Genomic DNA, 144,179 nt, shown 5'->3' with positions numbered 1-144,179 from the left:
AATTGCAGAGAGAGACAGAAAAAAATTCATTCAGAGGAAAATCACCACATTCCTATAAACGGTTAAAGATTTGTTAATTATTTGCAAGTAGCAAGAATAACAGAGTTGGAGAAAGCTCAGCCCAGACCCTTGAGAATAAGTGAGTTTGATGATCAACTTCTGTTATTTAGGTTGGGTCCTCCAAGGAAGCAGGCTAAGGCGCCCCTTTATCAGGATCATAACCTGTAGAAGGGAGTGAATGAAGTAAAATTGGGCACAGGGAGAGATTGAGCTACAATGCATGTCAGAAAGTCTCAATATCCACAGTCCTGGGAATCAGGGCAAGAAATCACAGGGGCCCATTTAGGATTCTGTCTACTACATACGCCATGTGGCATCTGCAACAATACCAAATCTTCATGCTATAGTGTGAAAGCAGCCAGAGAAAAATAATATAAGTGAATGGAAAAGCCCACTTTCCAATAAAACTTTATTTATAAAAGTATATGTGAGTTGAATTTTGTCCCTGGATCATAGTCTGCAGTCTTCAATCTAGCTAAATGGTGAACTCAGAATTGTTAGAAACAGATTCACAATAAATTCATACTACATAGAATTCAGCTGAACAAACCCTAGGCAAGAGCATAAGAGTCACCATATCAGGTATCTATAATATTGAAATGGTTCACTTGAGAGGAAATACTAGAAATGTGACTGACTCTGTAGCCAGCAAGATGCCCTTCAATGCTGAAATGCTGAGCTCTAGAATATGTTTTAGGGCTTCCTGGGTGGCTCAGTTGTAAAAAATCTGTCTTCAGTGCAGGAGACACAGGAGATGTGGGTCCAATCCCTGGGCCAGGATGATCCCCTAGAGGAGGAAATGGTAACCCTCTCCAGTACTCTTGACTGAAAAATCCTATGGACAGAGGAGCCTGGCAGGCTACAGTTCATGGGGTCACAAAGAACTGGACATGACTAAGTACAAGAAGACATTTTAGTTCTTTTCTGTTCTAAGGTAAACCACTTTTACAAAAGGTGATAACCAGAGGACATTTATTTATAAGGATACTCCCTAGGTTCTGGGTGACTAAGGATCAAGAACCTTTGACAATTAAAGCCATTCCATAAAATAAAATGAGAATCTAGATTTTATATAGTTAAGAAATGAAAAAAATATAAAACAATTAATTCATCAAAAATTATTTCTGTATACTTCAGCATCAACTTTTATGAAAATTCTAGTAAACATTAGAGGCATTTAGTTTTCACTATTGTGTTATGTCATATTATATGAGATTCGTATTTCTACTTATGGTTCCTAAGAATCTCTTCAATGATCTAAATTCATGATCATTTCATTTACTTACTAAAATCTAGGTGTTTTCAAAACAAAGTCTGTGCTACTCCTATCACTTTCTTACTACTAGATCACATACACATAAAATAAATGACCAATTAGTTAATTAATTAAATATAAATATAAGATTTTCTGAACTTCTGAGTAAAAACTAAAGAGTTTTAGATTATATTTGCTTAAAATAAAAACCCATGCCTTTTGTTTGTTTTTAATTTTAAATTTATTTTTTAATTGAACAATAATTGTTTTACAGAATTGTGTTGGTTCCTGCCCAACATCAACATGAGTCAGCCATAGGAAAAGCCATGTTTTCAATCTTTATTTTCCCCATGGTACTTAAAATAATACCCAGCCAATGCATTTTTTAATTATTCTATCCTAAGTAGGTACAGGGAGAAGGCAATGGCACCCCACTCCAGTACTCTTGCCTGGAGAATCCCATGGATGGAGGAGCCTGGTAGGCTACAGTCCATGGGGTCACTAAGAGTCGGACACGACTGAGCGACTTCACTTTCACTTTTCATTTTCATGCATTGGAGAAGGAAATGGCAACCCACTCCATTGTTCTTGCCTGGAGAATCCCAGGGACGGGGGAGCCTGGGGGGCTGCTGTCTATGGGGTCACACAGAGTCGGACATGACTGAAGCGACTTAGCAGCAGCAGCAGCAGCAAGTAGGTACAACATCAACAATAACAATAACACAGTCCAGATCACTCTACTTGATATCTGTGTTGATTGTTAGGAATCCCAGGGGTTTCTGGCACATTGGTGGGTATTATATACACAGATCTTCTATGAAAACTATAAAAATATCAAATACATTATATTAAACAGCACATTTCCTAATATAAGGATCACATACTTTAAGAAAAATAAATATTGATATGGTTTTTTACCTCTGTTCCTCATTTGTCCTTCAACAATAGATCTTTCTAGTAAGGAGAAACCAAAAACAAACTATCCTAATTCAGAAGGTTTTCTTTATTATATGCTGTGAATTCTCTCTTGGGACAAACAGGATGACTATCATTGACCTAAATTCTCTTATGAAAAACACACATTGGTTGGTTAGCAAATGATTACCTATAGAAAAATACCATAACTACAATCATATTACAACTACCATATTATATATTAGATCTTTAAACAATGCTGATGCAAAGAATATCAAGGCATTAATGTTATGGAGATTCTGTCTCAGTCTATTGTTTACTCAACACATTTACTCAGTTTTTCAGTGTTAAACTATAATTTTTCCATTTCATTTTACTTCAGGTGAACTGACTATAAAACCAAGTGAATACTTGTTCAAAATGTTCATACTTACATTCTTACAGACATTCAGTACAAAACAAAATTTATTATACAAATTAATTTTCTTCATGCTTGAACTTTAAAGTAGCAATTTTCATATACACATATACAGAATGCAGTTATTTTAACAGCAATCTCTGGTAATTGCACTAGTTTCAATAAATGTTTTTGGCAGTGCATCAGTCAGGGCTCAACCAGAGAAACAAAACAAATAGGATAATATGTAGAGATGTATGTCAAGGAACTGGCTTATGCAACTGTGGGGGAATGGCTGACCAAATACATAGTCTATAGAGCAGGCAGTTAAGAAGCTATAATGATGATTATCAAGGCAAATTGGAAGTGGTCACACAGGAGATGGCAAGAGTAACATCAACATTTTAGGAATCAGTGAACTAAAGTGGACTAGAATGGGTGAATTTAACTCAGATGAGTTTATATCTACTACTGTGGGCAAGAAGTCTATGCCCCAACCAGTAATGATGTAAAGGTGAAGTTGAAAGGTTCTATGAAGACACACAAGACTGTCTAGAACTAACACCCAAAAAAAGATCTTTTTCATTATAGGGGACTTAAATGCAAAAGTGTGAAGTCAAAAAATACCTGAAGCAACAGGCAAATTTGGCCATGAGTATAGAATGAAGCAGGGCAACAGCTAATAGAGTTTTGCCAAGAGAATGGACTGGTCATAGCAAAAACCCTCTTCCAACAATACATGAGAAGACTACACATGGACATCACCAGGTAGTCAATACCAAAATCAGATTGATCATATTCTTTACAGCCAAAGATGGAGAAACTCTATACAGTCAGCAAAAATAAGACCAAGAGCTGACTGTGGTTCAGATCATGAAACTGTTATTGCCAAATACAGACTTAAGTTGAAGAAAGTAGGGAAAACTACTAGAACATTCAGGTATGACCTAAATCAAATCCTTTATGATTGATTATACAGTGGAAGTGAGAAATAGATCCAAGGGATTAGATCTTATAGACAGAGTGCCTGATCAACTATGGACAGAGGTTCATGACATTGTACAGGAGGCAGGGATCAAGAGCATTTCCAAGAAAAAGAAGTGCAAAAAGACAAAATGGTTTTCTGAGAAGGTCTTACAAATAGTTTAGAAAAGCAAACAAACAAACAAAAGAAGCTAAAGGCAAAGGAGAAAAGGAAAGATATACCCATTTGAATGCAGAGTTCCAAAGAATAGCAAGGAGAGATAAGAAAGCCTTCCTCAGTGATCAATGCAAAGAAATAGAGGAAAACAATAGAACAGGAAAGATTAGAGATCTCTTCAAGAAAATTAGAGATACCAAGGGAACATTTCATGAAAAGATGGCAACAATAAAGGACAGATATTGTATGGACCTAACAGAAGCAGAAGATATTAAGAAGACATAACAAGAACACACAGAAGAGCTATACAAAGAAGGTCTTCATGAACAAGATAATCACAAAGGTGTAATCACTCACCTAGAGCCAAACATCTGGAATGCGAAGTCAAGTGGGCCTTAGGAAGGATCACTGCTAGCAAAGCTAATGGAGGTGATAGAACTCCAGTGAGCTCTTTCAGATCCTAAAATATGATGCTGTGAAAGTGCTGCACTCAATATGACAGCAAATTTGGAAAACTCAGTAGTGTCCATAGGACTAGAAAAGGTTAGTTTTCACTCCAATCCCAAAGAAAGGGAATGCCAAAGAATGTTCAAACTATCACACAACTGCACTCACTTCACATGCTAGCAAAGCAGTGCTCAAAATTCTTCAAGCTAGGCTTTAACAGTACCTGAACTGTGAACTTCCAGATGTTCAAGCTATATTTAGAAAAGGCAGAGGAAACAGAAATCAAATTGCCAACATCTGCTAGATCATTGAAAAAGTGAGATTTCCAGAAAAACATCTATTTCTGCTTTAGTGATTATGCCAAAGCCTTTGACTGTGTGGATCACAACTAACTGTGGAAAATTCTGAAAGAGATGGGAATCCAGACCACCTGAACTGCCTCCTGAGAAATCCATATGAAAGCCAAGAAGCAACAATTAGAACTGGACATGGAACAACAGACTGGTTCCAAATAGGGAAAGGAGTATATCAAGGCTATATATCATCACCCTGCTTATTTAACTTATAAGCAGAGTACACCATGAGAAATGCTGCGCTGGATGAAGCACAAGCTGGAATCAAGTCTGGCAAGAGAAATATCAATAACCTCAGATACACAGATGACACTACCCTTATGGCAGAAAGTGAAGAAGAACTAAAGAGCCTCTTGATGAAAGTGAAAGAGGAGAGTCAAAAGGTGGCTTAAAGCTCAACATTCAGAAAACGAAGATCATGGCATCTGGTCCCATCGCTTCATGGCAAATAGATGGGGAAATGATGAAAACAGTGAGAGACTTTGTGTTTTTGGGTTCCAAAATCACTGCAGATGGTGACTGTAGCCATGAAATTAAAGGACATTTCTTAGAAGAAAAGCTATGACCAACCTAGACAGCATATTAAAAAGCAGAGATATTACTTTGCCAACAAGGTCCATCTAGTCAAAGCTATGTTTTTTCCAGTAGCCATGTATGGATGTGAGAGTTCTATAAAGTTTCTATAAAGAAAGCTGAGCACCAAAGAATTGATACTTTTGAATTGTGGTGCTGGAGGAGACTCTAGAGAGTCCACTGGACTGCAAGGAGATCCAACTAGTTCATCCTAAAGGAAATCAGCCCTCAATATTCACTGGAAGGACTCATGCTGAAGCTGAAACTCCAATACTTTGGCCATCTAATGAGAAGAACTGACTCATTGGAAAAGACCCTGATGCTGGGAAAGATTGAAGGTGGTAGGAGAAGGGGACGACAGAGGATGAGAAGGTTAGAATGCATCACTGACTCAATGGACATGAATTTGAGTAAACTCCAGGAGCTGGTGAGGAACAGGGAGGCCTGGCATGCTGCAGTCAATGGGGTCCCAAAGAGTTGGACATGACTGAGTGGCTGTACTGAATTGAACAGTGATGATTAGAGCGCGACCCTGTGGACATGATCTGAACTTTGTTGTCTACAAACTGTCAGGAAGGAAGATCCAGGCAAGATTGGAGTGGGATTGCTGACTCTCTTACTCTTTGGATTCTCTGAGCTTAGGGGAAAATTCAGCTCTCTTTTAAAAGACTTTCCACTGGTTAATCAGATTAACACAGAATAATCTTCCCTTTGATTAATATAAAGTCAAATGATTAGAGACTTTACTTCTGCAAAATCTCTTCACTGGAGCATCTGGATTATTGTTGGATTGACTGTGAGAAGGTATTCAGTTCAGTTCAGCTCAGTCGCTCAGCCGTCAGCTCAGTCGCTTAGCTGTGTCCGACTCTTTGCAACCCCATGACCCACAGCACGCCAGGCCTCCCTGTCCATCACCAACTCCTGGAGTCCACCCAAACCCATGTTCATCGAGTGGGTGATGCCATCCAACCATCTCATCCTCTGTCGTCCCCTTCTCTTCTGCCCTCAATCTTTCCCAGCACCAGGGTCTTTTCAAATGAGTCAGCTCTTCGCATCACATGGCCAAAGTATTGGAGTTTCAGCTTCAACATTAGTCCTTTCAATGAACACCCAGGACTGATTTCCTTTAGGGTGGACTGGTTGGTATATACTTGGTTAAAAATGACTGTAGCCTCTTTTCCTTGCTCCAACTCCCAACAAGAGATTATCTTTTTTAGCACATTTTCACATCCTAGAATCATCCTAGATACATCCTAAAAAGAGGGTTCTGAGGATTATAGTTAAGCTTCACCACATTTACACATCAAAACACCATCACAGAAATTACCTCCTTTGGTGTTTTAAATCTCAGGATATCTAGCATTTGGCCTATGTTCAAATAAAATTTTTTTAAATATGTATTTGGTAGAACCAGAATCATCTTTTAGGCTAATTTCCTCCATTTATTTAAATATTTTAACTTTCTCATTAAAAGACATGAACAAAAGCATCTAAGACATGAAAATAAGAAGCTTAATGAGTACAAGGAATAAAGTATTAACAAAATAGTGTATGTGAACCTTTATACTTTTATGTAAATATATTTTGAAGTTAAGTAGTTTAAATTGTAAAATGTTTAACTATTTGGCTCAATGCTCTGTATTTTTTAAAGGATTTTGAAAGGTAGGGTAAGCGCATTTTCTTAAAATGCCGTCAACTTGGTTTATTTTGTTAGGTCAACTTGAAGGACTGCATCAAGCCATGAAATTAACCAACCTACCTTGGGAAGTCACTCTACATGAAACTTATGGTTTGGCTGAATTTGTAGCAAAGTATTTTTGAGTGACTGTGCTGGCTAGCCAGATCAAAGAAACACTTGTTCCTATCATGACAGACCTATAATCACCCTTTGTTTATATACACAATTATATCAACATTAATTACTGATTCAGTTCTGCACAAAGCCTTATTTCTGGTTAGATAGACAGATATGAAATTGAAAGTATTAGTCACTCAGTCGTGCCTGACTCTTTGCTCCCCCATGGTAGCACACCAGGCTCCTCTGTCCATGGAATTCTCTAGGCAAGAATGCTAGATTGCATAGCCGTTCCTTTCTCCAGGGGATCTTCCTGACCCAGGGATAAACCTGGGTCTCCCACATTGCAAGCAGATTCTTTACTATCTGAGCCACCAGGGAATATATATATATATATATATGAAATACTAGAAAGACAGAAATGATAGAAGACCAGAATGAACAAGGAAGGAGTGCAGAGGGAATGAAGGAAGGAAAAAGAGAAAGAGAAAGAGGGCAGCAGAGGACAGAAAAAGAGAATAGATGGTAGAAGAGAAGAACATTAAAAGCAAGTATTCTTTCTCTCTTAGCTATTGCCCCATTTCTACCATAGATGAGACAGCTTCAAAGATCTGCCTAGAATAAGAAGACTTACAGTGAATTTTATTTTTACTCTGGGTAACACTTTTTTTAGCGAAAGTACCAACCTCTAAGAAAAGGTCAGAGCTTTGGATGTCTCTACAAGAAATTGCCAAGTTGCTCTCAGCATTTAAAGAGACAGTAGAGGATCAATTACCTTTGAGAATATTTTAAGACACAGTTTTGAAGCAGCTATGATGATGTCACAATTTAAAACATATCACTCACAGAAGACAAGGTTTTCCTGACATTATAATATTCTAGTTATACTAGTTATACTAGTAATACCACTTTACCTACTAAAGAGGACATTGCAAAACACCATACTAACTTGAAAAGTCAAGATGCCAAGTCATATTTTTCTGGATCTCACTCTTATTGAGCTATACTGGAAGGCAAAGATGTGAATCAATCAGTGGTGGGCTGGAGACACTTGTACCTGCTACTGAGAGCCAACTGTGCTCCCCTAGTAATTAGTAAAATGGAAAAGTCCCCACCCCCAGTCAAAATTATTATACAAGATTTTCTCCATGTAAGGAATATTCCTGTTAATTTGCTTTTTAGTTCCAATTCCAAAACTAAAGCCCAAAGAAAGACTATAAAAGTTTTTTTTTTTTTTTTCCCCCAAGAATGAAGGATAGAAATAACTGCTCTTATGGAATACCAGGACAAAGAAGACAATATCGGACTGTCTCAAATTTCTTAGAAACTTACAAAGATGAAACTAGAGGAGTTCATCCTCTGGTAACACTCATTCCTTCATTCTCCATACTGATATTCTAAAAGAAGAAAGGCCCTGTAGATGTTAATTTCTTTGTGAGGCATTGATGCCTCTGTGCTTACCTGAATGAATGCACATGTTAGTTCATTATGCATGTGGGCAATCATGAATAAATATATGTGGGGTGATAAATGGTAAGAGACACTATCTAGAAACCCTGAGATAAGATGTTTTATACCTCACACTGGTTAGAATGATCATCATTAAAAAGTCTACAAATAACAAATCCTGGAGAGAGTATGAAGGAAATGGAACCCTCCTACACTGCTGGTGGGAATATAACTTATTTCAGCCTTTGTGGAAAACAGCATGGCAGAAAACTAAAAATAGAATTACCATATAATTTATCATCCCCACTCCTGGGCATATACTTGGAAAAAACTATAATTCAAAAGGATACCTGCTTTGATGCATAAGACGAGGTGCTCAGGGCTGGTGCACTGGAATGACCCTGAGTGATGGGATGGGGAGGGAGGTGGAAGAGGGGTTCAGGATGGGGAACACATGTATACCCCTGGCTGATTCATGTCAATGTATGGCAAAACCCACTACAATATTGTAAAGTAATTAGCATTGAATTAAATTAAATTAATTTTAAAAAGATACCTGCACCCCTATGTTCATAGAAGCACTAATAGAAGCATTATTCACAATAGCCAAAATATGGAAACAAATGTCCATTGACAGATGAATGGATAAAGATGTGGTTCATATAATATATACAATGGAATACTACTCAGCCATAAAAAGGACAAAATAATGCCATTCACAACAGCATAGATATAACTGGAGATTATTATACTAAGTGAAGTAAATCAGAAAGAGAATGATAAATACCATATGATATTACTTACATATGAGATCTAAAATATGGCATAAATGAATCTCTCTACAAAATAGACTCACAGATATGGAGATCAGACATGTGTTTGCCAAGGGGTGAAGAGGACTGGGAATTTGGAGTTTGTGGATGCAAACTATTAAGTTTAGAATGTAAAAACAACAAGGTCCTATTGAATAGCACAGGGGACTATATTCATTCTCCCGAAATATGGAGATATATAGAACATATGAATATATGTAACTGAGTCACTTGGCTATATAGCAGAGATTGGCACAACACTGTAAATCAACTATACTCCAGTTTAAAAAAGTGTGTGTATTTTAGATATAGTCCTTGACTTAAATCCTAACGTCATTTGACTGTTGAGAAATCATACTTGTAACACTAAATTAGAACTCAAATCTATTATTTGAATCAATGGCCATAATGTTTTCCTCAAAGTGACACAGTAGAGTAAGTGTATTCTGTATATGTTCTATATATTAAGTATATCACAAATTCTTATATTATGTAATACAAAGCATGAGATATATGTGAGACTCTCACACTTTTCCATCATAAGTTAAAACCTGGGTCTGAAAGTAAGGAAGGATGTGGGAAAACTGTTCTTTAGCAATGGTTTTCTATTTACGTAAAAATTACCTACAACGTTTATAAAAATGTAGATTACTGAGGCTCAGTTCAAGAGATCTTTCTTTCATAGAATTGAAGACATGGTCAACATATATAAATTAACAAGCAGGTGAAGGTGTCATTCTGACAGAAATAATTCCCATTCATATTTTGAAACATTCTGGTGAGAGATGATTAGTGCTTTCTGGTAGGCAAAATTCTAGCTAACTATTGAGGCAGAGTGTTTCCTCTCCATTCAAAGTCACAATGGTCCTGGGGTCACTTTCCAAGTTTCACAGATGAACATCACTTAGTACTGTTTCTTGCCAAATGGTTACACAATCAGTAAAAAAGTTTCCTTTTCTTCTAGTTCAAGGTGAGAGTGAAGCAGTAAAAATGGGGTAATATTGACTGGGACTGATTTGGTGCCAGACAGGAATCTTGGTATCAGTCCAGTCTAGAAATCTCAGTATACCCAAATCTTCATTTCCCAATCATGTCTCAGGCCCATAGATGCACATTATTTCCTTTTAATATGTCATCCCTTCTTGAAAAATGCTATATTTTGAGAATCCCTTTATGAATAAATACCATGGCCAGAGCTCTAATAAGTTGTAGAAAAGATTTATTCGATCTTATGACAAAAAGCAAGAGGTCAAATACTAACAGATATTTATCTTCTCTAAAATATCCAGTAATAGCCCTTCATTCTCACAAATAACAAACTAACCAATAATCATAACACTTTAAAATGGTAATACAATTACTCCTAGAAACATTTATTTTTAATTTCTTAATTAAAAAGATTTGATAATAGGAAAGAATATATAACTTATAAGTTTACATATCATCATAAGAAGAAATAGGTAAACAAAAAGAGGAAATCTTCCTATCTGATACAGTTTGCCTGAAAAAAATATACTAGTTAGTATTTGTTGCAGAGTGTTTAACATGTACACCATCTTCCTAACAATTTTTTTTAATGAAATAATTAATGTATAATATCTGGGTCATCAAAAAAGCAAAAAAAGTGCCAGAAAAGCATCTATTTCTGCTTTATTGACTATGCCAAAGCCTTTGACTGTGTGAACCACAATAAACTGTGGAAAATTCTGAAAGAGATGGGAATACCAGACCAGCTGAACTGCCTCTTGAGGAAGCTGTATGCAGGTCAGAAAGCAACGGTTAGAACTGGACATGGGACAACAGACTGGTTCCAAATAGGAAAAGGAGTACGTCAAGGCTGTATATTGTCACCCTGCTTATTAAACTTATATGCAGAGTACATCATGAGAAACACTGGGCTGGATGAAGCACAAGCTGGAATCAAGATTGCCGGGAGAAATATCATTAACCTCAGATCAGGCCACCTGATGCAAAGAGCTGACTCATTTGAAAAGACTCTGATGTTGGGAAAGATTGAAGGCAGGAGGAAAAGGAGACGACATAGGATAAGACGGTTAGATGGCATCACCAACTTAATGGACGTGAGTTTGGGTAAACTCTGGGTGTTGGTGATGGACAGGGAGGCCTGGCATGCTGCAGTTCATGGGGTCACAAAGAGTCAGACATGACTGAGAACTTAACTGAACTGGATAGTTATTATGGGAATTGTAAGAAAAATGTAGGTTCCCATTTTTGGCTTTTACATTCCCCATTAAATAAAGTTGTCCTATGTGTAATTATATATTCATAAACCTTAGTGGTATAGCATTTGATAATCTAAATATAGAAAAAATCATAGGTATCTCTTTTCTATAGAAAATGAGATACACATTATTGGAAAGAACACACAAGCCTAGAATTTTTGTTCTGATGATTTAGTGTGACAAAACTAATGATGAAGGGTGAAGATCTTGGAGGCAGGAGAGAAACTTTTATGTATTTACTGATATACCAGGGGATCTTCATGTGCACACACAGTAGAAGGGTGATACTCAGACAGCTTCACTTTTCTCAAGCATCACTTTACATTACATGTATTTCCTGGGCACAGCCAGGGAACACACACCTGTAGAGCGTCAAAAGCAAGATGATATTGAGATTTGAAAACTATGATATGAAAATCAAAATAACTCTTATAGAAAGCAAAAGTTATTTTTAACATGAATAAATTATCATTTTTTAAAAAAAATTCACTAGGGGGGAGATTGAACTGCTGTATAAGATTCAAGGTGAAATATTTAATCTTGATAAATGTGGTTTGAGGTGGGTACTTATACAATATTGCAACAAAATTCAGAACTTCAGAAAGAAAGTTTATAATGCCTTAAATATTATGAAATTATGCATATAACTAGATCAAGAAAATTTATGTGTAAGATTTAACCTAAGATAGAAGTCAGCAATCTTTTTCCATAAAAGTTTAGGCTTTTGGAGTCATATGGTCTCTGGGGCAACTTTTCAACTCTGCTGTTGTAGCATGCAAGTCACAGTACCAAACATAAACAATTGAGTGTGCTGGGTTCACTGATCAAATGTTGTTTACAAACACAGGGAGCAAGCCATAGTTGCCCAAACTCTGCCCTAAGGAATTAAGTAGAATTAGCAGGATTTATCATAGAGATGGCCACTCCATTTCTTCTAACGGATTCCTGGCTGCAGTAGTAGACATAATGGTCATCTGAGTTAAATTCACCCATTCCAGTCCATTTTAGTTCGCTGATTCCTAGAATGTTGACGTTCACTCTTGCCATCTCCTGTTTGACCACTTCCAATTTGCCTTGATTCATGGACCTGACATTCCAGATTCCTACGTAATATTGCTCTTTACAGCATCGGGCCTTGCTTCTATCACCAGTCACATCCACAGCTGGGTATTGTTTTTGCTTTGGCTCCATCCCTTCATTCTTTCTGGAGTTATTTCTCCACTGGTCTCCAGTAGTATATTGGGCACCTACTGACCTGGGGAGTTCCTCTTTCAGTATCTTATCATTTTGCCTTTTCATACTGTTCATGGAGTTCTCAAGGTAAGAATACTGAAGTGGTTTGCCATTCCCTTCTCCAGTGGACCACATTCTTTCAGACCTCTCCACCGTGACCCACCCATCTTGGGTGGCCCCACAGGTATTTGTTGGTTTCATTGACTTAGACAAGGCTGTGGTCCTAGTGTGATTAGATTGACTAGTTTTCTGTGATTATGGTTTCAGTGTGTCTGCCCTCTGATGAATACCAGACCACCTGACCTGCCTCTTGAGAACTTATATGCAGGTCAGGAAGCAACAGTTAGAACTGGACATGGAACAACAGACTGGTTCCAAATAGGAAAAGGAGTACATCAAGGCTGTAGATTGTCACCCTGCTTATTTAACTTCTATGCAGAGTACATCATGAGAAACCCTGGGCTGGAAGAAGCACAAACTGGAATCAAGATTGCCGGGAGAAATATCAGTAACCTCAGATATGCAGATGACACCACCCTTATGGCAGAAAGTGAAGAGGAACTAAAAAGCCTCTTGATGAAAGTGAAAGAGGAGAGCAAAAAATTTGGCTTAAAGCTCAACATTCAGAAAATGAAGATCATGGCATGTGGTCCCATCACTTCATGGGAAGTAGATGGGGAAACAGTGGAAACAGTGTCAGACTTTATTTTTGGGGGCTCCAGAATCACTGCAGATGGTGACTGCAGCCATGAAATTAAAAGATGGTTACTCCTTGGAAGGAAAGTTATGACCAACCTAGATAGCATATTGAAAAGCAGAGACATTACTTTGCCGACTAAGGCCTGTCTAGTCAAGGCTATGGTTTTTCCTGTGGTCATGTATGGATGTGAGAGTTGGACTGTGAAAAAGGCTGAGTGCTAAAGAATTGACACTTTTGAACTGTGGTGTTGGAGAAGACTCTTGAGAGTCCCTTGGACTGCAAGGAGATCCAACCAGTCCATTCTGAAGGAGATCAGCCCTGGGATTTCTTTGGAAGGAATGATGCTAAAGCTGAAACGCCAGTACTTTGGCCACCTCATGAGAACAGTTGACTCATTGGAAAAGACTCTGATGCTGGGAGGGATTGGGGGCAGGAGGAAAAGGGGATGACAGAGGATGAGATGGCTAGATGGCATCACCGACTCAATGGACGTCAGTCTGAGTGAACTCCAGGAGTTGGTAATGGACAGGGACGACTGGCATGCTGCGATTCTTGGGGTCACAAAGAGTTGGACACGACTGAGTGACTGAACCGAACTGATCATAGAGATATTCTGAAAATGATTATTTATTAAAAAAACAAAAAGAACAAGAAATACACACAACCAAACTACCCAATATAATGGAAATTAATAAAGTAATTATTGCAAATCCACATGATGGCATATGTTTAAACTTTGTAATATTAGATGAATAAAGTAGAATATAAAATTACACAAATAACTATTATTCTAATGTCAATATATATAGAAATATTCAATATGAAACTTTAAAAATACACAAAATATTGATAGTGGATATATTCTTCATCATTTTGGCTTTTATCCAAAATTACTACAATTAGTTAATATGACCTTTGGGCCAGAAATGTATTAGGTGATGCTAGTGATGAAGAATCTACCTGTCAATGCAAGAGGTGCAAGAAACTCAGATTTAATCCATGGATCAGGAAGACTTCCTGGAGTAGGAAATGGCAACCCATGCAAGAATTCTTGCCTGGAAAATTCCAAAGACAGAGGAGCTGGGCAGAGTACAGTCCATGGCGTTTCAAAATATCAGAAGTGATTGAGCGCGCACACACACACATACACACACAAAGATAAATCTACCACAATCCAAATTTTTAAAAAGTAACTAATTAAAATATGTATTTCACTGTTACTGAATTGCATTTAAAATGAGAAAAAAGTTGAAATGCCAACTTAGTTGAATATATGATGTAAAACATGAGTGGATAGGAAAACACATGAATTCAGTTGCTTAGTCGTGTCCAACTGTATGACAAACTGTATGACAACTGTATGACAACTGTATGACAACTGTATGACTGCAGCCAGGCTTCCCTGTCCATCATTAACTCCCAGAGCTTACTCAAACTCATGTCCATTGTGTTGGTGATGCCATCTAACCATCTCATCTCTGTCATCCCCTTCTAATCCTGCCTTCAATTTTCTCAGCATCTGGGTCTTTTCCAGTGATTCAGTTCTTCTCATCAGGTGGCCAAAGTATTGGAGTTTCAGCTTCAGCATCAGTCCTTCCAATAAATATTCAGGACTTATTTCCTTTAGGATGAACTGGTTGGATCTCCTTGCAGCCCAAGGGACTCTCAAGAGTCTTCTCCAGCACCATAGTTCAAAAGTATCTATTCTTCAGTGCTCAGCTTTCTTTATAGACCAGCTGTCACATCCTGGAAAAACCGTAGCTTTGACTAGACAGACCTTTGTTGGCAAAGTAATGTCTCTGTTTTTTAATATGCTGTCTAGGTTGGTCATAGCTTTTCTTCCAAAGTGTCTTTTAATTTCATGGCTGCACTCACCATCGGCAGTGACTTTAGAGCCATGCCAAAAAATAAAGTCTCTCACTGTTTCCATTGTTTCCCCATCTATTTGCCATGAAGTGATGGGACCAGATTCCATGATCTTAGTTTTCTGAATGTTGAGTTTTAAAACAACCTTTGACTTTCCTCTTTCACTTTTGTCAAGCAGCTCTTTAGTTCTTCTTTGCTTTCTGCCATACAGGTAGTGTCATCTGCATATCTGAGATTATTGGTATTTCTCCTGCCAATCTTGATTCCAGCTTGTGCTTCATCCAGCCCAGCATTTCTTATGATGTACCCTGCATATAAGTTAAATAAGCAGGGTGACAATATACAGCCTTTACGTACTCCTTTCCAGAATTGGAACCAGTCTGTTCTTTCATGACCAATTCTAACTGTTGCTTCTTGACCTGCATACAGATATCTCAGGAGGCAGGTCAGGTTGTCTGGTATTCCCACCTCTAAGAATTTTCCACAGCTGGTTGTGATACACACAGTCAAAGGCTTTGGCATAGTCAATAAAGCAGAAATAGTTGTTTTTCTGGAAACCTCTCACTTTGTCAATGATCTAGCAGATGTTGGCAATTTGATCTCTGGATCCTCTGCCTTTTCTAAATCCAGCTTGAACACTGGAAGTCAGTTCATGTACTGCTGAAGCCTGGCTTGGAGAATTTTGAGCATTTCTTTGCTAGTGTGTGAGATGAGTGCAATTGTACAATACTTTGAACATTCTTTGGAATTCCCTTTCTTTGGGATTGGAGTGAAAACTAACATTTCTAGTCCTGTGGCCACTGCTGAGTTTTCCAGATTTGTTGGCATATTGAGTGCAGCATTTTCACAGCATCATCTTTTAGGATCTGAAATAGCTCACTGGCGTTCCATCACCTCCACTAGCTTTACTTGCAGTGACGCTTCCTAAGGCCAAGTTGACTTCACATTCCAGGATGTTTGGCTCTGGGTGAATGATCACACCGTCGTGGTTATCTGGGTCATGGAGGTCTTTTTTGCATAGGGATTCTGTGTATTGTTGCCAATTCTTCTCAATATCTTCTGCTTCTGTTAGGTCCATACATTTTCTGTCCTTTATTGCTGCCGTCTTGGCTGTAATATTCCCTTGGTATCTCCAATTTTCTTGAACAGATTTCTAGTCTTTCCAATCCTATTGTTTTCCTCTTTTTCTTTGCATTGATCCCTAAGGAATGCTTTCTTATCTCTCCTTGCTATTATTTGGAACTCTGAATTCAAATGGGTATAACTTTTCTTTTCTCCTCTGCCTTTAGCTTCTCTTTTTCTCAGCTATTTGTAAGGCCTTCTCAGACCACCATTTTGCCTTTTGCACTTTTTCTTGTGGATGGTCTTGATGCTTGCCTCTTGTACGGTGTCATAAACCTCCATCCATAGTTCTTCAGGCACTCTATCAGATCTAATCCCTTGAATCTATTTCACTTCCAATTAATGTATATAAAACTTTCTTTTGGTAAAGTTCATCATCTTTCCTAAAATTGGTCATTTAATTCAATATCATATCAATAAAACTCATATCTGTTTTGAATCTTAACAAAGAAACAAGAAGAGCTAAAATGAGCTTTTAAAGAGGAAGAACAAAGTCATTACTCTCACCTTATAAAATATTAAAATTATTATAAAGCTATTATCATTTTAACAGGGATGATATTATCACATGGATAGACATTCGATAATGGAGAAACAGACTCTGGCCTACAGAAAAGTTACTATAAGAGGTTTGCTCATAAGTGCCAATGTTGAATTTTATCTGAGCTCTGTGCTACCAGAAAGCAATGGTTAAAACTCCCCCTTCCCACCTCCCAGTCCGTCTACCCGATCATTTTGTTCTCTCAAATCTTCCCCACCACTTTTGTTCTATAGGAAATGGAGAACCTTAAACTATCCTATCCCTACATTAGTCTTTTCTGCATCCTTCTATATGACTTTCTAAGACTCAGAGATCACTCTTATTTACTGACCTCTGTAGATCCTCTGGAGAAGGAGAAGACAACCCTCTTCATTATTAAGAAATCCCATGAACAGAGGAGCCTGGCAGGCTACAGTCCATGGGGTCACAAAAGAGTTGAACAGACATTTCTTTGCGACTAAACTACCGTCACACCATGAAACCCCCAGCCCCACTTCTTTTACTTTGAGATTCTTCTCATTAATTTCTTTCAACTGTTTTAGTTTTCTTAGACAAAGCCATATCCTTTATTTATTTATTTTTTTAGTACATTTGTCTTTCACAATTGTCATTCAATGCAGGGACTTGAAAAATCGGTTACCCCTTGTGGGCTGGAAAAGAGTATCTCTTCATTACAACATAAATACAACTAAATTTCTGTAGGGGTAAAATATGTGATGTAAAAAGCAAACTTTAAATTCTTCGAAAAAAAAAAAAAAGAGAGAGAGAGAGAAGCTCTCTTTGGCTTCAAGGTAGAAAAATGTTTCCTGAAGCAAAACACAAAAATGCACACCAAAAAGAAAAATAGTGACAAAGCTGAGTATATTAAAACTAAAAACATGCACTTCAGGTAAAAATGAAAATCAGTGAATACAATTGAATAAGAAATTCACAATGGAGTCTGTTATATGGTTTTCTATAATTATTTTTATGTCAGAATTATTCAATAATAAAAATTTAAGTTTGAGATTTAATCTTTGGTGTTCTTCAGCTCTGGACTGGAATATGCAAATCACTTAGGACTCTGAGCAACATATCTGTCCAAAATACAATCGTGTGCAGGCTAGAATTATGATCTGTGTGTTTTAGTGACCTAATTTTAAATCTTTTTAAATAATTGAAGAAAGAGGAGGAGACATAGTCTGAACTACCACCTCTTTGCATTGGTTATGGGAGGTATTTTCTCAGCCCAGTCGCACCTCTCAGAGCCCCTTGTATTTTATCTAGGTCCCATCCAATTCCTGTCAATACAGAGCCTGGACAATTACCCTGGTCATCACATTGCCTGGAGAGTCTTAACAGCAGGATTCCTTCCTTCTCAGTGGGAAGCATGGTATTCTCTCAAGAGCACAGCAACAGCTCTGATATCCAGGTTATTTTAAAGTTTGCTCTTAGCGATAATGACATAATATATGTGAAAGGGGTATAAAAAAGATAAGCTCTGCCTTGGGAATGAATGTAGAAAAAAGGGGATGATAGAGAAGGTCTCCCACTGAGAAAATGAATTCAGTGGTGTGGAAAAAAGAATAATAAAACTGCCCTGGATTTGTATATCAATGTTTCTTCTTAAGAACACTGAGGAATTTCTCATTCTATTACCTCATTTTATTCTTGTAAACAGGTGCCCAGTGGAGACTGAAGCTTTAGATTTTTGAAGTTAGAAAACTGCCAAGTGGAAGGTTATAAGCATTTTCTGCCTTATTGGCTGGAAGTTGATATTTGTTTGGGGGCAATCCTTTCTTTATTCTGGAATAGACAACTTGGATGGTTCAGTCTTTAAGTTATACAAATATTATCCATTTAGGTAAATACTTAAATAATTTTTGGAAAAGTCCTGTCTCACAGAAGTAATTCAAGTTAACACTTAGATGGTAAATGTGAGGTGGGCTGTTTAGTAGTGTGTATCTATAAGGCAGCAACACTTTCTGAATACAAATATTGAGTATTGGACTGAATTGTGTCCCCACAAAAGATATGATATGCGATTCCCTGGTGGCTCAGATTGTAAAGAACCTGCCTACATTGCAGGAGATCTGGGTTCTATCCCTGGGTTGCAAGACCTGGGTTCTATCCCTGGAGAATGGAATGGCTACCCAGTCCAGTATTCTTGCCTGGAGAATTCCATGGACAGAGAAGTCTATTGGGCTGCTCTCTGGGAGTCACAAAGAGTCAGACATGATTGAGCAACTAACACTTTCTCTTTTTCAAAACATACAATGAATTTCTAATGCCTGGTACCTCCAAATGTGACCTTATATGAAAATAGAGTGACTGCATTTATACTGAAGTTAAGATGAGGTCATATTGGATTAGGCTGGGCTCTAAACCCCTATATTACTGGCAACTTCACAAGAATAAGGACATTTGCACGTAAAGAAGTACAAGAAAGAACAGCACATATAGTCCACAGGGATCAAAAAGAGTCAGACATGACTGAGTGACTAACACTTTCACTATCAATAAAGGCAAGGCTTCCCAGGATATACTAGTTGTAAAGAACCCACCTGCCAATACAGGAGATGAAAGAGACTCAGTTTCAATCCCTGGATTGGGAAGATCCCCTGGAGTAGGAAATGGCAACACACTCCAGGATTCTTGCCAGGAAAATCCCATGGACAAAGGAGCCAGGTGGGCTACGGTCCATGCGGTCATAAAGAGTCAGACATGACTGAGTGCATCACATCAATCAATGAAGGCAGAGGCTGAAGAGATGAGTCAACAAATCAGGGGAGTCCCTGGGTTACCTGCAACCATAGAGATTGGAGAGAGATGTGGAACAAACTCTCCTTCGGAGCCTCCTGAAGGAATCAATGAAGGTAGACACCTCAGTTTCAGACTTCTAGTCTCCAGAATTTTGAGGGAATAAATTCCTGTTGTTTCAAGCCACCTAGTGTGTAGTACATTTTTATGGCAGACTTAGAAACTAACAAAAGTCAAATTTAGTTTAGCTTAGTTTAGTTTTCCCTGAATCTGGGTTTAGCATATGTTGTGTGTGTGAGAGAGAGAAATGGAGAAGATAAGAGGGAGCAAGTTTTGGTTTAAAGCAATTGTTTTGTTTTCATTTAACAGCTTAGGCCAGGCTTAGCCAGAATAGGTATTCTGATCTGATTTTCTCTTAAAGTCCCACTGGTTGAAAGGAAATCAAAGAAGCTGAAATGAGGTGTCTCACATAAGGTGTTATTTAATACAATATATCTGATTTGGGAAATACACTGCCAGTTATTAAATTCACTGCAAGCTGTTCCTGTGACCGAACTGTTCCAGATTCACAGGAGTGGGCATTCCGCTCTAAAGTAATGGCATTTTTACTGTCAATCATTCTGAAAATAAGTAAAGTGGCAGGAAATTATTTGGAACTTGGATTCTGGGAGGGTCAGAGTTTTAGGAGACATCTTCCTCTTATCTCCTTACTGAGCCTAGCCCTCCAGACATGGAGATATGAGATATGCCAGAATCCAGAATGTATAGTTAGGCAATGGTATGTTTGAGTTTTGTTTTGTGACACTATTAGTAGTAACTTTAAGTTATGTTTATGGTGCCTTTTCATCAACACCAAATCTTCGTTAATTCTTGATAAATGTTACATCTTTGTTTGAGCTGTGCTGTGAAAAACTAGGTGGAAGAGTGGACCAATCAATGGCCGTGGCCAGGAAATGAAGTCACATCCAGCAGGTAACCAGATTTTACATGAAAGAGTTTGATGGCAAAATGAAAAGATAAGAACAAGAGGAGACTTGTTCTGGGGCATCAGTGAAGCTTTTCAGGGAAACTCTCAGAAATGAACAAGGGGGTTTAAGTTCAAAGTTTTGGCATAAAGGACAATCAGGAGCTTAGCCATAATAATTTGCATATTCAAACCATAAAATTCTATGCCAACTTTATCTGATGAAGCTACATTTTCACAACATCCAGTTGTGTATGGCACATGGTGGGTGCTCAACAGATATTTCCCAATTATCTTTTTTCAATATTAAAAGTAGAACAGATGACGAAAAAAGGTGGAAAGGCAGTAAGGTGGTAAGGTGACAGAGTTGGAATGAAAGAGGTTGATGAGTACATGGTGGTTAGTGTCCAAACTAACTAAACCAGTTAGTGTCTGAATCCCTTGCCTCTCTGCACAGAGGCGTCACTACTTAATTCAAGAAATGGAATTATTCTCCCCTCTTTAGGTCTGGACTAGCATAATGGCTGCTTTAATCAATAATGTGGTTAAAATAACATTCTTCAAATTAAGTAACACCAGGTTTTAAAAGGACTGCTAACTTCTACCTCTTTCCTCTTCAGTGACTCAATCTTTGATTGTCCTCTCTTGAGACCCAGACTCTATAGAGTAAGAAGCCTAAGTAAAATACAGAGGCAATGTGAAAGAAAATTGAAGTGTTCTGATCAACAGCTCCAGAAGAGTCAGCAACAACTAATGGCTGAAGCATCTGAGTGAGTTAAATATTGCGGACATTCCATAGCAAGATTCCAGATGACTGCAGCCTCATCAAACATAATATGGAGCAGAATAAGTGTTTATTTGGATTTAGTATACAACAGACTAACAAAAAATCACGAATTATTGTTTTAAACCAGTAAGTTGGGGGAAAGGAATAAAAGTGATTTCTTACACACTAATGGGTTACTCTGTATGCAGGTCAGGAAGCAACAGTTAGAACTGGACATGGAACAACAGACTGGTTCCAAATAGGAAAAGGAGTGTGTCAAGGCTGTATATTGTCACCCTGCTTATTTAACTTCTATGCAGAGTACATCATGAGAAATGCTGGGCTGGATGAAGCATAAACTGGAATCAAGATTGCTGGGAGAAATATCAACAACCTCAGATATGCAGATGACACCACCCTTATGGCAGAAAGTGAAGAGGAACTAAAAAGCCTCTTGATGAAAGTGAAAGAGGAGAGTGAAAAAGTTGGCTTAAAGCTCAATATTCAGAGAACGAAGGTCATGGCATCTGGTCCCATCACTTCATGGGAAGTAGATGGGGAAACAGTGGAAAAAGTTTCAGACTTTATTTTGGGGGGCTCCAAAATCACTGCAGATGGTGAGTGCAGCCATGAAATTAAAAGACACTTACTCCTTGGAAGGAAAGTTATGACCAACCTAGATAGCATATTCAAAAGCAGAGACATTACTTTGCCGACTAAGGTCCGTTTAGTCAAGGCTATGGTTTTTCCATTGGTCATGTATGGATGCGAGAGTTGGACTGTGAAGAAGGCTGAGCACCAAAGAATTGATGCTTTTGAACTGTGGTGTTGGAGAAGACTCTTGAGAGTCCCTTGGACTGCAAGGAGGTCCAACCAATCCATTCTGTAGGAGATCAGCCCGGGGATTTCTTTGGAAGAAATGATGCTGAAGCTGAAACTCCAGTACTTTGGCCACCTCATGCAAAGAGCTGACCCATTGGAAAAGACTCTGATTCTGGGAGGGATTGGGGGCAGGAGGAGAAGGGGATGACAGAGGATGAGATGGCTGGATGGCATCACCGACTCGATGGACGTGAGTCTGAGTGAACTCTGGGAGTTGGTGATGGAGAGGGAGGCCTGGCATGCTGCGATTCATGGGGTCGCAAAGAGTTGGACACGACTGAGCCACTGAACTGAACTGAATGGGTTACTCTTTGAGACTCTGTGGATTGTAGCCTACTAGGCTCCTCCATCCATGGGATTCTCCAGGCAATAGTACTGGAGTGGGTTGCCATTTCCTTCTCCAGGGGATCTTCCCAACCCAGGGATTGAACCTCTGTCTCCAGCATTGCAGACAGAAGCTTTAACCTCTGAGCCACCAGGGAAGCCCCTGGTGAAGGCAATGGCAACCCACTCCAGTACTATTGCCTGGAAAATCCCATGGACAGAGGAGCCTGGTAGCCTGTAGTCCATGAGGTCGCTACGAGTCGGACACGACTGAGTGATTTCAGTTTCACTTTTCACTTTCATGCATTGGTGAAGGAAATGGCAACCCACTCCAATGTTCTTGCCTGGAGAATCCCAGGGACGGTGGAACCTGGTGGGCTGCCGTCTGCGGTGTCGCACAGAGTCGGATACCACCGAAGTGATTTACCAGCAGCAGCAGCAGCAATGGATTACTAAAACAAATCCTAGTCTTGGAATTAAGCTGGAAGGAGATCCAACCAGTCCATTCTGAAGGAGATCAGCCCTGGGATTTCTTTGGAGGGAATGATGCTAAAGCTGAAACTCCAGTACTTTGGCCATCTCATGTGAAGAGTTGACTCATTGGAAAAGACTCTGATGCTGGGAGGGATTGGGGGCAGGAGGAGAAGGGGACGACAGAGGATGAGATGGCTGGATGGCATCGCTGACTCGTTGGACGTGAGTTTGAGTGAACTCCGGGAGATGGTGATGGACAGGGAGGCCTGGAGTGCTGCGATTCATGGAGTTGCAAAGAGTCGGACATGACTGAGCCACTGAACTGAACTGAACTGAAGTCATCCAATGAAGAGAGTCTTATATTCATATTAAATCCAAACTGATGTACTTTTGTCAATTTTTTTTTTACATTTCCATAGAGATGAAGAAAATAGTCAAACAGCCCCAGGTGTTCTTTGGAAGGAATGATGCTAAAGCTGAAATTCCAGTACTTTGGCCACCTCATGTGAAGAGTTGACTCATTGGAAAAGACTCTGATGCTGGGAGGGATTGTGGTCAGGAGAAAAAGGGGACACAGAGGATGAGATGGCTGGATGGCATCACTGACTCGATGGACGTGAGTTTGAGTGAACTCCGGGAGTTGGTGATGGACAGGGAGGTCTGGTGTGCTATGATTCATGGGGTCGCAAAGAGTCGGACACGACTGAGCAACTGAACTGAACTGAACTGACACTTGAGGGAATGCTAATAATCAGCTGATGAGTATCTAAGAAACACTACAATGACACTTCAGACATAAACTCTCTTGCAGACATCTGTCTATTCTCTGTATGTGTATGGGGCCTGAGAGGCATACTGAGGCCAATAAAATTGATTTGAAAATTTCTACTTCCTATATTTTCTAAGATGCCAATTTTTCATTGTTTCAGTTACTAATCACTATTTAAGCTGGATTGATTTTTAAATGTATATAAGCCAACTTAAAGTAGTATTCAGAAAGTGAGAGCTCTGTACTCATTATTCACATGACATTAATCTGAACTCAGGAAAAGTGAACTGGATATAATTTATTACTTTTTATGTCTTCCTGCTTCAGAACTTTGCCCTCTGTCTTTGATTAGGGCTGGGAGTTGTTGAGAACTTGCTGTCCATAAAATGCATGGCAAAACAAAGGTTAGATATGTTATGAGAGGAAAAAAAGCATTATGTGAACATTGTAACTATGTATGCGATCTTGAGTGTCATTCATCATTGTCAAATCATTCACAAAGGAGTAAAGTTTCTTTTTCTTACATAAAATATATAGAGTGGCAATGAGCTTAATTGTAACAACTGGATGATTTTTTCAGAGACTTCATCTATGATTACTTCTCCCTCAAAAATTTACATTGAATGAAAATGACACCATAGTGCCTGAAAGTACAATTAAGTGATAGACTCAAGAAAAATTATGACTCTCTAGAGACTATCTGTTAATGATCTATAAACATTTCTATAGCAAATGAGCCATTTTAAAATCATCTTTTATAAAACATTTTCTTCTTATGATTTAAATTAAACTGCCTTGGTAAAAATCAGGAATTATTACTAACACATTTTTGGGGGTATAATGTAGAAATGAAAGATCCTCTGATATAGTGATGTTAAGTAAAGCAGATTAAAAATCGACTGATAATCCTTGAGTAACACCATTTAACTCTTCTCTCTTTACTGAAGAAGAAAAAGCCAAAATTGTGAAATGAAACATGAAATGATCATGGTCAAATACAATATAGCACAAAACAAATATAATAATAAAATGTCACATTTGATTTTCTTTTTCTCTACTCATCCCGAGCTATTTTTTCTGGAAGTACAGTTTATCTTTCAAACTTCAGAGACTAAAATCTATTATGTAGTCTTTCATGTGACTCAAGAATGGATAAGATATGTCTGAATACTGTCCTTTGCCTTAAGTTAACTATTTTTTTTTCCTGTTTTTTTATACTGATGAGACAAATAGCACTAATGAGCTAAATTAAATTAGCTGGAGTGTTTGTTTTTATAATTAATATAACACTTCCAACTTTTGAACTAGTTTTTGTTTTGATACTAAAAATTTGTGACCTGTCAATGTCATTAATTATGCCACTTTAAACTGGGCAATGTAAAATATATATGCAGCAAAATCTAGCTCTAAACATCAATTATACTCCTTAATATAAATGATTTGGACATGAATGTCCACCTCATGTTTATTTCTTCTAATGCTATTTTTAATTTGATATATTATTAGAATTGACATATTTTCAAAATGTGATTTTACATTTTATTTAAACAAAATTCAATCATTTAGTTCTCTTCTATATATATGATGATTTTGTAAGATTAGATGTATTTTGACTCAGCATTAAGAGATACACTACTTTGTGTGTAAATTATACAAGATAACTGTTTTTATCCCCCCCTCCCAGAAATCATACAATTATTTATATTTTTTTAGACAGAAGTTTCAGAATACTATGGACAACCACTTATAGAAGGTACATGTAGCTGTCATAATCATAGAGGTGCTGTATTTGTTACTTAGAGTTTCATTAGGAAAAAATAAAAAGCAAGTAAAAAGTTAAAATGCCAATTCTTGCTCACAATATTTTGGGTCAGGCAATTAAGGCAAGATTCCTAGGTTTTAGCTCATCTTTGCTCCATGGGTGTATTGCCAGGGCTGACCTTAACTAAGGCTGGACAATTTAAGACAGCTTCACTCATGCGGGCTTCCCTGGTGGGCTCAGAGGGTAAAGCATCTACCTGCAATGTGGGAGACCTGGGTTCGATCCCTGGGTCAGGAAGATCCCCTAGATGGAGAATCCCATGGACAGAGGAGCCTGGTAGGCTACAGTCCACAGGGTTACAAAGAGTCAGACACGACTGAGCGACTTCACTTTCTTTCTTTAGCTCATGTGGAAGATGCTGGTCTGCCATCAATGTTATGTTGGCACAAAATGGATAGAGCTGGCTAGAAGAGCTGGGTTGTTCCGTTTCTTGGTGTTGACTGAGCTTTCTCATATGTCTGGGATTTTGGTTCTTCTCCACAGCTCTCACTCTCCATTTGATTTCTTATCTCCCATAATCTCTCTCTCTCCGTGGCTTTGCTTTACTGAATGGTAAGCTGGAGTTTGTTATGTGACTATGGTGGTTCTATTGAGTAAATGTAGAAGCTAATCTTACATTTCCATCTGAGATATCTGAGAACATAATTCCCTGCATTTGTGTGGGTAAGAAAAAATTACCAGGCCAGCATAAATCAAAAGAATAGGAAAATACACTGCGCCTCTCGATGACAAGAACAACAAAGATATGGCAAAGGGCCATGGTTGCTGTGAGGCACAATTTATTCAGGGATCACTTTGAACAATCAATTTACCTCAGTGGCCCAGAAATTTTCCTCATTTTTGAAATGGGAACAAAATATATTACTCTTTAGGAAAGTGTTGTAAGAATCACTAAATGTTTGATATTTTTGTGTGTTTTTTTTTGACCTGCTTTTAGGCTATGAATTTGGTATAAAGTTTTTTCTTACATTGCTATTTTTAAGCTTCTGCTTAAAGCTTGTAGAGCAAAGCAAATGTTTAATATTTTAAATTAAAATGGGGTATTTGAAATATTAGAATCAAAATTTAAAATATGTATATACAGTTGAATATTCAGAAATATAAAAAAGATTCTGATTTTATTTTTATCTCTTCTGTTGTTACTGAGTAGCATGTATAGATTTAGGGAATTTTTACTGTAAACTACAACTTGATTCTTTCTTAACTTCAATCAAAGCATCTCTCTTCCTAGGCCTCTCCATTTTTACTTTATAATAATTATTCTAAGCTTTTATTAAAACTCAAAGGGCAAAGAAAATACAGTAATTATTTATTTGTTATTTCACTTATTCATTTCATAAAAAATGATTGATCACATGCTGTGCCTCAGATGCTAGAAGTAATTCCATAAGGCACATTTCTTCACCCCAAAGAGCTTCCACTGGGGAAAGCAAACAAGTGAACATTTAATTATGATCTAACATAGTAATCACAACCATTACAGCCAAGATAAGTATATTGAGAAAAAAAACAACAGATGCTGGTGCAAAGGATTTAGGCATCACCAGTGGAGTCACTGTGCAGACTGGAATTCACAGCAGGAGAGTCACCAGATACACCCGTGGATGATCTTCTTGGTAACATGTGAAGAGGTATGTGTAAGCCAAGCACTGGGGAAACACCAGGGACTCTGCTTCCAGCAAGAGATAATGGTGAAGATTTGATTTAGGAGTAAGGTAAGGGATACAAAGGACTTCCCAAGTAGCACTGGTGGTAAACAATCCACCTGCCAATTCAATGCAGTTTACATCTCTGAGTTGAGAAGATCCCCTGGAGTAGGAAATGGCAACTCACTCCAGTATTCTTGCCTGGAGAAGTCCATGGAGAGAGGAGCCTGGCAGAATACAGCATGGGGTCACAAAGAGTCAGACTTGACTGACTGCACACACACACACACACACACACACACACTTAAGAAACATAAAGAAAAATTGGATATGTGGCATATGTTTATAAAACTTATTCATACAATATAAGTTAGAAAACTGGTTTAAAGAATGTATATATATATATATATATAATTTTAAAGTTCTTAAATATAATTTATAATTCAACTATCCCTTTAGGTTAGTAGTATAGACTGGCTCTTCTCTCTTCACCCCAGGTTTGGAATTTTTAACTGTAGTTTGGAGTTGGAGATGGTACTTATGTAAAACTAAGTCATGAAAGGAAAAGGGGTAAAAGGGCCTTATTAGCAAGAAGCATCTTCTTTTTCTATGCCTTTATTTCCTTCCAGGTTCAAGACATTCCCTTCCTTGCCTTTGTTGAGCTTCCAAAGCTACAGGGACATGGGGGGAGTGGAGGGTGAGGGTGACGATGGTTGTGGGGTGTGTGTGTGTAAGTGTGTGTGTATGCATGTGCACACTCAGTCTTATCTCTTTGTGACCCCACTGCACTGTAGCCTGCTAGGTTCCTCTGTCCATGGGATTTTCCAGTCAAGGATATTGGTGGGAGTTGCCATTTCCTACTTCAAGGGATCTTCCAGACTCCGGGATCTAACCTACATCTCTTGTGTCTCCTGCGTTGGCAGGTGGATTCTTTACCACTAGCGCCAGCTGAGAAGCTCAAAGCTACTAGATGGTGGAATCCAGTGGGGTTGAGGGTGGGGGGTGGTGATCTCTAGTGTTCTTGCATTTATATCCACTGGAATTTGTTGATCTATTTCTTTGTTCTGCCATTATCACAATCCAATTAGATAGCAGCGGGATGGAATTTGTGCAACAGAAAGGCCTCTTGGCTGTACTTTTACCTAATTCTATAATGTTCTCAGAAAAGTAGAGGAAATTTTTCATGTTCACCCAAGCCCTTCCTCACAACTTGTCTGTATAGACTTACCATTACTATACCTTCTGTTTTACTATTTGGCCACCAAAATAGTGTGGGGGGAAAATTCAAAGGCTGATTGTACCTTAGAATACAACAAGGGAGGTAATAATACACAAGGTCCTCATGCTCTTAGATCCCCAATCCTCTCCAGAGCTTACAGTACCCCGGGGGGTTGACTCTGGAGGAATACTGAGTGTGTGCTTTCAGAGATAAGACAAATCTAATGTCATTGCTCTTCTCTCTGAACATCCTCCTCTCCTCTTTAGGTTGAATAACCTTTATAGTTTGTAAATAATCATGATTCTTCTGTACCTATTGCTTAGGCCATGACCTGCTAGGTACTTATTGCTCCAGAGAACAAGTGTTTTACATTCAGAGTGCCTTTTCTGGTATTATCACTGCCAACTGTATTTGGAACCTTAAAGTTAAACATTGACCACTTATTTTCTTGAAATTACTGTGGCAATATCCCTACTGTAAGGGTAAGCACCAAATAATTGATGCTTTCAAATTATGGTGCTGGAGAAGACTCTTGAGAGTTCCTTGGACAGCAAGGAGATCAAACCAGTCAATCTTAAAGGAAATCAACCCTGAGTATTCATTGGAAGAACTGATGCTGAAGTGGAAGCTACAATACTTTGGCCACCTGATGGGAAGAGCTGCCTCATTGAGAAAAACACTGATGCTGGGAAAGACTGAAGGCAAAAGGAGAAAGGGAAGACAGAGGATGAGATGGTTAGATAGTATCATCAACTCAATGGGCATGAATTTGAGCAAAATCCAGGAGATATTGAAGGATAGGGGAATCTGGTGTACCACAGTCCATGTGATCACAAAAAAGTCAGACACAACTTAGCGACTAAACAATAACAAGAGTAATAAAGATAGAATTTCTTAGCTTCCTAACAGAAAAAAAAAGAGGGTTTTTGGCAAGATCGAGCAGAACTGAGGTGAGGATGGTGAAAGAATCAGTTGAAGTTATTTGGAAAATTTTTATCATATCAGTCTGAGCCAGATAGAGGCCAGCAAAGGATAAGCCTGGTTAACAGTATTTGACTGCATTGAGTGAAAGAATAAGAAATAAAGCATGATCTAGGGTAGCTGGTTGGTATCATTCATCAAAATGGACAGCAGGAGAGAAAGTGGCTTTGGGGAAAGATGATGATCTAGGTCAGGTCTCAAAGTGCAAGTTTTAAGAATAATAATTCAGTCTGGGCTTGAGATTGTTGTCTTTTAGTATATTACTGAGCCCACAAACAAGCAGTACAAAGGGCATATATGAGAATAAATGTTTGTCAATCCATATTACTTTATGTAACTGATGATAAATGTTATCTGTAATATTTTTTCTTTTTATATTTCTGAGGCAAAATATGCCCATCTGTGCAAAAATCCCCAGGAATGTTAGCCACTATTAGAAACAGTAACAAGTTACTAGTTTCTATGCATGGAAGGTGTTTCTGTAAGAAGGGAGCTTTAAATCAATTCTGAAGAAGTCAAAGTGAGAAAGAAATGATTTTACTTTCTAAATAAATGTGACAGAGGTTACTAGCACTCTTTCAACATCTACTCTGCCCTTCTTCCGTAGTAATGTTTATGACATTTCCTATATTTTATCTAACTTCCCTAAAAACAAGTTCAATTCGAATTGCCCAATATCACAGCCCATGTGATCGAGTTCTTTCCAAAGAGATGTAAAGGAAGATGTTTTGTGTGTCCCTTGCTTGCCTTCCTTAAAATAGAGCTGAAATGTACACTGCATCCCTTCTCCATCATTCCTTCCTCCTTATTGTTTGGAATGTGGGTATGATTGGTAGAAAAGACAGTCCTTTGGAACTAAAACAGACCTTGGGAATGAAGGATGAACATGATAGAATAATGGAGAGGTAGCCTGGCATTCTAAGTACAATGTGAAACAAAGTTGCTGTGTCAGCATTAGCCAGTTTATCCTGGACTTTCACGCGTGGGAGAATTAACATTCTCTGTTGATTAAGCTACTACTTTTGGATCTCTGTTTCACAGACCCGAACTAAGTGTGTGTGTGCACTCAGTCATGTCCAACTCTTTGCAACCCCATGGACTGTAGCCCACCAGGCTACAGGATTTTCCAAACAAGAATACCTGAGTGGGTTGCCATTTCCTACTCCGGGAGATCTTCCCGACTCAGAGACTGAACATGTGTCTCTTATGTCTCCTGCATTGGCAGGTGGATTCTTTACCACTAGCACCACCTGGGAAGCCCATCCTAAGTGATACAGTAATTAACTATTTCTTTCCTTAGGATAAGTTGAACTTCCAGTTGAAAAACTCACCTGAAAAGAATGTATCAATGAGTTAAATGTCATAAAAGATCTGACTACTGGCTCTCTATTCGTCTCTAGAGATAGATTCTTCAGTTTAATTGGCAAATTATCTTTTATTTATCTTTTCTTGATTTTCTTGACGTCATATTGCTAGATCATGATAACTTTCTATTTGTTGCTGATATAAAATAGATTGGAACTTGAATATTCAGACCCTCCTATACTTTAATGCCTTTTCTCACGTCTCAAACCAAATCGTTTGAATCCTGGGTTGGGATGATCCCCTGGAAAAGGAAACAGCAACCCACTCCAGTATTCTTGCCTGGAAAATCCTGTGGATGGAGGAGCCTGGAAGGCTCCATGGGGTCATGAAGAGTCGGACACAACTAAGAGACTTCAATTCAGCTATTGATCAAAGACAAATCATTTACCAACTCTAAATAAATTTAATAAATCAACTCCTTAATTTTTTATTAAATCTAAAATAGAACAGTAATAAAAATTAAATTTAAAAATCCACATATAGCAACTACCTGAGGCCCTGCTAGTGCACTGTAAGTACTAATTGAAAGTAATTAATTTCATTTCTGTTTTGCATTTCTAAAGAAAATTAAAATATTCTATTTTCCTGTTTTAAGATAAAATGGCTTACATTAATTTATTTACTCATCAAATATTTTTGATTTATGTTTCTGACTTAGTTCTGTTTTTATGTTACTGGGTAATGGACAGACCTAGCCCCTATTATCATCTGCCTTCTTATTTGCTTGTTTGTATGTAAAACTCACTAGCCAAATAACTGATTCATCTTACTGGCTTGACAGTCTTTTGGGAGTTTTGTGCTTTTCTTACATATCTTTTTATATTTTTATACTGTCACTTGGCAGGTTTATAGGTGAGTGATACCTTGCTATTGAATTTGTTTTGATTCATTTTTCTAGGTTCATATGTGTAACTACATAGTCTTTCAAAGGTAGTCACTTAATTAAAGACAACTGATTATTTGGATGATAACCATATGTAAAATAGAAGAGAAAGTTAGAATAACAATTTGAAAATAGTAGTTTTTATATTCATTTTCCAAAATATCAGATTTTTGTGAAATCTTAGATTGACTACTTAATCTACTTGTGTTTCTATTTCTCACTGAAAAGAAAAATCAATTTTGAAAGGGTGTTTCCCCCTAGAAACACAGTTCGGGTATTACAGTTGATATGTATTCAGAAATGTTAGCAGTTTCTGTACATGATTCAGCATAAGAAGGGAATACAGACCATCAGATAAAGGGCTCAGTACATGTTCAGTACAGGGCATTCAGATCAGGCCTTTCTGACATGGCAGTGTGTCTGTCTTTCCAGCCACTTTCCTTACACAATTTCTCACCCTTTCATTTACAACCCCAGCCCCATCAAAACATTGCTCATTTCTTATTGTCAAATTATTGCTCCTGATTTAAAGAAATTTTAATTCCAATTGATTAAAAAAATAAAAAAGAAACATTCTTTCTGCTAGAAATTCATTTTCATTATGTAAGTTTGCTGCCTCACTAATGGAAGAATTAAGAGAAATATGAAAACTTTCTATAAGAAACTTGAAAATGGTATTGGTCAAGAACTACTAAAGAATCAAAAAGGACATGCCTAGATTTGCACCCCTAAAATCTTTCCTAGCTGAGTTGATAAAGTAAGCCCATTTATTAAAACTCTGTAGCATATCAGATTATGCAGTATAAATCAACATAATGTGATATGATCTGACATCAAGTTAAGAAAGTGCCTTTTCTGCTTCTGCTCAGACCATATGTTCAAATTATTAAAAATACCCACAAATGCAATTTTTTAAGAAAAAAAGAAATAACAATCTTCTCTCAAATTAACCATCTTGACTTATGTATTGTTTATGCAGAAAACTATTTTCTTCTCTTGGATATTTTATTGTCACTTATTTTACAGATAATGTTTTGCTTTTTTACCATGAGACCTTTAAAAAAAAAAAAACACATACATACATTCACATATACACAATGAGTAAACTACTGTTCAAAAGTAAACTTTCTATAAACTACTATTGTAAAGAGTAAACTACCCTTGTAGTATGAATAAATATAACTTATTTGAGAAATATTAAAATTTTCTTGTTTTATCAGATGCTGCTTATAGTAAAAACTTATTATTATTTTACCTTATTTTGAATTCTTAAAATCCAAATATGAGTCATTGACTCATAAATATGATGGCCTGTTCACTGTCACTAACTTTGACCTGAATTCTGTTTACCAAGCAGTCTCTAAAAACCTGCCTCACCCATGGGTAAATAGAAGCTAAGCTTTTTAAAAAATATATTATTCTATGCAATTATGGGAAAACAGCCAAGTTGGCAAGTTTAAAAAATACACACACACAAACGCTGGAACATCTTGACTGGGTTGATGACAGCGCTGTAGTCTACTACCAGCTGGGAGTTGGCTGGGGTTCAGAAATGGACTCAAGACAGTGGAGCAGAATGCAAGAGGCGGCAGCTCTCCACTGGCGTGACTGCTTTGTCTAAACCAGCAAGAAGACCATTTGCTACACCAGCTTTCTCACACTCTGCCCTTAGCTGATTTCTGTCGGTAACAGAAAAAAATGTGACATAAGGGGATACAATCATGTGTAAAATGATACTGCACAATCTGCTTAAGCTTCCATTGCAGTCTCCAGGCCTGTTTCTCATATTGCTCTGGATCCCCCCTGAGCTGATGCAAGCACAGAGTTCCCATGGACTTCCGGGGGCTCCATGCTTCTAGAAGGAGAAAGAATGGAAAGTCCAAGAGAACAGAGGAGCAGGGCATGTGAGTCACTACAAGTTACTTGGTACATTATCATTCCCTTAAAATAAAGATGAATAAAATGTCAGGTGAAACTCCAAATAGAGCCAAAACAAAACACCTCATTTATAAGGGTTTGGAAAGCTCACATTTGCCTTTTTAATGTTTCTAAATTTCTAGGGTAATATTTTTTTCTCTCTTTTTAAACTAACCCAGAGAATGCTGAAAAAGCAGGAAGCAGCAATGCATATAGTATTTTCAGTTCAACCAGCAACATGATGCTCTCAAAACCTTGCAAGATGGCCCTTTCCCCCCAGACTTGCAGTTCAGTTTTGCAAACACCAGAATATCCATAGTTTTGATCAAGTTCAAGTTAAGCATGCTCCAAACTTCAGTATTTATTTGGACAAGTGTGAATACTGCTTTTCTTTTAATTAACCCAGAACTAATTACCTTAATATTTTGAGATCACAAATACTGATCTGTAATCCTTTCTGGGGGGAAAAATCCAAATTTCCCATAAGAAACAGCTATTTATTAATATCCTTGAGCATCTTGAACTTGGAGTATTGTTATGTCAGCACATCTGTGTATCCTGTTTGGGCAGAGAAATTAACTATATAGCATTACTGATACAGCAGGGGAATTTCTGAAGTCCTTTGATGAGAGAAAAGTATAACTGTAATGAAAATGTAAGGATTTTTCCCCCTTTACCTTTCCTTTTCAATTTATGTTGCAGCTTCGCTGGCCATTAGAGAAGTGGGAGAAAATAGTGTAAATTTCTTAATAGCTAAGTCAGGCCAGAAATAGACCTACAAAGTTAAAAGTGTGTAACTCTATGCATAAAGAGAAATTAACTACCTTCCAGTATTCCTTTAGAAATGACAACTCTTTATCTAAAAATGATAATAAAGATTGGAAACTTTTATGCTTTAATTTAATAGCTAAGCATTTTTTTTTTAATTTACTCTACTAATCCTTCATGCTTGGTCAGCCACGAGCAATAAAATGTTAAAAATCTCACAAGCACTTCTAGGAATTTGTGTTCGGCATACAGAACTCCATTATATTTGTAAAAATGCTAATTAGGACTTATAAATTAAAATATGCAAGTTAAAATAAATTCTAATTGCCTTAGCCATAAAATAAAGGACTGTCCTTTGTTCAAGGGTTGACAAATCCTCAAAAAAGCAGCTCTGGGTATCTGTACATATTATCAGTCAACTTATATAGTTCTCTTCTCACAACCTAGTTCTTTCTTAAAATGATTTTCCTAGTGAAAATTCTATGCCTTAATTGACTTCTTTCCTATACCTTATAAACTTTTTTCTTCTCATTTGTATTCTCTTACATTTCTCCTTAGCTACCTCCACTCTTAGCTAGATTTTACTCATCTGGTTTTAATGTCTTATAATTTCAGGATTTAAAGTAGATATTTAGGATAATAATAAGAGTAGCAAACTATGATATCTATGCATATTGATTACTTATTCTGTGTGGCACTTTGTGCTCAATGTATCACATATGTGATCTCATTGAAGTGTTATAATAATCCCGTAAAGTATAAATTAGTTAACTGAGGCTTTAAGAATTTAAGTAAATTCAGTGACATCACAGGTAAATGAATAATGAAACCTTGGTCTCTCCAATTCTGACACTCATCAATGCCAAGGTATAGTCTCTTTCTTATTCATGGATTTTCATTCCTATTTATGAAATGTTATCATGAAATGTCTGCCCAGATCATAAATACATTGAAAACACATCTTACTTAGCCCAACCATCAAGCACAGTTTTGCAATCAGGTACCAATTGTTTTATTATTTAGCCAGCCCAGAACAGACAGACTTCATGGCTGTATCCTGTGATGCTCCTGCCAAATTTGTGTGAAATGTACAACTGAAACAATAGTCCATAAAGCTCAGATATTTCAAAAATTTTGTTTTCTTTCTTTTTATGTAATTCAACTTAGTTTCTAGCGTGAACTCCTATTACTACATAATAGCAAAACATTTTGATCCACATAAGTCTGACTTCTCATGGCCCAACCCAGTGATTTCTTAATCATAGGCTTACTGTACAGTCCCAGGTCTTCATGCTAAATCACTCCAGTCCAACTTTTTGCAGCTCCATAGCCCACCAGGCTCCTCTGTCCATGGGATTCTCCAGCCAAGAAAGGAGTGGGTTGCCATCCTCGCCTCTAGGAGATCTACCTGACCCAGGGATCAAACCTGTGTCTCTTAAGTCTCCTGCACTGGCAGGCAGATTCTTTACCACTAGCGCCACCTGGGAAGCTCACAATATAGTCCCATTTCATGTTAAAATTCAATATCGAATGTATTTCTTTCTCCCTGAAGAAAGTCTGAGATGATATTATTTCAGAACTTGGATTGAATGTAGAAGTATCATGTGTGTCTTCCTCTGTTTAATTTCTCTTCTGATTTTTTCTTCCATTTTAACATTATCTTATCAAGCTATCTTTTAAATGATGAAATGTTATCCGAGATGTCTGTGGGTCTAATTTTGGCTTTCACTTGGCAAACTCTGTCATAGTCAATACTGGGTTGTGTAGGTTGCTCAGTCATGTCTGACTCTTTGTGCTCCCCATGAACTGTAGTCTTCCAGAATCCTCTGTCCATGGGATTCTCCAGGCAAGAATACTGGGATGGGTTGCCATTTCCTTCTCCAGGGGATCCTTACAACCCAAAGATCGAAACTGGATCTCCCACATTGCAGGCAGTTTTTTTTTTTTTTTTTTTTTTTTACCTTCTGAGCTACCTGGTAAGTCTTTAGTCAATACCATAATATTTTACTGTTTGAGTGAGCTACCTAGTAAGTCAGAGTCAATACCTTGATATTTTTGCCTTGTCTTTAGTCCATCTTCAGGGAGAATGTATAAGGTGTATTCTAGGATACATTCCCTCCTAACTTTTATGACGACTGTGAAGTCCTGCTTGAATGTTTTCTCTACCGAGTGTGAATAGTATTTTCCTTGAAAACCAAAGGAACTTTGGGGTGCTCTCACAAAAACTCAAAATACCACCTTGGGACATCTTGTTTTCAAAATGGAGTACGCTCTTCTCCTTGAGTGTGAACTGACTTTGTGTCTTCCAAAAATAAATAAAGGGAAAAAGTAACTTTATAGTGAAGAAATGTCTCAGGTACCTGTTAACCAAGTGATTGATGGAGGCTGACAACAAGGATAAGTCATGATGATATGCTGAGAAGGGCAATTCGTCTCTGGTATTCTCAAAACCCATGAGAGGCCATCAGACAAATCCAAATCGAGGAACATTCTACAGAAATACCTGGCCATTATTCCCCAAAATTGTCAGGGTCATTTAAAAATTGAGAAACTGTCATAGATCAGAGGAGATGAATGCAACACAACTAAGAGCAATGTGAAATCATGGACCAGACCCTGGGGCAGGATAAGAACATCATTAGTGAGCAAATGTGTGAAACATGCAGCTTCATCAATAGTCTTTGCCAATGTTAATTTCTTAGCTTTGACCAATATACTATGGTTTTGTGAGTTGCTAACATTAGGAGAAACTGGGAAAAGGATATATGGAAGCTCTCTATAATGTCTGTGCAACTTTTCTATAAATCAAAAATAATTACACATATTATAAACCAATAAACCAGTGTTACCTCAATAAAAACTTTATTACAAAACCAAGAAGTTTTTAAAAATGGACTATATGCCTCTGGTACCAGGTGTACCAGATGATTTAAGTTATAGAAAGAAAAATATATATGAGCTGTCCTTAGTCACAACATTGAGATGGGCACCTGCCACACTAAGGAAAGAAGGGGGGTTCTCTGTGGGTGGCAGAGACATCTTCACTCTTTTATTATATATCAGTATATTATGAGGTATTGAGGTTTTGAATATGAGAGAAACTTTATTACTCAAATAGAAATCTCCAAATATTTTGAAAACAGTAGATATTTTGAAGGAAGATCTTGCATGTCACACAGAAGTATTTCACATACCATACAGAAGCACTTCATAAATCTTATGACTTGTCAAAGTGAAACATAAGCTACATATTTTTTCTTTATAAAAATAAATATTCCAATATTGCCATATTTAAAAATAAGGTAGTTGCTTGTGAAAGAAATGTCTTTTATGGAAAGAATATTTTTAAAAAAACAATTTTGACTTCTTATTTTTAGTTAATTAATTTGGCAGCATTGTGTGTTCGTTGAAGCTTGTAAGATCTTCATTGCATCGTATAGTATATGATGTTGCAGTATGAGGACCCTAGTTGTTACACGGGCTTCAGGATGCACAGGCTCAGTCTTTGTGTTTCCTGGGCTTGGTTCTCAATGGCATACGGAATCTTAGTTCCCAGACCAGAGATCAAACCCATGTCTCTTGCATTGCAGGGTAGATTCTTAGCCATAGGACCACCAGGGAATTCCCAGAGAGAACATTCTGAAAACGTGATGCTTGGTAAGTATGTTCATATTTAGATAAATTTGTTTATGAAAATAAACAGCATCACCTATAAAAATTCTATCAGCAAGCCTTAAGAAAAACTTAGAATTCTAATTCTCTAATTACAAACCTGAATAAATTTCTGTGATTAGCTTTGTTACAAACTTCTAACTTCCGACACTGTGCGTCCATTCTCCTCAATTCTTCGGTCACCCTTATGATCATTGTTCTGATTTCCTTTTTGGAGAGATTATCTATTTCCACTTCATTTAGTTTTTCTTCTGGGGTTTTAGCTTGCTCTTTTTGTCTGGAACATTTTCCTCTGTTGTCTTATTTTACCTAAGTTGCTGTTTTTATGTATCTGGCAGGTTGGTTACATAGCCTGAGTTTAGAGAAGTGGCCTTTTGTAGGAGACATTCTATGCATTCCAGCAGTGCAGGGCCCTCCGTCACTTGATAAGCTATACACTCAAGGGGTTTCTCCTATGAGGGCTGCATGTGTCCTTCTCTTGTAGAGGGCTGACTATATGGGCCATCTGGTAGAATTGTTTGGCTCCCTCTCCAGTTGCTTGCCCGGCCCTGCCTTGTGCAGCCGCTCTGTTGGCAGAACCAGGTCACCAAGTGACAAAACCATGGAATCCCAGGGGCCCTGGGGTTATACTTCCTTACTGATGGGTACAGTCAGGGTGCAGAAGACTCCGTGGTAGTTGCACATTCACTGCTGAGTGAAGCTAAGTCCTGGAATTATTGCCAGCCTCCTGGCAGGCAGAGCTGGATCCTGGAGTCTGGTTGCTTGACCCAGGGGGTCCTAGAGCCACTATCAGATAGTTGGAACTGGGGCCATAAGGGTTGGTTTCTGACGCAGTTGGGTATGGGGCCTAGGGTGTCCCGAAGCTTCTGTCGGTCTGCTAATGGACAGGGTCAGGCCAAGCTGGTCCCAGGGCTAGGTCTGGCCTGCTAACAAGCAGGATACAAATTGTGGTTCTCTTGAGTCTGGTGTCTGACCCCTGGTGGGTGAGGCTGGCCCAGAAGCTTGAGCAGACTCCCTGAGGCCAGGGCAGACCGGAGGGCATTCTGGGGTGGGTGCCTGCCCACTAGTGGGTGGAGAAGCGTCTTGGCCCACCTGTGGGACACACCTGGGTCCAGAAGTGACTGTGGACTCAGGGAGTCTGGTCTTAGGCAGCTTAACTGCTGACCTGTGGTGCTGTGTCCGTTTCAATTAGTTGCCTGGCCTAAGCCTGCCCAGCATTGGTGCCTATGGGCTGTTGGGTAAGGTGGGTCTTGGTGCTAATGATCAAGAGCGAGGATTCCACAATAGTGTCCGCCAGCAGAGAAGCAGCCACATGCATCTGTGCCTCTGAGCTCCAGTTGTATCCTGCCTTTCTGGGAAATTCTCCAAGATCAGTAGGTAGGTCTGACCTAGGTTCCTCTCAAATTACTGCTTTTGTCCTGGTTTGTGAAGCATGTGAGCTTTTCTGTGCAACCTTTAAGAGTGAGATCTCTAGTTCCCTCAGCCCTCTGAGTTTCCAGAAATTACTGCTTTTTCTCTGGGTCCCAAAGTGTGTGAGACTTTGTGCATCATTTAAGAGTGAAATCTCTACTTCCCTCCGTCCTCTGGGTCCCGAGAAAGCAAGCCCTTCTGGCCTTCAAAGCCAAGTGCTCTGAGGGTTCATTTTCCTGGTGCATGATTCCTGGGCTGGGGAGCCTGATGTGGGGTTCAGACTTTTCACTTCTTTTAAAGCCTCTGGAATGTAATTTTTTGGGGGTTTCCCACCCTGGGTTATGGGACTTGATTATATAGATCCTCCTAACTACCTTGAGTGGTTCCTTGTTCGTGTCTTTGGTTATAGAAGATGTTTTTTGGTAGGTTGTAGTCTTTTTCATCAATGGCTATTTGGATAATTGTGATTGTGGTGTGCCCATAAGAAGAGGTGAGCGCAGAAGATTGAAAGCTCATGTGCTTTCAATCAGCCCCCTTAGCTGATCTCATGGAAGGCAGTTTTCTTACTAATTAATCGTCCTGATCTGGTAGGGCTGACAGCTGCTGGGGAGATCACTGATCCCAGCTGAAGGGTAACAGCAAGGCCTCAGAGGTACAGGCAATGAGAAGCTGCTTCCAAGGCTGGTGCTTAGTGCCAGGTGCTTTGGGGATGGTGCATTTGTGATTATCTTTGATATATTTTGTAAAAATATGAAATAGAGCACTTTCTAAATCAAAAGAACAAATGATGAACATCATGGAAACTCAAAACATACTGGCTGCTTTCAAGAAAATGCTAACATTATTACTAGATGAGACTGAAACATGAATTTCAAGATTTAGTAAATGTAGACAGCTTCATTTCTTCTATTTGGACCTATGAATTTTTACCACTTGATTTTCTCATTAATGCAGTCATTGAACCAATGAAGTGTCTCAATAAAGGTAACTTAGAACCAGACCTGGAAATCATTTTCTAGCACATACTTTTAAATCAAGATGTTAATGATGATAAAGCATAGTCACATTGAATACACCAAGTAATTTCAATATCCTAAACAAATTTTAGTACACTATTAAATATACCATTTTCTAAGCATATTTTTATCTCATCTTTTATCTCATCCATTTTAATTTAATGTTTTTGTGTTTATTATATAATAGAAAAATGTTACTATAGCAATATATTTGTTCCTTGGAATCTGTTGGGGATAGGTTATAGGATCTGTCATGGATACCAAAATCTATGGAGGCTCAAGACTCATAACCCTTATTCCATATCCTCACTTTGAAATATTCTGATTTAACCAGTTATAGGGTTGCCTAGCATGCTTCAATTCATGGGGTCACAAAGAGTCAGACACGACTGAGTGACTGAAATGAATTGAACTGAACTGATGGGCTGTTAGTACCGTATGTATATATTGAAAATTATTTCTCAAAAATTTTGATAACAACAGCCTCTTATAAGTCTTTGTTTTCTACTCTGAGTTATGGTCAGATCTCTCTGCTCTGCTTCCTAAACTTAAGGAGAATTTCAGTGTGGAATGGAACATCGATAGTGACGAATGTTCCTTAGCAGGCTTCTAACTCTTCTCTTTGTCTCTAACCCTTCATCTCATTTCTTGATTAAGAATGGGGAAAAAAGACTGCTTTTAGCCAGGCTATTTATATTGTGGTTGTGGTGTGGCTATAAGAGGAGGTGAGCTCAGGGGCTTATCAGTCATGGTTGATCTCATGAGAGCCAGTGTCCATATCAAACTTTCAAACTTGTCTGTCTTACAACAATTTTTGAATTTATGGGTAAAAATTACAGATTATCATATACTGTCTTTATGCCTTTTTTTCTGGGGGAAAAGAGCAGCTATATTTTAAATGGAGTAGTCATTGGAAATAATGGAATTTAACAATTAATGTAAATGTTATTTCAGCTCATTTGTACACAGTTCAAATCAGAAATAACTACTCAAAGATTATTTAATGAGTAAAATCTTTCTTGAGGCAGGTGCATCTTGAATGATTCACAGAGAAATGTGTTCCTGAATTTACAAAGCAGCCTCTGCTGAGCCCAGGACATGGAGCCAAAGGGCAGCCAGGCATCAATACAATCCAGGTTTTGTAATCTGGATGGATGTGCTTTGATACAAAAGAAAATCACCATGCAAACTGCACATGCCAATGTGGCACAGATTTTAAAGAATGAACCCTCAGGCCCTGAAAAAAAATGAATGAGATCTGCCTCTCCTTTCTATGACCTTTTCCTTAGGTTTTCATGGGAATCTGTTTTCTTTGTTTTAGTCTGAGCTATTCTGGGAGGAGTTACAGTGGGACAGTGAATCTGCATAAGTGGTCTCCTGACACAGAGTTTTCAGTCTACCACTCAGTTGCTGGCTCTTGGGTGCTTGAAGGCCCTGAACTAGGCAAATTTGTGTAGAAGGCAAACATTGTCTTACAAAATCCAACCCAGGGTTCCTCTTTCTAGACATTTTTCTCTTTGAAAATCTTTTTTTTTTTTCCTTGCAAAGAGCCTATTTATCTTTATGTCTCTCCTTTTTCTATCTTTCAAACCCTGTTTTCATTAACAGATCAGATTAATTCACTCAACATGTCACAGAAACCTAGAAATTAGGGATAAGAACAACGGACCTGAGATCAGAAAACCTGGTCTAATAATCTAACATTGCCGCTTACTCTGAGAAAGAAATTGAAGTCGCTCAGTCGTGTCTGACTCTTTGTAACCCCATGGACTGTAGCCTACCACACTCCTCTGTCCATGGGATTTTCCAGGCAAGAATTCTAGAGTGGATTGCCATTTCCTTCTCCATACTATGATACCAAGGCCAATTTAATAGCATTTTTGTCTTTAGTTTCTTATTTGGTAATGCAGAGCTAATAAGCTGTGTCTTGATGCAAGTCAACACATAGATTGTATTCCAGCATCCCTTCCACTTTTCCCTTTCATCAGCTAGTGAGCTATGAGTAGGACTGACCCCCTCCCCAAATCCATAGTGGGTCCACGATTATTCTAAGATTATACATTTATTTCATCCAATTTACCAACTAGACTGGCTACTGGAATATATTAATAATAGTTTAGGAATATATGAATAGGCCTGATTTTCCTCTTAGCAGTTTTTCCAGAGATAGGCTTGAAAATACAGTTTGTTCAATTAGCATATAAAGAGTATTTCTGTTCTTCAGGTTATATGTTGTGTGGATATGAACCTTGGTCAGATCTAAAAATTATTCAGAGATTTGAAATTACCCATAGCAATATTAAAAATATCTAATATTCTCTAAGTGATTTTCCTTTATAGTACTCTATACCCTGTAATGAAACCCCTAAAGCTATAGGAATGTCTATTAATCCAATCTAATGAATCCAGCCCCATAGTGAATACAGGTCTTTGGTATATAGGGTGATGAGAAAGCTACAAAAATATTTTTTTTTCTGTTTTTCTATTTCTTATCAAGATATTATGTTTTAGCAGATTTTTCTTAAACACAATTCTTCTAATTTTTAAATATTCAGAAAATATAAGTGAAAGTGAAGTCGTGTCTGACTCTTTGCGACCCCATGGACTGTAGCCTACCAGGCTCTTCTGTCCATGGGATTTTCCAGGCAAGAGAGTACTGGAGTGGATTGCCATTTCCTTCTCCAGAGGATCTTCCAGACCCAGGGATTGAACCTGGGTCTCCTGCCTTGAAGGCAGATGCTTTACCATCTGAGCCACCAGGGAAGATATAAAACCATATGCAAATTAGAAATAGTAATGGAAAATAGAAAAGCAAAGATAAGAATTACAAACTCTAGAGAAGAGTAAGGCTAATTTTAAAAAGTACTATACATTTACACATATATGCGAAGGGCAGGTGATATATTTTGTTTTAAGCTAGACTGGTAAATTTGTTTTTTATATAAAATTCAAAATCTTATAATTTGAAGATGTCCTACTGTATTACCATATTGACAGCATTCCTCACTGCATCTTAATTCTTCAAGAATGTATGTTTTATTATTAATGGTAACTGCCTCCTGCCAAGAAGGAAAGTGTAGATGCAAGATAGACAATATTTGTTTTTCTGCTCATCACTGACAGCCTTTGTATGGAAAGAGACCTTAGAAGATACAATGCCTCTCTCAGGAGCAGAAGGCATGTTTATATACTATCCAGTTTAATAAAAATAATGTCTCACTCTGGGTGAAGGTCAAGCAGACTTACAGCCAATTACAGAAGATTTTTGTTCCCTGTGCTAGGGGTTCCTCTCCTGTAACAGAAACCAAAGTAAGTGCAGAGAGGCCCAGTCACCTGGCCCTGTGCACTGTCCTGTGGGAACTGGGGTTTAGGCAACCAGTGCAAATCCTGATACTCTAGCATCTGCTATTGAATTGTAAGTACAAAGGCCATTTGTGGGTGGTTCAGGAGTCTCATTTCCCCAGATCACATGCATGAAATTATGGCAGCTTAAATTTTAGGTTGCAGTGAGAGTGAAGTTTCAGACCTTTTACAGTTCTAGACATAGTCTGTATTTGTATCTATTGCTGTGTAACAAATTATTACAAGCTTAGAGACTTCTAACAACATCTATTTATTAGTTCACAGATCTACGCATCAGAAGTCCAGACAAATTATGCTAGGTTTTTGCTTAGGTCTTAACAAGGCAAAACTAAATCATTGACTAGGATTTGTTCATTCCTGAAATCTCCAGGGGAAGAATGCTCTTTAAAATTCATTTTTTCATTGAATAAATTTTGTTCCTTGCAGGTATAGAACTAAGATCTTCATTTTCTTTCTAGGGGGCTGCTTTCAGTCCTAGAATCTACTCATATTCCTTGTCACGTGGTTCTATCTATCTACAAACCCAGAAGAGAGAATGTACCTTAAGACAAGACAAGTCCTTTTCACCCTTTGAGTATTTCACTTCCTCTGCATCTGACCCTGAGATCCATATTTAAAAGATCTACTGACTTGGGACCTTAATTACATGTGCAAAATTTCATTTCTGTAGGCTCCACCCTCATTCAAGGGGAAAGTATACAAGGGTGAAGGTCAACAGGGGTGTGGGGAGTCATGGAATTCTGCCTGCAGAGTACCAATACTTATCATCCCTAACTGTTCTGGAAGAACTCTCTTGTACATCTGATATACTCTTGCACTACTACCACACTATTTCAATTCTGACACAGAATTTGTGGGTGTCTACAATTCAGTTGAACTCTGATATCACCTGGAGTTAGCACACACCCCACAGGTTAAGGGCTCACTCCCACAAAACGCCACCCAACCCTACCCCACCCCCAGACATAAAAACAAGTCCAAGATTGTTGCCTGGACTTCTGACAGACCAGTTATAGATCACAGGTTTCCAAGCACCCCTCGGGTTCAATTATTTGCTTGAAGCACTCACAGAATGCAAGGAATGATTATTTACATTTACTGATTTATTATATAATAAAGGATATGATGAAGAATATACACGAACAGCCAGATGCAGAGATACACAGGGTAAGGTCTGCAAGGGACCCAAGAATAAGAGCTTCTGTCTCTGTGGATCCTCCTGGTCCATACCATTTCTGTCTTTTATTGAGCCTATCTTTGCATGAAATGTTCCCTTGGTATCTCTCATTTTCTTGAAGAGATCTCTAGTCTTTCCCATTCTATTGTTTTCCTCTATTTCTTTGCACTGAATACTGAGGAAGGCTTTCTTATCTCTCCTTGGTATTCTTTGGAACTCTCCATTCAAATGGGTCTATCTTTCCATTTCTCCTTTGCTTTTTGCTTCTCTTCTTTTCACAGCTATTTGTAAGGCCTCCTCAGACAGCCATTTTGCTTTTTTTTTCATTTCTTTTTCTTAGGAATACCAAGGGTACGTTTCATGCAAAAGTGGGCTCAATAAAAGATAGAAATTATATAGACCTAACAGAAACAGAAGATATTAAGAAGAGGTGGCAAGAATACACAGAAGAAGTGCACAAAAAAGATCTTCATGACCCAGATAATCACGATGGTGTGATCACTCACCTAGAGCCAGACATCCTGGAATGTGAAGTCAAGTGGGCCTTAGGAAGCATCATTACAAACAAACCTAGTGGAGGTAATGGAATTCTAATTGAGCTCTTTCAAATCCTGAAAGATGATGCTGTGAAAGTGCTGCACTCAATATGCCAGCAAATTTGGAAAACTCAGCAGTGCCCACAGGACTAGAAAAGGTCAGTTTTCATTCCAACCCCAAAGAAAGAAAATGCCAAAGAATGCTTAAACTACTGCACGATTGCACTCATCTCACACGCTAGTAAAGTAATGCTTGAAATTCAAGCCACGCTTCAGAAATGTTAACTGTGAACTTCCAGATGTTCAAGTTGCTTTTAGAAAAGGCATAGGAACCAGAGATCAGATTGCCAAAATCTACTGGATCATCAAAAAAGCAAGAGAGTTCCAGAAAAGCATCTATTTATTCTTTATTGACTATGCCAAAGCCTTTGACTGTGTAGATCACAATAACTGTGGAAAATTCTGAAAGAGATGGGAATGTCAGACTACCTGACCTACCTCTTGAGAAATCTGTATGCAGGTCAGGAAGCAACAGTTAGGACTGGACATGGAACAACAGACTGGTTCCAAATAGGAAAAGGAATGCATCAAAGCTGTATGTTGTCACCCTGCTTATTTAATTTATATGCAGAGTACATCATGACAAATGCTGGGCTGGATGAAGCATAAGCTGGAATCAAGATTGCTGGGACAAATATCAATAACCTCAGATATGCAGATGACACCACCCTTATGGCAGAAAGTGAAACAATCTAAAGAGCCTCTTGATGAAAGTGAAAGAGGAGAGTGAAAAGTTGACTTATTTATTTATTTATTTATTTTACTTTATTTTACTTTACAATACTGTATTGGTTTTGCCATACATTGACATGAATCCACCACGGGTGTATACGAGCTCCCAATCCTGAATCCCCCTCCCACCTCCCACCCCATATCATCTCTCTGGATCATCCCTGTGCACCAGCCCCAAGCATCCTGTATCTTGTATCGAACATAGACTGGTGCTTCGTTTCTTACATGATAGTATACATGTTTCAATGCCATTCTCCCAAATCATCCCACCCTCTCCCTCTCCCACACAGTCCAAAAGTCCATTCTATACCTCTGTGTCTCTTTTGCTGTCTCGCATACAGGGTCATCATTACCATCTTTCTAAATTCCATATATATGTGTCAGTATACTGTATTGGTGTTTTTCTTTCTGGCTTGCTTCACTCTGTATAATCGGCTCCAGTTTCATCCATCTCATTAGAACTGATTCAAATGTATTCTTTTTAATGGCTGAGTAATACTCCATTGTGTATATGTACCACAGCTTTCTTATCCGTTCATCTGCTGATGGACATCTAGGTTGTTTCCATGTCCTGGCTATTATAAACAGTGTTGCAATGAACATTGGGGTACATGTGTCTCTTTCAATTCTGGTTTCCTCGGTGTAAAGCTCAACATTCAGAAAGCTAGTATCATGGCATCCAGTCCCATCACTTCATGTCAAATAGATGGAGAAACAGTGGACACAGTGGCAGACTAATTTTTGAGCTCTAAAATCACTGCAGATGGTTACTGTAGCCATGAAATTAAAAGACACTTACTCCTTGGAAGAAAAGTTATGACAAACCTAGACATCATATTAAAAAGCAGAGACAATACTTTGCCAACAAAGGTCCATCTAGTCAAAGCTATGGTTTTTCCAGTGGCCATGTATGGATGTGAGAGTTGGACTATAAAGAAAGCTGAGCACCAAAGAATTGATGCTTTTGAACTGTGGTGTTGGAGAAGACTCTTGAGAGTCCCTTAGACTGTAAGGAGATCCAACCAGTCCATCCTAAAGGAAATCAGTCCTGAATGTTCATTGGAAGGAGTGATGTTGAAGCTGAAACTCCAACACTTTGGCCACCTGATGTGAAGAGCTGACTCATTGGAAAAGACTCTGATGCTGGGAAACATTGAAGGGAAGAGGAGAAGGGGACAACAGAGGATGAGATAGTGGGATGGCATCACCGACTCAACGGACATGAGTTTGAGTGAACTCTGGGAGTTGGTGATGGACAAGGAGGCCTGGTGTTCTGCAGTCCATGGGGACACAAAGAGATGGACACGACTGAACGACTGAAGTGAACTGAACTGACCCTCCTGGTACATTAATGTGTTCACCAATATGGAAGCTTTCTGAATCCCATACTTGGTATTTTTATAAAGGCTTTATCATATAGCTATAATGGATTATTAGCTCATTCTCTAGCCTTCCTCCCCTTCCTTCAGGATTGGAGATAGACCTGGAAATCTAGTCAAGTTTTTATTTTTCTGGTGACCAGCCTCCATTCTGAATCTGTCTTGAAGCCTAGCAAGAATCACCTCATCAGAACAAACATATTTATATCATTCAGGAAATTCTAAGGGATTTAGAAGGTATATATCAGCAACTAGGGTCAGCGACTTTATATTAGAACAAAAGACACTTTTAGTATTCATCACTTTGCAAACTAAAAAGGTTTTAGGAGCTATGTGCCAGGACCTGAGGGCAGAAACAAGCAACTTAAGATTGCTTAAGTTTCAAGCAACTAGTGGAAACTGCATAGTGAAGTCGGGTCTTAATATCTTGAGATAAAATAAGCTGATCAGTTAGAGCTAAAACTTAAAAACCTAATTCAATAATAATAATATTAGAAATAATGTTTTTGATTTTTATTTTATAAAAGCTATGCTGTGTGGCATAATGCATAACATTCTTAATAACATTCTTACCATGAATACCTTGATAGGAACCATGGGTATGTTTCTTATAACATCTTTCAGCATAGGCTAATAGGTACACACCAAAGCACAAGCTAGCAGAATACATTTTTAAAGGACTCATTTCAAAGAATCAATATGAACAGTGCTTTGCCAGTTAGTCTTAATATATAAAAATAGACAGACATTGAAAGTGATCTGTGGTAGGTTAGTTAGGAAATCATGTCAAGAACCAGGCAAGAAGCATTAAAATGAAGGTGATAGGGAGTGGCAGCCTCTAAGACTAACTATAAAGAGCTCACCATCCATTGCTGTTGTTGTGCAGTCAATAAGTCATTTCCTACTCTTTGTGACCCCATAGACTGCAGTGTGGCAGGCTCTCCTGTCCTTCACTATCTGCCAGAGCTTCCTCAAATTCACGCTCATGGAAGCAGTGATATTATCTAACCATCTCATCCTCTGCCACCCTCTTCTCCTTATGCCTACAGTCACTCCCATCAACAGTGTCTTTTTCAATGAGTCAGCTTTTTGCATTAGGTGGCCAAAATATTGTAGCTTCAGCATCCATCCTTCCAATGAATATTCAGGGTTTGAGTTTATTTAGGATTGACTGATTTGATCTCCTAGCTGTCCAAGGGACTCTACTCTTCTCCAGCACCACAGTTTGAAAACATTAATTCTTCAGCACTTAGCTTTCTTTATAGTCCAACTTTCATATCCATACTTGACTACTGGAAATGCCATAGCTTTGACCATACTTTGTCAGCAAAGTGATGTCTCTGCTTTTGAATTTGGTATCTAGCTTTGTCACAGCTTTCCTTTCAAGGAGCAAGAGTCTTCTAATTTCATGGCTGCAATCATCATCCACTGTGATTTTGGGGCCTGAGAAAATATAAAATCTGCTTCTATATGTTCCCCTTCTATTTGCTATGAAGTGATGGGACCAGATGCTATGATCTTAGCTTTCTGAATGTTGAGTTTTAAGCCAGTGTTTTCACTCATCCAGTGTTTTCACTCATCAGTGTTTTCACTCATCAAAAGGTTCCATAGTTCCTCTTCATTTTTTGCTTTAGAGTGGTATCATTTGCATATCTGAGGTTGTTGATATTTCTCCCAACAATCTTATTCCATCTTGTGCTTCATCCAGCCCAATATTTCACATGATGTACTCTGCATATAAGTTAAATAAGCAGAGTGACAGTATATAGCCTAGTCATGCTCTTTTCCCAATTTTGAATCATTCAGTTGATCCATGTTCACTTCTAAGTGTTGCTTCTTGACCTACATACGGGTTCCTTGGGAGGCAGGTAAGGTGGTCTAGTATTCACATCTCTAAGAATTTGCTATAGTTTGTCATGATCCACACAGTCAGACTTTAGCATAGTCAATGAAGCAGAATAAGACTTTTTTTTTTTTTCTGGATTTCTCTATAATCCATGCCTAGTGGCATTCAAAGCACAATTTTTAAAACAGAATACCTCTTGACCAAAACATGTCTTCAGATTTCAAAGATGCAGTTCTGAATTGTAGCCTTTAACATATCTTCACGTGAGTCATGGAATCTCCTATAGTCATCTTGCTTGAACTGTTTATTTGTTCATGAGTTCATGGTCATATGCTTTGGAAAACTATAGTAATTAAGAGAAAGCCAGTTAAGACTTAAATAATGTCTTCTTATTAGTTTTTATCTTTTTGGTTGTTTTTTGGGGGTACTTCCTATTCAAATTTAGTTCATGATTATATTGGTATTTAGACTAAAATATTTGTGCTACCCACAAAATTGCCTCTTGTGAATCTATTCAAGACTAGAACCATTTATTTGCTTCTAAGTAAACAAGTTTAACAATCTTAAGAATTTCATATTTAACTTTCATTAAGTTTAACTTGTAAATAGTATCATTTGTCTAAGCTTGTGCTGAGTAGGATTGTTCAGAAATTGACAGCTTATGAATTTAATTAAATATCATTTTGATGATGACAAAACACATTTATATATCATACCCTTCCTAATGGCCTTCTTGAAATTTCCTCTTAGAGCTGTACGGATATCTCACATTTAATAGGGGTAAATAGAACATTTTATTAGTTCTCCAAACTCAGTGGAGTTTATTTACTAATTAAATAAAAGGCAGGCTATCTATCAATGAAAAATTAGTAGTTATTGATGATTTCTCATTTTTTTAAATTTCATTGTAATAAAGTACAACCTGCTGATTCTACCTCCAAAATATACCTCATTACATCATCTCCAGTGCCTTCTTTCTTCAGGTCATAACCATCCCTTACCTTGGCAAAAGCATCTTAATTATTCTCCTGTTTCTTTCTTGAGTTCCCTTTTCTGTTCTGTAAGTGCCATGAAAGGTATTTTTGTAAATACTACAGTTTATTACACACTGCCACAACCTTCCTTTATCACACCTACCTCAGGGCCTTTGTATGTGCCGTCCCCACTACCTGGGATACCTTGGCTTTTTACCTCCCTGCTTTCAGGTCTTATCCAGGTTCCTTCTTGGTGAGACTTTCTGTATCTCATCTAAAATAATTGTTCCCCTTGATCTCCTTACTTCTGGAGTTTCTTAAAAGTTCTAGTTGTTTTCAATTCTCTAAGAGTTTGCCTTAAGCTTATGAAGGGCATAATATATCTTTTATTTATTCACTTTGCTTCTTTGTCTCTTATTCCACAGTATAACTCAATAATGATGAAGATCTTACCTGTGTTTCTCTGTGCTGGAATATGTTCCCCTCACTCTTGATGTGGTAGTTTCATCTCTTTTAACATTCAGTTTAAATAGAATATATCTTGGGAGAATGTTTTTGTCCACTCCATCTAGAGTCAGTTCAATTTAATGTATTATCTCACTTTCTCATTTTTAAAAACTGTAGTAGCACAACCTACAATCATTTTCCTTGGCTTTATGCCTCCAACAGTTGGTACAATATTTGTTCAATGACTAATTAAATGAATGAAAGAATAAAAAGTGTAGAATATAAACCATGACTGAAGATAAGACTAGAGGAAAATTTTACATTAAGAACTTTGGAAAGTATACATTTTCAAATCTATTTATTGATTTGATTTTTTACATTTATATCATTATTTCTTTTAAAAATCAACCTTATGCACAAACATCATGTATTGCAATACTTAGAATAAGTCTCAGAATTAAATTGAAGTTCTAATTCTTATTAGCTATGCAGCCGTGGACAAGACACTGAACATTAATTTCTTTATTAATACAGTAGGGATATTTATACCTTCATTATAAGTTTAAATGTGGTAACATTTATTTGATGGTTTTGTTTCTGCTGTTAATAGTGTAAAAAGAAAGTGCTCACAGAAGTGGGTGAAAGCTCCTTTGAATAAGAAATAAAATACATGTTCACATAGCACTAAGCACCCTGGGGGTAGATAAGTTACAAAGATTAGGGTTTGCATAATTGGTGTAACTCATAGTTTGCATTAACCTTATGAAGGGCAGCCATTTTTCATAGGTGTTGAGAATAATGTTAAAGAATACCAAAACCTAAGCCCTAACAATCATGAAAGTTAGCATGGATTATTAAGCTAATTAAAACACTGGGGCTCTGGAGACATGAATTTTAATACACATTTTGCCACTAACTTATAATGTAACCTTAGGCAAGAGAGCAGGTCTCTTTATTCTTTGCTTTCTTCATCTGTGAAGTGAACACTACCTTCCAGAGGTGGTTGTGCTGCATAGCAATGAACCGAGGTAGAGTATACTGTAAGAATGGTGTCCTTATGGTAACTGTAATGGAGTAAAATAAAAAGGCTATAACATAGCTAAAAGAAACCCACAGACAGACAGGTTACCTCTTATTTTTTCTGCTGGTTTATTATTCACAGAGGGAATGGAATCATTTTGTTGTTTGCTATTTGGTTTACTCCTCCTAGGGGCTTCCCTGGTGGCTGCGGGAAGACCTACGATGCGGGAGACCTGGGTTCGATTCCTGGGTCGGGAAGATCCCCTGGAGAAGGAAATGGCAACCCACTCCAGTACTCTTGCCTGGAGAATCCCACGGACAGAGGAGCCCAGTGGGCTACAGTTCACGGCGTCGCAAAGAGTAGGACACGACTGAGCAATTTCACCTCACTTCACCTCACTTACTCCTCCTAACCCCCTCAACTAGCCTCCAAAAAAAGTAAGGGACAAAACTTTTCAGAAAATTCCAACAACCTAAAGATTAGGATAATTTATGGCCAGCAAATGTTAATTAAGATCATATATTTGTATAATGTACCTTAAAAAGTGAGGTAGACACAGTTACCTCTTCCAGAGTACTTATATCTATTGTTCCTTAATGAAAGCACTGATGTTTATGTTACTCTTTACTGACCCCCCAAGAAGCATAATTGGAAGTAAGATTATCACAGTGGATGATGGATGAGGATAGCACTCCTTGTACTAAGTGCTCTACCAGAATATATAATGGATGGATGTCATCAGTGTATAAAATATGGGCTTCAGTTTAAGATAAATTAGCCTACCTCTAGTACATTGCAATTTTCTATATAAAATTAATGTGTTTTACATCCCAAATTACTATTTATTAATTTGTGTAGGTTACCCATTTTATTAAGAGAGTATTTCTGTGTGGTGTATCTGTAAGGTGACTTTTGAATGCTGTTCTTTATTTCATTAGTAATTTTAATAAATTTTATTCTGAAATCTTGTAGCTTCATTTTCAGCATTAAGAAATAACTCAAATTCAGAAAGTTCTGTTTTATGTATACTATTTCTAGTAGATTAGGGAAAACTTTTTTTTTTTAATTTCAACAATGTTAACAAAAATATATTCTTTACTCTTTAAAGAAGCATCTAAATTAATGCATAGAAAGCCCAAACTATGCCAGAAAATCTAGATTCAATAGTGTTTACTCAAGAGTAACTTGGCTCAGTGCTTCTACTTCAGGGGACCTGGGTTCAATTTCTGATTTGGGAACTATCCTGCAAGCCCTGCAGCCAAAACAGTAAAAAACCACACACTCTCAGGAATTCCTCGGTTGTTCATTGATTAGGACTCTGGTGCTCTCACCCTTTCACCAGCAAGGGCCCAGTTTTGATCCCTGTTCAGGAACAAAGACCCCACAGTCTATACTGCACAGCCAACAAACAACAACAACAACAACAGAATGGCTCATACCTCTCAAGAAAATGAAATTTCCTTTTTCATTTTCTTCACACTTGGATGGTTTGTTGTAATGCAATCATGGGTACTGGTTTGAGCATAGTTTTTTTTTACATAGTATATGGTCTCCTTTTCGAGTCATATGAATAAATAAACTGCAAATAGAGGAAAACAACAACGGAATATTGCATGAGGATATTTGGAAGCCATGAACTATTTGAAATGTCTGCCACACTAAATTGTTGCAAAAAAAATTCAGAAGTATTTTTGCTTCAATCTAAGGGACTTCCCAATATTAATGTGTGTGTGTGTATATATATATATATATATACATATCAGAAAGACGTAGATCAGCTCGTTCTACTGAAACAGTTTGTACTTCTGTGTGTCAACCATGAATATAAATTCAGTAAGTAATAAGTGATCACAGATGAATCTTGTTTATTTTCAAGTAAACTGTGACAGTGTTAACATTACCACATGCTTTCTAAAGTCATAGTATAAACCAACACTGTTGTATTTCCTGTGCTTCATCAGAAAAGACAACCTCAAGTACTTATATATCCCCCAAATATTTGTTTTACAGTTCTATCTCAGCTCTTAAGACTAATAGGAATTCTGGAGTGAAGGATGAATACATTAAACCTCTTATTAAGGTATTCTGAAAATTGTTGGTTTCATTTACTCTTTCAACAAACTAATCCATAAGTTGATGTCGACTTTATTTGACCTTCATGCAAGTGTTGCACTCTGAGGATAGAATGTGAGATGACTGTCTCTGTAAATGTTTTGTTTGAAAATATAGTCCAATAACATTGATTTACAGTGATGTCTAGTCACAAAACCCTTATGAATACAGCATTCAAAATGAATAGGACAGTGACAGTACATCATTCTAGGGAAGGGGAACAGCTCAGCAGTATGAATCATAGACGTACATAACGAGTGTCACTTATAACACATTAATATTAAGGGATGTAGTTTACCTTTTAGAATTACTCAGTATGCAAACACTGCATTTCAACTTTACAGTGCATACTTAGTCAACACAGGGAGCTTTATAGCAAAGATTTTATGCATTACAAAAATAGCCATTGACTTTTAACCCTATATATATATTGGTAGCAATATTCTCTGGACTAATAATAATAATACTTGTAATAACAATAAAAGTATAATTGATTGCCAAGTAATTTCAGAGACCTCATTAGCCTTTGAAGCTAGGGATTTATTATTTTATATGATGGAAAGATTATATTAGCAACATCCAAGATAGATTCTGACTGAGATTTATGATACCTTACATATTTCTCCAAGGAATATGAAATACATGTGTAACTATGTATTTATACTAAAGTAAATAACAGAGATTTTGCTGCTAACATCTTCCAGCTTATTGTCTTTCAGTTCCTCTACAATATGCCCCAAGAGTGGACAGAAAAAAAAAGTTACTGATGTTATACAGACATTAGGAGGCAGTTTAAAGCAGCTTTAGTTGAATTGAGCAATAGGGAAACTTACAGTTTAACAGCTTTGCTAGCAGGTGTTCCTGTTGTAGTGGTAAAATGCTGCATGTTTTACTCAATAATGGTGATAATACCATTGAGGTATCCCAAAACTGTTTGTAAAAACTCAAATAATAAAAGCACATTATGGTTTCTCTATTAGTCCAGTGTTGCTTTAAACCATGTGCCCCCAAATATGTCAGCTTTGAAAATATCTCTTATTTAACAGGGGGAAAAATGAGAACTTTTAAAATGAAATTTGATTTAATCTTTTCTATCACAGCCGCTCTTTGTCAGTATATTTTTCTCGGCTGTTGAACAGGTCATTAACTGTAAAAGACACCGATAAGTATACTGTCATCTACATTTAAGGTAACTAATTATAATAAAAAATACTGCATTTCCCTATCAGGGTTTCAGACAATACAGAATCTCCTCTGGTTAAACCTCAGAACCTTTATAGACTTAAAAGCTTCACCTTAGGGCATGTCAAATCAGCTCACATTTTAAAAATGGCATTAGTTATTTAAGCATGATTATTTTAGTTTGACAATAGAAATTTTTATTTGTTTTGGTTTAGGTTTTATTTTCCATGTAGGAAATATAATAAAAGGAAAAATTATAAATGCAGATATACAGAGAGGAGAATTTAAAATAAGCAAAAAGACTGACACCAATGCCATAATAATGGTAGTTCTCTCACTGAGCTTTTAGAGGGTTTTACTTTAGGTTCAGGCACATGAATAGGTTTTCAACCTAAGCTGTTCTTAATTAGAGAAACTTTTGTATGTCCCATCTCAGTGGTCAGCTGTCCATTCAACATTTATTCATTTTCCAATGAGGCATCATGCCAGGTACTGAGGCTATACAAATGAAGAGATAGGAATTGACCTCCAGGGACTCAGTGTCCAGCGGAAGATACGATCATGAAAGCCAATAAAAAGGAAAAGGAAAAATGCAGACAGTGTTATGAAAGTGCTATGAACAAAGTGATAGAACACAGAGGAGAAAACACAAAACTCACCTAGAGCTTTCAGACAGTGCCTAAGGATTGCACTTGCATAAGATTAGTAATTGGTGATTTCCCTGGGGACTGAGGGCATGCACACCAGAGTTTGAAGGACAGCACTTACTTAAATCATGTTCAGAATTCAATATACATAGTGATGTACATTTTCTACTATAAATGTATAGGTCCAGTTGTATATCTTTTAAATCTCATCTCATGAATGTATCAACTGACTTGAGGTCAAGTTTATGAATACATACATTGACTAATAAAGCATAAACAAAATGAGATTAGTCATAACAGTTTGTTAGAGGAAAATGGCTGAGTCTTCTACAGCTATTTTGATAATCAAAGAATATTTTAACATAGATTGGAAATATATATTAAGATATGAACTTAAAAATAATTCTACTGTAAGTTTAGCCATTATATATTCAAATTTACTGAATTTCTTTTTATTGCCTGATTTGATCTCAAATAAGAATCACTTCTCTCAGCAGCCATAAAAGACTAGAATAAAAATCTGTTTAAATCCTGGTAATATAGTTTGTCCTTTCCTGGTGGCTCAGACAGTAAAGAATCTGCCTACAGTGCAGGAGACCTGGTTTTGATCCCTAGGTTGGGAAGATCCTCTGGAGAAGGAAAGAGCAACCCATTCTAATATTCTTGCCTAGAGAATTCCATGGATCAAGGAGCCTGTGAGCTATAGTCCATGAAGCACGTAATGGCATACATAAAAATAATTAAAATGCAGCCAATTCTCAAAATACAACATAGAATTTTAAAAATTACTTGATGCATTATTGACGAATATAAAAAAATTCTGTATGGAAATACCAATATTTATTGATTTGTACTATTACTACTATAACTAATTTAACTACTGCTTCTCTAGCTTCTCAGATGGAGAAGGAAATGACAACCACTCCAATATTCTTGCCTAGAGAATCCTGTGGACAGAGGAACCTGGTGGGCTGCTGTCCTTAGGGTCGCACAGAGTTGGACACAACTGAAGCCACCTAACAAGCATGCATGCATTGGAGAAGGAAATGGCAACCCCCTCCAGTATTCTTGCCTGGAGAATCCCAGGGAAAGAGGAGCCTGGTGGGCTGTTCCGTCGATGGGGTCGCACAGAGTTGGACATGACTGAAGTGACTTAGTAGCAGCAGCAGCAGTGGCTCAGATGGCAGAGAATCTGCCTGCAATGCAGGAGATCTGGGTCAATCCCTGGATCAGGAAGAACCCCTGGAGAAGAAAAGGGCAATCCATTCCAGTATTCTTGCCTGGAAAACTGCACGGACAGAGGAGCCTGGGGGGCTACAAGAGTCAGACACGACTTAGTTATTAAACCACTATATAACTACTGTTACTAATATAACTACTGCTAAAATCTGTGTTTTTATCATGTGTTAGTCACTCTACTTGCTTTACAGAGATTATATCATTTGACAAATAAAACCCCACTGTATTTATTTTATTTTTCTGATCTAATAGATGAAAAAAATGAGGCTCAGACAGGTGAAATTACTCATTCAATGTAATAAAACTAGTAAGTAGAGCAATCAATATAAAAACCCAATCCAACTCCCTGTGACTCAGAGGTTGCAACTGAAACCTCAATGCCATGATGTGTTAATATGCTAATATTTAATACATATAGGGACAGAATTTTCCAACTTTATGTATTGCAGTACCCACTTACATAGATGCTGGGACCACAGTCATGAAGTTAGCAACAAAGCCCTACATTTTATAATTCTAGAGTCAGATTATTAATCCTTGAACCATGCTACCTTTTAGTGAAAGCCCTACAAAACTTTGTATTGATATTCACTAAACATTCTATACTTAATATATCCCAAGGCCAGATTCTGGTTTGATTAAATGAAATCAAGTATAGTCATGTTGATTTGAGCTAATTATTAATTTAGAAAGTCATTATGTAAATAATTATCATGTTTATTCAGTCATTTAATGGTATGATTTTGAAGGCCAAAAATGCAGCATAGTCAAAGTTAAACTATAATGAAAAGTGAATATAGTAATATGAAAAAATGATATACATTCTGTGATTTATTATATATAAAATAAACATTTAAAGACTATATGGAAAAATTCACCAAATCAGCACAATAATAGTGAAATTATGGGTGATTTATTAAAATATGAATTTTTTGATAAAGTTTTAAAACTTAAAAATGTATGAATAAATATTCAAATAAAAGTCAAGGCATAATAGAAATTTGATTTCAGCTATTAAAACTGATTTTCTCCTGCTGACAGTATATAAAATATTTGTCAAGTTTTTGCAAATATTTTTATAACTTAGACATAAATTTATGTAAAGAGCCCTTAACTCTGTAAGGCCAATTCTTCAGCTTTGGGTTACTAAAATCTTGCATGTTTTATTTTGTATTTTAAAGTAATATTTTTAGAAAGAGTTATTATTCATATTGTTATTCCAAGGTTTCTTTGAACCACTTTAATCTATAAAATGTTGTTTAATCTAAGTTAATATGTATTAATAAATACTCACATATATATGTATACATCTGTATATATGTGTAGGTATATGTGACTCAGGGTATATATGATAATCTTACATATATAAAGGTTGTTGCTAACTTGTGTCCAGCTCTTTGCAACCCCATGGGCTGTAGCCTGCCACACTCCTCTGTCCATTTAATTTCTCAGGCAAGAATATTGGAGTGGGTTGCCATTTGCTTCTACAGGGGATCTTCTTGACCGAGGAATTGAACCCACATCTCCTGCATTGGGAGGCAGATTCTTTACTGCTGAGCCTCCAGCAAACACTTATCTCACTGCATAGATGTTTACAAATGTCTTTCCTTCATGAGATTTGTGTTTCTCAACAGCATGAAACCCAGAGTCTTCTAAATGCATAAAATCTATTAGATGATAAATGTCCAATAAAGGATTCAGGTCAGTCGCTCAGCCATGTCTGACTCTTTCCTACCCAATGGACAGCAGTACAACAGGCCTCCTTGTCCATCAGTAATTCCCAGAGTCTACTCAAACTCAACTCCATTGAGTCGGTGATGCCATCCAATCATCTCATCCTCTGTTGTCCCCTTCTCCTCCCACCTTCAATCTTTCCCAGCATCAGGATCATTTCAACTGAGTCGGCTCTTCGCATCAGGTGGCCAAATTACTGGCGTTTCAGCTTCAACATCAGTCCTTCCAATGACATTCAGTACTGATTTCCTTTAGGATGGACTGGTTGGATCTCCTTGCAGTCCAAGGGACTCTCAAGAGTCTTCTCCAGCACCACAGTTCAAAAGCATCAATTCTTCGGTGCTCAGCTTTCTTTATAGTCCAACTCTCACATCCACACAAAACTACTAGAAAAATCATAGCCTTGACTAGCCAGAACTCTGTTGGCAAAGTAATGTCTCTGCTTTTTAATATGCTGTCTAGGTTGATCATAACTTTCCTTCCAAGGAGTAAGCGTCTTTTAATTTTACGGCTGCAGTCACCATCTGCAGTGATTTTGGAGCCCCCCAAAATAAAGTCTGTCACTGTTTCCACTGTTTCCCCATCTACTTCCCATGAAGTGATGGGACCAGATGTCATGATCTTCGTTTTCTGAATGTTGAACTTTAAGTCAACTTTTTCACTCTTCTCTTTCACTTTCATCAAGAGGCTCTTTAGTTCTTCGCTTTCTGCCATAAGGGTGGTATCATCTGCATATCTGAGGTTATTAATATTTCTCCCGGCAGTCTTGATTCCAGCTTTGCTTCATCCAGCCCAGCACTTCTCATGATGTACTCTGCATATAAGTTAAATGAACAGGGTGACAATATACAAGATGATGTATTCATTTTCCTATTTGGAACCAGTCTGTTGTTCCATGTCCAGTTCTAACTGTTGCTTCCTGACCTACATATAGGTTTCTCAAGAGGCAGGTCAGTTGGCATGGTATTCCTATCTTTTTAAGCATCTTCTACAGTTTATTGTGATCCACACAGTCAAAGGTTTTGGCATAGTCAATAATGCAGAAATAGAAGTTTTTCTAGAATTCTCGCTTTTTCGATGATCCAATGGATGTTGGCAATTTGATCTCTGGTTCCTCTGCCTTTTCTAAAACCAGCTTGAACATCTGGAATTTCATGGTTCTTATACTGTTGAAACCTGGCTTGGAGAATTTTGAGCATTACTTTACTCGCATGTGAGATAAGTACGATTGTCCAGTAGTTTGAGCATTCTTTGGCATTGCCTATCTTAGGGACTGGAATGAAAACTGACCTTCTTGAGGCCTGTGGCCACTGCTGAGTTTTCCAAATTTGCTGGCATATTGAGTGCAGCACTTTCACAGCATCATCTTTTAGGATTTGAAATAGCTCAACTGGAATTCCATCACCTCCATTAGCTTTGTTCGTAGTGATGCTTCCTAAGGCCCACTTGACTTCACATTCCAGGATATTTGGCTCTAGATGAGTGATCACACCATCTTGATTATCTGGGTCATGAAAATCTTTTTTTTTGTACAGTTCTTCTGTGTATTCTGGCCACCTCTTCTTAATATCTTCTGCTTCTGTTAGGTCCATACCATTTCTGTCCTTTATTGAGCCCATCTTTGTGTGAAATGGTCCCTTTTATATCTAATTTTCTTGAAGAAATCTCTAGTCTTCCCATTCTATTTTCCTCTATTTCTTTGTACTGATCCCTGAGGGAGGCTTTCTTATCACTCCTTCCTGTTCTTTGGAACTCTGCATTCAAATGGGTGTATCTTTCCTTTTCTCCTTTGTGTTTTTTTTCTCTTCTTTTCACAGCTATTTATAAGGCCTCCTCAGACAGCCCTTTTGCTTTTTGCATTTCTTTTTCTTGGGGATGGTCTTAATCTCTATCTCCTGTACGATGTCACAAACCTCCATTCATAGTCCATCAGGCACTCTGTCTATCAGATCTCGTCCCTTGAATATTTCTCACTTCCTCTGTATAATAGTATGGGACTTGATTTAGGTCATACTTAAATGTCTCATGGTCTTCCATACTTTCTTCAATTGAAGTCTGAATTTGGCAATAAGGAATTCATGATCTGAACCACAGTCAGCTCCCAGTCTTGTTTTAGCTGAACATAAAGAGCTCCTCCATCTTTGGCTGCAAGGAATATAATTGATCTGATTTTGGTGTTGATCATCTGGTGATGTACATGTGTAGAGTCTTCTCTTGTGTTCTTGGAAGAGGGTGTTTGCTATGATCAGTATGTTATCTTGGCAAAACCCTATTAGTCATTGCCCTGACTCATTCTGTACTCCAACGCAAAATTTGCCTGTTCCAGGTGTTTCTTGACTTCCTACTTTGCATTCCAGTCCCCTAGATTGAAAAGGACATCTTTTTTGGGTGTTAGTTCTAGAAAGTCTTGTAGATCTTCAAAGAAACGTTCAACTTCAGCTTCTTCAGCATTACTGGTTGGGGCATAGATTTGGATTATTGTGATATTGAATGGTTTGCCTTGGTAATGAACAGAGATCATTCTGTTGTTTTTGAGATTGTATCCCAGTACTGCATTTCAGATTCTTTTATTGACTATGATGGCTACTTCATTTCTTCTAAGGATTTCTTGCCCATAGTAGTCGATATAATGATCATCTGAGTTAAATTCTCCCATTCCAGTCCATTTTAGTTCACTGATTCCTCAAATGTCTATGTTTACTCTTGCCATCTCCTGTTTGACCACTTCCAATTTCCCTTGATTCATGAACCTTACATTCAGGTTCCTATGCAGTATTGCTAATTACAGCATCAGACTTTACTTCCATCACCAGTCACATTAAAAACTGGGCTTTTTTTTTTTTTTTTTTGCTTTGCTTTGGTTCTGTCTCTTCATTCTTTCTGGAGTTATTTCTCCACTCTTCTCCAGTAGCATATTGGGCACCTACCAACCTGGAGAGTTCATCTTGCAGTGTCCTATCTTTTTGCCTTTTCATACTGTTCATGGGGTTCTCTAGGCAAGAATACTGAAGTGGTCTGCCATTCTTTTCTCCTGTGGAACACATTTTGTCCAAAATCTTCACCATGACCCATCTGTCTTGGGTGGCCCTACATGGCTTGGCTTATAGTTTCATTGAGCTAGACAAGGCCATGGACCTTGTGATCAGTTTGATTAGCTTTCTGTGATTGTGGTTTTCATTCTGTCTTCCCTCTGAGGGATAAGGGTAAGAGACTCATGAAAGCTTTCTGCTAGGAGAGGCTGACTGTGGGGAAACTGGGTCTTCTTCTGATGGGTGGGGCCATGCTCAGTAAATCTTTAATCCAATTTTCTGTTTTGGGGCAGAGCTTTGTTCTCTCCCTATTGTTTGACCTGAGAACAAACTGTGGTGGAGATAATGAAGAACATGACAACCTACTCCAGCAGGTCCCATGCATGTACTGCCACACTCAGTGTCCCCAGTGCTGCAGCAGGCCTTCACTGACCCAACAGCATCCTCTGCCAGAGACTCCTGGACACTAACAAGCAAGTCTGGGTCAGTCTCTTGTGGGGTCATTGCTCTTTTCTCCTGGGTCCTGGTGCACACAAGGTTTTGTTTGTGCCCTCCAAGAGTCTGTTTCCCCAGTCCTGTGTAAGTTCTGGCAGCTCTATGGTGGGGTTAATTGCGACTTCCTCCAACAGGGCTTATGCCACAGTCAGCTCTGCTTCACTCAGAGCCTCTGCCCCTGTGGCAGGCCATGGCCAACCCACACCTCCACAGGAGACACTGAAACACTCAAAGGCAGGTCTAGCACAGTTTCTGTGGGGTTGCCTGGTGAACACAAGGTTGTTTTTTTTGTTTTTTTTTTTTTTGAGCCCTCCAAGTGTCTCTGGTGGGTATGGGGTTTGATTTTAAGTGCAGTTTTGCTCCTCCTACCATCTTGCTGGGGCTTCTCCTTTGCCCTTGAATGTGGGGTATCTTTTTTTGTTGGGATCCAACATTCTCCTGTGGATGGTTACTCAACAGTGAGTTGTAATTTTGGAGTTCTCACAGGAGAAGATGAGCACACGTCCATCTTCACCTGAACTTCTCCATAGTTCATACCAACTATGAACATCCACAGTTGGTAAATAAGCTTATGAAAGATGTTGAACATCATGTCTTAGGGAAATGAAAATTAAAACAATGAGATAGCACTGAACACCTATTAAAAAGGCCAAAATCAGAACACTTGCAACAAATGCTGACAAGGATGTGGAACAATAGGAAATTTTACTCAATGCTGGTAGGAATGAAAAATGATATTGCCACTTTGAAAAACAATTTGTTAGTTACCTATGAAACTAAACATTCTTATAATAATATTCAGTCATTGCACTTTATTTAGCCAAATTTTTGAAAATAGATGCCCACACAGAAACCTGAGCATGGATATTTATAACAGCTGAATGCCCTTCATCAGGTGAATGGAGAAATAAACTGTGCTACACACAGACTATGGAGTATTATTCAGCACTTAACAGAAATGATCTAACAAACCATGAAAAAGTAAGAGTATATTACTAAGGGAAAGAAGCCAGTCTGAGAAAGTTTTATATTTTATGATTTTATATGACATTCTGAAAAAGGCAAAAACTATATAGTTAAATGAGCAGTACTTGGCATGAATTAAGAGTAAGTAAAGATGAAGAGTCAGAGAATACAGGGTTTTTAGAGCACTGAAACTTTTCTGGATGCTACTGTAATATTGAATACATATTATACATTTGTGAAAGAAGGTATAACACTAAGAATTAACCTTAATGTATATTATGGACTTAGGTGATAATAACATGTCAGCATAGCATCACTGATTTTTATAAATATAATGCTATAGTTTGGTAAGTTGATAGCAGGGGTACCCTGTGGAGAGGGGAAGGAGAAATCAGTGAACTCTGTACTTTCTACTCAATATTGCTTTGAACTAGAATTGTTATAAAAAGTAGTGTCTGTGTAAAAGGGGAGAAAAAGAAAACTTTGCATCAAAGACTACAATAATTGGATACATTTTCAACGTATATGAAATGAAGGAGTTTTATTATCTCAAGTGTATGTCTTCTGCAAATCAATAAGAAAATGAGGAATAATTTTAAAATAGTGTGCAAAAAACAATATGAAGAAAGTCATAGAATATGAAACACAAATGTTGAAAGTCCATTTCATACAATCTCAAAATCACTGATTATCACAAAAATACAAATTTAATCACAATGTGATTTTATTTCTGCAATTTAGATTGTCAAAACTTTAAAAGTCTGAAATTACCAGCCACTAGCAGATATGCCAGCAAATTTGGAAAACTCAGCAGTGGCCACAGGACTGGAAAAGATCAGTTTTCATTCCAATCCCAAAGAAAGGCAATGCCAAAGAATGCTCAAACTACTGTACAATTGCACTCATCTAACAGGCTAGTAAAGTGATGTTTAAAATTCTCCAAGTCAGGCTTCAGCAATATGTGAACTGTGAACTTCCAGATGTTCAAGCTGGTTTTAGAAAAGGCAAAGGAACCAGAGATCAAATTACCAACATCTGCTGGATCATTGAAAAAGCAAGAGAGTTCCAGAAAAACATCTATTTCTGCTTTATTGATTATGCCAATGCGTTTGACTGTGTGGATCACAATAAACTGTGGAAAATTCTTCAAGAGATGGGAATACCAAACCACCTGATCTGCCTCTTGAGAAACCTATATGGAGGTCAGGAAGCAACAGTTAGAACTGGACATGGAACAACAGACTGGTTCCAAATACGAAAAGGAGTCCATCAAGGCTGTAGATTGTCACCCTGCTTATTTAACTTCTATGCAGAGTACATCATGAGAAACACTGGACTGGAAGAAGCACAAGCTGGAATCAAGATCACCGGGAGAAATATCAATAACCTCAGGTATGCAGATGACACCACCCTTGTGGCAGAAAGTGAAGAGGAACTAAAAAGCCTCTTGATGAGAGTAAAGAGGAGAGTGAAAAAGTTGACTTAAAGCTCAACATTAAGAAAACTATGATGATGGCATCTGGTCCCATCACTTCATGGCAAATAGATGGGGAAACAGCAGAAACAGTGGCAGATTTTATTTTTGTGGGCTCCAAAATCACTGCAGATGGTGATTGCAGCCATGAAATTAAAAGATGCTTACTCCTTGGAAGGAAAGTTATAATGAACCTAGATAGCATATTAAAAAGCAGAGACATTATTTTGCCAAAAAAAAAGTGCTTCTAGTCAAGGCTATGGTTTTTCCAGCAGTCTTGTATGGATGTGAGAGTTGGACTCTAAAGAAAGCTGAGCACCAAAGAATTGATGCTTTTGAACTGTGGTGTTGGAGAAGACTGTTGAGAATCTCTTGGACTCTAAGGAGATCCAACTGTCCATCCTAAAGGAGATCAGTCCTGGGTGTTCATTGGAAGGACTGATGCTGAGGCTGAAACTCCAGTACTTTTGACACCTGATGTGAAGAGCTGACTGATAGGAAAAGACCCTGATGCTGGGAAAGATTGAGGGCAGGAAGAGAAGGGGATGACAGAGAATGAGATGGATGGATGACATCATCAGCTCAGTGGACATGGTTTGGGTGGACTCCAGGAGTTGGTGATGGACAAGAAGGCTTGGCATGCTGTGGCTCATGGGGTCGCATAGAGCCAGACACGACTGAGCGACAGAACTGAACTTAACTGAGCAGATATGAAGTACAAGGAGCACTCATCCTTTGCTCTTAGAAGTACAAATTGGACAACTGGTTTGAATAGTAACTTGGTAATATCTATTGCAAGTATAGGGATGCCTACCCAAATGGATGACAATTACTTTTCTGTTAATACAACAAGAGGAAGTATACCCACATTCATACAAAGACATTTGTAAAAGTTATCATAACAGCATGCTGTGTAATGATAAAAAGTGGTATGAAACTGCCTAAATGTGAACAGAAGGAGAATTTAGAGATAAACTCATATATAGGGTAGTGTGTTTATGTTTGTATGTATAAATTCTGTAGATAAAGCATTAAAATATATTAAATAGAACACTTGAACTAATATAGTAGAATCTCACAAACATTTTGAGTGGAAAAGTAAATTACATTAGACAACTGAAAATGAGTTATTTTGGACAGGATATTAATTTTTTTCAATTTAGTATAAAACACATTGTTAATAAATTGGGTACAATTAATAATATTAAATATCAATTGTATATTAGATAATTAAGTGGTATCAGTTCAGTTCAGTCACTCAGTCCTGTCAGACTCTTTGTGACCCCATGAATCGCACCATGCCAGGCCTCCCTGTCCATCACAAACTCCTGGATTTCACTCAAACTCATGTGCATCGAGTCGGTGATGCCATCCAACCATCTCATCCTCTGTCGTCCCCTTCTCCTCCTGCCCCCAATCCCTCCAAGCATCAGGGTCTCTTCCAATGAGTCAGCTCTTCCCATGAGGTAGCCAAAGTATTGCAGTTTCAGCCTCAGCATCAGTCCTTCCAATGAACACCCAGGACTGGTCTCCTTTAGGATGGACTGGTTGGATCTCCTTGCAGTTCAAGGGACTCTCAAGTCTTTTCCAACACCACAGTTCAAAAGCATCAGTTTTTCAGCACTCAGCTTTCTTCACAGTCCACCTCTCACAACCATACATGACCACTGGAAAAACCATAGCCTTGACTAGATGGACCTTTGTTGGCAAAGTAATATCTCTGCTCTTTAATATGCTGTCTAGTTTGGTCATAACTTTCCATTCAAGGCGTAAGTGTCTTTTAATTTCATGGCTGCAATCACCATCTGCAGTGATTTTGGAGCCCCCCAAAATAAAGTCAGCTATTGTTTTCACTGTTTCCACATCTATTTCCCATGAACTGATGGGATAGTTAAACTGTTTTAAAGGAAGAATTCACTTGTTCTTTAGGGATGTAAGTTTTGAAGTATTAAGTTGTCAAGTTCACATTGCCCAAGCTAAAGTCTTTTAGAAACATAAGTACAATTTGTTATTAATAAAATGAGAGTCAAAATAGGGAATTTGTACACAACTATATCAGAAAGAGAAAATTTCACAAGTGAATGTGTGTACCTTGTTTGGAAGATCTTTACATTCTACAAGCAAAGAATACAAACATATCAATATATCTTGGAAAAACTGTGAAAACTTATCATTCTTTTGCCCTAAAATAAAAGCATAATTTATTCTTAAAAATATAACTTGAATTTTCTAAATATTATCTAATAAAAATTAACATCAGTAATAACAAAGCCAAAAAAAGTTACTTAAAAACTAAGTTTGTTGTTGCTGCTCAGTTGCTCAGTCATGTCTGATTCTTTATGTCTCTATGGCCTGCAAAACACTAGGCTTCCCTGTCCTTCACTATCTCCCAGAGTTTGCTCAAACTCATGTCCATTGAGTCCGGGATACCATCCAACCATCTCATTCTCTGGCCGCCTCTCCTTCTCATCCTGCCCTCAGTCATTCCCAGCATCAGGGTCATTTCCAGTGAGTTTGCTCTTTGCTTTGGGTGGCAAAAGTATTGGAACTTCAACTTCAGCATCAGTCCTCCCAGTGAATTTTCAGAGTTGATTTCCTTTAGGCTTGACTGATCAGATCTGCATGATGTCCAAGAGACTCTCACGAGTCTTCTCCAACACAGCTGTTTGAAAGCATCAGTTCTTTAGTGCTCAGACTTCTTTACGACACAACTCTCACATCCCTACATGATTATTACAAAAACCATATTTTGATGAGATGGACCTTTGTTGGCAATGTGAAGTGAAACTGAAAATTGCTCTGTAGTGTCCGACTCTTTGCGACCTCTTGGACTGTAGCCCATGGAATTCTCCAGGCCAGAATACTAGAGTGGGCAGACTTTCCCTTCTCCACTGGATCTTCCCAACCCAGGGTGTGAACTCAGGTCTCCGAGGATATTGATATTTCTCCCAGCAATCTTGGTTCCAGTTTAAGCTTCATCCAGCCAAGCATTTCTCATGATGTACACTGCATAAAATTTAAATAAGCAGAGTGAACATATACGGCCTTGATGTACTCCGTTCCCAATTTGGAACCAGTCAGTTGTTCCTTGTCTGGTTCTGACTGTTCTTCTTTATGTGCACACAGGTTTTGCTGGAGGCAAGTAAAGTGGTCTCATATTCCCATCTCTTGCAGACTTTTGCACAGTTTTTTCTAATGCATACAGTCAAAGGCTTTAGCATAGTCAGTGAAGCAGAAGTAGTTTTGTTTTGTTTGTTTTGTTTTGTTTTGTTAATTCTTTTGCTTTTTCCCCTATAATGAAAAGGACATCTTTTTGGGGTGTTAGTTCTAAAAGATCTTGTAGGTCTTCATAAAACCGTTCAACTTCAGCTTCTTCAGCATTACTGGTTGGGGCATAGACTTGGATAACTGTGATACTGAATGGTTTGCCTTGGAGACGAACAGAAATCATTCTGTCATTTTTGAGATTGCATCCAAGTACTGCATTTTGGACTCTTTTGTTGACCATGATGGCTACTCCATTTCTTCTGAGGGATTCCTGCCCACAGTAGTAGATATAATGATCATCTGAGTTAAATTCACCCATTCCAGTCCATTTTAGTTCGCTGATTCCTAGAATGGCGACGTTCACCATTGCCATCTCTTGTTTGACCACTTCCAATTTGCCTTGATTCATGGACCTGACATTCCAGGTTCCTAAGAAACAACTGGAGTAACAGGCAAATTTGGCCTTGGAATGTGGAATGAAGCAGGGCAAAGACTAATAGAGTTTTGCCAAGAAAATGCACTGGTCATAGCAAACACCCTCTTCCAACAACATAAGAGAAGAATCTACACATGGACATCACCAGATGGTCAACACCGAAATCAGATTGATTATATTCTATGCAGCCAAAGATGGTGAAGCTCTATACAGTCAACAAAAACAAGACCAGGAGCTGACTGTGGCTCAGATCGTGAACTCCTTATTACCAAATTCAGACTCAAATTGAAGAAAATAGGGAAAACCGCTAGACCATTCAGGTATGACCTAAATCAAATCCCTTATAATTATACGGTGGAAGTGACAAATAGATTTAAGGGCCTAGATCTGATAGATACAGTGCTTGATGAACTATGGAATGAGGTTCATCACATTGTAGAGGAGACAGGGATCAAGATATTCCCCATGGAAAAGAAATGCAAAAAAGCAAAATGGCTGTCTGGGGATGCCTTACAAATAACTGTGAAAAGAAGAGAGGTGAAAAGCAAAGGAGAAAAGGAAAGATATAAGCATCTGAATGCAGAGTTCCAAAGAATAGCAAGAAGAGATAAGAAAGCCTTCCTCAGCGATCAATGCAAAGAAATAGAGGAAAACAACAGAATGGGAAAGACTAAAGATCTCTTCAAAAAATTAGAGATACCAAGGGAACATTTCATGCAAAGATGGGCTTGATAAAGGACAGAAATGGTATGCACCTAACAGAAGCAGAAGATATTAAGAAGACGTGGCAAGAATACACGGAAGAACTGTACAAAAAAGATCTTCACCCCAGATAATCATGATGATGTGATCACTAATCTAGAGCCAGACATCTTAGAAAGTGAAGTCAAGTGGGCCTTGGAAAGCATCACTACTAACAAAGCTAGTGGAGGTGATGGAATTCCAGCTGAGCTATTTCAAATCCTGGAAGATGATGCTGTGAAAGTGCTGCACTCAATATGCAAGCAAATTTGGAAAACTCAGCAGTGGCCACAGGACTGGAAAAGGTCAGTTTTCATTCCAATTCCAAAGAAAGGCAATGCCAAAGAATGCTCAAACTACCACACAATTGCACTCATGTCACATGCTAGTAAACTAATGGTCAAAATTCTCCAAGCCAGGCTTCAGCAATACATGAACTGAAAACTCCCTGATATTCAAGCTGGTTTTAGAAAAGGCAGAGGAACCAGAGATCAAATTGCCAACATCTGCCGGATCATGGAAAGAGCAAGAGAGTTCCATAAAAACATCTATTTCTGTTTTATTGACTGTGCCAAAGCCTCTGACTGTGTGGATCACAATAAACTGTGGAAAATTCTGAAAGAGATGGGAATACCAGACCACCTAACCTGCCTCTTGAGAAATCTGTATGCAGGTCAGGAAGCAATAGTTAGAACTGGACATGGAACAACAGACTGGTTCCAAATAGGAAAAGGAGTGTGTCAAGGCTGTATATTGTCACCCTGCTTATTTAACTTCTATGCAGAGTACATCATGAGAAACGCTGGACTGGAAGAAACACAAGCTGGAGTCAAGATTGCCGGGAGAAGTATCAGTAACGTCAGATATGCAGATGACACCACCCTTATGCAGAAAGTGAAAAGGAACTAAAAAGCCTCTTGATGAAAGTGAAAGAGGAGAGTGAAAAAGTTGGCTTAAAGCTCAACATTCAGAAAACGAAGATCATGGCATCCGGTCCCATCACTTCATGGGGAATAGATGGGGAAACAGTAGAAACAGTGTCAGACTTTATTTTGGGGGGCTCCAAAATCACTGCAGATGTTGACTGCAGCCATGAGATTAAAAGACGCTTACTCCTTGGAAGAAAAGTTATGACCAACCTAGATAGTATATTCAAAAGCAGAGACATTACTTTGCCGACTAAGGTCCGTCTAGTCAAGGCTATGGGTTTTCCTGTGGTCATGTATGGATGTGAGAGTTGGACTGTGAAGAAGGCTGAGCACCGAAGAATTGACGCTTTTGAACTGTGGTGTTGGAGAAGACTCTTGAGAGTCCCTTGGACTGCAAGGAGATCCAATCAGTCCATTCTGAAGGAGATCAACCCTGGGATTTCTTTGAAAGGAATGATACTAAAGCTGAAGCTCCAGTACTTCGGGCACCTCATGCAAAGAGTTGACTCATTAGAAAAGACTCTGATGCTGGGAGGGGTTGGGGGCAGGAGGAGAAGGGGACTGGATGTCATCACGGACTCGATGGATGTGAGTCTGAGTGAACTCTGGGAGATGGTGATGGACAGGAAGGCATCACATGCTGTGATTCATGAGGTCACAAAGAGTCGGACATGCCTGAGCAACTGAACTGAACTTGCTTTTTCCATGATCCAACAGTTGTTTGACCTCTAGTTCTTCTGCTTTTTCTAAATCAACTTGTATATCTGGAAGTTCTTGGTTCACATATGCTTGAAGTCTAGCTTGAAGAGTTTTAGTATTACTTTGATAACATGTGGAGTGAGTGCAATTGTGTGGTAGTCTGAACATTCTTTGGCATTTCCCTTCTATGGGATTGGAATGAAAACCAACATTTTTCAGTCCTGTGGCCACTGCTGAGTTGTTCAAATTTGCTGACATATTGGGTGCAGCACTTACACATTATCATCTTTTCAGTTCAGTTCAGTTCAGTCCCTCAGTCTTATCTGACTCTGCTACCCATGAATCGCAGCACACCAGGCCTCCCTGTCCATCACCATCTCCTGGAGTTCACTCAAACTCACGTTCATTGAGTCAGTGATGCCATCCAGCCATCTCATCCTCTGTTGTCCCCTTTTCCTCCTACCCTCAATTTCTCCCAGCATCAGAGTCTTTTCCAATGAGTCAACTCTTTGCATTAGGTGGCCAAAGTACTGGAGTTTCAGCTTTAGCATCATTCCTTCCAAAAAATTCCCAGGGCTGATCTCCTTCAGAATGGACTGGTTGGAACTCATTGCAGTCCACGGGACTTCCAAGAGTCTTCTCCAACACCACAGTTCAAAAGCATCAATTCTTTGATGCTCAGCTTTCTTCACAGTTCAACTCTCACATCCATACATGACCACCGGAAAAACCATAACCTTGACCAGACGGACCTTTGATGGCAAAGTAATGTCTCTGCTAACTAGGTTGGTCATAACTTTTCTTCCAAGGAGTAAGCATATTTTAATTTCATGGCTGCAGTCACCATCTGCAGTGACTTTGGAGCCCACAAAAATAAAGTCTGACACTGTTTCTGCTGTTTCCCCATCTGATTCCCATGAAGTGATTGGACCAGATGCCATGATCTTGGTTTTCTGAATGTGGAGCTTTAAGCCAACTTTTTCATTCTCCTCTTTCACTTTCATCAAGAGGCTTTTGAGTTCCTCTTCACTTTCTGCCATAAGGGTGGTATCATCTGCTTATCTGAGGTTGTTGATATTTCTCCTGGCAATCTTGATTCCAGCTTGTGCTTTTTCCAGCCAGCGTTTCTCATGATTTACTCTGCATAGAAGTTAAATAAGCAGGGTGGCAATATCCAGCCTTGATGTACTCCTTTTCCTATTTGGAATCAGTCTGTTGTTTCATGTCCAGTTCTAACTCTTGCTTTCTGACCTGCATATAGATTTCTCAAGAGGCAGGTTGGGTGGTCTGGTATTCCCATGTCTTGAAGAATTTTCCACAGTTTATTGTGATCCACACAGTCAAAGACTTTGGCATAGTCAATAAACCAAAATAGATGTTTTTCTGGAACTCTCTTGGTTGTTTGATGATCCAGCGGATGTTGGCAATTTGATCTCTGGTTTCTCTCCCTTTTCTAAAACCAACTTGACCATCTGGAAGTTCATGGTTCAAGTATTGCTAAATCCTGGCTTGGAGAATTTTGAGCATTACTTTACTAGCATGTGAGATGACTGCAATTGTGTGATAGTTTGAGCATTCTTTGGCATTACCTTTCTTTGGGATTGGAATGAAAACTGACCTTTTCCAGTCCTGTGGCCACTGCTGAGTTTTCCAAATTTGCTGGCATATTGAGTGCAGCACTTTCACAACATCATCTTTCAGAATTTGAAATAGCTCAGCTGGAATTCCATCACCTCTATTAGTTTTCTTTGTAGTAATGCTTCCAAAGGCCCCCTTGACTTCATACTCCAGGATATATGGCTCTAGGTGTGTGATCACAGAACCTTGGTTATACCTTGCCACCTCTCCTTAATAATTTCTCCTTCTGTTAGGTCCATACCACTTCTGTCCTTATTGTGTACATCTTTGCATGAAATGTTTATTTCGCATCTGTAATTTTCTTAAAGAGATCTCTAGTCTTTCCCATTCTATTTTTTTCATCTATATGTTTTCATTATTGACTTAAGGAGACATTCTTATTTCTCCTTGCTGTTCTTCAGAACCCTGTATTCAGGATTCTGTATCTTCCTGTATCTTTCCTTTTCTCCTTTGTTGCTCACTTTTCTTCTTTTCTCAGCTGTTTGTAAGACCTCCTCAGACAACAATTTTACATTTTTGCACTACTTTTTCTGGAGGATGATTTTGATCACTGCCTTGTGAACAATGTTAAAACCTCTGTCCATAGTTCTGCAGGCACTGTGTCTATCAGATCTAACCCTTTGAATATATTTGTCACTTTCACTGTAATCACAAGGGATTTGATTTAGGTCATACTTGCATGGCCTACTGGTTTTTCCTACACTCTTCAATTAAAATCTGAATTTTGCAATAAGGAGCTCATGATTTGAGCCACAGTCAGCTCCTGGTCTTGTTTTAGCTGACTATATGGAGCTTCTCTATCTTCAGCTGCAAAGAATATAATCAATCTGATTTCAGTATTGACCATCTGATGATGTCTATGTATAGCATCATCTCTTGTTTTGTTGGAAGAGGGTGTTTACTATGACCACTGCATTCTCTTTACAAAAGTCTGTTAGTGTTTGCACTGCTTCAGTTTGTACTCCTAGGCCAAACTTGACTGTTACACCAGGTATCTCTTTACCTCCTATTTTGCATTCCAATCCCCTATGATGAAAAGGACTTTTTTTTGGTGTTAGTTCCAGAAGGTCTTGTAAGTCTTCACAGAACTTTCCACTTCTTCAGCATCAGTGGTTGGGGCATAGACTTGGATTGCTGTCTTTGTCTTCTAATTTAAGTCTTCTAATGAAACAAAGTTCTAAGAGAAGGAGCAAATTAGCACAAGTTCTTTTCTCAAAATTGTGTACATATTTCTAAAACAAATCTACACAATCAAGAGGTAGAAAAATGGGGCTAAGTATTTAGATACCTATTTTAAAAGTGAAACATCTGCAAATCCTGTGAAAATGCAAAATCCCGCCTAACCATATGGAGAAATATACATACAGCTTTGTGAAAAATCTTTCATCAAGGCAAATATGTGAATCATTATTTTTCATTTTCAGTATTTTCCTTTTGTTAGTCATATTTTGCCAAATGTAAATATGGGATTTCGTATTTTAACTAATATGAAAGACATTCTTTGTAGAGTCAAATTGATAGGAATTTGGAAGAGATTTACCCAATTGTTCAATAGTTTATAAATATTTTTAAAAAATGGATTTCCAGGACAAGCCTAAGACAGCATATTAAAAGCAGAGACATTACTTTGCCAACAAAGGTCCATCTAGTCAAAGCTATGTTTTTTCTGGTATTAATGTATGGATGTGAGAGTAGGACCATAAAGAAAGCTGAGTGCTGAAGGATTGATGCTTTTGAACTGTGGTATTGGAGAAGACTCTTGAGAGCCCCTTGGACTGGAAGGATATCAAACCAGTCAATTGTACAGGAAATTAGTCCTGAATATTCATGGAAAGATTGAAGCTGAAGCAGAAACTCCAATACTTTGGCCACCTGATGCGAAAAGCTGGCTCATTAGAAAAGACCCTGCTGCTGGGAAAGATTGAAGGCAGGAGGAAAAGGGGATGACAGAGGACCAGATGGTTGGATGGCATCACTGACTCAATGGACATGAATCTGAGCAAGCTCCAGGTGATGGTGAAGGACAGGGAAACCTTTATGTGCAGACAAGGGGTCACAAAAAGTCAGACCATGGGGTCACAAAGAGTCAGACATGACTGAGCAACTGAACAACAAGGCATTACATACACCCATAGTTTATTAATACATTTTTTTTAAATTAAAAGATTAACCAAGTAAAAAAAAAGATAAAAAGTGTATCATATTGTTAGACTGCTATTAACCTGTATATCCAAAATAATTACTCAGATTTAAGGAAACTGAAAAATAGGTATAGATATTCAAAAACATTCATGTTTTTTGGTAAATCTAAGTTTCTTATACTTTAGAAGTACATGTACAAAATACAGGGGAAAATATATGTATTGAAAGACAAACCAGAGTGTAACATAATTTTATAAGGAAAGATGAAAAAAATATATATCCTAGTATAAGCTAACTCTTGAGCTAGGATCATACTTAAGGAAACACACCAACAAACAAAATCCTTTGGGTTACACTGGAAGTGAAAAGAAAAGACAAGAAAAATTAGACATATTTCTTTTTTTAAATTTATTTATTTTAATTAGAGGTTAATTACTTTAAAATATTGTATTGGTTTTGCCATACATCAACATGAATCTGCCACAGGTATACACTTGTTCCCCATCCTGAAACCCCCTCCCTTCTCCCTCCCCGTACCATCCCTCTGGGTTGTCCCAGTGCACCAGCCCCAAGCATCCAGTATCATGCATCGAAACTGGACTGGTGACTTGTTTAATATATGATATTATACATGTTTCAATGCCATTCTCCCAAATCATCCCACTCTCTCCCTCTCCCACAGAGTCCAAAAGACTGTTCTATACATCTTTGTCTCTTTTGCTGTCTTGCATACAGGGTTATCATTACCATCTTTCTAAATTCCATATATATGCATTAGTATACCATATTGGGTCTTCCCTGGTGGCTCAGATGGTAAAAGCGTCTGCCTGCAATGCAGGAGACCTGGGTTCGATCCCTGGGTTGGGAAGATCTCCTGGAGAAGGAAATGGCAACCCACTCCAGTACTCTTGTCTGGAGAATCCCACAGACGGAGGAGCCTGGTAGGTTACAGTCCATGCGGTCACAAAGAGTTGGACACGACTGAGCGACTTCACGTTCACGTTCTTTCATACTATATTGGTGTTTTTCTTTCTGGCTTACTTCACTCTGTATAATCGGCTCCAGTTTCATCCACCTCATTAGACTGATTCAAATGTATTCTTTTTAATGGCTGAGTAATACTCCATTGTGTATATGTACCACAGCTTTCTTATCCATTCATCTGCTGATGGGCATCTAGGTTGCTTCCATGTCCTGGCTATTATATACAGTGCTGTGATGAACATTGGGGTACATGTGTCTCTTTCTATTCTGGTTTCCTTGGTGTGTATGCCCAGCAGTGGGATTGCTGGTCATGTTTCTAAGCGAAATTGTTACAGAACTGTTTGACTTCTCTATCAAAGAAAATGATTTTAAAATTGGAAAGAGATGAACAAAAATTTTTTGAGTGGACTTGAAACACCTAAGATAACTATTCAAACCCATATTCAATGCATTTTCTGAGTTTTTCTTCCTTTTTATAGTAGTGATGAATTATCCATAGCCATCTATCTTCTCTCATCTACTGCCCATTTGGATCAATGACACTCATTTTGAAATGGTTATATAGAAAATAATTTGGTTTTTATGTGTGTAATAAATATATTGAAAAGTTTAAATTTGTTCAGGGAACAAGGAGGAAACATCTTTACTTTTCTGCAATCCCCACCTTCAAATGTGCTTGATGTACTTTCACCTGACCTATGACAGAATCTCAGGAAAATCCCAGAGTTTTAAAATAATGTTCAGGAATTAAAACAGCTTGCCATGTTCACATTTAAAAGTTCATTGTATATAATACAGAACTGGTAGTTTTTACTCCACATCTCCTCCACTTCATTCCAGCCAGTGTCTGAGTCAAGGCTTAGAGATGGCTGTTTTTTTTTTTTTTGTTTTTTTTTTTTAAAGTGAAATAATGCATTTGCAGCAACATGGATGGACCTAGAGAGTGTCATGCTGAGTGAGGTAAGTCAGACAGAGAAGGAAAAATATCGGATGACATCCCTTATATGTGAAATCTAAGAAGAAATTATACAAATGAACTTATTTACAAAACAAACAGACTCAAAGACTTAGAGAAAAAAACTTATGGTTGCTGGAGGAGTGGGGAAAACTGGAGGGGAGGGGTAGCTAAGGTTGGGAATTAACATGAGGCACATTGCCATTAAAATAGATAACCAATAAGACCTACTGTATAGCAAAGGGAATTCTACTCAATGTTATATGGCAGCCTGGATGGGAAGGGAATCGGGGGGAGAATGGATATGTCTTTGTGTATGTGTATGACTGAGTCCCTTTGCTGTTCATCTGAAATTATCACGACTTTGTTAATTGGCTGTCACTCAGATGGTAAAGAATCTGCCTGTGAACCAGGAGAGCTGGATTCTATCCCTGGGTTAGGAAGATCTCCTGGAGAAGGGAATGGCAACCTACTCCAGTATTCTTCCCTGGAGAATTCCATGGACAGAGAAGTCTGGCAGGCTACAGTCCATGGGCCACAAAGAGTCTGATGTGACTGACTCTCACTTTTTCAGTATAAAATAAAAAGTTTTAAAAGAAAAAGAAAGCTTAATCTGTTTTCTGCTGTTTCTAATTCTTTTAGAATAGAGTCAGGAGCCATGACAGGAAGCAGAGAGAGGAATTTTGTGATTGGTATTCTGTAAGAGAAATATTGAAATTTTATCGTTCACAGGGGACAGTTGTGAAACTCTTAGAAACCTCCAAGGAATATTCACAGCTGATGATTCCATAATTAAGCCATGAACATTTATGGTCTCATCACCTAAGCTCCTGGCCTCTTGCAGTGAATACTCTACAAAACCTTATTTCTAGAATCCCTCTTCCCAGTAGTCTGTTTTCTTGGGTGTAGTACCTTTCAGGATGACTTTAACCATCTACCTTTTTCAGTAACTCTCTGGTAGATGTTGGGAAACTTGGATATTCCTGTAGTGCCAAAGGAAATTTAGCTTGCTCTTCCACTCCTTTTATTCCTCCATCCTCAGCTTGTGAGTTATAGCTGCCAGACTACCAACTGTTCATAATTATATAGTGGAGAGACATGTACCAGTCTTTTTTCTTTTTTTTTTAACATGGATTCCATGGACCACATGACAGTTTTGTCTAAGACTTCCCACAGACCTCCACTAGATATATTGCCATAAGCTCATCCATTTCTACAGTTTAGTAAACATCCATTGTGGGATGGGTAACATCTCAAACTATAGAAAACATCCCCAGTGTTTATGAAAGGATTCTCTGGAATTGACGCATTTAGCGTAGGGAGGCTGCACTCTCTCTCTCTCCATAGAAAGAAGTGAAAAAAATTACAAAGCATTTTTTTGTAGGCCCACAGCTCCACTCTCTTCATTTTCACTATCTATTTTCAGGTATTATCCTATATGGGTGTGGAGGGAGCAGTGAGTTTGAGAGACACATTGCAGCAGTGTGTTTTAAGACATTCTGAATAAAAAAGAGTTTGCAGTTGTGCCATTTACTATAAAATTTGAGTGCACTTATCCTCTTCTGTCCTTAAAAAGAGGACAAATTCCACTCAATGTTACATTTGCTGCCTACTTATCTACTTCTATATACTTATATCTCTTTAAATAATAAGATGAGAATTGAATTTGTGGTACTAATTGAATGAGGAGTATAGAATTCAGTCCATTTGAACCACCCAACTATAATTATGAAAAACTGTAGAGGGACTGTGCGATCTCAGCCCTTGGATGGCTACACTTGTCTCTAAAAGTAGCTTCCACTTAGTGTTAGGTCTCGAATTTACATGAGTATGTTGAAAGCTATAAACAATAGAGTTAAACTAAATTTTGTACATTCTTTAAAATTCCTGGATTCCAATGACTCATTACTTTAAGCAAAAACCCTTTGGCTATTTTTAAGCTAGAAGCAAGGAATAGGAGCACTTTTCCAATTTTAAGTTCAATTTAAACTCTGTGCTTTAATAATTCAGAAACCAATGAACTTTAAAACTGAAGATTTCCTTGAGTCCAATTCCTTCCCAGCTAAGAGTAGTTCAGAAATTTAAGTAAGGTATTTTTAATTATGTGAAAGCAATATGTTATGAAAATATTTATTTGAGGTTTAATATAAGATTGGATGGTTATACTTTAAATATAGAATGCAATACATTAAGTAAAGCTTAGCTATATGAACAGAAGGGGTTAGATATACATATTCAAAGTATTAAAATATGGAAAAGTAAAGATCTTTATATTGATCCATACAAAATCCTATAAAAATGAGATTAAGGAACTAGCATAAAATTAGAGCTTGCTGGTTGTTTTTAAACAAATATTATACTGATTTTATTATTATTATATGTAAATATTTAGAGTTCTTATAAAATTTCAGTAAGGTATACATTTTTCATTTTGAAGATTATAATTCTAGAACATCACTGTCCAATAGAACTTTCTGCAATGATAGAAATGTTTGATAGCTGCACTGTCAATACAGCAACTCCTAAGCCATATATGACTATTGAGAACTTAAATATGACTGTGCCTGCGTGCATGCTCAGCAGCTAAGTCGTGTCCAACTCTCTGCAACCCCTTGTGCTAAAGGGTTTTCTGTCCATAGGATTTTCCAGGTAAGAATACTGGAATGGGTTGCCATTTCCTTCTCCAGGACATCTTCCCAACCCAAGGATTGAACCTAATCTCCTACATTGACCAGCAGATTCTTTACCACTGAGATATTTGGGAAGCCCTTGATAAGACTAGCACAACTGAATAACAGAATGTTTATTTTTATTTAATTTTAATTAACTAAAAGATTCATTCATTTAGACACAATGGCTGGTAATATATTGAACAGCTTAGTTCTAGAATAAAATCATTCTAACCTTCTCCTAATATGTGCTTTTGTATTCTGAAAAAATTATATCAATTATAGTACTTTGTAACCTTTGAATACAGAAGCTGTTAGGAGACTCAAAAATTACTATTTCATTATTATCAAAATGGAAATTTGTGAAAGCAATTTAATATTTGTGAAAGGGCAGCCTCTATCATTAATATCTCAAAATCTGCCAATGCATGTAGACTGGTATTGATCATTACTATAACAATATCACCTCATGCAATATCAACTTTTTAGAATTTGATCACTTTTAAATAAAAGTTTACTAGTCAGAAGATTATCATACAAACCTAGTATTTCAAACTGCAAAAATATAGGAATTTTTAGATATTTTTATTTGACCATTTTAATTTCCCCACCTCTTTAAAAAAATTTCTTTGTGTTTTTTATAGGTCTGTAGTTTATTAAATTAAGAAAATAGTAATGTAGAAAAATTGTAAAATTTAGAAAATGTAAACAGCTTGTTTGTTCCATGACACATGTGTTCTCCACAGGGGAATTTTGTAGTGCTGACTTGCAAAACATTCCATAACCAGTCTGCCCTTGGGACTGTCTGTCCTGTTCTTATTTCAAGGATGAATGTTTTCTGAAGTCTGCCAAACACCAGGAAGTTTGGATTCATTCAAGGCCAAATTATTTAAAAGAATATTTTACACATCTTTCAGGAACAAGATTTTTTCTTTCTTTCTTTCTTTCTTTTTTTTTTTTTTTAGCTGTGCTGTATTCTATAGTGATTTCCAGGATGAAAACAAATGGAAAAACAAATATGAATAGCATTTTAAATATTTAATGGTGATATCATTTAGGAAAGTGCGAAACAAAATTCAATCCATTCATTTTTATTAGAGTTAATAACTACCTTCTTTATAGGTTTATTGTCAGTATTAAATAAACTCATATAAATTAAGCATTAGTAATAGAATATGGCACATAAAATTGCTACTCATCTTTTCATCTAAAGTAAAATTCTTATATATCTACTATTATATTTTAATCTGAGGAAAGTAGCAGAAATGGACTAGGATCTTTTCCATGATGTTGTACAGCTAGTATTTCAAAGGAGAAGTAGTACTTTCCAGAAGTGCATAATTTTGTTATGAAAAATCTAAATAACAAAAATTAGTATTCTGTCTGTCATACACTCAAGTGATCTCAGTAAGCCTCTATCATTGGAGTCAGTGCTTTAAGCTCTTTCTCTAATAAGGAAAATGGATTTGTCCTGGTCTACCCACATTCCACTGCCCAGTCAATGTCATGGTTTTGCAAGGGAGCTGACTAGCATTACGATAGCATACCCACCCCGAGTAATAACTAACTCTGGCGTCATGGTCAGTTGGCCTAAATCATTTCAGACCCTTTCTATTTTTCAGTCTAGGTAAATCAAGGAATCATGACAGTTTTTAAAATTCTGTTTATTTCTTTCAGTTGTCAGGCTATGAACTGTTTTCAACTCATAACATTTTCTTAATTATAGTAAAGAAATATGTTGGCAGAAAATATTTCTGGAATAATATTTCTACTATAAGCTAAAATGTTTATATTAATACTAATATCCTCATATGACTTATTCAAAGAAAATTTAAAAGTAATTTCATGAGTACTATACATTTTTAGAATGAATATGAAAGTGTTATTATTTTACTTTCATTTTACCCCAAAGTAGGGTGTTTGTTTTTGAAAATAACACATTAATAGTGAAGTAATATTTTCAGAAAGTTAATTGTTGTAAGATACTATGAAATATAAAATAATTAAAAAATTTTTATTTGCTTCAAGGAATTTAAAACCAAGGTGATACTCAAAACATACTCATAGAAAACACTAACAATATAGAAAACACTAACAATGCAATGTTGTATGCAAAAAGCGTCAGCTTCTTGAGATTATTGTTGTTTCGCTGCTAAATTGTGTCCAACTCTTCACAACTCCATGGCCTGCAGCAACCAAGGCTTCCCTGTCCTTCACTATCTCCCAGAGTGTGTCCTTTGAGTCAGTGATGCCATCCAACTGTCTTATTCTCTGTTGCCCCCTTCTCCTGCCCTCCATCTTTCCCAGCATCAGGGTCTTTTCCAAAGAGCTGACTCTTGGCATCAGGTGGCCCATCCTTCCAATGAATATTCAGGGCTGATTTTCTTTAGGACTGACTAGTTTGATCTCCTTGCTATCCAAGGGACTTTCAAGATTTATCTCCAGCACCACAATTCAAAAGCATCAATTTGGAGTTCAGCCCTCTTTATCATCCACCTCTCACATCTGTACATGACTACTGGAAAAATCATAGTTTTGACTATACAGACTTTTGTCAGCAAAGTGTTGTCTCTCTTTTTAATATGCTAAGTTTGTCATAGCCTTTCTTTCAAAGAGCAAGTGTCTTTTAATTTCATGGCTACAGTCACTGTCCGCAGTAATTTTGGAGCCCAAGAAAATAAAACCTTCTTCAGATAGTAAGCACAAAGGAGGTGAGCAATAACATAATTTGGAAACATGCATGAAAAAGTGAAGTCATAGAGAATGACCTAAACAGAAGTTTTTAACAAAGATGGTAACAAAATAGCATATTTGGTATACATGTAAAAATTAGGAATTTTATCAGGAAGAAGAGTGTGTAAGACAAGCAGATTGCTATCTTATTATGAGAAGTCTTAAATATTAGTTGTAGGGATTATAGTAAGAAATATGGAGATATTTATGATTATCTTCAAAAAGTCAATCAGATGGTTAAATGCAGGATGTATCTGAATAGGGACTCACAAAGCAAGGAGACAAGTTAGAATTTTGCAGTCTTGGTAGTAGCAGTAACAGTCATAATGTTGGTGGTAGTAGTGGTGAAAGAAAGTGAAGTCACTCAGTTTTGTCCGACTCTTTGCAACCCCGTGGACTGTAGACCACCAGGCTCCTCCATCCACGGGATTCTCCAGGCAAGAATACTGGAGTAGGTTGTCATTTCCTTCTCCAGGGGATCTTCCCAACCCAGGGATCGAACCCCGCATTGCGGACAGATGCTTTAACCTTTGAGCCACACTGGTAGTCGTGACCAGTGTATTTCACTTTCAAGTTGTCATTTGACAAAGTTCATTTACAAATTTTCTCTGATGTGATTGATGTGGGACAGATAAATGACTTAGAGCTGTAGTAACAGAAACATGAAAGAAGAGATTAAAAGTTTTAAAAAATAGCATAGACAACGCGTGTCAGTACTGGAGTGCAGGAGTAAGCAAGATAGCAGAGAGAGCTCTAGGATGATAAGAGAAACAGCAAAGAGAAAACAGAAAATAGTTTGACAAGGAATCCTGTTATTAGTTTCTTAGTGTTGAATTTGAAGCGATAGCAAGACTTTAAAGTACACATGCTCAGTAAGTAATTAAAACCTTGCAACTTCTTATGTAGTAGAAAGGTCAAGGCAAAAGATGAAAGTAATTCTTTAAGAATGCCTTGAGAAAAATAAAAGGGTATAGAGAATTAACTTTCAGAAGCAAAAGAATGAGAAAATTTGGAAAACCAGGAAAATGCAGTGTTATAGATATAAATAAGACTTAAAGAGAACTTACTGATAACTTGGTCAAAATTTTAAAAAATTCTATATTTGCATGATGGAAAATGGGTTTTGGGCCTGGGAAGAACATTATAATGATCTTAATGTGTAGACTTCCAGGTTCCAGTGTGCAGTAGACAAGAGAAAGGGAAGAATGGTAAGGATGTTGTATCAGACAACATCAGAATAAAGACAAAAATGAAGAAAGCACTAATATAACCTCTTTATGGAAGTGAGAAGATTCAAGGTAGAGTGATACATGCTAGAAATAGAGGATCACACAGATAAACACAGAATCTTTAAGGAGGCAGAGTGTACAAGTTCAAAACTAGAGAGAGGAAATATCTTTTTCCTCATTTACACATTTTTGATATAATTTCCTAATTAAAGCTTATTGCAAGTACAATACCAACCAAAACATTTTTTAGATAATCATTTCATATAATAATCATTAATTTTATTGATAACATTTTAACAATATGAATAAAGGAAAAGGTTAAGTTTCGATCCTCCTAAAAAATGCACACTTTGATCATAATGAGTTGGACAGTCATTTATATTTCAACATAGCATCATAGATGCCAAAAGTGGGTTCAAAGGTCAAGTATTCAAACCCATGATAAAAAAATCTAGTTCAAAGGATTCCCAGATTAGTAAGTCATATTTTTATATATTCACATCCTGATTTTTACAGCTTATAAAATTGGCTTTTTCAGATAACACACATGAGTGGAATTTATAGTGTTTTGTTCTTAATACAAACCATATTCTCCGCTTTTACTAGTGGTATCCCACATTTGTTGCAATAGTCACTTCATTTCCTTCTTACCACATAAAGTGAAAATGCCTTCTTGTGAGGAAGAATGGAAAGAAATAATACTAGTAGAACAAAAACTTTCTGCATATCTAAAAAAAGAAGAATTGTGTTCCAGATATCTTCTTTCACCTGCAATAGTTTTCTATGAATTGCATAGTTTTTACTTTGCAAAATGTTCACACTATTTTTGTTTCTGAGTAAAAAAACACTAGCGATATTAATAACTCGTTAAGATGAGAAAGCCTGTTTAGAAACAATGCGTGAGATTTTATAAGTCAGTAAAATCAAGTTCACTGTTCCAAAAGAGGGCTTATATAATAGCAAAGGTTAAATTTACCATCCAAACTTCCCCACATCAAAGTCCTTGAAGATCAATTTTCTTAGACTCTTAGACCAAATTGTCTGTAAACTATCCTTTCATCTTATTGAGAGCAATGTTAGATAGAGCTCTGGCATTAAAGTATAGTTCTTAACTGGCCTTAATTTCTCTTCAATTTTTTAGGGCACAGAATATTTACAGAAAAATTATATATTTTCTTTCCAACGTGTTGTAAAGTATATAATATTGATTAGAGAATGCTGTTTACTCTTACCCATCCTTCCAGTTACTTTCCTAAGAAGCACAAGTTAATATGTCAATTTATCATCATCAGAAACGCATTTTTTCCAACAATATTGTTCCTACTTGTCATTTGTTGCTCTGGTCCCTAGAACTAAACAATTTTTTTTTTTCTCAGATTTAATTAAGTTTAACTATTGTGCTTTGAATTAGTAGCATTAGCAAAATATTGGCACTATATGCCAACCTGTTTTTCAGGGCTAAAAACAATTCTATGTATTTCATTTATGGTATGACTAAAGCAATAAATTTCAAAAATTACTTGAAAGTTTTATATATATATATATATACATACACATATACATATATCGGGGAAGGCAATGGCACCCCACTCCAGTACTCTTGCCTGGAAAATCCCATGGATGGAGGAGCCTGGTAGGCTGCAGTCCATGGGGTCACTAAGAGTCAGACATGACTGAGCGACTTCACTTTCACTTTTCACTTTCATGCATTGGAGAAGGAAATGGCAACCCACACCAGTGTTCTTGCCTCAAGAATCCCAGGGACAGGGGAGCCTGGTGGGCTGCCATCTATGGGGTCGCACAGAGTCAAACACGACTGAAGCAACTTAGCAGCAGCAGCAGCATATACATATATATATATATGGCCCAGTCTTAAATATAATGCTTTTCAACTTGAAAAGTTTTTGTCTATAACAATGTCCTGTGACTAAATCCTAGTTTAAATTCAATTGAGAGACCACTAGTGTTCCTCAAAATGATTTAAAAGAAGGACAATGTTTGGCACGCCATAGATGCTAAATAAATATTAGATAGTATTATATTTGATAAGGAAATTTCAAAGTGATGTCACTTTTCCAGGATAATCAAATCAAATTTTCTTTTCAATCAGTGTAAGAGATATTGGTCTAAGCAGAGAAAGAATAATTAATAGTATCTACTAAAAGTCTACAAAGCAGATAATCAGTTTAGTTCAGTTCAGTCACTCAGTCGTGTCCAACTCTTTGAGACCCCAAGAATCATAGCATGCCAGGCCTCCCTGTCCATCACCAATGCCTGGAGCCTACACAAACTCATGTCCATTGAGTCAGTGATGCCATCCAACCATCTTATCCTCTGTTGTCCCCTTCTCCTCCTGCCCTCAATCTTTCCCAGCATCAGTGTCTTTTCAAATGAGTCAGCTCGTCACATCAGGTGGCCAAAGTATTGGAGTTTTAGCTTCAACATCAGTCCTTCCAATGAACACCCAGGACTGGATGGACTGATTTGATCTCCTTGCAGTTCAAGGGACTTTCCAGAGTCTTCTCCAACTCCACAGTTCAAAAGCATCAATTCTTCAGTGCTCAGCTTTCTTTATAGTCTAACTCTCACATCCATACATGACGACCGGAAAAACCATAGCCTTGACTAGATGGAACTTTATAGATACAATTTTAAATAAAGTAGATGATTTTACCTAAAACATACTTTAGAGAATATAGAAAATAACTTTACTCACTGTTAATTTTGATGAGGCATTTTGTTTTTGGCTTGTCTTTTTAGTAGTGAGGAATCAAGGATATGAGAATGCACACTATGAAACAAGACTGTGTAAAATATATTTGATTTCAACCAAAATTTGATAATTACAATGGACCAAATGGTTAAAGAGCATCCTTTTACATATGGGATTTCTGTTGATATAATTTGTCATTTAAAACATTAAAATGTCAACAGAATATACCTGGGATCATACAATACCCCATCTTTGCATTGAGACTTATAGCCCAAGAAATAAAAATTGATAAATACAATTAAAATTAAACCTATATTCACTGGACATAATGACATACATTGTAGATCCTCTATTCTTATTTCTTTCCATTTTAATACATTTGTGGCAGCTACTTTTCCCCAAAATTTTAATTTTATTTCTCTTCATTCTCAGTAACCAATCTGAAGCTTTGTAGAATTGAAGGATTTTCTTTCTCTTCTAGTCCTTTTCTCTTTCCTTGTATGTCTACTATTTCTTTCTTCCAAAGAGATTATTTACCCTTGAGGCACAGATCAACCATTCCTACTCTTTCAGTTCTCCACTCTCCTCCTCTTTTTTCTCTCCTTCCTCTCTTGCTCATTCCTCTCTCTCTTTATCCTTTTCATTTTTTGTCCTCATGAACCTCTTCTCTTATCAGCCTCTCAGGAATGGACCTGGCAATGTCAGAATTCTTCACTGAAAATAAGAAAGAAGACAGATTTGCCTTTAGAGGGTAAAAAGTGGTCGTGGTAGGGTTGACATGCCTGTGAATTTGTCTTGTTAAATGTTTTTTGTCTATTGTTACACAAAAAGATTGTCAAAGGTTTTATATGAATATACCTAACTTTGACCTCTAGTTTCAATGCTAAATTTAGGCTAGGAAAAGGGTGATACTGAAATAGAAAGTTTAACACTGTGTTTTACACCTCACAAGATTTCCCAACTTAAGATAAGTAAAGCCCATTAAACATTAGAAAGTCAGTAAGTCGGTAAGCTTTTTTTCTATGGATATTCTGTTTAAAGATTTAAATGGAACCATTTAAGTCATAACTATATCCATCTCTGGTCTGGGCACTAAGGGCAATGTTTTCCATTGATAAACTTCATTGATCCAGAAAGGAACGTAGAGACAGAAAAAGAATTCCAGTTTTATCTACATTTTGTACCAAAAAAGAGAAACTATTATCCATAATAATACTTTAAACTGTGCTATACTTTGCAGTTTCCAAAGCCTATTCACTTACAGCATTTGTCTCAGAGCACTCTGAGTTAGCTGCTATTATTTCAGTTTCATAGATATGGTAACTTGAGCTCAGAAAGGTTAAATAACTTGTCCAAGTTAACAAAGTAAGTGACAACAGGACCTGAAACCTATGACTTCTAAAATTGGTTCCAAAGATATCTATTCATTTTCACAGACAAAAACTGAGTCTAAAATTTATTATGTGGATAATGGGTTATTCATTGCCTTTTGTGTTTCCTCACAAGGAAGAGGCACCAGGACAGAGACACTTGACATGTGGAGAGTAGAGAGATCAAGCAAGTTGGTTGGATTGTTGGGCGTCTATATTTCCCTATATGGTGCCTCATGAATACTACATGCCCTCTGCTACAATAGCCCTTGCACCTGGAATTCTTTTAACAAATCATAAAAGATACAATGATTGGGTCTATAACCATAGCAAATTGAATTCAAAAGCAAAACTCTTTTTTTTTTTTTTTCCCCTTTCTATCCAATTTGCCAGGAGTCATCCTATGATCACACACACAACGGGGATCATGTTTGAGTCTCTGATTGAGGTTATGGGCACATGGATGAGTGGCAGGAGGGCCAAAACTCGCATAGTCACATGAACAGCTACTCTCTATTGCTGTTTTGTGAACACAGTAGCTGTCTAATAAGGGGCTGCCTGACTAAAGCATGAAATGAACATAAGAATATAGCTTCTGAAGCCCTGTCTACCTTGGCCTCAGGGCCTACTGAAGTGAGTTCCTTGAGATATTTATTCCATCACATGCCCAGCAAGTACTTGCAACTTGTAGCCTAAGGCTCATCTTCACTAGCCAAGTCATGACTATGTATGACAAAACTTTCCCAGTACATTGTGGGAATCAGACTACAGTGATCAGTGGTGAAGTGAATTACAGAATCATCTCAGATTCAAAACTTGATTGCAATCTATGTTCTCATTGCTCTTTACTTTCTCTTCTTTTCCTTGGAATTGTTATTTTAGAAATCATTTTGTTTCTTTTTTTCCAGGAATTTTTCTTTTTTCTTCTATTGTTTGAGTGGAGAAATGCCTTATGAATCCTCAATACAAACATATGAAGAAAAGATTGTGATAAGAAAACATTTCCTTTCCACTTTTCTGTCTGGGGCTGGGGGGAAGCAAACTGCATTTAGCTTTAATGATTTGGCAATGACTTAATAAAATAATTTGAGGCTGCACCTTCCTTGTTCATTAATTCCTTTTTTTCTCCCATAAATCTTAAGGAAAGGGTTTGTTTTGAGACCTACTGAGCCATGTAAGTACGATGCCACAAATTAATAAAAGTAGAATTCTTCCATTTACAAAGCAATGTGTGATCACCCAGAATACTGGCTAGAATTTCTCTATGTAAAGAAAAATAATTAAGAAAATCATTTAGGTGGATGTTTATGCTTTTTATCTGATTATTTGAAATGTTATAATTCTGGATTAAATTTGGAAACCAAACTAATGAATACATTACATGAGTGGCAAATCTTCATGGACTCATTTTATGCACTGGGTTAAAGATGAATAGATTTTTGTAAACAAAACATCTCAGAATGCTTTAATTACTGAGTTAGTATGAAGTAAAATGAAAACATTTTATGCTATGATTAGAGTAGCTTATGTTACCAAATATAGAGATGTTTGCCATTTTGCTTAAACAGATGTTTTTGTATTCTGAGTTGGGCCCTCATTACTTAAGAAAAGTAATAGTCCTTTGTTATTTAATATCATTTCCATATTACTTATTTACTCCCCAAATAGTTATAAATTTAGAGCAGAAGCTATTTGGAAGCAAATCTTACTTTTAATATATACTTCTGCTTAAAGTTTTCATGATTAATACATAATAAATAAGCACTATATTACATATTGTATATAACCATATGTGTCATTTTAATCATTTATAGTTGGGAAAATATTTATTCATAGTTTTAAATTGCTTTCTAAAGCAGAATGAAGTCTATATATTTATATATATCACTAGCATGGATTTATTTTTTATTGTGATATATTCTTTAATAATGCTTATATGCTAGCTGATTATTTTCTATTTTCCAGGTTATATTTTGTGACTCTGTCCTGACTTTTAAAACTACTTTTATATTATCTTATAATTAAATATCTAGAAACAGTGAAATACAAACTTTCAGTTACTCACATTTATGATTGAAATTCTAATGCTAAAAATGGAGGACAATTATTAAAAATTAAATATCATAAATTGTGCAGATTATTACATTGGAAATGCTTTAAACGTAAATGAGACACATTCAGCAGTACCAATAATATTGTTGTTGCTTAAATATTAATTAACTGAATTGAGAAGGTACAAATCAAGCCTACCAAAACTTTTAAGAAAGAGTAAAAATTATAATCCTGAAAGATGATTCTGTGAAAGTGCTGCACTCAATATGCCAGCAAATTTGGATAACTCAGCAGTGGCCACAGGACTGGAAAATGTCAGTTTTCATTCCAATCCCAAAGAAAGGAAATGCCAAAGAATGCTCAAACTACCGCACAATTACACTCATCTCACATGCTAGTAACATAATGCTCAAAATTCTCCAAGCCAGGCTTCAGCAATACGTGAACCATGAACTTCCTGATGTTCAAGCTGGTTTTAGAAAAGGCAGAGGAACCAGAGATCAAATTGCCAACATCCGCTGGATCATGGAAAGAGCAAGAGAGTTCCAGAAAAACATTTACTTCTGCTTTATTGACCATGCCAAAGCCTCTGACTGTGTGGATCACAATAAACTGTGGAAAATTCTGAAAGAGATGGGAATACCAGACCACCTAACCTGCCTCTTGAGAAATCTGTATGCAGATCAGGAAGCAACAGTTAGAACTGGACATGGAGCAACAGACTGATTCCAAATAGGAAAAGGAGTGTGTCAAGGCTGTATATTGTCACCCTGCTTATTTAACTTCTATGCAGAGTACATCATGAGAAACGCTGGACTGGAAGAAACACAAGGTGGAATCAAGATTGCCGGGAGAAATATCAATAACCTCAGATATGCAGATGACACCACCCTTATGGCAGAAAGTGAAGAGGAACTAAAAAGCTTCTTGATGAAAGTGAAAGAGGAGAGTGAAAAAGTTGGCCTAAAGCTCAACATTCAGAAAATGAAGATCATGGCATCTGGTCCCATCACTTCATGGGAAATAGATGGGGAAACAGTAGAAACAGTGTCAGACTTTATTTTGGGGGGCTCCAAAATCACTGCAGATGTTGACTGCAGCCATGAGATTAAAAGACGCTTAGTCCTTGGAAGAAAAGTTATGACCAACCTAGATAGCATATTAAAAAGCAGAGACATTACTTTGCTGACTAAGGTCTGTCTAGTCAAGGCTATGATTTTTCCTGTGGTCATGTATGGATGTGAGAGTTGGACTGTGAAGAAGGCCGAGCACCAAAGAATTGATGCTTTTGAACTGTGGTGTTGGAGAAGACTCTTGAGAGTGCCTTGGACTGCAAGGAGATCCAACCAGTCCATTCTGAAGGAGATCAGCCCTGGCATTTCTTTGGAAGGAATGATGCTGAAGCTGAAACTCCAGTACTTTGGCCACGTCATGCAAAGAGTTGACTCATTGGAAAAGACTCTGATGCTGGGAAGGATTGGGGGCAGAAGGAGAAGGGGACGACAGAGGATGAGATGGCTGGATGTCATCATGGACTTGATGAACATGAGTCTGAGTGAACTCCGGGAGATGGTGATGGACAGGGAGGCCTGGTGTGCTGCGATTCACGGGGTCGCAAAGACTTGGACATGACTGAGCGACTGAACTGAACTGAACTGAACTGAAGTTTATGGGCAAGGTGTAAAAACAGATCCAGTAGACATTCAAATAACTATCTCAGCAGCCTCTGTTCCCCCTGGAATCTTTACCAATTTTCTCAACTTTTTAATTCCATCCTCTCTCTGCTTGCCTTTCATTTTCTTTCCTTCTTTTCCCTGGCTCCCCCTAACTCTCTCTCTCTCTGTACGTGTATATATATATATATATATATACACATATATATATATATAATTTCATAAATGTAAATCTATGTATTTTGTGCTGTGCTTAGTCACATCCAACCCTTTAAGACCCCATGGACTGTAGTCTGCCAGGCTCCTCTGTCCATAGGGATTCTCTGGGCAAGAATACTGGAGTGGGCTGCCATGCTCTCCTCCAGGGAATCTTCACAACCCAGGGATCAAACCCAGCCTCCCACATTGAAAAATAATTCTTTACTGTCTGAGCCACCAGGAAACCCAAGAATAATGGAGTGGTTAGGCTATCCCTTCTCCAGGAGATCTTCCCAACCCAAGAATCAAATCAGGGTCTCCTCCATTGCAGATGGATTCCTTACCAACTGAGCTACTAGGGAAGTCCAAATCTATGTATATAGAATCTTTATTTATAAAATATCTATATCCCCTCAGCTGATGACCTTCTGTCATGCTGCCTAGAGAAATTGTACCTGTTGAACATTCATTTCTTCTACATCTTATCTCATTATCTATATTTGTCTCTATTTGCATTCAGCTTTAGCCCCTTTTCTTTTATAAAGGAAACAGAGGGATTTAGTCGCCTATTTTGGATTACTATGTAAATTTTTTTCCTTGAGAATTATTGTTTTATTCTATCACATTTTCTTCAGAAAACATTTACTATCAATTTATTATTTCCATGTCTTCAATAATATCTTTCCACTAATTGTTGTATGTATCATAGAAAGTCAATGAACCATCATTAATTCCAAAATAACAATTTCCCTCTCATACCTTTGTACTGTAGTTCTTAATCTATTTTACTTCTTTATATGTATAATTCATTTTGCCCTATGTATTGTTTCATCTTAATATCAGTCAGATCCACATTTATCACATCAATTATCATCTTATTAAAATCATTATTTAATAATTTGTTTCAACTTAGTTTCTATAGTTCTTCTAATTATTGGATTATTAAGTTTCACTTTCATTCCCTGATTGTTCTTTCTCATTCTGCTTCTTAAGCATCTTATATTTTAGAGTTCTACACATTTCATTTTTTCCTATTTTTTCCATAGTCAGTCTCCTTTACCTTAAATTTATATTAGCCAAAATAGCTGTTCCTCTGACACAGAACTTTCTTGTTCCTCTGACACAGACCTTTCTGCAAACACATATAAATAACCAGTATTTGTATGTTGTGCGTTTAATAAGAACTTCTTATTAAGGTATCCAAAAACTGATCTTACTATTTATTTTTTTAAAATTATTTATACCAAATTATGAGATATTCAGGAGTAGGCAATGGCACCCCACTCCAGTACTCTTGCCTGGAAAATCCCATGGATGGAGGAGCCTGGTGGGCTGCAGTCCATGGGGTCACTAAGAATCGGACACGACTGAGCGACTTCCCTTTCACTTTTCACTTTAATGCATTGGAGAAGGAAAAGGCAACCCACTCCAGTGTTCTTGCCCAGAGAATCCCGGGGACGGGGGAGCCTGGTGGGCTGCCGTCTATGGGGTCGCACAGAGTGGGACATGACTGAAGCGACTTAGCAGCAGCATGAGATATTCATAAGTAAAGATGAATTACAGGTTTGTTTTTTTTAATTGAACTATAGTTGTTTTACAATATTGTGTTAGTTTCATGTGTGCAGCAAAGTGATTCAGATATGTATACACATATATACATACATGCTGCTGCTGTTGCTAAGTCGCATCAGTTGTGTCCAACTATGTGCGACCTGGTAGACGGCAGCCCACCAGGGTCCCCTGTCCCTGGGATTCTCCAGGCAAGAACACTGGAGGTGGGTTGCCATTCCCTTCTCCAGTGCATGAAAGTGAAAAGTGATAGTGAAGTTGCTCAGTCATTTCCAACTCCTTGCGACCCAGTGGACTGTAGCCCACCAGGCTCCTCCATCCATGGGATTTCCCAGGCAAGAGTATTGGAGTGGGGTGCCATTGCCTTCTCCACATACATACATACATATGCATAAACTTTCCAGGTGGTGCCAGTGGTAAAGAAACTACCTGCCAATGCAGGAGATGCAAGAGAAAAGGTTTCAATCCTTGGGTTGGAGAGATACCTGGAATAGGAAATGGGATGCCACTCCTGTATTCTTCCTTGGAAAATTCCATGGGTAGAGGAGCCTGGTGGACTCCAGTTCATGGGGTTGCAAAGACCTGGATATGATTAAGCAAATGAGAACACTCACACACATGCACACATACATATATAATTTTTCACATTCTTCTCCTTTATAGGTTATTATAAGATATTGGCTATATTATCATATGCTTTATATTAAATCCTTTTGCTTGTCTGTGTTATGTATAGTGATATGTATCTGTTGACCTCATACTCCTAGTTTATCTTCCCTTTCTTCCTTATGACAACCATTAGCTTGTTTTCCATGAGTCTGTTTTCCATGAGTCTGTTTCTGTTTTGTAAATAATTCATTTTTTTCATATTCTACATATAAGTGATATCACACAAAATATTTGTGTTTCTCTGACTTACTTCACTTAGTATGATAATCTTTAGGTCCATTCATGTTGCTGCAAATGTCATTATTTCTTATTTTAGGGCTGAATAATATTTATTTCACTATACATATGTACATGTTCCTATGCATTAATTTGTTGATGGACACTTAGGTGGTTATTGTAAATACTACTGCTATGAACATTGGGGTGCATATATCTTTTTGAATTAGAGTTTTCATATTTTCCAAATATATGCCCAGAAGTGGGATTGCTGAATGCTATGGTAGTTTTATTTTTAGTTTTTTAAGCAATTTCCACACTGTTCTCCATAGTGGCTGTACCAATTTATATTCCCACCAACAGTGTAGAAATGTACCCTTTTCTCTACCACCTCTCCAACATTTATTTTTTGTAGACTTTTTGATGACAACCATTCTGACCAGTGTGAGGTGATACCTCGTTGTAGTTTTGATTTGCATTTCTCTAATAATATTCAGTGATATTAAGCATCTTTTCTTAGGCCTGTTGGTCATCTGCATGTGTTCTTTGGGGAAGTGTCTATTTAAATATTCTGCACATTTTTTGGTTGGGTTGTTTGTTTTATATTGAGCTGTATGAGCTGTTTATATATTTTGGCAATTAAAGACTTCCAAATATTGTGTTAAAAGGATGGTTTAAAACTCAACATTCAAAAAACTAAGATCATGGCATCAGATCCCATCATTTCATGGACAATAGATGGGGGAAAAGTGGAAACAGTGACAGATTTTATTTTCTTAGACTCTAAAGTCACTGTGGACAGTAACTGGAGCCACGAAATTAAAAGATGCTTGCTCCTTAGTAGAAAAGCTGTGACAAGCCCAGACAGCATATTAAAAAGCAAAGACGTTACTTTGTAGAGAGAAGTCCATTTAGTCAAAGCTACAGTCTTCCCAGTGGTCATGTACAGATGTGATTTGGACTATAAAGAAGGCTGAACTCCAAAAATTGATGCTTTTAAATTGTGGTGCTGGAGAAGATCCTTGAGAGTCTCTTAGACTGCAGGAGATCAATCCAGTCAATCCTAAAGGAAATCAACCCTGAATATTCATTGGAAGGACTGATGCTGAAGCTGAAGATCCAATATTCTGGCCACCTGATGTGAAGAGCCAACTCATCGGAAAAGACCCTGACACGACTGACCTCATACCCCTGCACACATATACACTGATGCTGGGAAAGATAGGCAGGAAGAGAAGGGAGTGACAGAGGATGAGACGGTTGGACAGCATCACCAACTCAATGGACATGAGTTTGAGCAACTCCAGGAGATAGTAAGGACACGGAAGCCTGGCATGCTGCAGTCCATGGGGTTGCAAAGAGTCATATATAACTTAGTTTCTGAACAACAACAAATATTTTGTCCCATTCCATAAATTATCTTTTTGTTCTGTTTATGATTTTCTTTGCTATGCAAAAGCTTTTAATTTTAACTAGGTCCACTTGTTTATTTTTACTTTTATATCTTTTTCTTTGGAAGACTTACATCTAAGAAAATATTGCTGAGATTTATGTTAGAGTATTTGCCCATGTTCCCTTTGAAGAGTTTTATGATGTCATGTCTCATATTTAAGTCTCTAAGTCATTTTGAGTTCATTTCTGTGTATGATGTGAGTGAGTGTTCTGACCTCATTTATTTACGTGAGGCTGTTCAGATTTCCAATACAACTTGCTGAGGAAACTATCTTTTGTCCATTGTATATTCTTGCCTCGTTTGCCTAAGATTAATTGATTGATGATATGTGGGTTTATTTCTAAACTCTATTTCATTGATCTATACATCTGTTTTTGTGCCAGCACCACAGTGTTTTGATTACTGTAGCTTGGTAGGATTGTCTGAATTCTGGGAGGGTTACATCTCCAGTTTTGTTCTTTTTTCATAGAATTGCTTTAGAAATTCTGGGCCTTTTGTGGTTCCATATAAATTTCAGAATTACTAGTTTTAGTTCTGTGAAAAATGCTATAGATAATTTGATAAGGATTGTGTTAAATCTATAGATTGCGTTGGGTTGTACTGCCCTTTTAATAACATTAATTCTTCCAATCCAAGAGCTTGAGATCTTTCTATTTCTTTCAATCATCATCTGTATCCTTTATCAATCTTTATAACTTTCACCATGTAAGATTTTTACCTCCTTGGTTAGGTTTATTCCAAGAGTTTGTTTTCTTTTTTGGACACAATTTTAAAAGGGATTTTTTTTTCACTTTGTCTTTCCAATATTTCATTATTATGTGAAGAATTGCAACATATTTATATATATCAATCTTGTATACTGCTACCTTGGAGAATTCATTTATTAATTTTAATAGCTTTTATGAAACTACAAGTGATTAAGTCAGCCTGTTACTATTCATGTATTGAATAGTAACTCCTATACTCAGTCATTTAGCACATTTGTTAATTTTATGGTACATTATATACCATTTGGGATGATATTTGAATTGATATTGATGCTGGTACAAAAGTCCATACCTAATGAGATAATAAAAGTAAAAATATTTGTAAACTCTACACTCTCTCTCTCTGGAGAAGGAAATGACAACCCACTCTAGTATTCTTGCCTGGAGAATCCCATGGACAGAGGTCTGGCAGGTTATAGTCTATGGAGTTGCAAGAGTCAGACATGCCTAAGCAACTAAACCACCACCACCATCACTCTCTATATGGATCTATTTCTTGAAAAAATGCAATTTTAGTGGAGATGCACTAACTTTTTGTGATATGTATGCAATATGCATCTAAATGACTAGATTGGCACTTCTGGAAAAAAAAAAAGGGTAGGTAGTTTATCATGCCAATTCAACATTCAAATTCAGACTGGGATCCACTAAAGAAGCATGCATGCTGAGTTGCTTCAATTTTATCTGACTCTGTGCAACCCTACTGACTGTAGCCTGCCGGGCTTCTCTGTCCATGGGGTTCTCCAGGCAAGAATACTTGAGTGAGTTATCATGCCCTTCTCCAGGGGATCTCCTGACCCAGAGATCAAACCCATGTCTCTTGTAATGGCAGGTGGATTTTTACCATTGGCACCACCTGGGAAGCCCCAGTCACAGTTTTATATACACATATATCCTTTTCTTTTCTTTTTTTTTTCCAGAATCTTATCACATAAAATTCAATAGCAAGTACAGAGTATAGTGTGATTTTTTTTCATGATTTTGTAAACCTTTTTGAGAAAAAAGTCTTTAACTCATGGGTTTCTCTCCAGTATGTTTCATTTCATAAAATTTACAGAACTGGGATTAGAATTAAAAAAGCATTTGAAGATAATCTAAGCAATAAACTCAGAATATCATTGTCCCAGATAAAAATGTTCTCCATTCATGAAGTTTTTTAGGTTATATTTTATCATAATGATAAACATCATAAATATATGCCCCTCCAAATGGACAGGACCAACAACAATTTTACAAAGAAACCAAGCAAATGAACAAACAAAAACCCACTCAATCATGTAAAATGAATACTCATTGCTCATGTCTATCAAATTAACAGTGTCAAATTGGTAATTCTGAAGGTTTTAACTTGGCTTGCTCACATGTCTGAAAGTTGGATGACTATTGCTAAATTAATTAAACAAAGAGGTCATTAGACTGAGGTGGCTCTAATGGCCTGGTAGGCTACCTACACAAACCTAAATCTAAGCCTTTGAATGCTGCAGGGTTATAAAATCGATATCCAAGGACAATTAATCACAAACAGCCAATTAGGCTTTAAGTTACAGCCAGTCAATAATTTTCTTACTTTGCTTCTGTCTTGTCTCTATAAAAGTCTCTCCTAGAACTCCTGTTAGTAATGTTCCTAACTACTTCTGATTTTGCACTACCCAGTTCAAACGGATATTGCTGTTCAATTGCTAAGTCCTGTCTGATGCTTTGCAATTCCATGGACTGCAGCACACCAGGCTTCTCTGGCTTTCATTATCTCCTGGAGTTTGCCCAAATACATGTTCATTGAGTGGGTGATGCCATCCAAGTATCTCATCCTGTTATGCCCCCTTTTCTTCCTGCCTTCAATCTTTCCCAGAATCAGGGTCTTTTCCAATGAGTCAGCTCTTTGCATCAGGTGGCCAAAGTACTGGGGCTTCAACTTCAGCATCAGTCCTTCCAGTGAATATTCAGGATTGTTTTCCTTTAGGATTGACTGGTTTGATCTTGCAGTCCAAGGGACTCTCAAGAGTCTTCTCCAGCAACACAGTACAAATGTATCAATTCTTTGGCATCAGCCTTCTTTATGGTCCAACTTTCACATCCATACATGACTACTGGGAAAACCATAGCTTTGACTATATGGGTCTTTGTTGGCAAAGTAATGTCTCTGCCTTTTAATACTCTGTCTATGTTTGTCTTAACTTTCTTCCGAGAAGAAGAATCTTTCAGTTTCATGGCTGCAGTCACCATCGGCAGTGATTTTGGAACCCAATAAAATAAAATATGTCACAATTTCCACTATTTCCCCATCTATTTGCCATGAAGTGATGGGACTGGATGCCATGATCATAGTTTTTCAACTGTTGAGTTTCAGCCATCTTTTTCATGTCTCTGCTTTTTACCTTCATCAAGAGAATCTTTAGTTCCTCTTTGCTTTCTGCCATTAGATAGAGTGATATTATCTGCATATCTCAGCTTGTTGATATTTCTCATGGCAATCTTGATTCCAGCTTGTGTCATCCACCTCAGTGTTTCATATGGTGCACTATGCATATAAGTTAAATAAACAGGGTGATAATATACAGTCTTGAGGTACTCCTTTCCCAATTTTGAACCAGTCTATTTTTCCATGTCTGGTTCTACCTGTTGCTTCTTAACCTACATGCAAGTTTTTCAGGAGGCAGGTAAATTGTTCTGGTATTCCCATCCCTTAAAAAATTTTCAAGTTTATTGTGATCCACATAGTCAAAGGCTTTAGCATATCCAATGAAGCAGAAGTAGATATTTTTCTGGAATCCTCTTGTTTCCTCATGTTCCAACAAATGTTGGAAATTTGATCTCTGGTTCCTCTGCTGTTTCTAAATCCAGTTTCAGCATCTGCAAGTTCTCGGTTCATGTACTTTTAGAACCTAGCTTAAATGATTTTGAGCATTACCTTGCTAGCAAGGGAAATGAGTACAATTGTACAGTAATTTGAACATTCTTTGGCATTGCCTTTCTTTGAGATTGGAATAAAAACTGACCTTTTCTCGTCCTTGTGCCACTTCAGAATTTTCCAAATTTGCTGATGTATTGAATACAGCACTTTAACAGCATCGTCTTTTAGGATTTGAAATAGCTCATTTGGAATTCCTTCCCCTCAACTAGCTTTGTTCATAGTAATGCTTCCTAAGGCTCACTTGACTTCATACTCCTGAATGTCTGCCTGGATGAATGATGGCACCATTGCAGTTATCTGGGTCATTAGGACCTTTTTTGTATAGTTCTGTGTATTCTTGTCTACTCTTGTTAATCTCTCCTGCTTCTGTTAGGTTCTTGCTGTTTCTGTCTTTTATGGTGCCTATCTTTGCATGAAATGTTCCCTTATATCTCCAATTTTCTTGAAGAGATCTCTGGCCTTTCCTATTCTGTTTTCCTCTATTTCTTTACATTGTTCACTTAAGAAGACTTTCTTATTTCTCCCTGCTATTCTTTGGAACTCCACCTTTAGATGAATATATTTTTTCCTCTTCTCCGTTGCCTTTTACTTCTTTTCTTTTCTCAGCTATTTATAAGTCCTCCTCAGACAACCATTTTGCCTTAATGCTGAAATAATCTCTTATAATTTTGAAATTTTTATAAATTTTAAAGTATACCTGTTTTATTTTTAGTACTATCAGTTCATCTTAAAGGAAGAAAATTTGAATAATGGGTGTAATTTGGCTCTGATCTCTGGGTCTCTTTTTCTCCATCATCCCACATGGCAAAGGCAGAGAAGCAAGAGTGCAAGCACAAGTACTTCTCAAGTCTCTTAGTCATACTTCCCAGCCATGATTGGCCAAAGCAAGTCATATGACCAGAGTCAGACCTCTTCAGACTCTTTTTAGTTTTGTTATAACTCTTTACTTATTATGGCTATGCTGGGTCTTTATTGCTGCATGTGGGCTTTCTCTATTTGTGGGAAACATGGGTTACTCTTTATTTGCAGTGCACAGGCTTGTCATTGTGGTGGCTTCTCTTGGTGCAGAGCAGGGGCCCTGGGTGCATGGGCTTAGTAGCTGTGGTGTGCAAGTTTAGTTGCCCAATGGCAGGTGGGATCTTAGTTCCTGGACCAGGGATTGAATCTGTGTTCCTTGCACAGGCAGGCAGATTCTTGACCACTGGGCCACCAGGAAGGTCCTCAGACTCTTTTCTTTAAGTAAAATTAAGCTTTAGTCATTTTGACAAATGTTCATTTAAACTTAGGTTCAATTGTGTAAGATCAGTGCTATTCTTCTTGTTAATCATTTCTAAATAAGAAACGGATGTTTAAAGGTTTAATTAGCCTAAGGTCAGGTAACTTGCAAATGGAAAACCTGGTATGTGAATTTCAGACTCTTCCTAACCACTATGTTATGGTGTCATAAACGCTCAAGTTTAAAAAAATAAAAAATCCCCTGTGATGATGCTCTTTTCTGCTTATGCATGATTGCCATTTATATTTTATAAGAATAAAATATATAAAAGCATTAATATAGTCATATAGTTTTATATTACATCTCAGTTCATTTTATTATTGAAATGATTTTCATTTTTTCATATTTGCAAGACTCTTATACTTTTGTTCTTTCTGTTCTTTTAAAATTTAGCTCTGACACGAAGAAGCACCACAGAAACACTTGGCATTCCTAAATAAAAATCTCAATTATAAATCTTACATTGTAATCTCATGTCTGGTGTTAAATCCATCTGACAAACAGGAACTGCCATGGGCTTCAACTGTTACCATAAAATACAAAGAAAAGAAAAGTAAATTCATTAAATCTTTACTACAGGCTTTTCATGCTTTAAAGTTGAAAACTTATTTAAGCCTGAATGCTTCTAGCAATTTATAATTTGGTTTGTAATCAGTTAGAAGAAAGGAAAAGTAATCGCCAAAACAGAGTAGTTTACCATACTGCAACTGGGATAGTAGAATAATTTGATTTTGTGATAACATCAAAACAAAGGAATACTTAACAAATACAGTAAAACATTCTTTGCAACTAAAAGCTTGTGCTATGCAAAATTATAATTTTAAAATTTATACTCATTTAACTATAAATTCACACACTTTATATAATGAATATACATGCTGAAAATTAGACTTTGTTCCTCAGAAATAAGCAAAAGGAAAACAAGACTTTTCAAATATATTACTCCATTACATCTTTTGTTCTCTCAAAATTTTAATAAACATATAATTTACCAATTCCAGGAATTTGCTTTAAAACTAAAGAATGCCAGCCACCATTAACTAAGCATTTTGAAGGACAGGACTAGAATATACATTGAAATTGTGTCCACTGTACTAATTGGATTTGGGCTTCCCTGGTGGCTCAGACAGTAAAGCGTCTGCCTGCAATGCGGGAGACCTGGGTTTGATCCCTGGATAAGGAAGATCCCCTAGAGAAGGAAATGGCAACCCACTCCAGTACTCTTGCCTGGGAAATTCCATGGACAGAGGAGCCTTGTAGGCTACTGTCCATGGGGTCGTAAAGAGTTGGACATGACTAAGCAACTTCACTTCACTTCAGAAGGAAATATGTGTTAATGTCTTTTATAGCATTTGTAGTCTAACAACTCCTTTTGAAAATATCTACTGTTTAGAAGGATTTTCCAAATGAACTCAGAAAGTGATAAGCCCTTGTCCTCAGATCAACTAGACTCCTTCCAACTGAGAAGCAAATACAAAGCTGGTTATTTCTTTAAGATATTTAATTGAATCTTCAAAGATCAAAAGCTAATAAATTCAGTTCAGTTCAGTCACTCAGTCTTGTCCGACTCTTTGTGACCCCATGAATAGCAGCATGCCAGGCCTCCCTGTCCATCACAAACTCCCAGAGTTCACCCAAACCCACGTCCATCATCGGTGATGCCATCCAGCCATCTCATCCTCTGTCATCCCCTTCTCCTCCTGCCCCCAATTCTTCCCAGCACTAGGGTCTTTTCCAATGAGTCAGCTCTTCGCATCAGGTGGCCAAAGTATTGGAGTTTCATCTTCAATATCAGTCCTTCCAATGAACACCCAGGACTGATCTCCTTTAGGATGGACTGGTTGGGTCTTCTTGCAGTCCAGGGACTCTCAAGAGTCTTCTCCAACACCACAGTTCAAAAGCATCAGTTCTTCAGGACTCAGCTTTCTTCACCATCCAATTCTCATATCCATACATGACTACAGGAAAAACCATAGCCATGACTAGATGGACCTTTGTTGGCAAAGTAATGTCTCTGCTTTCAAATATGCTATCTATGTTCATCATAACTTTCCTTCCAAGGAGTAAGCATCTTTTAATTTCATGGCTGCAATCACCATCTGCAGCTAATAAATTGGATGCTGTTAACTCCTATACAAAAGAATTTTTTCTACACTTTGAATTTATATGGGTTAACAGCATGATCTCCTTGATGTAAATTTAAGAAAATCCCTACCCTAATTTTTTCCCTATTCTCTTTCTGTACCTACTGATACATAGTTTAAAGGACAAATGAAACTTACCAGTTGGTTGGTTCTTCAAAATGAGTAGTGATGGATAGTAACATTTTTTTTTTCTGATCACTAGTTCTACTGAAGCAGAGAGCTTTCGAAATATAATTGGCTTTCCAATTTGTTTACATTTATTTTACCTTACATCCGGTCCCATCACTTCATGGGAAATAGATGGGGAAACAGTGGAAACAGTGTCAGACTTTATTTGGGGGGGCTCCAAAATCACTGCAGATGGTGACTTCAGCCATGAAATTAAAAGACACTTACTCCTTGGAAGAAAAGTTATGACCAATCTAGATAGCATATTCAAAAGCAGAGACATTACTTTGCCGACTAAGGTCCACCTAGTCAAGGCTATGGTTTTTCCTGTGGTCATGTATGGATGTGAGAGTTGGACTGTGAAGAAGGCCAAGCGCCAAAGAATTGATGCTTTTGAACTGTGGTGTTGGAGAAGACTCTTGAGAGTCTCTTGGACTGCAAGGAGATCCAACCAGTCCATTCTGAAGGAGATCAACCCTGGGATTTCTTTGGAAGGAATGATGCTAAAGCTGAAACTCCAGTACTTTGGCCACCTCATGTGAAAAGTTGACTCATTGGAAAAGACTCTGATGCTGGGAGGGATTGGGGGCAGGAGGAGAAGGGGACGACCGAGGATGAGATGGCTGGATGGCATCACGGATTCGATGGATGTGAGTCTGAGTGAACTCCAGGAGATGGTGATGGACAGGGAGGCCTGGCATGCTGTGATTCATGGGGTCACAAAGAGTCGGACACGACTGAGTGACTGAACTGAATTGATTTTACCTTAAATATGGAAGCACAGAAACAGTGATACACAGTACATTCTCACTTCCAATTGATTTTGACACTGTTCTTTAAAATCACTCTTTTTTAAGGAGTCAGAGCATTCAGAAATCCAGCATCTCTGAGTCTCAGTTTTAAAACTTAAATTATAAGTGTTAAAAATACTATATTCATATTATCTTCAGGTTAAATGTTAATATAGTAATTAATATTATAATGACTTGAATTGTTTTTGTCTGTCAACCCAAGTAACTTTGGGTAGAGGCTGTGTTTTCCCAATTTTGTATACCCAGAACACTGACGTTGATTCTTTTCAATTATTAAACTATTATTTATTGCCATGTAGGTGTTTTAAAAGCCAGGAATTGTCTGAGGAAGCAGGTTAAAAATGGATTTTGAAATAGATTAATGATTACTTGGCTATTAAAGAGGTTTTCATCATTTGTAGTAGGTAAGTGACACACTTAGCCTATGTCATGGTGTAGTAGAGCAACTATTAAAATTTACACTGATTATAAACTGGCATAGGGTACTGATAAAATAGAATATGTTGGCTGGTAGATTATTTCAAGCATTTGGTAAGTACAAGGAAAATAAGAAAATAATAATTTTAAGAAGTATGGAATTGGATGTCTGTTGGGTGGAATTGGGTGCTGTTGATATATTGGGAAAAAAATTCAAGGCTGAGGATGATCAAAAATCTAAGCAATGGATGAAAGAAGACTTCCTTAACAGCATACAGAACATCTTACCTTCTAAAGTTGGAGAACAAAAAAAACTGAGGATCAGACCCAAGACTTTATAAAATGGTAGTAGGGTTCCAGAGTTAATTCTCAACTCTATCAAATTTCCAGAAGAGGACCCCTGAATGGGAAAGTTTGGTGCCCCTAGACTTCAACTGGAGATGATTACATCTTAAAAAGTTTGCTGAGCAATATCCCCACACACTTGGCAATATAACTGTCTTTTCCCTGTTGGTAAACTGTCCTCCCTCTTTCCTAAAGCAAAAGTTCTCCAGGCCAGAATACTGGAGTGGGTTGTCTATGGGTTCTCCCATGGATCTTCTAGACCCAGGCATCGAGCCGGGGTCTCCTTTATTGCAGGCAGATTTTTTACCAATTGAGCTATAAAGGACATAGTAAAATTTCCATTAAACCTTAACCTGTAGCTACCCCTCTCTAATGCTGGGCTTCACATGCCATGGACAAAGCAGTCAAGAAAAATATTTGAGATGGAATTACGCTTGGAATGAGTAAATTACTAGCAGGAGATAGTGTTCCACTTAAAATCAGAAAGGAAGGTTATATTAGAAACTGAGGCCATCTTCTGCAGCTTCTTTTGGCATTTCAGTGGCTGATTTTGATGGCGAATGGATGAAAATCTGTCTGAGAAGGACATGCTTCTGCTGCTAAGTCGCTGCAGTTGTGTCCGACTCTGTGTGACCCCATAGGCAGCAGCCCACCAGGCTCCTCCGTCCCTGGGATTCTCCAGGCAAGAATACTGGAGTGGGTTGCCATTGCCTTCTCCACTGAGAAGGACATGGTAACAAGGAAATTAGACTCTGTAAGAGTTGAGGGTGTGATGTGGCTCGCTCCTTGAGGTAGCACATGGAGGTGCTAGCTGAAACGAAGTAAAACCTAACTGAAAGTCTAGTAGAGGAGGCAGATGGTCAACATCAGCTTTGACATCAAACCAGCAACAGTGGCAAAATCTTGTAGTGCTAACTTTTCTCATACATTTCTCCAGGTAAGGAGACAGATTAGGATCTTGGAGAGTCTATTTCTGTATAAAGTTATAAGATGCAGGTAGATCCATGTGGTACAATGAATGGACTACAATGGTCACAATGGTACACAATCAGACCTTCTACCTTAAAGACTGAGGTATTTATTCAGCTGGCCACTGTGAGGTTGCCTTCTGATTTGCCCTCTACTATACAGGAAGCGGCTGCTTGGACTGAGCTCAACATTGTCCTTGAAGTAGCCTTTATCTAATGACTGATTTATGTAGAAATACAAGGCAGTGAACCTCTTACATCAGTTTGAAAAGCTCTGGAGATCAGCCCAGCTCAAGGACTCTCTGGCCAATGGAGTCCTCTTTTGCATTGCATCATAGTTCAGTTTCTCCCTCTGCCTGAGGTTGCTTCCTCAGTTGATTAAAGATATTATTTTTGAATACAATCCTTAAAGCCTCCTAAGTGTAAAATTCCTTTTCCAAGATTGATTTTTAGGAAATACAATGAAGAAACTGTGCAACTGTTTTTATACTTACCACTTGGAAGTAATCTTTTTATTTCTCCTTCCTTCCTCTTTTTTAAGCTACTAATGCTCTGTATTATGTATGTCTCATAATTTATTTAATAGTTTGGTTGTTTCAAATACTTTAACTTAGACAACATGATGCTATAAGCTTTTTTTTTTTTTAAGGCAATGACATTATTGCTGAACTTTAGTCTAAGTCTTGATTTCTTACCCATCAATAACTAAACAATATTTAAATTTTTGTAATTTCATTTATTTTTGTTTTGGAAATGCAAAAATTTCCTATGTCTTGATTTCTGACCAGATTAAATAGTTTCTAAAAACTTAAAAAGAAAATATTATTAGAAGATGTTTTATTTAATCTTCCTGAATCTCCTACTTTAATTTCATTTGCCTAACATAAATTACATGATCAAACTTAAAGAGAAAGCAATCACTATTAATAAAATTTCCTATGGCATCTTTTACTCTCAACCTCTGAGAAATCCAACTCCTTGCATATTTTTCACTTTTATACTTGGACTAATAAATATTGCCAGAAAAATATGAAAAATCTCTTCTGATTGGATCCACCTCTTTAACTGAAACAGTAGTCTTTGCAAAAAAAATTTTTTTTCACTGTTTTACTGAAATATTACAGAAAGTGTACAAGGATACAAATTCTAAGAATAAATTTTATTAGTTTTACATACAAACACACCAGTTCCACCACCACATAAATTCCAACACCAGACATTCTAACACCATGATTTTGTCACATGCTCTTTCCTATTCATCTTCCCATCCAGAGGAGGCTGTTTTTCTGATTTTTATCACCATAAATAATTTAATGTATTCTTTAAATTTTTTATAAATAGAGTCAGAGAGTACACACTCGTTTTTTCTCTCACTTCTTTATTCATAATATCTTTGAGATTCATTCATGATGCTGAGTTTAAAAGTAGTTTATCTTTCACATTGTTGTGTTGTTATGAAGTGTAGAGAAAGTATGTTTGTGTTTAAATAGAGTAGGAGCTCTCTAAATAAATTTTGCTGGAAATTCAGGATAATGGGCAGAGAGAAAGTCAGGGAAATTCAATTTACAATTATATCTAACAGAATTTCAGAGAAATTTAACTAACTACAGAAGTGTGTGTTTATATTTCAAGAGAAAAAGAGGTCTAAGACTGTGGCATCATCTCTAGGTTGTAAACAATGAATACACCTGGGACTCTTCAGCCCCTGGAGAGATTTAGTTTCTATTCCAAAAGGTTGGAGTAAAAATTCAGAATCCTTTTGATTCCTTCTTCAAGAAGTAAAAGTTTTTATCCCTTCTTTATGGAGAAGAGAGGGAGTGATATCTCTCTTTCACTTGGTTATCAGCAGATAAAATAAATTTTTATCTACCTTTTTCCTATGACATAGACTCTAAAGTTTTTATGTATAGGACCTCTGACCTGGTTTTCATCATACTACCTCAGGAGTAAGAACTGAATTGTGGTAAACCACAGTCATTATTTGCTTTTTAAGAGAATAATGATATTCTGTGTATAGTCTAGTTTCTTTCTTTGTGGGAATTCAGGATAACATTACTAAATATTGCACTGTGAATATTAAAAATCACACTAGTATTCCACTGAATAAAAAGTAAGAATACATTTAGCAACCTTACTTTTCATGATGTTTAGGTTGTTTTCAATAAGTAACTATTATGAAATAACCTGCTATAACAGTCTTGCACATATATTTTTGTGTTCCTCTCTCTTTATCTTGGATGGATATACAGTTAGGAATGCAATTGCTGAGTTAAAAGGAAGATGCATGTTGGCTTTTTAATGTGTTGCTAATTAGCTGTCCAAAGTGACTTTACCAATGTGCAAGTGTTCTATTTAGCCCATATCTTAGCAATACTTATTTATTCCACTTCGGATACTTATTTTTCAGTGGTGTAACAATACGATTTCATTATCTTTTGGATTTCACAATATTTGTTCAGACGTTGGCCAATATGCTACTTTTGTCTCTTTGAAGGGTCATTGGCTGCCTTTAAAATGTATTATTTTTTAATAGTTGAACTAACATATGGTTAAATTTTTGTTTGTTTGTTTTAAAATTATTCTGCTTGTGGTTTTATACCTTTTTTACAATCTGAAATATAGTGTCTTTGAAAACTTTTGGAAAATTCTCAGTCTTTAAATATTACATTTGATACAATTCATCTGTCTTTCTCTTCTGGGGTTTCCAATTCAAACATGGTAGTTTACAAAATGGCCAGTTTTTTGTTTTTTTTTTTTTTTTTTCCCTCTCTTCCAGGTAATCACAGCTTTCTTTCCTGGGAAATTTGTTGCTTCTCCCATCAAAGGACTGAATCTGTTTCTCCATTCTTTAAGTATTGTCTTGACTGTTTGAATGGCTCTAGACTTTGGGCAATTACAGTGGGAGTAATGATTGAAAAGACTTTCCTGGTGGCTCAGTGATAAAGAATCTGCCTGCAATAGAGGAGACCTGCATTCAATCCCTGGGTCAGGAAGTTCCCCTTGAGAAGGAAATGGCAACCCACTCCAAAATTCTTGCCTGGAAAATCCCATGGACAAAGGAGCCTGGCAGGCTACAGTCCTTAGGGTTACAAAGAATTGGATATGAATGATTGACTAAAGCACCACCAATGCTTGTAAATTATTTCAGCATTGGAACATGTTCTCTCTCATATGCTTAAAACCCTGAAACCATCATGTGAATTAATCTGAGTTAGCCTTCTAGAGAGGAAAATGCCAGGAAGGAGAGAAATGAGATGCCCTGGACAACAACTGGCCATCCTATAACCCCTTAAATAATAGCTATGGGAAGTTGTTGTGATTATCTAATCACTAGTGCAGTGGTAAAGAACCTGTCTGCCAGTGCAGGAGATGCATCGGTGGTTTCAATCCCTGGATCACAAAGATTCCTTGGAGTAGGAAGTGGCAACACACTCCAGTATTTTTACCTGGGAAAAAAATCATGGACCTCTGAGGAGCCTCACAGCGTAGTTCATGGGATTATGAAGAGTTGGACGTGACTAAATACATGCATAGTCAATAAAGCAGAAATAGATGCTTTTCTGGAACTCTCTTGCTTTTTCAATAATCCAGCGGATGTTGGCAATTTGATATTTGGTTCTTCTGCCTTTTCTAAAACCAGCTTGAACATCTGGAGGTTCACGGTTCACATATTGCTGAAGAATTTGGAGAATTTTGAGCATTACTTTACTAGTGTGTGTGATGAGTACAATTGTGTGGTAGTTTGAGCATTCTTTGGCATTGTCTTTCTTTGGGATTGGAATGAAAACTGACCTTTTCCAGTCCTGTGGCCACTGCTGAGTTTTCCTAAATTGCTGGTATATTGACTGCAGCACTTTCACAGAATCATCTTTCAAGATTTGAAATAGCTCAACTGGAATTCCATCTCCTTCACTAGCTTTGTCTGTAGTGATGCTTGCTAAGGCCCACTTGACTTCACATTCCAGGATGACTGGCTCTAAATGAGTGATTACACCATCGTGATCATCTGGGTCATGTAGATCTCTTTTGTATAGTTCTAGGTGTTCATTGGAAGGACTGATGCTGAAGCTGAAACTCCAGTATTTTGGCTACCTCATGCGATGAGTTGACTCATTGGAGAAGACCCTGATGCTGGGAGGGCTTGGGGGCAGGAGGAGAAGGGGATGACAGAGTATGAGATGGCTGGATGGCATCACTGATTCGATGGACATGAGTTTGGGTAAACTCCAGGAGTTGGTGATGGACAGGGAGGCCTGGCATGCTGCGATTCATGGGGTCGCCAATATTTGGACACGACAGAGCGACTGAACTGAACTGAACACACACACCCTAGCAAACAACTCCAGATGCATGAACTCTTCATCTAGGAGAGATCATTTAAACCTCCCCAGACCCAAGGAACAATTTAGTCAGCTGACACAATTTTGAAGAAATAATAAAAGGTTATTGTTCAAAGCCTCTAAATCTTATTCTATCACATTACCTAGCAAAACCTAAATTTCCTTATGATTTCCTTTTTTTTTTCTATTCTATAATTCACTTTGAATGATTTATATTGCTCTGTCTTTGAGTTCACTAATGTTTTTCTTTTTTTTTAACATCAGTTTTTAAACCCATCTTAATTCAGATATTAAACTCTTTAATTCTAGAATGTCTTTTATTCTTTATAGATTTCATATATTTGAAATTATCCATATATCTCATCCATTTTTCCTATCCTTTCCTACCTTGCTATATTAATGTTGATATTTTAATTATTGTGGCTTAGTTCAATTTTTTCCCTTTGATTATTAGTCACATTTTCTTGCATCTTGTGTGCATAGTAATTTTTATAAAATTTTAAACCAGACTTTATTAAAAGACCTGTGTAAGTATGGACAATATCTTCCACCAATAAAAGCTCTCTCTTTTCCTCTCCCAATAAAGGAGAATGCTGAGATCCTCATCTTATCAGGATTTGATCAAGGATAAGACTGAGTTACACTTTTAGTAAAATGTCTGTCCTTTAACTTACTACTTCATTAGCTCTTACGAGGATCCAACTAATGAGGATCCAAAAGCTTGCAAATGTCATGAAGAAGATTTTTTTTTTTTTAATTAAGGCTATTTTTCATCCACCCCATCACTGTGGCTTTGTCTTTTACTCCAAGATTTTCCTACTCCTCTAAACTTAAAGTAGCCACATAAGGAAAATCAGCCTTTGTTAGGGGTTAGCCTTTGATTTGGAGAAGGCAATGGCAACCCACTTCAGTACTCTTGCCTTGAAAATCCCATGGACAGAGGAACCTGGTGGGCTTCAGCCCAGGGGGTCGTAAAGAGTCGGACACAACTGAGTGACTTCACTTTCACTTTTCACTTTCATGCATTGGAGAAGGAAATGTCAACCCACTCCAGTGTTCTTGCCTGGAGAATCCCAGGGAATGCGGAGCCTGGTGGGCTGCCGTCTAAGGGGTCTCAAGAGTCGGACACGACCGAAGTGACTTAGCAGCAGCAGCAGCAGCCTTTGATTTCCATCCATGTACCAGTTCTATGAGACATTAAAAGTGACCATTGTTTTCATGGACATTTAATGCTTGTAAGCCAAAGATGGAGAAGCTCTATACAGTCAGCAAAAACAAGACCAGGAGCTGACTGTGGCTCATGAACTCCTTATTGCCAAATTCAGACTTAAATTGAAGAAAGTAGGGAAAACTGCTAGACCATTCAGTTATGACCTAAATTAAATCCCTTATGATTATACAGTGGAAGTGACAAATAGATTTAAGGGCCTAGATCTAATAGATAGAGTGCCTGATGAACTATGGAATGAAGTTCATGACATTGTACAGGAGACAGGGATCAAGACCATCCCCATGGAAAATAAATGCAAAAAAGCAAAATGGCTGTCTGGGTAGGCATTACAAATAGCTGTGAAAAGAAGGGAAGCAAAAAGCAAAGGAGAAAAGGAAAGATATAAGCATCTGAATGAAGAATAGCAAGAAGAGGTAAGAAAACCTTCTTCAGCGATCAATGCAAAGAAATAGAGGAAAACAACAGAATGGGAAAGACTAGAGATCTCTTCAAGAAAATTAGAGATACCACGGGAACATTTCATGCAAAGATGGGCTCGATAAAGGACAGAAGTGATATGGACCTAACAAAGGAGAAGATATTAAGAAGAGGTGGTAAGAATACACAGAAGATCTGTACAAAAAAGATCTTCATGATTTAGATAATCATGATGGTATGATCACTCATCTAGAGCCAGACATCCTGAAATGTGAGGTCAACTGGGCCTTAGAAAGCATCACTATGAACAAAGCTAATGGAGGTGATGGAATTCCAATGGAGCTGTTTCAAATCCTGAAATATGATGCCTTGAAAGTGCTGCACTCAAATGTCAGCAAATTTGGAAAACTCAGCAGTGGCCACAGGACTGGAAAAGGTCAGTTTTCATTCCAATTCCAAAGAAAGGCAATGCCAAAGAATGCTCAAACTACTCACAATTGCACTCATGTCACATGCTAGTAAAGTAACGCTCAAAATTCTCCAAGCCAGGCTTCAAAAATACGTGAACCGTGAACTCCCTGATGTTCAAGCTGGTTTTAGAAAAGGCAGAGGAACCAGAGATCAAATAGCCAACATCTGCTGGATCATGGAAAGAGTAAGAGAGTTCCAGAAAAACATCTACTTCTGCTTTATTGACTACACCAAAGCCTTTGACTGTGTGGATCACAAGAAACTGGAAACTTCTGAAAGAGATGGGAATACCAGACCACCTGACCTGCCTCTTGAGAAATCTGTATGCAGGTCAGGAAGCAACAGTTAGAACTGGACATGAAACAACAGACTGATTCCAAATAGGAAAAGGAGTACATCAAAGTTGTATATTGTCACCCTGCTTATTTAACTTATATGCAGAGTACCTCATGAGAAACGCTGGACTGGAAGAAACACAAGCTGGAATCAAGATTGCCGGGAGAAATATCAATAACCTCAGATATGCAGATGACACCACCCTTATGGCAGAAAGTGAAGAGGAACTAAAAAGGCTCTTGATGAAAGTGAAAGAGGAGAGTGAAAAAGTTGGCTTAAAGCTCAACATTCAGAAATGAAGATCATGGCATCTGGTCCCATCACTTCATGGGAAATAGATGGGGAAACAGTGGAAACAGTGTCAGACTTTATTTTGGGGGGCTCCAAAATCACTGCAGATGGTGTCTGCAGCCATGAAATTAAAAGACGCTTAGTCCTTGGAAGAAAAGTTATGACCAACCTAGAATGCATATTCAAAAGCAGAGACGTTACTTTGCTGACTAAGGTCTGTCTAGTCAAGGCTAAGGTTTTTCCTGTGGTCATGTATGGCTATGAGAGTTGAACTGTGAAGAAAGCTAAGGGCCGAAGAATTGATGCTTTTGAACTGTGGTGTTGGAGAAGACTCTTGAGAGTCCCTTGGACTGCAAGGAGATCCAACCAGTCCATTCTGAAGGAAATCAACCCTGGGATTTCTTTGGAGGGAATAATGCTAAAGCTGAAACTCCAGTACTTTGGCCACCTCATGCAGAGTTGACTCACTGGAAAAGACTCTGATGCTGGGAGGGATTGGGGGCAGGAGGAGAAGGGGACGACAGAGGATGAGATGGCTGGATGGCATCACGGACTGGATGGACTTGAGTCTGAGTGAACTCCCGGTGTTGGTGATGGACAGGGATGCCTGGCGTGCTGCAGTTCATGGGGTTGCCAATAGTTGGACATGACTGAGCGACTGAACTGAACTGAACTGAATGCTTGTAAGGAAGAAGAAATTTTTTCCCACTCAGGGTCAAACTATTTAAACACAAATTAATTTGTCTTCATCACTGGCACATCAAGCACTTCCCTATTGGAATAGTTCAATAGGTAGTTAGATAGATGGGTAGATGATAGAAATAGTATTTTCCCCACTATATCTTTAATTATCTTTTTTTATTCCTTATGTTTTTACATTTAGTTGGTCTTAAAATTTCTCTAGTTTCCTCTTTATTTCTTTTCCAGTCCTATTGAACTGTCTGTATATTATTCCTCAGGTTACACATTTATCCAGTTTTAGCCATCACCTTTATATACAATTCTAAGTCTTTATATTTAACTTAATCCTCTTTTTAGTTCTACTTTTCATGGGAAAAACTGTTTACTAATTGTCCCACTTGGCTGAGCTGCTGGTTTCTTAGATTTGAGCAACCAGGGAATGAGACAAACTTGTTAAAAAGATGTCATCAAACTTATTTAGATATGTGTCATTCTGCCTACTCTAGAATTTCCAATAAGAATAAGTTTAGAGGGAGCAATCTGATTTCAAGTTAATTGCAGAGAACATTAAATGAACTATCTTAAAACTCACTATTTACCTCAAAGACCTAACTCATTCACTGAAAAATATTGATTAGCATGTATCATAAATACCCTTCTAATCCATGGTGACACATCAGTGAACAGAAAAGACTTCTTTTTTTTTTTCCTCATAAGACTTATATTAAATCTGAGATAGATAATAAATAAGAAACAGTATGATAAATAGTTATAAACATACAATATAAATATACTATATATTATTAGAACATGGTGACATTTATAAAAAATAAATAAGCAGGTTAAGGAGGATTGGAATTACTATAGTGTTCAAGTGTATGAGTGTGTATGAGTGTACACTCAGTCCCCTTGTTCACAGATTTACATGTGCATATCTATGGATATTCATGGATATGTGCATACTAATTATGGGTATGTGTATATGATCCTCATTATTTATGGATTCTATATTTTCAAATTTATCTACTTGCTAAAATATAATTGTAACTCACAAATCAATACAAAACATCAATCTTGCCATTGCTGTGGTCATTCACAGACATGCGTGGAGAAGTGAAAGAGCTGTCGCCTGATACACGTTGCCACTGCAGTCAAACAGGCCGACAGTGTGCTTTCCTGCTTTAAGCTCATACTGTAAACAAGTCATTTTGGGGCTTTTATACAGATGCAAAACAAGCTTGAGTAGTTACAAGTTTGTTTTCTTTAGTGTAAAATGTCTGAAATGTATCTTATTGAGAAAACACATGTGTTAGATAACATTTATTCAGGCTTAAGTTACAATGTACAGTGTTGATGAATCAATTATGTCCATTAAATAAGGTACCTTTAAACAAATACACACATAATTTAAGGTTATAGGTTGATCAGTTGACAAAAATACTGTGACTAGAACTTAACACTGTATTTTCCTTAAGAGCAATGATCCAGTATTCTCTAATTTATTGCTCCTGGTGACTTTATAGAACATTACTCCCATGTATAATACGAGCTTGATGAATCTGTAAGCTAATTAGTTTTTGTGGGTTTGGGGCTGGTACGTGGGGATGACCCAGAGAGATGTTGTGGGGAGGGGGGTGGGAGGGGGATTCATGTTTGGGAATGCATGTACACCCGTGGTGGATTCATGTCAATATATGGCAAAACCAATACAGAATTGTAAAGTAAAATAAAAAATAAATTAAAAAAATATAAAATAAAGAAAATTTTTTCATGGTCTTTGTTTTGATATTCCTGGTCATGATGGTTTAGGTTTTTGTTAAATCCATTGTAGTGATATTTTTCTTTCTTTCTTTTGAAAGAGAGATTTATTACAAGGAATTGGCTTACACGCTGAGGCAAGAGCTGATGCTGTAGTCACAGGCAGAATTTCTCTTCTCCAGGAAAAACTTAGTTCTGCTCTTAAGACCTTCTAACTGATTTGATCAGGCACACTCAGATTATCAAGGATAATCTTTACTTAAAGTCAACTCACTTTAGATGTCAAATACATCTACAAAATACCATCACAGAAACACTTAGATTACTGTTTGATGGGATAACTGGGTACTATAGCCTAGCCAAGTTGACAGATAAAATTGACCATCATAACAAATAAATCTGGATTTGAGAGAGGAATATTCCAGGTAAAGAAATAATCAGTGAGCCATTTTAAGGACTCTGACTTTTACTCTGAAAGAGCAGGAATTTTTGTACAATTTTTGAGCAGAAGAAAAATAGAGTTTGCTTTATATTTTAATAGAATCAATTTGACTGTGGTATTAACAACAGGCTGAAGGACACTAGGTGAGAAATAAGGAACACATTTATGTAAGAGACTACAGACTTAGATCAGGTGGTAGCAGTGATGGTGATAAGAAATGATCAGATTCTGGATATATATTGTATAGTTAGCATCAACAGGATCTGAGGAAGAATAGTGAAAGAGCATAACCAAAAATTATTCCATGAGTTTTGATATGAGTATTTAGAAGAATGGAGTTGCCTTTACCTAACAAGGGAAGTTCTGAGTAAAGATGGCTTGCATTGGAGAAGCAATCAGAGGTGCAGCTTTGAAATGTCTTTTCAATAACTAAAATGCACACTTTTAGAGGTAGTTGGATAAATGAATCTAGAATTAAGGATTCTTCAGTTCAGTTCAGTTCAGTCGCTCAGTCGTGTCCGACTCTGCAACCCCATGAATCGCAGCACGCCAGGCCTCTCTGTCCATCACCATCTCCCGGAGTTCACTCAAACTCACATCCATCGAGTCAGTGATGCCATCCAGCCATCTCATCCTCTGTCGTCCCCTTCTCCTCCTGCCCCTAATCCCTCCTAGCATCAGAGTCTTTTCCAATGAGTCAACTCTTTGCATGAGGTGGCCAAAGTGCTGGAGTTTCAGCTTTAGCATCAGTTCCTTCCAAAGAACACCTAGAGCTGAACTCCTTCAGAATGGACTGGTTGGATCTCCTTGCAGTCCAAGGGACTCTCAAGAGTCTTCTCCAATACCACAGTTCAAAAACATCAACTCTTCAGAACTCAGCTTTCTTCACAGTCCAACTCTCACATCCATACATGACCACTGGAAGACCATAGCCTTGACTAGATGAACCTTTGTTGGCAAAGTAATGTCTCTGCTTTTGAATATGCTATCTAGGTTGGTCATAACTTTCCTTCCAAGGAGTAAGCGTCTTTTAATTTCATGGCTGCAGTCACCATCTGCAGTGATTCTGGAGCCCCAAAAAATAAAAGTCTGACACTGTTTCCACTGTTTCCCCATCTATTTCCCATGAAGCAATGGGACCAGATGTCATGATCTTCATTTTCTGAATGTTGAGCTTTAAGCCAACTTTTTCACTCTTCTCTTTCACTTTCTAAATTGATATAAATTTAGGAGTCTTCAACTTATATTTGCATTGGATTAAATCACAAAGAATGAATAGTCAAGAAAAAAGAAGCCACCTGTGATCTAAGCCCTGGAATACCTCAGTGTTATTAAGAGGTTGAAGAGAATGGAAAAAAAAGTGAGAGAGAAAAACAAGAATGATTATAGGGTTATTTGGAAGCTAGGTGAAGTAAAAGGAACTAAGGAGGAAAAATGATCAAATTCTTTTGATAGTCCATGAATTTTGCACAAACAATTTTTTATTGGATTTAACAATGTAGATGACCTAGTGAAAATATACATGAAATTCTGATTGGGATTGTTTTAAAAGATAATGGGAAAAGAGGAAATATATTCAAGGAGTGAAAACAACTCTATTAGTTTGCTGCAACATGAAATTAATAAGTTTATTTGTAAATATAAGGAGATTTGACTACTAGCTGAGGAAGATAATCTCCTTTCCAGCAATACTCAGGTTACCTAGATGCTAACTTTGTTAACTAGTTAACTAAATGCTAGTCCTTGAATATCCATCCTCTTTACTTCAGCAAGAATTCTTTTCCTCATATAACTCTGCATAACTAGAAGTATCTTCATCTTGCAAAACATCCTTTCCTGACTAATTCCATCTTGTTAAAGTTATCTTATTACTTAATCTTCTCAAAACTGTACTTTTGAATATAATTCCCCTTTCATGTAAAATTTATATATTATTCTCAGCATTCAGACATATTTTAATCTATATGGTAACTTTTTGTCACTTTCTTGTCACCACTAGATTTAAAACCACTTTAAGATAGAAAAAATTTCTCACAATTGTATTATTTTTAGCACTTGGTCGATGCCTTGTATATAATATGTTTTGAGTATTTGTTTGCAGAATGAATCAGTAAACATGATAGTATGCATTTTAGTAAACATGAATCAATAACCATTCCTGGAAGAAAAAAAGAAAAAAGAAAAAAAATAGATATCAAATTTTAGTATGCATGTGAACACCCTTTTAAAGATAATATTAAAACATTGAGTTTAAAAAGACACAGCCATTATTTTTCATATTTTCATTGTTCAATTAATTTGGTATATTTCACTGTCTATGAATATATTCAATTTTGTTCATTTTGCCTTTTTGCATTTATACAGTCATATTTAACTAAGGCTCCCATTCAGCTTCTCATTACAAGAAGTAGTTTTATGGCATAATGAACAACCTCATTTCTTGTAATTTTTAAAATAAGTTAAAACTATTAAACTAAAATCTTACTGGTGTGGTTCATTAATAACCATGCTCCTTTTAATATTTTATTACAGCATATTTGCAGATGATATAAAATGAATGTTCAACAATTATAATAATCCTTTTATCACATTACATAAAATGTATGTCTATGAAAAAAGCATGAAAGAGCTAAGAACACTAGACATAGTTCTATAGATTATTTTGTTTAAAACATAAAATTAGTCCAGTGAGACACTGTCAAAACATGTTTTACAATACATTACTATGTGAATCAAGTTTCTTTTGGTTTCTATTGATAGAAATAGACTATGATTAGCTTAACCTAGAAGGAGCACTTATTAGAAGGAACAGAAGCTGGAAGTCGAGAGGAAAGAAATATGACTTTCATTATATGTTGGAGAACTTTCTCAGTAAAATGCAATCAAACATGACTTACCTCTAACAATGCGTCACATTTGAAATTCTTAGAAGGAAACATCTCATTAGCATAGCTTTCATCAATTAGCTATAGCAAATTTTGACCATTTAAATTTTACCTTTATATGTCCAGAATAGTTTACAGAAAAGCAGAAATCATTGCTATCTAGGGAAGCCATTTTCAGAAATAGCTAAAATTGTTGTTTAGAGGTTATTATTTATTGTAAAAATGGATTTACTCTATATTGACTGATCTTCCTTATTAATACTTTAATGAAATTCTTCTCATCTATCCTTCTTTTCCATTCATTCAATTATCTACCAAATGACTTATACATGTAGTCTTTGCATCAAGCACTTGACTACACACTAAGAGAAGTTAGCAATATTTTTGAGATTTTAGTTGTGCAAGAGTGAAACTATGTACACAAATAAATATGAAATAATTTTAAAATTTATGCAAATTGCTGGACAAACACAGAGGAGGGATTAGGTTTCTTCTTTTCTTTGAAAGGTAGTTTTAGGTGTATTTAGCTATCAAAAAACATGGTATCTCTAATTTGTCCAATGCTAGATGCCAAATAGTCTTAAGATGCTAAACATTTTCAATCATTTTCAGATATTTTATAAAATTTGGGAGAGTGATCTGAAGTGAAAAGTTTGAAATCCCATTACCATTCTGTAAGCTTCTCAGTCTCTGAAAAAAAAAATTTTTTTTTAATGGCACTTCTTCAGTTCTACAAAATGATAAATAGCAGAATATTACTGGAGTTTAAATATTTCTGAGAGAGCAATTTTTCACTTCCTGCTGTTTACAAGTAAAATACTGTCTACAAATAATACATTACATTAGCTGTCCTCTTTATCATAAAGCCATGTTGAATACTTGTAACATTTTTAAAAAGACACCAACTGATTGCAAGATGAGCGTTACCCTTGAGCAAATTATGAACACATTTATTTCAGTCTTAGGCGTTTGAAACTAATTTTCTGGTAATATCAAAAGTGTTCATAGAATTAATTTCCTGTCAGTTCAGCAGTATTCAAGTGAATATTTTATGATTTTGCATTAGCTGTATTTGTCTAGAGTTGTGACATGATCGAGTCATTCTCTGAGGAAAACACATTAATAATTAAACTCTGTCCAATGTAGAGTGCTAAAGATGACAGCATAATTGTACATTTCCAGAGACCATTTCACAAAGCAGAGGAGAATTGCCCTGCCACTATTTAAGTGTCAATTCAGAATTTCTTTCTAAACTAAAACACAGCTTCAATAAAAAATAGGGAGGGGGGAGTTGATGTCACATTTGGAAAGTGTTCTCTTTACTTTCGCTTTATTTTATAATATGAGCTAAATGCAAATAGCCTCCTTCATTCTTTCCTTCTCATGCTGAATAAACTGTCAGTTAGAAGTTCTTTCTTTTGACAATATAACATCATCAATGATCTTTGAACCAGGACTGTTTAAATGATAAATACTACTTGTATAGATTATCTCGGTAGGAAATAGTGCTGCTGACTTGAGAAACTTTGATGATTTCAGCTCTTATATTTGAGTCTTTTTTAACTTAGGTAACTTCAGCAATAATTTAAGATTTTAATCTACTTCCCAGTCAACTGGTTGTGGATAGATCACTGTATGTGTCCTTATTTATGTTTCCTATTCTGATCCTTAAAATAAAGTTATTGGATTTTTAGAATCAAGATTTTAAAAAATTTCTGAGGCATATATATTATACACATTTGAACTCACATTTGTGCTACCTTCCTAGACAAACTGTGATTAAAAATTGTGACTGGTGAATACAACAGAAACCATGACCAGAAGAATGGAAATGTGCCCAAATAATTTGAGTTGAAGTTCGCTTTTAAACAGAGAGTTTAGCATTTAACACCCCAATGACCTTCAGTCTATTTCAGATAGAGACATTTCTTAGCAATAATATTAATAGATACTTTTTCATTACCTAATATTGGCTGAACAACTACATAGTCTTTGAAAAATATTACTTCCTGGAATTTATCCTAAATAAATAATACAAGATGATTAACCACAGTGCAGTTCCTAACAGCATTGTTTATAAAAAGAAAAAACAAAGGAAATTAGTTTAATGGCTAAAAATAGATTCATTAAATAAATTATGATGTATTTATAATATTAAATATTCTAACTGCAAATTTAAAACCTTCATTACTAGGAAACTGTTTATTCTTTTTTTCCATTTATTTATTCATTCGTTTCACAAATATTTGTTAAGTTCTTATTAAATGCCAGGCAGTGTTCTTGATGTTGGAGATAAGGCAGTGATGAAAACGATATCCCTAGTTTCATAAAGCTAGAATTCTAGAAGAGAGTCTGACAATAATCACATGATGATGTAATGTGCCATGGTGTTATTAAAAACGATGAGGAAGAATCAGATAAATTAAGTTATGGATTGGAGGATGGAGTTATTCCACTGGTGGATGAAGATCTCTGAGAGCTGAAAAGAACAAGTTAGACCATAAGGCATTTGGAAGCAAAGTGAGCTAGGATGAACGACTAGGAAATTTAATGCCTTAGGTGAAAGCCACATTGGTGTGATTGAGAAGCAGCAAAGAAGATGGCATGACTATAGTGGGTAAGGAAAGGAGCAGAAAAGTCAGAAAACAGTCACCAACATTTAGTCCCCATAGGCCAAGGGAAGGGCTTGAAGCATTATTCTGAATCAAATAGGAAGTCACTAGAAGTTCTGAGCGGAGGACTGGAATGGTCTTTTAAAAATACTACTTGCAATAAGCAGCAAAAAAAGAAGTATGTATAATATACAATGTATAAAGAAATATGTGTTGATTTTTACTTTGTAATATCTATCTTGTGCTGTGAATCCTAGGATCCAAAAGGGAAGAAACATAACCTGTTTTTTAACCACTTTTTTAACCACTATCTGACTGAACTAAATTGAACTGAACCAGCACTTCACTTACTGCCTGGTGAGTGTGAAGGTGTTAGTCACTCTGTTGTGTCCAACTCTTTGCGACCCCATGGACTGAAGCCTACCAGGCTCTTCTGTCCATGGAATTCTCCAGGCTAGAATACTGGAGTGGATAGCCATTACCTTCTCTAGGGGATCTTTCTGACTCAGGGATTGAACCCTGGTCTCCCGCTTTGCAGCCAGATATTTTACTGTCTGAGCCACCAGGGAAGGCCTGGTTTATATTAGGCACATAGTAAAATTTAGTGGATGAAGGAATAAATGAGTAAATGAACAGATACTTTATAATATTTTAAAAAGCTATACATAAATAACTTTTTTTCTTTTATTATAAGGTTGTACCATGACTGGTTCTTCTTGCTCTCTTGAACCAATCAGCATTGGAGTTCCACAAGGTTTGGTCCCAGAAGTATCAATGAAATATATTTGTTATTAATTTATTTGTAGTGTTTTTGAAAAAAAAAATTTAAAGTTTGTCTCTGAGGTCCATAGCAGAGCATGGTATTTGATAAGTATATTCTATATTTTCAAAACTTTCTATCAAAGCTATATTCTTATATTGACAAAACAGGAATTTGTTGTCATTCAGTTGCTCAGTGGTGTCTCTTTCTGACTCCATGGACTGCAGCATTCCAGGCTTCCTTGTCCTTCACTATCTCTCAGAATTTGCTCAAACTCATTTCCATTGAATCGATGATACCATCTAACCATCTCATCCTCTGTCACCCCTTCTCTTCCTGCCTTCAACCTTTCCCAGCATCAGGGTCATTTCCAATGAGTTGGCTCTTTGCATCAGGTGGCCTATTCTGCTACATTCACTTGATTTTTCTTTCTCCAGACAAGAATACGGGAATGGGTTGCCATGCCTTTCTCCAGGGGATCTTCCCAACCCAGGGACTGAACTCAGGTCTCCTGCATTGCAGGCAGATTCTTTACCATCTGAGCCACCAGGGAAGCTGTGTATATAAAGACATACATGTTTTTACACAGCTTGAGGGGAAGGGGCAGACATAACAGCTCAACTCCTTACTTCTCAAATCTCCTACATAAGTACATTCATCTACATAACTATACTATTATTCTCATATCTAAGAGAAGTAATCATAATGCTACAATGTCATTTAGTACACAGTCTATATCCTAATAAACCACAAAAAAAGAAAAAAAAGATTAAAGATAACAGAAAATTTAATCAGTTCAGTTGCTCAGTCATGTCCGACTTTTTGCAGCTCCATGGACCGCATCACACAAGGCTTCCCTGTCCATCACCAACTCCTGGAGCTTACTCAAACTCATGTCCATTGAGTTGGTGATGCCATCCAAGCATCTCATCCTCTGTCTTCCCTTCTCCCCTTGCCTTCCATCTTTCTCATCATCAGGGTCTTTTCCAGTGAGTCAATTCTTCATATCAGGAAGTATTGGAGTTTCATATCAAAGTATTGGAGTTTCAGCTTCAGCATCAATCCTTCCAATGAATATTCATGACTGATTTCCTTTAGGATGGACTGATTTGATCTTCTTGCAATCCAAGGGACTCTCAAGAGTCTTCTCCAACACCACAGTTCAAGAGCATCAATTCTTTGGTGCTCAGCTTTCTTTATAGTCCAATCTAATAGTGGAACTATAATATAGGCAATTTAATAATGTTAAAAGTTTAAATTCACTTTAGTAAAAAATTTTTTAAAACTTTTCTCAAAATTTACTTTCTTTTTTTTTTTTTTTTTAGAATTTAGAGATCGGATTGACACTTCTTCACTGCAGTAAAGAGCATGAAAACTGGCTTACAAAAGAGGTGAACCATGGAAACAAAAACCCAAGGGACATATCTATGTATTTCTTTTTAGACAAACTAGCTCCAAGTACTGTAAAAACCACAGTTAATGAAACCTCAATCTCTCAGAATGCTCAACTGTTAGGGAATATGATTGCTATTTTTATTTTCCTTTTTCAGCACCAATATCTAGGAGAAAGAACCAAATGACAAAAATACCCCTGGGCAATTTTTGGAATTTATTCATATAAACATCTTCTGGACTATATCATGCTGTTAAACACATTCTTACTTTTCTCCACTTCCTACATCTCCATTTATACAATTCTTCAGTGATCACCAATGTTTTAAAAAACCTAAAGGTCCTAGATTTCATCAAGATCACTGGATTCAACCTACTTAGGAGGAAATATGAAACTTTGAATTATAGAGTTATCTTCTCATTTATTAGAAATTAAGCTCCAGTTTCCAAAACAGTCAACTAGTGAGTATATACTCAGGTTTGAAAGCTGCTATCAATTTTTCATATAGTCTATGAGTTTCTCCTTCAATATAAGAACAATGCAGTCATCACAAAGGTAATTGTCATAGTTGGAGAACTAATCTTGTGATTATTTAATAAAATGATTTGTCTAAAAATGTAACAAATATGCAACCATAAGTTAACAATCCTCAGAGTATTCATATAAGATAAAATCTATAACAATAGACCAACACTAGATATTCAATCATATGTAATATCCCCCAGGAATCAGAAGGCTTATTTTGAAAAAAAAAAAAATTTATAATAGAACTATATTTTTAGGAAACCCTAATAAATGCAAACAGAGAACAGATACAAGGATCTACTATAATATTTAACAGGCAAAATTTTAATTTATCTACTATCAAGCTATTGCATGTGCTTGATATCATTGTAAAATTAGGATTTCCTTGAATAGAATAATATACTGTGTATAGCTGGGAGGGATTGGGGGCAGGAGGAGAAGGGGACGACCGAGGATGAGATGGCTGGGTGGCATCACTGACTCGATGGACGTGAGTCTGAGTGAACTCCGGGAGTCGGTGATGGACAGGAAGGCCTGGCGTCCTGCGATTCATGGGGTCACAAAGAGTCAGACATGACTGAGCAACTGAACTGAACATAGATTGTAGCTCTGATAAGCAGATTCTTTGGGGGGAGTTGTAGAAAACTAATCAACAGATTTCATTAACTTTTGAATCCTTCAAGAGCTAGTTTTTTTAACATTAAAACAATCTTTGTAGGTCCTGAGAGAGCATAATTTTATATTGTAATGATGGTGGCGCATTATTACCAAGTGTTGTCACTCTTTTCATTTTTTTGCTTTTTCCTTTCTGGTCTTCATTTGCATTGAAGTGTCATTTTTATTTTAGGAACAGTATAAGGAAAACCTGGAGCTACACAAGTACCATAGCCATAGTGAGGAGTCAAATACTGGTCAGTTTAGAAAATATTATCAGTATCTTTCTCAATATTTTTTATTTCCTATGTATTACTTGAACATTTTTCATTTCAGGGCCATTCTAGTTACTTTCTTTCCTGCTATTTTGTACTCCTGCCACAACTTAATCTGGACAGATAATATAGATAGATTGATAGAGATATATAATTTTTAAAACATGCTAACATTTTTTTTAAATCACAGTACTCTTCTTAATAATTATTAACTCTTAAAAATACCTCTCTCTACTCCCTATGCTGCCCAAAATTCAGGTGAACTTCCCAGAGCTAAACAGCAGTACTAGGTCTCATATATTATTTTTTAACTTTATTTTTAACTGGAGGATAATTGCTTTACAACATTGTGCTGGTTTCTGCCATATAATACTGTGAAAGTATGTTGCTCAGTCGAGTCCAGCTCTTTGCAGCCCCATGAACTGCAGCCTGCCAGGCTCTTTTGTCCATGGAATTCTTCAGGCAACAATACTGGTGTGGGTTGCCATTCCCTTCTCTAGGGAATAGTCCGGGTCTCCTGTGTTGTGGGCAGATTCTTTACTGTCTGAGCTACCAGTTCAGTTCAGTAGAGTTCAGTCACAGTTGTGCTAGACTCTTTGTAACCTCATGGACTGAAACACGCCAGGCTTCCCTGTTCATTATCAATTCTCAGAGCTTCCTCAAACTCATGTCCGAGTCAGTGATACCATCCAACCATCTCATCCTCTGTCGTCCCCTTCTCCTCCCACTTTCAATCTTTCCCAGCATCAGGGTCTTTTCCAAAGAATCAGTTCTTCACATCAGGTGGCCCAAGTATTAGAGTTTCAGCTTCAGCATCAGTCCTTCCAGTGAATATTCAGGACTGATTTCCTTTAGGTTGGAGTGGTTGGATCTCCTTGCAGTGCAAGGGACTCTCAAGAGTTTTCTCCAACACCACAGTTCAAAACCATCAATTCTTTGGTGCTCAGCTTTCTTTATAGTCCAACTCTCACATCCATACATGACTAGTGAAGAAACCATAGCCTTGATGAGATGGACATTTGTTGGCAAAGTAATGTCTAAGTTTTTTTAATATGCTGTCTAGTTTTGTCATAGCTTTTCTTTCAAGGAGCAAGCATCTTTTAATTTCTTGGCTGCACTCACCATCTTCAGTAATTTTAGAGCCCCCAAAATAAAGTCTGTCACTGTTTCCACTTTTTGCCATGAAATGATGGGACTGGATGTCATGATCTTCGATTTTTGAATGTTGAGATTTAAGCTAGCTTTTTCACTCTCCTCTTTCACCTTTATCAAGAGGCTTTTTAGTTCCTCCTCACTTTCTTCCATAGGCTCTTTATTTCCTCTTCACTTTCTTCCATAAGGGTGGTATCACCTGCATATCTGAGGTTATTTATATTTCTCCCAGCAATCTTTGTTCCAGCTTGTGCTTTATCCAGTCTGATATTTTGCATGATATACTCTGCTGCTGCTGCTGCTGCTAAGTCGCTTTAGTCATGTCTGACTCTGTGCGACCCCAGAGACGGCATCCCCCGTCCCTGGGATTCTCCAGGCAAGAACACTGGAGTGGGTTGCCATTTCCTTCTCCAATGCATGAAAGTGAAAAGTGAGAGTGGAGTCGCTTAGTTGTGTCTGACTCTTAGCAACCCCATGGACTGCAGCCCACCAGGCTCCTCCATCCATGGGATTTGCCAGGCAAGAGTACTGGAGTGGGTTGCCATTGCCTTCTCCGATATACTCTGCATGTAAGTTAAATAAGCAAGATGACAATATACAGCCTTGATGTACTCCTTTCCCAATTTGGAACCAGTCCATGTTACATTTCTGCTTCTAACTGTTACTTCTTGATCTGCATACAGATTTCTCAGGATGCAGGTAAGGTGGTCTGGTATTCCCATCTCTTTCAAAATTTTCCACAGTTTGTTGAGATCCACACAGTCAAAGGCTTTAGCGAAGTCAATGAAACAGAAGTAGATGTTTTCTTTTTCTGGAATTCTTGCTTTTTCTGTGACCCAACGGATGTTGGCAATTTGATCTCTGGTTCCTCTGCCTTTTCTAAATCCATCTTGAACATCTGGAAGTTCTCATTTCACATACTATTGATCCCTAGCTTGGAGAATTTTGACCATTATTTTGTTAGCATGTGAGATGAGTTCAAATTGTGCAGTAGTTTGAACATGCTTTGGCATTGCATTTATTTGGGATTGGAATGAGCCACCTGGGAAGCCCATAATATTGTGAATCATCCATAAGTGGACATATGTCCCCTTCCTCTTGAACCTGCCTCCCAACCCCACCCCAACCCACCCCTCTAGATTGTCACAGAGTGTCAGGTTGAGGTCTCTGTGTTATACAGCAACTTCCCATTAGCTGTCTACTTTACATATGGTAATGTATATGTTTTAATGCTGCTTAATTCATCCCACCTCCTCCTTTCCCTGCTGTGACCTCAAATCTATTTTCTATCTTTGTGTTTGCATTGCTGCCCTGCCAATAGGTTCATCAGTACCATTTTTCTATATTCCATATATATGTATTAATATAGGCTATTTCTTTTTCTCTTTCTGACTTACTTCACTCTTTATAAGAGGCTCTAGGTTCATCCACTTCACTAGAATTGACTCCTATGTGTCCCTTTTTATGGCTGAGTAATATTGCATTGTATATATATGTATACATACGTGTGATAATTTCTATCTATACATCTTTTTCTAGATTAATAAGACTATTATATACATTGATTTATACCTTTTTTAATCTTACCAATTAAGTTTAATTATCTTTTCACACCAGTGCATGTTAATCAACCTGTATACTTATTTATTTTTAATCAATTGCATATTATCCCATTGTATGGATATACTGAGTTTATTTAACAAATATTGACATATGGAATTAGAGGATATTTCCAGCCATTCCTACTGAAAACACTGCTATAATAAATACTGTATAAAATGTTAAGGGAGCATTTCCAATATTAAGTCTTCCTATCCAAGTACAAAATGTTTTTCTATTTATGCAAACTTGCCTATCCTCCTCTCCTGAGTGTTTCTCAGGAAAGAGTTAAAGTGTTCTTCATACATATCTCCCTATATGGAGTGCTCTATGACCACTCTATCTACATTTCATGGGGTTGCAAAAAGTGGGACATGATTTAGCAACTGAACAACAATGACCATTCTATCTATAGGTTGACCTTTCCTACTACAGCAAGTCCTGATACACTTTGGTTTGTAACCTTTGGAAAGGTTACTTGATATCTCTTTGTCCTGGTTTGCTTATCTGTAAAATATGGATAATCACAGTACTTAACTCATGGGCTTGTATACAATAAATGAAAGAGTGATTAGAAATGCCAGGCACAATAGTAATCACTTAACCATCAAAAGTTATCAGTATTATAATTATTCTTGCTTTTATTCTTCTATGTGAGCCTACTTGATGTCAAGGGTTTCCTGTTTATTTGTATTTTGTTTAGAAGTCTTATTGAAAGATAAAGATTAAAATTTATTCTCAAAATCTGTTGAAATAAAATTATAATGATTTTTCTTTACCTTATTAGGTATTCATAATTTGATTTGTCTGCAGATTATTTCTTTTTTAAACTTTTCTATTTTGGATTGAGGTATTTTGTATAACTGATTAACAATGTTGTGATAGTTTTAGGTGAACACCAAAGGGACTTAGCCACCCATCTACATGTATCCATTCTCCCCCAAATTCTCTTCCTGTCCAGGCTGTATTACCTGATTCAGGTTTGTGCATTAATGTCACGCCTTCTCTACAAAAAGGTGGGATTTTATTTTTTCTTTACCTGTGTTCTAGCAAACATTTGAAAGCATTTGATATACATGTCTATGCACATTTGTTAACATTCCCTCTGAACTCTTTTGGGACCTGTACTTTCTGGCTGGCATCTCTGATATTTTCCCACATTTTTTTTTTTTTCATATCAATTGGGTCAGTTTAGGTATTCTACTGCTTTGGTAAACAATTATGAAAATTTGTATTTTTTTAAGACAACATTGATTTATTACAGCTTATGAAGTAAATTTTATTTACCATTGTTGAATTAAATTGTTATTCTTTTGATTTTCTTTTTCTGACTTTTCAACTGCTTTCCTACTAATTTTCTATATTTATATATGTTTTCTCCTATAAGAGCATTTTCTCAACAGATTTGCTGAATTCTCTACAATTTCATTTCCCTCTTTGAGGAAAGCAGGAATCTTCAAGGGTCTCAGTGAACTCTCCTTACTGCCTGCACCCTCTACCCCTTGTGACCAGATGTTTCTGGGTTGATTTGCAATTGTGTGACTCATGCCAAGGAAACTGATGATCCAGACGAGAGATATAGTCACCCCTTTTATTTATCTAATTTCAAAACACAGCGCTTAAGATTTTAGATTCTATTTTTGCTACCTGAGCCTGTCCTTGATTTGATTTAACTTTACAGTATTTGACAATTGTTTCTTATAGATAGAGGTTTAGGATTGTGACTGCTGCTGCTGCTGCTAAGTTGCTTCAGTCATGTCCGACTCTGTGCGACTCCGGAGACGGCAGCCCACCAGGCTCCCCCGTCCCTGGGATTCTCCAGGCAAGAACACTGGAGTGGGTTGCCATTTCCTTCTCCAATACATGAAAGTGAAAAGTGAAAGTGAAGTCGCTCAGTCGTGTCCGACTCTTTGCGACCCCATGGACTGCAGCCCACCAGGCTCCTTCGTCCGGGATTTTCCAGGAAAGAGTACTGGAGTGGGGTGCCATTGCCTTCTCCAAGGATTGTGACTAGCTTTTGTTATTTGGCATTAAAGGAGTGAAATAGAATGCGTTATTGCATCACATTCAACTAAAATGCTTATTTTTTAATTCCTAGATTTAATTTCATCAATTCAATCCATTTCTTAAAGGGAACGTCCTAAAATTTCACAAGGTTAGGAGAGGTATTTTTTTTAATTGTTATATTTCCCTATACCTTTTATTTTTATCTCAAATTTCTTATAATTGTGTTTCCTTTTCTTTCCCACAATTTTCTAAACTGGAAAATGAGAGGCACTGTCTTCAAAATTATATCCCTAATACCTAGCATACGTAGACTCAATATTTATTGAATGACTACTTTCTCCAGTTATTGTTTATTATTTCTGTTGTTGTTTAGCAAATCATTTTTAGTATAATGGACAATTTTTGATTTCCCTCTTTGATAATTAAACATTATCAGTTGTTGATCATGAATATTTCAGGCATTAAAGCACAGTAAATTAAGTATATGAGGATGTCACAGGATTTTGAATGAGTATGACAGCCACTTCATTCAAATTAGCATCATCCCAAAACACCATTATGTGCCATATCACTACTAGGCTAGGGATATTTTTACTTTGGATCATCAACAATTTCATCTTCAATAATCACACATAAACACACACACAAAAACAAATGTAATTTAGTCCTTCTTTTGCCATTATAATATTCTGAGTTCAGATTGTAGAAGCTGGCTGACCACTTTTTTTTTAACACAGTATTGTCACTAACTGCCTCTATGAACTTAGGCAATTTATTCAATATCTTTAAATCTTAGATCACTTACAATAAGTCATAGTAGTATTCCTACTTCATGGCATTGTGTAAATTACATATAAACTGCTAAATGCAATGTCCAGCACTTTATAAATGCAAAATAGGCTTTTTATCAATAATTGTGTATTAAAGGAATAGTAAACTGAGAGAAAATTTCTTGAAAAGGGAAATAATCATCGGTAGGTTTAGTAGAGGAAAGGTGATCTGATCAGAAAAGTGAAAGATCTTATACACCTTCTTGATTTTGCCAAAGGCTGACCCTTTTACAACAAAGTGAATAGGACAAAAGTGATGGCCTCCAGCAATCTTGAGTTCCCATCCCCTTCTCACGCTTCTAAAATTCTAGTGTTTTTTAAACAATCATACCCTTAACCTTCCTTAATATTTCATTAAAACCATTTATTATGCCATGATTTTTTAATGAAAACTTCAAAATGTGCAGAAAGGAAACGCACAGCTATGGAAGGTTAAATCATAAGAAAAGGTGTTGCAGGACATCAAATGTTGTCTGCAGCAACAGGGCAAAATCATTTGTCCCAGGCTTCTCAGAGCTATCCCTTAGGCTAGTTTCAACTTACTCCTATGAATTCCATGCTTTCCTTCAAACAGCTACCACTAATTCACTCAGGGGCTGGTTATCCAAATTTTGTATCTTACTTCTTCAGCCTGTAATCTCTGTGAAATCCTACAGGTTACACAGTTAGGTGATATTCCTATCAGAAACAAAGGAGAATAAAGCATACATTTTAAAATTGATCCATAACATGATTTTATCTCTGTAGCTTAAAACAAATAAAGATAGAAGCAGAGATCAACTCTGTAGTTAAACCTGAGACTTTAAATTGATTTATCCATTAATATCCCCACTGTTCAAATGATCTCATCAATGTTTCAGCACTATATGGTGGCAATGAAAGCACTGCCCCCAAAACGCAGCGAAAATTGGGAAAATTTTAAAATATCTTTCATAGAAACAAATGAGAAGGAAAACTTTTAATGACAAAGTCTTACTATAGTAAGGGATTGACTACAATATCTCTAATTTTATAGGTGTCTAACAGACCTTGAGAAATTTGTATGCAGTTCAGGAAGCAACAGTTAGAACTGGACATGGAACAACAAACTGGTTCCAAATAGGAAAAGGAGTATATTGTCACCGTACTTATTTAACTTATATTCAGAGTACATCATGAGAAACGCTGGGCCGGAAGAAGCACAAGCTGGAATCAAGATTGCCGAGAGAAATATCAATAACCTCAGATATGCAGATGATACCACCCTTATGGCAGAAAGTGAAGAGGAACTAAAGAGCGTCTTGATGGAAGTGAAAGAGGAGAGTGAAAAAGTTGGCTTAAAGCTCAACATTCAGAAAACGAAGATCATAGCATCTGGTCCCATCAACTGTCAGACTTTATTCTCTGGGGCTCCAAAATCATTGCAGATGGTGACTGCAGCCATGAAATTAAAAGACGCTTACTCCTTGGAAGAAAAGTTATGACCAACCTAGATAGCATATTTAAAAGCAGAGCCATTACTTTGCCAACAAAGTTCAATCTAGTCAAGACTATGGTCTTCCAGTGGTCATGTATGGATTTGAGAGTTGGACTGTGAAGAAGGCTGAGCACCAAAGAATTGATGCTTTTGAAGTGTGGTGTTGGAGAAGACTCTTGAGAGTCCCTTGGACTGCAAGGAGATCCAACCAGTCCATTCTGAAGGAGATCAGCCCTGGGATTTCTTTGGAGGGAATGATGCTAAAGCTGAAACTCCAGTACTTTGGCCACTTCATGCAAAGAGCTGACTCATTGGAAAAGACTCTGATGCTGGGAGGGATTGGGGGCAGGAGGAGAAGGGGACGACAGAGGATGAGATGGCTGGATGGCATCATTGACTCGATGGATGTGAGTCTGAGTGAACTCCGGGAGTTGGTGATGGACAGGGAGGCCTGGCGTGCTGCGATTCATGGGGTCGCCAAGAGTTGGACACGACTGAGTGGCTGAACTGAACTGAACTGAACAGAGCACAAATTGAAACTAGAAAGACATAGCAATGTGATAGCTGCTGCTGCTGCTAAGTCACTTCGGTCATGTCCGACTCTGTGCGACCCCGTAGACGGCAGCCCACCAGGCTCCCCTGTCCCTGGGATTCTCCAGGCAAGAATATTGGAGCAGGTTGCCATTTCCTTCTTCAATGCATGAAAGTGAAATGTGAAAGTGAAGTCGCTCAGTCATGTCCGACTCTTTGCAACCCCATGGACTGCAGCCTACCAGGCTCCTCCGTCCATGGGATTTTCCAGGCAAGAGTACTGGAGTGGGGTGCCATTGCCTTCTCCAGCTGGACCACTAAGCATGTACAAAAAGCAAGAGTCCAGAATAGAATAGAGGGGAGAACAGAGACAGAAGAGAGAAAGGTTAGACACAGAGAAAAACAGATCTAAAAAATGACAAGAATCTGCTGCTGCGCAATGATATTCTCCAGTACAGAGTTCCTTATGGTGGAGTGGCTGAAGAGCATTTCAAATGTGTCTCTAATACTTTTAGACTAGTTACACAGTCTCCATCTAAACCAAATCCAGAATTCAAAACTCAGGAAAGCCTGTTATATCACATGTCCAGTAACTGTGCTTAGGATAGGTGGGGAGGTAGACAGGGAGAACTAAAATATTGGTTTAAATCCTTCTGTGGGTCAATGGTGAACAAAGAAAGATAATAACTGGGAATGAGATGCTGAAATACGGCGTATACTCGACAAAAAAACTAAGAAACTGGAATTAGAAAAACAGGTAGAGAGGGATATCATTGGATAACCCATAGAACATTAGCTAGAGAAAGTCTTTAAAACTTGAAAAATATAATATCTGATCAAGTATCTGGTATGAGACAGTTTAGTGTTTTCCTACTTTAAAATAAGAACTTAACTACAGTGAAGCAGTTAAAAACTATGTTTAATGAAAAGGATATTTCCTCCTTCTCTCTTCTTTTCCTCTCTTCTAATCTAATTTAATTCCCTCATATTTGCTATGAATCAGAACCAACATTTATGTTCTTGTCGCCAAGTCATGTACAACTCTTTGTGATGCTATGAACTGCAGCACACCATGCTTCCCTGTCTTTCATTACATATCTGACTTTGTTCAAACTCATGTCCATTGAGTCAGTGATGCTATTCAACCATCTCATCTACTGTTGCTCCCTTCTCCTCTTGCTCCCAGTCTTTCCCCAAATCAATGTCTTTTCCAATCAGTTGGCCCTTCACATCAGGTGGCCAAAGTATTGTAGCTTCAGCTTTAGCATTAGTCCTTCCAATGAATATTCAAGGTCAAAGTCCTTTAGGATTGACTGGTACGATCTCCTTGGTGTCCAAGTGACTCTCAAGAGTCTTCTCCAGCACCACAGTTCAAAAGCATCAGTTCTTCAGTGCTCAGCCTTCTTTAGGGTGCAATATCTCACATAAATACTGGAAAAACCATAACTTTGACTAGATGGACCTTTGTCGGCAAAGTGATGTCTCTGCTTTTTAATATATTGTCTAGATTTGTCATAGTTTTTCTTCCAAGGAACAAGCATCTTTTAATTTCTTGACTGCAGTAACCATCAACAGTAATTTTGGATCCCAAGAAAATTAAATCTGTCAGTGTTTCCACTGTTACCCCATCTCTTTGCCATGAAATGATAGCACTGGATGCCACAATCTTCGCTTTCTGAATGTAGAGTCTTTAAGTTAGTTTTTCCAATCTCCTCTTTCTCCTTCATCAAGAGACTCTTTAGTTCTGCTTTGGTTTCTTCCATTAGAGTAGTGTCATTTGCATGTCTGAGGTTATTAATATTTCTCCTGGCAATCTTGATTCCAGCTCTAGCTTCATACAGCCTGGTATTTCAGTGATGTACTCAGCATATAAGTTAAATAAGTAGGGTGACAATATACAGCCTTGATGTACTACTTTCCCAATTTGGAACCAGTCCATTGTGCCATGTCTGGATCTAACTGTTGCTACTTGACCTGCATACAAGTTTCTTAAGAGGCAGATAAGGTGTTTTGGTATTCTCATCTCTTTAAGAATTTTCCACAGTTTGTTATGATCTACTCATCTTACACACTAGTAAAGTAATGTTCAAAATTTTCTAAGCCAGGCTTTAGCAATACATGAACTGTGAACTTCCAGATGTTCAGGCTGGTTTTAGAAAAGGTAGAGGAACCAGAGATCAAATTGCCAACATCCGCTGGATCATCAAAAAAGCAAGAGAGTTCCAGAAAAACATCTACTTCTGCTTTATTGACTATGCCAAAGCCTTTGACTGTGAGGATCACAATAAACTGTGGAAAATTCTGAAAGAGATGGGAATACCAGACCACCTGACCTGCCTCTTGAGAAATATGTATGCAGGTCAGAAAGCAACAGTTAGAACTGGACATGGAACAACAGACTGGTTCCAAATAGGAAAAGGAGTACATCAAGGCTGTATATTGTCACCCTGCTTATTTAACTTATACGCAGAGTACGTCATGAGAAAAGTTGGGCTGGAAGAAGCACAAGCTGGAATCAAGGTTGCCGAGAGAAATATCAATAACCTCAGATATGCAGATGACACCACCCTTATGGCAGAAAGTGAAGAGGAACTAAAAAGCCTCTTGATGAAAGTGAAAGAGGAGAGTGAAAAAGTTGGCTTAAAGCTCAACATTCAGAAAATGAAGATCATGGCATCTGGTCCCATCACTTCATGGGAAATAGATGGGGAAACAGTGGAAACAGTGTCAGACTTTATTTTTGTGGGCTCCAAAATCACTGCAGATGGTGACTGCAGCCATGAAATTAAAAGAAGCTTACTCAAACTGTTTTTCAAACCAGTTTACTATCCTATCAATAATGTATGAAAGTTCCAGTTACTCTACTTCCTCTCCAAGAGATGATATTGACAGTCTTCTCATTTTGTCTATCAAGATGCTATGTGATAGTATATAATTATGCTTTTATTTCACATTTCCTCATTAATTTAATGGCATCAGGTTCTTTACATGTCATTATAGGGTATTTGAATATCTTCTTTTGAGACCTGACTGCTCAAACATTCTACCAGTTTCTTAATTGGATCATTTTCTGTTACTTATTATAATTACTTATATAAGCTATTTTTCAGTTATATATACATATTATAAAAAATCTTCTTTTAGACTGTGACTTATTTATTTCTTAATGATATATATTTGGTAAATAGACATCTTAATTAAATCCAAGTTATAGTTTTAATACTTATTTTTTCTTGTCTATCTCAGAAATATTTGCTTACTCTAAAGTAACAAGGAATTTATCCTTTTCCTTCTAGAAGGTTTATTTTTTCTCATATTTAGTTCTAAAATCAAGTTCTAAAATCTAAATGCAAGTGAATAAATATTGTGGTTTACTCATACAATGAAATACTATATAGTAATAAAATAAATTACATACCCCAAAATATGGATAAATCTCACAGATTTCATGTTGAGCAAAGGAGGCCATAAATGAAGAGTAAAATTCTGCGTGGTTTCTATGCAATTCAAGAATAGACAAAGATTATCTATATTTTAAAAAGTCAAAATAGTGGTTATTATGTAAGAAGAGACTCAAAGAAACATTCTGGAATGATGGAAATGGTCTGTATTTTCATCTGGGAGTAGGTGAGTATTTGTCAGACTATGCACTTAAGATTTATATACACTATATGTAAATTATACTTCAATTTTAAAATAATGAGTGCCTCATTAAAATATACAGGTGCTTTCTTAGATTTCCAATTTACTTCTCAGAATCTTCCTTCAACTTAAGCATTTTTATGTTCATTTTTGCACCTAAGGCTCAAGGATATACAAAGGTTTGCTAACACATCACTAATAAACAGCCATCTTCCTAATTTTGATGAAGTCTGACTTTTCAAAACATTTTTCAAAAAAAGAGACCACACGGAAGAAATTGAAATCTTTCTATTTGCAAGTATGTCTTTTAGTGTGTTGTTCAGTTGCTAAATCCTATCCTACTCTTTGCGACTCCAGGAACTACAGCATGCCAGACTTCCCTGTTCTTCACTCTCTCCTGGAGTTTGCTCAACTCACATCCATTGGGTTACTGATGTCATCCAACCATCTCATCCTCTGTCATGCTCTTCTCCTTCTACCCTCAGTCTTTTCCAATGAGTCAGCTCTTCACATCAGGTGGTCAAAGTATTGGAGCTTCAGTTTCATTCATTCCAGTGAATAGTCAGGGTTTATTTCCTTTAGGATTGACTCGTTTGATCTTGCTGTCCTAAGGACTCTCAAGAGTCTTCACCAGCACCACAGTTTGATCACGTCAATTCTTCAGTGTTCAGTCTTCTTTATGGTCCAACTCTCACAACTATACAGCAATTCAGTTCAGTTGCTCAGTCGTGTCTGGCTCTTTGCAAACCCATGAACTGTGGTATGCCTGGCTTCCCTGTCCATCGCCAACTCCTGGAGCTTGCTCAAATTTGTGTCTATCGAGTTGGTAATGCCATCCAACAATCTCATGTTCTGTCGTCCCCTTCTGCTCCCACCTTCAGTCTTTCCCAGCATCAGGCTCTTTTCCAGTGAGTCAGTTCTTCGCATCAGGTGGCCAAAGTATTGGAGTTTTAGCTTCAGCATCAGTCCTTCCAATGAATATTTGGGACTGATTTCCTTTAGGGTTGACTGATTTGATCTCCTTGCTGTCCAAGGGACTCTCAAAAGTCTTCTCCAACACCACAGTTCAAAAGCATCAATTCTTCAGCACTCTCACATCCATACATGACTACTGGAAAAACCACATCTTTGACTATATGGATCTTTGTTGACAAAGTAACGTCTCTGCTTTTTTAATATGCTGTCTATGTTGGTCATAGCTTTGCTTCCAAAGAGCAAGTGTCTTTTAATTTCATGGCTGCAGTCACCATCTTCAGTGATTTTGGAGCCCAAGAAAATGAAGTCTGTCACTGTTTCCATTGCTTCCCCATCTATTTGCCATGAAATGATGGGACCAGATGCCATGATCTTTGTTTTCTGAATGTTAAGTCATCCATACACGACTACTGGAAAAACCATAGCTTTGACTCTATGGACCTTTGTCAGCAAAGTGATGTCTCTGCTTTTTAATGTTCTGTCTTGTTTCCCAGGAGATGCTAGTGGTAAAGAACCTGCCTGCTGATGCAGGAGATATAAGAAGCATGAGTTCAATCTCTGAGTCAGGAAAATTACCTGGAGCAGAGCATGGCAACCCACTGCAGTATTCTTGCCTGAAGAATTCCATGGACAGAGGAGCCTGATGGGCTATGGTCCATTGGACCACAAAGAGTGGGACACAACTGATGCAACTTCTTCAAAAGATTTGTCATAGCTTTTCTTCCTAGGAGCAAGTGTCTTTTAATTTCATGGTGGCAGTCATCATCTGCAGTGATTTTGAAGCCCAAGAAAATAAAATCTGTCATGCTTTTACTTTTTACCCTTCTATTTGCAATGAAGGGATGGGACTGGATGGCATAATCTTAGTTTTGTTTTGTTTTTAATGTTGAGTTTCAAGTCAGGTTTTTCACTCTCATTTTTGACCATCATCAAGGAACTCTTTATTGAAACTTCACTTTCTGCCATTACAGTGTTATCATTTCTATATCTGAGATTGTTGGTATTTCCCTAGGCAACCTTAATTCCAGTTTGTCATTCATCCAGCCCAATATTTCGCAGTCTGTACTCTACCTATAAGTTAACTAAGCAGGGTGACAATACAAACCTTGTTGTACTCCTTTCCCAATTTTTAACCAGTATGTTGGTCTATGTCTTGTTCCTATTGTTGCTTCTTGAACCGCATACAGGTTTCTCAGAAGACAATGTGATCTGGCATTCCCATCTTTTGAAAAATTTTCCACAGTTTGTTATGATCCACACAGCCAAAGACTTTTCCATAGTAAATGAAGCAGAAGTAGATGTTTTTATGGAATTCCCTTGTTTTCTCTATGTTCCAGTGAATGTTGGCAATTGACTCTCTAGTTCTTTTGCCTTTTTTAAACCCAGCTTATACATTTAAACCCAGCTTCTCCATTCATGTACAGTTGAAGCCTAGCTGGAAGGATTTTTGGCATTTCCTTGCTAGCATGTGAAATGAATGCATTTGTATGGTGGTTGGAACATTCTTTGGCATTGCCCTTCTTTGGGATTGAAATGAAAACTGATCTTTTCCAGTCTTGTGGCTATGGCTGACTTTTCCAAATTTGCTGGCATATTGAGTGCAGCATTTTAAAGCATTGTTGTTGTTGTTGTTTTTTTTTAATGATTTTAAATAGCTCAGCTGCAATTCCATCACCTCCACTAGCTTTGTTCATCTTAATGCTTCCTAAGGCCCACTTGACTTCACACTCCAGGATATCTAGCTCTAGGTAAGGGACCATTGTTTTTATCTGGATCATTAAGACATTTTTTTTTTTGGTATAGTTTTTCTGTGTATTTTTGCCACCTCTTTTTAATCTATTTTTCTCCTATTAGGTCCTTACCATTTATTTCCTCTATCATGCCCATTCTTGCATGAAATGTTCCTTTGATATCTCCAATTTTCTGGAAGATATCTTGAGTCTTATATATTCTGTGGTTTTCCTTTATTTACTTGCATTGTTCACTTAAGAAGGCTTTCTTATTTCTCCTTTGCTATTCTCTGCAACTCTGCAATCAGCTGAGTATATCTTTCCCTTTCTCTCTTGCCTTTCACTTCTTTTCTCAGCTATTTGTAAAGCCTCCTCAGACTACCACTTTAACTTCTTGCATTTCTTTTTCTTTGGGGTGGTTTTGGTCACCACTTCCTATACAATGTTACTAACCTCTGTCATAGTTCTTCAGGCACTCTGCCTGTGCTCTGTGCATAGCCATTCAGTCATGTCCAACTCTTTGAAAGCTCAGGCTGCAGGACTGTAGCCCGCCAGACTCCTCTGTCCATGGGGATTCTCCAGGCAAGAATACTGGAGTGGGTTACCATGCTCTCCTCCAGGGTATCTTCCCAACCCAGGGATCAAACCCAGGTCTCCCACATTGCAGGTGGATTCTTTACCATCTGAGCCACCAGGGAAGCCTACCAGATCTAATCCCTTGAATCAGTTTGTCACTTCCACTGTATAATCATAAGGGATTTGATTTAGGTCTTATTTGAATGGCCTAGTGGTTTAACCTTCTTTCTTCAATTTAAGCCTGAATTTTGCAGTAAGGAGTTCATGATCTGTATCATAGTCAGCTCCAGATCTTGTTTTGCTGACTATATAGAGCTTCTCCATCTTTGGCTGCATAGAATATAATCAGTCTGATTTTGGTATGGACTATCTGGTGATCTCCATGTGTAGAATCATCTCTTGTATTTCTAAAAATGGGCATCTGCTATGACCAGTGTGTTCTTTTGATAAAACTCTGTTATGCTTTGCCCTAACTTCATTTTGTACCCCAAAGCCAAACTTGACTTACTCCAGGTAGCTCTTGACTTTCTACTTTCACATTCCAATCCCCTATGATGAAAAACACTTTTTTTTTGGTATTAGTTCTAGAACGTCTTATACATTTTCATAGAACTGGTCAACTTAAGCTTCTTTGACATCAGTGCTTGGGGCATAGACCTCAATTAAGGTAATGCTTAATGGTTTGCCTTGGAAATGAACCAAGATCTCTCTGTCATTTTGGCCCAAAACTCTTCATTCCTTCTGGATCTATTAGTAATTGTCCTTCCTTCTTCCCCAGTAGCATATTGGATACCTTCTGATCTAGGGGTCTCATATTTCAGTATCATATCTTTTTGTCTTTTTATACTGTTCGTGGGCTTCTCATGGAAAAATACTAGAGTGGTTTGCCATCCCATTCTCCAGGGGACCACATTTTGCCAGAAGTCTCTTCTATGACCCATCTATTTTGGATTGCCCTGCATGGCATGTCAAACCAGCTCATAACTTCCTTGGTTTATGCAAACCCCTTCACTATGATAACACTGTGATCCATGAAGGATATTTTAATTACTGATTACTTTTAAAATATTAATATATATTTAAGAAATATTCACATTTCCAAGTTGTGATTTACCCAGTCAACTGAAGACCTCTTATATTCCTAATAATTTAATCCCATGAATGAATACCTAATAATGTCCTAAAATTTGACTTTGACATAAGAGTTCATAAAATTTATATTCGTTTTTTAGCCCATTCCTTCCTATATTTTATTACAGTAAAAGTTCTTGTTCAATGCTTTTAGTGTTTACTGTGAATTAGATCTCAAGACTTTAAATTTGTCCGTAATCACCAACATATCTTAGTGTTTTACATAATAAGGGTTACTCCCTGCAGCAGAATAAATTTCTCAGTTTACCTCCTCTGAGTTTATCTATTTAAGAATGTAAATGCTACCACATATAGTACTATAGTAGTTATGCTATTATTCATTTGTATATAGTAATAAATACATGCTTGTCATTCATTCATGTCTGACTCTTTGCGACACCATGGACTATAGCCTTACAGGTTCCTCTGTCCATGGGATTTCCCAGGTGAGAATACTAGAGGGGGTTATCCTTTCCTTCTCCAGGATATCTTTCCAACTCAGGGATTCAACTTGTCTCTCATGTATTGCAAGCAGATTCTTTACCATCTGAGCCACCAGGGAAGCCTAATAAATGCATAGCTAGAAATAACTCAGTTAACATGAATGCAAACAGAAAGACTGTCTTTGACCAAGTCAAAGTTAAAACAAATAAATTTTAGTGTATTTTAAATCTATTATTCCAAAACATATAACCTTTTGCATTATTATTTATATTCAAGTTCTTCTGGCATACATGTATATCAAACAACTAAGATGTACCCATAGTTCTTATAGTTAATATTAACCAAAAAATTGTATTTACTTATTGTAAAAATTTGGATTGGTCTGGCATAATTTTTAGGGACATTTTCCATCTTCTGTGTGTACTGATACCTCACTTCTTCTTCTTCTTCTTTTTTTTTTTTTTTAACCTATGAGACATATGTCAAGGATTGTACTTACCTCAATTATTTTGAAGTGAATGGAATCAACAAAATCATGAAATAGCTAAATATAAATACAAATAGCAACAAATGGTTGGGTGAATATAAAGAAGTAAAAGTGCTAGAACAGCTCAGTTTGCTGATTAATCCAACTATCTTTTTTTATAATAAACCACACATTCTCCACCCACACATTCCCTCATTTTCTGTTTTTGATTACGTAGATATTTGTCCCCAATGATACTGACTTTAGGATTTTGTGAAAAGGCGTTTGTTATGCGCTAAATTGTTACTGCCCCAAATTCATTTAAGTTCTAAATTTCAGTATCTTAGAATGTGACTCTTTTGGGTATTAAGGCCTTCAAGAGATTTTTGTTCATTTTCAGTCACTGTCATGTCCCACTCTTTGCAACCCCATGAACTGCAGCACTCCAGGTTTCCCTGTCCTTCACTATCTCCCGGAGATTGCTCAAACTCATGTCCATTTAGTTGATGATGCCATCCAACCATCTCATCTTCTGTCACCCCTTCTCCTCCTGTCCTCAGTCTTTCCCAGCATCAGTGTCTTTTCCAATCAGCTGGCTCTTTGCATTAGGTGACCATTGTATTGGAGCTTCAGCTTCTGCATCAGTCCTTCCAACAAATATTCAGGGTTTATTTCCTTTAGGGTTGACTGTTTTGATCTCCTTGCAGTCCAGGGAACTCTAGAGTCTTCTCCAGTACCCTAGTTCAAAAGCACCAATTCAGTGCTCAGTCTTCTTTATGGTCTAAATCTAACATCTGTACATGGCTTCTAGAAAAATCATAGCTTTGACTAGATAAACTTTTGTCAGCAAAATGATGTCTCTGCTTTTTAATATGCTGTCTAGATTTGTGACAGCTTTCTTCCAAAGAGCAAACGTCCTTTCATTTCATGCTTGCAGTCACCATCTAGAGTGGTATTAGAGCCCAAGAAAATAAACTCTATCACTTTCCATTTTTTCCCCATCTATTTGCCATGAAGTGATGGGACCAGATGCTATAATCTTAGCTTTCTGAATGATGAGTTATAAGCCAGATTTTTCACTTTCTTCTTTTATCTTCATCAAGAGGCTTTTTAGTTCCTCTTCACTTTCTGCCATAAGGGTGGTGTCATCTGCATATATGAGTTACTTTATTTCTTCTGGCAATCTTGATGCCAGCTTGTGCTTCATCAGCCTGGCATTTCACATAATGTACTCTGTATGTGAGTTAAATAAACAGGGTGACAACATACAGCCTTGATGTACTCCTTTCCCAATTTTGAACCAGTTCATTGTTTCATGTCTAATTCTAACTGTTGCTTTGTGACCTGCATATAGGTTTCTCATGTGTCAGGTAAGGTGGTCTGGTATTCCCATCTCTTAAAAAATGTCCCACTTTGTGGCAATCCACACAGTCAAAGGCCTTACTGTAGTTAATGGAGCAGATGTAGATTTTTTTTTTTTCCTGGAGTCCTTTTGCTTTTTCTATGATCCATTAATGTATATTGGCAATTTGGTCTCTGGGTAAAGAGAAAAGAAATGTAAATAAGTTTATATGTGTTGGGGCCTTTTCCAATATAGTTAATATTTTTATAAGAGGAGATTAGGACACAGATAACAACCTCATCAAAAAAGAGCAAGCCAAGGAAAGAAGTTTTCAGAAGAAACCAGAGTTAATGACATCTGGAACTTGAATTTCTAGCCTTCAAAACTCTAATTTCTATTGTTTAAGCCATACAATCTGTTGTATTTTGTTATGACAGCCCTAGCAAATTAATATATCATTTTCTTAAGAGCAAGTGATGGTATCCTGTTAATCTGCATGGCTAGAAAAAAAACATTAATAAAACCATCCTCTGTTTTTCAGAAAGCACATACTTAGCGTTAAATTATAATTGAACTTTATCAGGACTGTCTCTTACAATTCTCCACATAATAATTTGATGTATGTAGCTCTTTTCTTCCTGTAGACTTATGGCTCCTTCAAGAGAACTCATTATTTTCTGATAGGGAAACAGAATAGATAGATAATTTCCCCAGTCACAGAGCATGTAACACACACATGTGTGATTAAGACAAAGAAATTAATCCTATTCAGATTAATCCTATTATTATAACATAGCATTTATTCTTATAAATTGATATTTAGAGAGCTTACACAATTTACAAGAGTGACATAGTGAGTATCCTAGAGTAGATTTAACCGATTCCAAAGCCAGTTAACAGATTTCAAAGCCCGTTTTCTATATACTGCTCTAATTCATACTGACTCAGGCTCAGACATGACCATTTATGTTTTCAGGTCATTAATAGCTCCACAGCAGAAGCCAGTATAATTTCTACTTTAAGTCTTCAGGATAAATCCTTAGTAAATATTTTTTGATGCTTTGGGGACTCCATATGCAATTCCATTTCTTTGCTTCTTAGTTCTAAACATCTAACAGAGATACTAACAGAAGATAAAACTGTATTAAAACTAATGTCTGAAAACAGTCCACATCAAGCCTTCTTCATAAACGAATAGGAATAAATAACATATCTAGGGGCTTCCCTGATAGCTCAGTTGGTAAAGAATCCACTTGCAATGCAGGAGACCCTGATTTGATTCCTGGGGCAGGAAAATCCATGGGAGAAGGGATATCCACTCCAGTATTATTAGGCTTTAAAGCTGGTAAAGAATCCTCCCGCAATGTGGAAGACCTAGGTTTGATTCCTGCTTTGGGAAGATCCCCTGGAGAAGGGAAAGGCTACCAACTCCAGTATTCTGGCCTGGAGAATTCCATGGACTGTGTAGTCCATGGGGTTGCAAAGAATCAGATATGACTGAATGACTTTCAGTAACATATCTAGGAGAATTCAAAATGTTGAAAGACTTCTGAAATTCCAATTTACAATAAAGAGATTGACACGTGTAAATAAGAGCAAAGTGTATTGTTTTTTAATTTTAGGAATATTGTTGATATCAAAAGAAATAATCTCAAATGGGCATTATTCATTTGAGGCCATTAAAGGCCAATGATAGAGCATTTTAAATTGCACATATCATTTAGAATTGGGAGAAACTAAAGTACTTGGTTTAAGTGTGGCTTTTTAGATTAGTGATGGCAAAGTACATCAGAACATATTATGTTAAACAAAAACCAAACAAAATTTAAAGCATCTGGCTTATTTTAGCCTCCTATAATGTAGAACTACTTTATAGATCTGATTGCTTCCTCCTTTAATAATACTTCTGGATTGAAATGCTGGTTTATTTATTGGTTCTGTAGTATTTAATGGTATTTTAGTTGTTAGCATTTTATAAAAATGGTACAATATTTATCCAAGCATCCAATCTGTGTTTAGATCTATGAAATAAAAGGTCTTCTTATAAATCCTCAATTTGATTTATGAGGCACTTCATAAAGTAAAACTCTTGTTATAAATATGGGGCCATGGTGGGGATAACTTGGGTGGGTGGCAACAATGGAATGAGAAC

Source organism: Oryx dammah, unplaced genomic scaffold (assembly GCF_014754425.2).
Source record: "Oryx dammah isolate SB20612 unplaced genomic scaffold, SCBI_Odam_1.1 HiC_scaffold_28, whole genome shotgun sequence".
Taxonomy (NCBI): domain Eukaryota; kingdom Metazoa; phylum Chordata; class Mammalia; order Artiodactyla; family Bovidae; genus Oryx; species Oryx dammah.
This window is presented reverse-complemented; position numbering follows the sequence as displayed.